The 141,129-nt window shown below is 52.7% G+C and overlaps 2 protein-coding genes across 2 annotated transcripts; one reads left to right on the forward strand and one right to left on the reverse strand.

Annotated features, from left to right (window-relative positions):
- The first annotated feature begins 2,167 nt into the window (after positions 1 to 2,167).
- On the forward strand, positions 2,168 to 13,320 carry TIMMDC1 (translocase of inner mitochondrial membrane domain containing 1). The gene is made up of 7 exons (XM_073668788.1): positions 2,168 to 2,464; positions 8,633 to 8,798; positions 8,880 to 8,968; positions 9,081 to 9,148; positions 10,495 to 10,573; positions 12,812 to 12,922; positions 13,006 to 13,320. The coding sequence occupies exons 1-7, from the start codon at positions 2,295 to 2,297 to the stop codon at positions 13,136 to 13,138; spliced, it is 816 nt and encodes a 271-aa protein (XP_073524889.1). The 5' UTR covers positions 2,168 to 2,294; the 3' UTR covers positions 13,139 to 13,320.
- An 8,365-nt stretch (positions 13,321 to 21,685) lies between these two features.
- CD80 (CD80 molecule) lies at positions 21,686 to 69,558 on the reverse strand. Its single transcript, XM_073668798.1, has 5 exons — positions 69,477 to 69,558; positions 41,858 to 42,047; positions 38,461 to 38,811; positions 25,771 to 26,043; positions 21,686 to 25,631 (listed from the first exon to the last, which is right to left on the reverse strand). The coding sequence occupies exons 2-5, from the start codon at positions 41,928 to 41,930 to the stop codon at positions 25,504 to 25,506; spliced, it is 825 nt and encodes a 274-aa protein (XP_073524899.1). The 5' UTR covers positions 41,931 to 42,047; positions 69,477 to 69,558; the 3' UTR covers positions 21,686 to 25,503.
- Between the last annotated feature and the right edge of the window lie 71,571 nt (positions 69,559 to 141,129).

The raw sequence follows: 141,129 nt of genomic DNA on the forward strand, positions 1-141,129 counted from the left end.
TGTTGGGGGGCTGCACAGTGAAGGGGGTGATGATGGCACTGCATGTTGGGGGGCTGCACAGTGAAGGGGATGATGAAGGCACTGCATTTTGGGGGGCTGCACAGTGAAGGGGATGATGAAGGCACTGCATGTTGGGGGGCTGCACAGTGAAGGGGGTGATGATGGCACTGCATGTTGGGGGGCTGCACAGTGAAGGGGGTGATGATGGCACTGCATGTTGGGGGGCTGCACAGTGATGGGGGTGATGATGGGACTGCATGTTGGGGGGCTGCACAGTGAAGGGGGTGATGATGGCACTGCATGTTGGGGGCTGCACAGTGAAGGGGATGATGAAGGCACTGCATGTTGGTGGGGCTGCACAGTGAAGGGGATGATGAAGGCACTGCATGTTGGGGGGCTGCACAGTGAAGGGGGTGATGATGGCACTGCATGTTGGGGGGCTGCACAGTGAAGGGGATGATGAAGGCACTGCATGTTGGGGGGCTGCACAGTGAAGGGGGTGATGATGGCACTGCATGTTGGGGGGCTGCACAGTGAAGGGGGTGATGATGGCACTGCATGTTGGGGGGCTGCACAGTGAAGGGGATGATGATGGCACTGCATGTTGGGGGCTGCACAGTGAAGGGGATGATGATGGCACTGCATGTTGGGGGGCTGCACAGTGAAGGGGATGATGATGGCACTGCATGTTGGGGGGCTGCACAGTGAAGGGGGTGATGATGGCACTGCATGTTGGGGGGCTGCACAGTGAAGGGGATGATGAAGGCACTGCATGTTGGGGGGCTGCACAGTGAAGGGGGTGATGATGGCACTGCATGTTGGGGGGCTGCACAGTGAAGGGGGTGATGATGGCACTGCATGTTGGGGGGCTGCACAGTGAAGGGGATGATGATGGCACTGCATGTTGGGGGGCTGCACAGTGAAGGGGGTGATGATGGCACTGCATGTTGGGGGGCTGCACAGTGAAGGGGATGATGATGGCACTGCATGTTGGGGGGCTGCACAGTGAAGGGGATGATGATGGCACTGCATGTTGGGGGGCTGCACAGTGAAGGGGATGATGATGGCACTGCATGTTGGGGGGCTGCACAGTGAAGGGGGTGATGATGGCACTGCATGTTGGGGGGCTGCACAGTGAAGGGGATGATGAAGGCACTGCATGTTGGGGGGCTGCACAGTGAAGGGGGTGATGATGGCACTGCATGTTGGGGGGCTGCACAGTGAAGGGGGTGATGATGGCACTGCATGTTGGGGGGCTGCACAGTGAAGGGGATGATGATGGCACTGCATGTTGGGGGGCTGCACAGTGAAGGGGTGATGATGGCACTGCATGTTGGGGGGCTGCACAGTGAAGGGGGTGATGATGGCACTGCATGTTGGGGGGCTGCACAGTGAAGGGGATGATGAAGGCACTGCATGTTGGGGGGCTGCACAGTGAAGGGGGTGATGATGGCACTGCATGTTGGGGGGCTGCACAGTGAAGGGGGTGATGATGGCACTGCATGTTGGGGGGCTGCACAGTGAAGGGGGTGATGATGGCACTGCATGTTGGGGGGCTGCACAGTGAAGGGGATGATGATGGCACTGCATGTTGGGGGGCTGCACAGTGAAGGGGGTGATGATGGCACTGCATGTTGTGGGGCTGCACAGTGAAGGGGGTGATGATGGCACTGCATGTTGGGGGGCTGCACAGTGAAGGGGGTGATGATGGCACTGCATGTTGTGGGGCTGCACAGTGAAGGGGGTGATGATGGCACTGCATGTTGTGGGGCTGCACAGTGAAGGGGGTGATGATGGCACTGCATGTTGTGGGGCTGCACAGTGAAGGGGGTGATGATGGCACTGCATGTTGTGGGGCTGCACAGTGAAGGGGGTGATCATCATGAATCGCGGTATGTGTTAAAGGGGCCACTGAGACTCTTTCTTCTGGGGCCCAGAAAAACCTGGAGCCGGCCCTGGCGGTCACTATTACAGGGGGTGGTCACCATTACCAGGTGGTCCTTATGAAAGCAGACCTCCGGACAGTAGAGGCCGCTGTTCCGCGGCTCCTTCGCTCTGGTGACAGTTATCCTCCGGGCAGACAGAGGGCGCTGTGGACACAGTCTGCTCGCTCAGACACTATGACTCGCTGATGACGTGACCCACCAGTAAGATGGCGCAGCGCGGGCGGCGACACGCCCATCCTCGGGTCATGTGACTCCCTTGCTGTCTCGTGACGTCAGAAACATGGCGGCGCCCTGGCAGTGGTGACTTGTGGAGACAGCACCGACATCTGTACAAGCTGCAGTCATGTCATGTCCGCTGTTCCCTGCAGGTGGCGCCAGCTCGGTGGTCTGACGTATCCAGTGATGGCGGACAGCGGCCCCCCGGAGACTCCGGGATCCTCCTCCCTCCCTCCTGGATTCCGCGGTCCTGAGCCATCACCGAGCGGCTGGGAGCGGGTCCGGGAGCTGTACCGGCGCAAGTAAGTGCAACCGGACAGCAGGGGGCGCTGCGCGGGGGCGGAGCTCTGCAGGCAACCTGTGATTTCATCCTCACTGTACAGCCAATCAGCAGTGGCCGACACTGGACGCCCCTCCTCTTTCCTAAATAGTTACCCCTCCTCATCTACAGTCACAGTCTGTCCTAGTCACCCGCGCTGCCCTCCCCCCCTCCTCGATCTCGTTCCCCCCCCCCTCCTCCTCGGTCTTGCCCGCCCCCCTCCTCCTCGGTCTCGCCCCCCCTCCTCCTCAGTCTCGTCCCCCCCACCACCACCACACCCTCCTCGGTGTCCCCCCTCCTCCTCGGTCTCATCCCCCCCCCCCGCGGTCTCGTCTCCCCCCCCCTTCTCCTCGGTCTCGTCTCCCCCCCCCTTCTCCTCGGTCTCGTCACCCCCCTCTTCTCCTCGGTCTCGTCTCCCCCCCCCCCTCCTCCTCGGTCTCGTCTCGTCTCCCCCCCCCCTCCTCCTCGGTCTCGTCTCCCCCCCCTCCTCCTCGGTCTCTTCTCCCCCCCCCTCCTCCTCGGTCTCTTCCCCCCTCCTCCTCGGTCTCTTCTCTCCCCCCCCCCCTCCTCCTCGGTCTCTTCTCCCCCCCCTCCTCCTCGGTCTCTTCTCCCCCCCCCTCCTCCTCGGTCTCTCCCCCCCCCTCCTCCTCGGTCTCTCCCCCCCCTCCCTCCTCGGTCTCTCCCCCCCCCTCCTCCTCGGTCTCTCCCCCCCCTCCTCCTCCTCGGTCTCTCCCCCCCCCTCCTCCTCGGTCTCTCCCCCCTCCTCCTCGGTCTCTCCCCCCCCCCTCCTCCTCGGTCTCTCCCCCCCCCCTCCTCCTCGGTCTCTCTCCCCCCCCCCTCCTCCTCGGTCTCTCTCCCCCCCCCTCCTCCTCGGTCTCTCCCCCCCCCCTCCTCCTCGGTCTCTCCCCCCCCCTCCTCCTCGGTCTCTCCCCCCCCCCCCTCCTCCTCGGTCTCTCTCCCCCCCCCCTCCTCCTCGGTCTCTCCCCCCCCCCCTCCTCCTCGGTCTCTCCCCCCCCTCCTCCTCCTCGGTCTCTCCCCCCCCCCTCCTCCTCGGTCTCTCCCCCCCCCCTCCTCCTCGGTCTCTCCCCCCCCCCCTCCTCCTCGGTCTCCCCCCCCCCCCTCCTCCTCGGTCTTGTCCTCCTCGGTCTCCCCCCCCCCCCTCCTCGGTCTCGTCCCCCCACCCTCCTCGGTCTTGTCCTCCCACCCTCCTCGGTCTTGTCCTCCCACCCTCCTCGGTCTTGTCCTCCCCCCCCGCCCCCCTCTTTGGTCTCGTCCTCCCTCCCTCCCCCCTCCTCGGTCTTGTCCTCCTCGGTCTCGCCCCCCCCCTCCTCGGTCTCGTCCCCTCTCAGTCTCGTCCTCCCTCCCCCTCCTCGGTCTCGTCCCCCCCCCTCCTCGGTCTCGTCCTCTCCCCCTCCTCGGTCTCGTCTGCCCCCCCCATTCCCTCTCCTCGGTCTCGTCGCCCTCCTCCCCCTCCTCGGTCTCGTCCTCTCCCCCTCCTCGGTCTCGTCTGCCCCCCCCCCATTCCCTCTCCTCGGTCTCGTCGCCCTCCTCCCCCCTCCACGGTCTCGTCGCCCTCCTCCCCCCTCCACGGTCTCGTCGCCCCCCTCCCCCCTCCCCCCGGTCTCGTCGCCCTCCTCCCCCCGGTCTCGTCGCCCCCCTCCCCCCCCCGGTCTCGTCGTCCTCCCCCCCCCCCCCCCCGGTCTCGTCGTCCTCCTCCCCCCCCGGTCTCGTCGTCCTCCTCCCCCCCCGGTCTCGTCGTCCTCCTCCCCCCCCGGTCTCGTCGTCCTCCTCCCCCCCCGGTCTCGTCGTCCTCCTCCCCCCCCGGTCTCGTCGTCCTCCTCCCCCCCCCCCGGTCTCGTCGTCCTCCTCCCCCCCCCCGGTCTCGTCGTCCTCCTCCCTCCCCGGTCTCGTCGTCCTCCTCCCCCCCCCGGTCTCGTCGTCCTCCTCCCCCCCCCGGTCTCGTCGTCCTCCTCCCCCCCCCGGTCTCGTCGTCCTCCTCCCCCCCCCGGTCTCGTCGTCCTCCTCCCCCCCCCCGGTCTCGTCGTCCTCCTCCCCCCCCCGGTCTCGTCGTCCTCCTCCCCCCCCCCCGGTCTCGTCGTCCTCCTCCCCCCCCCGGTCTCGTCGTCCTCCCCCCCCCCCCCGGTCTCGTCGTCCTCCTCCCCCCCCCCGGTCTCGTCGTCCTCCTCCCCCCCCCCGGTCTCGTCGTCCTCCTCCCCCCCCCCGGTCTCGTCGTCCTCCTCCCCCCCCCCGGTCTCGTCGTCCTCCTCCCCCCCCCCGGTCTCGTCGTCCTCCTCCCCCCCCCCGGTCTCGTCGTCCTCCTCCCCCCCCCCGGTCTCGTCCTCCTCCTCCCCCCCCCCGGTCTCGTCGTCCTCCTCCCCCCCCCCGGTCTCGTCGTCCTCCTCCCCCCCCCCGGTCTCGTCGTCCTCCTCCCCCCCCCGGTCTCGTCGTCCTCCTCCCCCCCCGGTCTCGTCGTCCTCCTCCCCCCCCCCGGTCTCGTCGTCCTCCTCCCCCCCCCCGGTCTCGTCGTCCTCCTCCCCCCCCCGGTCTCGTCGTCCTCCTCCCCCCCCCGGTCTCGTCGTCCTCCTCCCCCCCCGGTCTCGTCGTCCTCCTCCCCCCCCGGTCTCGTCGTCCTCCCCCCCCCCCCCCCCCGGTCTCGTCGTCCTCCTCCCCCCCCGGTCTCGTCGTCCTCCTCCCCCCCCCCGGTCTCGTCGCCCTCCTCCTCCTCCCTCCCCCCCGGTCTCGTCGCCCTCCTCCTCCTCCCTCCCCCCCGATCTCGTCGCCCTCCTCCTCCTCCCTCCCCCCCGATCTCGTCGCCCTCCTCCTCCTCCCTCCCCCCCGATCTCGTCGCCCTCCTCCTCCTCCCTCCCCCCCGATCTCGTCGCCCTCCTCCTCCTCCCTCCCCCCCGATCTCGTCGCCCTCCTCCTCCTCCCTCCCCCCCGATCTCGTCGCCCTCCTCCTCCTCCCTCCCCCCCGATCTCGTCGTCCTCCTCCTCCTCCCTCCCCCCCGATCTCGTCGCCCTCCTCCTCCCTCCCCCCCGGTCTCGTCGCCCTCCTCCTCCCTCCCTCCCGGTCTCGTCGCCCTCCTCCTCCCTCCCCCCGGTCTTGTCCTCTTCTTGCTCCCCTTCGACTTCGTCCTCGGTCTGTCCTCTTCTTGCTCCCCTTCGACTTCGTCCTCGGTCTGTCCTCTTCTTGCTCCCCTTCGACTTCGTCCTCGGTCTCATCCTCCTCCTCCTCCCCGTCCTCGGTCTCGTCCTCCTCCTCCTCCCCGTCCTCGGTCTCGTCCTCCTCCTCCTCCCCGTCCTCGGTCTCGTCCTCCTCCTCCTCCCCGTCCTCGGTCTCGTCCTCCTCCTCCTCCCCGTCCTCGGTCTCGTCCTCCTCCTCCTCCCCGTCCTCGGTCTCGTCCTCCTCCTCCTCCCCGTCCTCGGTCTCGTCCTCCTCCTCCTCCCCGTCCTCGGTCTCGTCCTCCTCCTCCTCCCCGTCCTCGGTCTCGTCCTCCTCCCCGTCCTCGGTCTCGTCCTCCTCCTCCTCCCCGTCCTCGGTCTCGTCCTCCTCCTCCTCCCCGTCCTCGGTCTCGTCCTCCTCCTCCTCCCCGTCCTCGGTCTCGTCCTCCTCCTCCTCCCCGTCCTCGGTCTCGTCCTCCTCCTCCTCCCCGTCCTCGGTCTCGTCCTCCTCCTCCTCCCCGTCCTCGGTCTCGTCCTCCTCCCCCTCCCCGGTCTCGTCCTCCTCCCCCTCCCCGGTCTCGTCCCCCTCCCCCTCCTCGGTCTTGTCCTTTTCTTGCTCCCCTTCGACTTCGTCCTCGGTCTCGTCCTCCTCCTCCTTCCCCTCCTCGGTCTCGTTCTCCTCCTTCTTCTCCTACCCCTCCTCGGTCTTGTTCTCCTCTTCCTCCTCCTCCTCCTCCTCCTCCTCCTCCTCCTCCTCCTTTTACCCCTCCTCGGTCTCGTCCTCCTCCCCCTCCTCAGTCTCTTCCTCTGCTTGCTTTCCTTCGACTTCGTCCTTGGTCTCGTCCTCCTCCTCCTACTCCTCCTAGCCCTCCTCGGTCTCGTCCCCCTCCCCCTCCTCGGTCTCGTCCTCTTCTTGCTCCCCTTCGACTTTGTTCTCGGTCTCGTCCTCCTCCTCCTCCTCCTACCCTTCCTCGGTCTCGTCCTCTTCTTGCTCCCCTTCGACTTTGTCCTCGGTCTCGTCCTCCTCCTCCTACCCCTCCTCGATCCCGTTCCCCTCCCCCTCCTCGGTCTCGTCCTCTTCTTGCTCCCCTTCGACTTCTTCCTCGGTCTCGTCCTCCTACTCCTACCCCTCCTCGGTCTCGTCCCCCTCCTCGGCCTCGTCCTCTTCTTGCTCCCCTTCGACTACGTCCTCGGTCTCGTCCTCCTCCCCCTCCTCGGTCTCGTCCCCCTCCCCCTCCTCGCTCTCGTCCTCCTCCTCCTACCCCTCTTTGGTCTCGTCCCCCTCCCCCTCCTCGGTCTCGTCCTCCTCCTCGGTCTCGTCCTTTTCTTGCTCCCCTTCGACTTCGTCCTCGGTCTCGTCCTCCTCCTCCTACCCCTCCTCGGTCTCGTTCTCCTCCTTCTTCTCCTACCCCTCCTCGGTCTTGTTCTCCTCTTCCTCCTCCTCCTTTTACCCCTCCTCGGTTTCGTTCTCCTCCTCCTACCCCTCCTCGGTTTCGTTCTCCTCCTACCCCTCCTCGGTCTCGTCCTCCTCCCCCTCCTCGGTCTCGTCCTCTGCTTGCTTTCCTTCGACTTCGTCCTTGGTCTCGTCCTCCTCCCCCTCCTCGGTCTCGTCCTCCTCCTCCTCCCCCTCCCCCTCCTCGGTCTCATCCTCTTCTTGCTCTCCTTCGACTTCGTCCTCGGTCTCGTCCTACTCCTCCTACCCCTCCTCGGTCTTGTCCCCGTCCCCCTCCTCGGTCTCGTCCTCTTCTTGCTCCCCTTCGACTTTGTTCTCGGTCTCGTCCTCCTCCTCCTCCTACCCTTCCTCGGTCTCGTCCTCTTCTTGCTCCCCTTCGACTTTGTCCTCGGTCTCGTCCTCCTCCTCCTACCCCTCCTCGGTCTCGTTCTCCTCCTTCTTCTCCTACCCCTCCTCGGTCTTGTTCTCCTCTTCCTCCTCCTCCTTTTACCCCTCCTCGGTTTCGTTCTCCTCCTCCTACCCCTCCTCGGTTTCGTTCTCCTCCTCCTACCCCTCCTCGGTTTCGTTCTCCTCCTCCTACCCCTCCTCGGTCTCGTCCTCCTCCCCCTCCTCGGTCTCGTCCTCTGCTTGCTTTCCTTCGACTTCGTCCTTGGTCTCGTCCTCCTCCCCCTCCTCGGTCTTGTCCTCCTCCTCCTCCCCCTCCTCGGTCTCGTCCTCCTCCTCCTCCCCCTCCTCGGTCTCGTCCTCCTCCTCCTCCCCCTCCCCCTCCTCGGTCTCGTCCTCTTCTTGCTCTCCTTCGACTTCGTCCTCGGTCTCGTCCTACTCCTCCTACCCCTCCTCGGTCTTGTCCCCGTCCCCCTCCTCGGTCTCGTCCTCTTCTTGCTCCCCTTCGTCTTTGTTCTCGGTCTCGTCGTCCTCCTCCTCCTCCTACCCTTCCTCGGTCTCGTCCTCTTCTTGCTCCCCTTCGACTTTGTCCTCGGTCTCGTCCTCCTCCTCCTACCCCTCCTCGATCCCGTTCCCCTCCCCCTCCTCGGTCTCGTCCTCTTCTTGCTCCCCTTCGACTTCTTCCTCGGTCTCGTCCTCCTACTCCTACCCCTCCTCGGTCTCGTCCCCCTCCTCGGCCTCGTCCTCTTCTTGCTCCCCTTCAACTTCGTCCTCGGTCTCGTCCTCCTCCCCCTCCTCGGTCTCGTCCCCCTCCCCCTCCTCGGTCTCGTCCTCTTCTTCCTCGACTCCGTCCTCGGTCTCGTCCTCCTCCTCCTATCCCTCCTCGGTCTCGTCCCCCTCATCGGTCTCGTCCTTTTCTTGCTCCCCTTCGACTTCGTCCTCGGTCTTGTCCTCCTCTCCCTCCTCGGTCTCGTCCTCTTCTTGCTCAACTTCGTCCTCGGTCTCATCCTCCTCCTCCTACCCCTCCTCGATCTCGTCCTCCTCCCCCTTCCTCGACTCCGTCCTCTTTCTCTCTCGTCCTCCTCCCCCTCCTCGGTCTCGTCCTCAGTTACTCCTCGACCACGGTCTCAGTCTTTGGTCGCTTCCTTGCAGTGAGCGCGGTGAGTACTCGCCGGAGGTGGAGTTTATGGTGAAGAGCGCGCTGACCGGGGCGACGATCGGCATGGTGTATGGTGGTGTACCAGCAGCTCGCTTTAGCCGGGAGCAGTATATAAAGCACAGCCAGGCGGAGGTTTACAGTCACCGGATAGAGGCTTTGGTGAGGACGTTGAGGCTTGTATGGCGGTGTTTTATTGACCTGTTCACCTCATTACATGACCGCGTTTTTGTGTCTCTGCAGAGGTCAGTACATAATGCCGCCATCCGGGGCTTTCTACGGTACGGATTCCGTTGGGGATGGAGAGTTGCCGCTTTTGTCAGTATCTTTAAGTAAGTGCCCCCCCCCCTAGTGCTTATTCCCAAAGTCATCTTTGTGTGGCTCAGCTTCTCCACCTCCCACACATCTGCCCATCACTCAACAACCATGACTTGTGCTCTGCAGCTTCACCAACGCCAGCCTTGCCGCGTACCGAGACAAAGTGGTGGTCAGCAACTTCGCTGCAGCTGGAGGTGAGGAGGAGAGGGTGGTCTGCGAGGATGAGACATATGAGGAGACCCTGGTCTGTGTGTCCCCGATACGTGTGAGGAGGAGACACATGAGGAGACCCTGGTCTGTGTGCCCCCGTTACGTGTGAGGAGGAGACACATGAGGAGACCCTGGTCTGTGTGTCCCCGATACGTGTGAGGAGGAGACACATGAGGAGACTCTGGTCTGTGTGCCCCCGATACGTGTGAAGAGAGGGTGGTCTGCGAGGAGGAAACCCTGGTCTGTGTGCTTCCGATACGTGTGAGGAGAGGGAGGTCTGCGAGGACGAGACATACGAGGGAGACCCTGATGTGATTACTCAGTGCCAATCTGGCCAGTGGTGCGGTGTTATTCTTAATTATGACAGACGTACTGTTACTTTGTTCAGTAGGTCAAGAGAAATGAGCCATTGTTTTATGTGAGACTGCCCATTGACCCTTGTTATATGTTAATTTGTGGAATGCCTGCTGATTACGGATTGCATCAGTCACCTGGGGTGTATTAGTCTGCACAACTTGGAGGACAATTATGCAGTCTAATTGAACAATCTAACAATGAGGCAACAGACATGATTATCTCCCCCAATTTTGTGTGACACAATAGCCTGAAATGAGAGCTGAGGGTTATTAAAAAAAAATCCTGCTCCTTTCACCAGTGTGATTCTACAGGATGTCATCCCAGGGACCATGGTTCCAGCTAGTGAAATACAGATCTGCTCAACTGCCCATTACTGAGCCCACAAGGTCGTTTGTCTTGACCTGCGTTATCCAATCTGGTCACCTGGCCACATGCCTTACTGTGCTTGGTCAGCTTCCTAAGCTTGCCGCTATCTCCTCTCAAAAGCGGGATGCTATTGGTTGGGGTAGTTGGCCCTGGATGCCCCGAAGTCACGGAGGTTCTAATTCCTGGTGAGCCAGCGGAAGGGTGAGACTCTCTGTCATTTGCACCACCATGTGCTGATAACTGTTGGTCACCCAATAAAGTCTTATCATACTACTCACCCTGTGTTGTCCTAGTAGTATTCAGCCCATGGGGAAGGAGAGCGGGCGTTCAGTGGGATGAACCTGGTCTGTGTGCCCATCATATGTGTGAGGGAGAGAGTGGTTTGCGAGGATGAGACACATGAGGAGACCCTGGTCTGTGTGCCCCCGATACGTGTGAGGGAGAGGGTGGACTACGCTGCTTTGTGTATGTGCCAGTGTGGGATGGTCTGCGTTGTTGGCGGTGTGTATGAGTGGAGAGATGCTGTACTTGTAAGTTGTTGTGTGGCACCAGTGTCAGCGGTGGCACCATAGTGCCCATAGTGTGACTCATTCTGTCCTATTCACAGCTGTCACTGGTGGAATATTCAGATTGAACCTGGGGCTTCGGGGTCTGATCGGAGGATCAGTCATTGGGGCGTTGCTTGGGTGAGTGACACTTCTGTGGCAGCTCTCCACATTAGTTCGGGGCTCGGTCAGTGGGACTGTCTATGGTGGGTGGCACTTCTGTGGCAGCTCTCCACATTAGTTCGGGGCTCGGTCAGTGGCACTGTCTATGGTGGGTGGCACTTTGGTGGCAGCTCTCCACATTAGTTTGGGGCTTGGTTATTGTGACTTTCTATGGTGGGTGGCACTTCGGTGGCAGCTCTCCATATTAGTTTGGGGCTCGGTTATTGTGACTTTCTATGGTGGGTGGCACTTCGGTGGCAGCTCTCCATATTAGTTTGGGGCTCGGTTATTGTGACTTTCTATGGTGGGTGGCACTTCGGTGGCAGCTCTCCATATTAGTTTGGGGCTCGGTTATTGGGACTGTCTCTAGTGGGTGGCACTTCGGTGGCAGCTCTCCACATTAGTTCGGGGCTCGGTTATTGGGACGGTCTATGGTGGGTGACACTTCGTTCGGGGCTCGGTTATTGGGACTTTCTATGGTGGGTGGTACTTCGGTGGCAGCTCTCCACATTAGTTTGGGGCTCGGTTATTGGGACTGTCTATGGTGGGTGACACTTCGGTGGCAGCTCTCCATATTAGTTTGGGGCTCGGTCAGTGGGGACTTTCTATGGTGGGTGGCACTTCTGTGGCAGCTCTCCACATTAGTCCGGGGCTCGGTCAGTGGCATTGTCTATGGTGGGTGGCACTTCTGTGGCAGCTCTCCATATTAGTTCGGGGCTCGGTTATTGGGACTGTCTATGGTGGGTGACACTTCGGTGGCAGCTCTCCACATTAGTTTGGGGCTCGGTTATTGTGACTTTCTATGGTGGGTGGCACTTCGGTGGCAGCTCTCCATATTAGTTCGGGGCTTGGTCAGTGGAACTGTCTATGGTGGGTGGTACTTCCGTGGCAGCTCTCCACATTAGTTTGGGGCTCGGTTATTGTGACTTTCTATGGTGGGTGACACTTCGGTGGCAGCTCTCCATATTAGTTCGGGGATCGGTCAGTGGAACTGTCTATGGTGGGTGGTACTTCGGTGGCAGCTCTCCACATTAGTTCGGGGCTCGGTCAGTGGGACTTTCTATGGTGGGTGGTACTTCAGTGGCAGCTCTCCATATTAGTTTGGAGCTCGGTCAGTGGGACTGTCTATGGTGGGTGGCACTTTGGTGGCAGCTCTCCACATTATTTTGGGGCTTGGTTATTGGGACTGTCTATGGTGGGTGACACTTCGGTGGCAGCTCTCCATATTAGTTTGGAGCTCGGTCAGTGGGACTGTCTATGGTGGGTGGCACTTTGGTGGCAGCTCTCCACATTAGTTTGGGGCTTGGTTATTGTGACTTTCTATGGTGGGTGGCACTTCGGTGGCAGCTCTCCATATTAGTTTGGGGCTCGGTTATTGTGACTTTCTATGGTGGGTGGCACTTCGGTGGCAGCTCTCCATATTAGTTTGGGGCTCGGTTATTGTGACTTTCTATGGTGGGTGGCACTTCGGTGGCAGCTCTCCATATTAGTTTGGGGCTCGGTTATTGGGACTGTCTCTAGTGGGTGGCACTTCGGTGGCAGCTCTCCACATTAGTTCGGGGCTCGGTTATTGGGACGGTCTATGGTGGGTGACACTTCGTTCGGGGCTCGGTTATTGGGACTTTCTATGGTGGGTGGTACTTCGGTGGCAGCTCTCCACATTAGTTTGGGGCTTGGTTATTGGGACTGTCTATGGTGGGTGACACTTCGGTGGCAGCTCTCCACATTAGTTTGGGGCTTGGTTATTGGGACTGTCTATGGTGGGTGACACTTCGGTGTCAGCTCTCCATATTAGTTTGGGGCTTGGTCAGTGGGGACTTTCTATGGTGGGTGGCACTTTAGTGGCAGCTCTCCACATTAGTTTGGGGCTCGGCTATTGGGACTGTCTATGGTGGGTGGCACTTTGGTGGCAGCTCTCCATATTAGTTTGGGGCTCGGTTATTGGGACTGTCTATGGTGGGTGGCACTTTGGTGGCAAATCTCCATATTAGTTTGGGGCTCGGCTATTGGGACTGTCTATGGTGGGTGGTACTTCGGTGGCAGCTCTCCATATTAGTTTGGGGCTTGGTCAGTGGGGACTTTCTATGGTGGGTGGCACTTCGGTGGCAGCTCTCCACATTAGTTTGGGGCTCGGTTATTGGACTTTCTATGGTGGGTGGCACTTCGGTGGCAGCCTGTATATTGGTTGACCTCTCACGTCCATTTGTCGCTCCTCAGGATTCCCGCCGGAGCCTTGATCTCTGGATTACAGACTCTCACCGGAGAGGATTTGGGTGAGCTGAAGCAGCAGGAACGTCAGCGGCTGCGTGACCTCCAGCTGCAGGAACGGTGCGTATGTTACATGCCTGTACACACACGGTGCATGGTGCTGAAGGTGGTTGTCACATGCCCGTCTGGTCTCTGTCTCCCAGGGCCGAGCGGGTGGCATTCACTGACGTAGTTGTGCAGGAGATTCAAGAAGCTGGAGAGGAGCCCACCGAGAGGGAGGTGGAGAAGATTAACCAGTTTCTACAGATGTCCAGGACCGCCGCTACAGAGCAATGAGGAAGAGGATGGGGGTTACACACATGCCACCGTGCAAGAGGATGGGCATCATACTTGCTGTGCTGGCTTGATCCTAGAGCTGGAGCCGGAGGCAGTAGGATCCGGCTGCGGTGCTGCTTGTGCTCGCTGTTCACCACTCAGATCCGAGCAGAACAATAAATATGAGAATGTCCTGGAGCGCCTTCTTGTGGTAATACTGACTTATTCGGTCACCTCACCACCAAGTTTTAAGATTTGTGAAGGCTACAGAGTGACTGATCCCTGAGGGCCAGTGTGATCCCCAGGGGGTGTCATGGTGGGACATGGGTGCAGGAAGACTCCTATCGTCTGCTCTTCATACGGTGGCTTGTGAAATTATTGCCCCCTTATTTCGTGTTTTGCTACCTCACAACCTGGAATTTGTTTTTGAGGGTTTGCATCACTTCATGTAAAGAACCTGCCGACAACTGTGAACATTTGGTTTTCTTTTTTTTATTGTGAAGCAAACAATAAATAAGACAAAATAACTGAAAACTTCAATGTGCATAACTATTCACCCCTCCTAAAGTCAGTACTTTGTAGAGCCTCCTTTTGCGGCAATTACTGCTGCAAGTCGCTTTGCATAAGTCTCTATGAGTTTTCCACATCTTGTCACTGGGATTTTTGCCCATTCCTCAAGGCAAAACTGCTCCAGCTCCTTCAGGTTTGATTGTTTCGATCTTCACGTCTGACCACAGATTGGATTAAGGTCTGGGCTGTGACTCGGCCGCTCCAGAACATTTACACTTTTCCCCTTAACGACCACCGATATGCCTTTTCATGGCGGCAGTTAAGGGTACTTATTCCTCAGCGCTGCTGTTTAATGGCGCTGAGGAATAACAGTACAGCGCCCCCCAGCCTCAGAAAATGATCAAGGCTGGATTTTACAGTCCCCTGCCACGTGATCGCCGTTATTCACTGAATCACGGCGATCACACACAAAAAGTCTGATTTAAAATTACACCGCGTGCAGAATTATTAGGCAAATGCGTATTTTGATCACATGATACTTTTTCTACATGTCGTCCTACTCCAAGCTGCATATTCTTGAGAGCCAACTACCAATGAAGTAAATCTGGTGATTGCATCTCTGTAATGAAGAGGGGTGTTGACTAATGACATCAACACCCTATATAAGGTGGGCTTAATTATTAGGCAACTTCCTTTCCTTTGGCAAAATTGGTCAGAAGAGAGATTTGACGGGCTCTGAAAAGTCCAAAATTCTGAGCTGTCTTGCAGAGGGATGCAGCAGTCTTGAAATTTCCAAACTTTTGAAGCGTGATCACCAAACAATCAAGCGTTTCATGGCAAATAGCCAACAGGGTCGCAAGAAGCGTGTTGGCCAAAAAAGGCGCAAAATAACTGCCCATGAATTGAGGAAAATCAAGCGTGAAGCTGCCAAGATGCCATTCGCCACCAGTTTTACCATATTTCAGAGCTGCAACGTTACTGGAGTATCAAAAAGCACAAGGTGTGCGATACTCAGGGACATGGCCAAGGTAAGGAAGGCTGAAAACCACCACCTAAGAACAAGAAACATAAAATAAAATGTCAAGAATGGACCAAGAAATATCTTAAGACTGATTTTTCAAAGGTTTTATGGACTGATGAAATGAGAGTGACTCTTGATGGGCCAGATGGATGGGCCAGAGGCTGGATCAGTAAAGGGCAGAGAGCTCCACTCCGACTCAGACGCCAGCAAGGTGGAGGTGGGGTACTGGTATGGGCTGGTATCATCAAAGATGAACTTGTGAGACCTTTTCGGGTTGAGGATGGAGTGAAGCTCAACTCCCAGACCTACTGCCAGTTTCTGGAAGACAACTTCTTCAAGCAGTGGTAAGTAAGAAGTCGGTATCGTTCAAGAAAGACATGATTTTCATGCAGGACAATGCTCCATCACATGCATCCAACTACTCCACAGCTTGGCTGGCCAGTAAAGGTCTAAAAGAAGAAAAAATAATGACATGGCCCCCTTGTTCACCTGATCTGAACCCCATAGAGAACCTGTGGTCCATCATGAAATGTGAGATCTACAGGGAGGGAAAACAGTACACCTCTGGGAGCAGTGCCTGGGAGGCTGTGGTGAGATCTACAGGGAGGGAAAACAGTACACCTCTGGGAACAGTGTCTGGGAGGCTGTGGTGGCTGCTGCATGCAATGTTGATCGAAAACAGATCAAGCAACTGACAGAATATATGGATGGAGGCTGCTGAGGGTCATCATAAAGAAAGGTGGCTATATTCATCAGTAATTTTTTTGTTTTTGCATGTCAGAAATGTTTATTTCTAAATTTTGTGCACTGATATTGGTTTACCTGGTGAAAATAAACAAGTGAGATGGGATTATATTTGTTTTTTATTAAGTTGCCTAATAATTCTGCGCAGTAATAGTTACCTGCACAAACAGATGTCCTCCTAAGATAGCCAAATCTAAAAAAAAAAACACTCCAACTTCCAAAAATATTAAGCTTGGATGTTTATGAGTCTTTTGGGTGATTGAGAACATAGTTGTTGATCAATAATAAAAATAATCCTCTAAAATACAACTTGCCTAATAATTCTGCACACAGTGTATTATTTTTATTTTAGCGCCATTTATTCCATGGCGCCTTACATGTGATCGGGGGTATACATAGCAAAAACACATAATCTTAACAAAACGAGACAGCGACTGGTACAGGAGGAAAGAGGACCCTGCCCGCGAGGGCTCACAGTCTACAAGGGATGGGTGAGGATACAGTAGGTGAGGGTAGAGCTGGTCGTGCAGCGGTATGGTGGAGCGAGGACCCTGCCCGCGAGGGCTCACAGTCTACAGGGGATGGGTGAGGATACAGTAGGTGAGGGTAGAGCTGGTCGTGGAGCAGTATGATGGAGCGAGGACCCTGCCCGCGAGGGCTCACAGTCTACAAGGGATGGGTGAGGATACAGTAGGTGAGGGTAGAGCTGGTCGTGCAGCGGTATGGTGGAGCGAGGACCCTGCCCGCGAGGGCTCACAGTCTACAGGGGATGGGTGAGGATACAGTAGGTGAGGGTAGAGCTGGTCGTGGAGCAGTATGATGGAGCGAGGACCCTGCCCGCTAGGGCTCACAGTCTACAAGGGATGGGTGAGGATACAGTAGGTGAGGGTAGAGCTGGTCGTGCAGCGGTATGGTGGAGCAGTGGTTACTCCAAGTTGTAGGCTTGTCGGAAGAGGTGGGTCTTCAGGTTCCTTTTGATGGTTGCCATGGTAGGAGAGAGTCTGATGTATTGGGGTAGAGAGTTCCAGAGTAGGGGGGATGCACGGGAGAAATCTTGTATGCGATTGTGGGAAGAGGGGAGTAGAGAAGAAGATCTTGTGAGGATCGGAGGTTGCGTGTAGGTAGGTACCGGGAGACTAGATCACAGATGTAGGGAGGAGACAGGTTGTGGGTGGCTTTATATGCCATAGTTAGGGTTTTGAACTTGAGTCTCTGAACAATGGGGAGCCAGTGAAGGGATTGACAGCGGGGGACAGGTGGATTAGTCGAGCAGCAGAGTTTAGGATAGATTGGAGGGGCGCGAGAGTGTTGGAAGGGAGGCCACAGAGCAGGAGGTTGCAGTAGTCGAGGCGGGAGATGATGAAGGCGTGCACTAGTGTTTTTGCAGATTCGTGGTTGAGGAATGTGCGGATCCCGGAGATATTTTTGAGTTGGAGTCGGCAGGAAGTAGAAAGAGCTTGGATATGTGCTTTGAAGGAGAGATCAGAGTCCAGGGTTACCCCAAGGCAGCGACCTTGTGGGACTGGGGAGAGTGAACAGCCATTGACGTTGATGGATAGGTCAGATGGGGGATATGAGTGAGGCGGTGGAAAGATGATGAATTTTGTTTTATCCATGTTAAGTTTTAGAAATCTGGCAGAGAAGAAGGATGAGATGGCGGACAGACATTGTGGGTTTTTTTTTAGTAGGGAGGTGATATCAGGTCCAGAGAGGTAGAAGTGGAGTCCCCGAGCCCCCCACGGTACCTTATCCAGATGTAAATTCAGTATGCCTAATTAAGATTAAACTATGTATCGTAACACCACTCTTCCATAAGGGCTACCTCTATGGAGTGTACGGCTTATTGTGGTCATATGGACAGATACTCCAGTCTCTGCTTGGGAACTCTGCAGCTCCCTCAGGGTAACCTTTGGTCTCTGTGCTACCTCTTTGATTAATGCCCTTTTTGCCCAGGCTGAGAATTTTCGTGGTCGCCTTCTCTTGGCAGGTTTGTTAAGGTACCATGTTCTTTCCATTTGATGGTGCCTCAGGGAATCATTAGAGATAGGGATATTTTTTTATAACCCAACCCTGACTTGTACTTCTCAACAACTTTGTCCCTGACTTGTTTGGAGATCTCCTTGGTCTTCGTGGTGTTTGGTTAGTGGTGCCTCTTGTTAATGGTGTTGTCTGAAGATCTCCTTGGTCTTCGTGGTGTTGTTTGGAGATCTCCTTGGTCTTCATGGTGTTGTTTGGAGATCTCCTTGGTCTTCGTGGTGTTGTCTGGAGATCTCCTTGGTCTTCGTGGTGTTTGGTTAGTGGTGCCTCTTGTTAATGGTGTTGTTTGGAGATCTCCTTGGTCTTCGTGGTGTTGTCTGGAGATCTCCTTGGTCTTCGTGGTGTTGTCTGGAGATCTCCTTGGTCTTTGTGGTGTTGTTTGGAGATCTCCTTGGTCTTCGTGGTGTTGTCTGGAGATCTCCTTGGTCTTCGTGGTTAGTGGTGCCTCTTGTTAATTATGTTGTTTGGAGATCTCCTTGGTCTTCGTGGTGTTGTCTGGAGATCTACTTGGTCTTCGTGGTGTTGTCTGGAGATCTCCTTGGTCTTCGTGGTTAGTGGTGCCTCTTGTTAATTATGTTGTTTGGAGATCTTCTTGGTGTTGTCTGGAGATCTCCTTGGTCTTCGTGGTGTTGTTTGGAGATCTCCTTGGTCTTCGTGGTGTTGTCTGGAGATCTCCTTGGTCTTCGTGGTTAGTGGTGCCTCTTGTTAATTATGTTGTTTGGAGATCTCCTAGGTCTTCGTGGTGTTGTCTGGAGATCTCCTTGGTCTTCGTGGTGTTGTTTGGAGATCTCCTTGGTCTTCGTGGTGTTGTTTGGAGATCTCCTTGGTCTTCATGGTGTTGTTTGGAGATCTCCTTGGTCTTCGTGGTGTTTGATTAGTGGTGCCTCTTGTTAATGGTGTTGTTTGGAGATCTCCTTGGTCTTCGTGGTGTTGTTTGGAGATCTCCTTGGTCTTCGTGGTGTTGTCTGGAGATCTCCTTGGTCTTCGTGGTGTTGTTTGGAGATCTCCTTGGTCTTCGTGGTGTTGTTTGGAGATCTCCTTGGTCTTCGTGGTGTTGTCTGGAGATCTCCTTGGTCTTCGTGGCGTTGTTTGGTTACTGGTGCCTCTTGTTAATGATGTTGTCTGGAGATCTTCTTGGTCTTTGTGGTGTTGTCTGGAGATCTCCTTGGTCTTTGTGGCGTTGTTTGGTTACTGGTGCCTCTTGTTAATGGTGTTGATTGGAGATCTCCTTGGTCTTCGTGGTGTTTGGTTAGTGGTGCCTCTTGTTAATGGTGTTGTTTGGAGATCTCCTTGGTCTTCGTGGTGTTGTTTGGAGATCTCCTTGGTCTTTGTGGTGTTGGCTGGAGATCTCCTTGGTCTTCGTGGTGTTTGGAGATCTCCTTGGTCTTTGTGGTGTTGATTGGAGATCTCCTTGGTCTTCGTGGTGTTTGGTTAGTGGTGCCTCTTGTTAATGGTGTTGTTTGGAGATCTCCTTGGTCTTTGTGGTGTTGTTTGGAGATCTCCTTGGTCTTCGTGGTGTTGTCTGGAGATCTCCTTGGTCTTTGTGGTGTTGTCTGGAGATCTCCTTGGTCTTCGTGGTGTTGTCTGGAGATCTCCTTGGTCTTCGTGGTGTTGTCTGGAGATCTCCTTGGTCTTCTTGGTGTTTGGTTAGTGGTGCCTCTTGTTAATGGTGTTGTTCGGAGATCTCCTTGGTCTTCGTGGTGTTGTCTGGAGATCTCCTTGGTCTTCAAGGTTAGTGGTGCCTCTTGTTAATTATGTTGTTTGGAGATCTCCTTGGTCTTCGTGGTGCTGTCTGGATATCTCCTTGATCTTCGTGGTGTTGTCTGCAGATCTCCTTGGTCTTCGTGGTGTTGTTTGGTTAGTGGTGCCTCTTGTTAATGGTGTTGTTTGGAGATCTCCTTGGTCTTCGTGGTGTTGTTTGGAGATCTCCTTGTTCTTCGTGGTGTTGTCTGGAGATCTCCTTGTTCTTCGTGGTGTTGATTGGTTACTTGTGCCTTTTGTTAATGGTGGTGTTTGGAGATCTCCTTGGTCTTTGTGGTGTTGTTTGGAGATCTCCTTGGTCTTCGTGGTGTTGTTTGGAGATCTCCTTGGTCTTCGTGGTGTTGTCTGGAGATCTCCTTGGTCTTCGTGGTGTTGTTTGGAGATCTCCTTGGTCTTCATGGTGTTGTTTGGAGATCTCCTTGGTCTTCGTGGTGTTGTTTGGAGATCTCCTTGGTCTTCGTGGTGTTGTCTGGAGATCTCCTTGGTCTTCGTGGCGTTGTTTGGTTACTGGTGCCTCTTGTTAATGATGTTGTCTGGAGATCTTCTTGGTCTTTGTGGTGTTGTCTGGAGATCTCCTTGGTCTTTGTGGCGTTGTTTGGTTACTGGTGCCTCTTGTTAATGGTGTTGATTGGAGATCTCCTTGGTCTTCGTGGTGTTTGGTTAGTGGTGCCTCTTGTTAATGGTGTTGTTTGGAGATCTCCTTGGTCTTCGTGGTGTTGTTTGGAGATCTCCTTGGTCTTTGTGGTGTTGGCTGGAGATCTCCTTGGTCTTCGTGGTGTTGTTTGGAGATCTCCTTGGTCTTTGTGGTGTTGATTGGAGATCTCCTTGGTCTTCGTGGTGTTTGGTTAGTGGTGCCTCTTGTTAATGGTGTTGTTTGGAGATCTCCTTGGTCTTTGTGGTGTTGTTTGGAGATCTCCTTGGTCTTCGTGGTGTTGTCTGGAGATCTCCTTGGTCTTCGTGGTGTTGTCTGGAGATCTCCTTGGTCTTCTTGGTGTTTGGTTAGTGGTGCCTCTTGTTAATGGTGTTGTTCGGAGATCTCCTTGGTCTTCGTGGTGTTGTCTGGAGATCTCCTTGGTCTTCAAGGTTAGTGGTGCCTCTTGTTAATTATGTTGTTTGGAGATCTCCTTGGTCTTCGTGGTGCTGTCTGGATATCTCCTTGATCTTCGTGGTGTTGTCTGCAGATCTCCTTGGTCTTCGTGGTGTTGTTTGGTTACTGGTGCCTCTTGTTAATGGTGTTGTTTGGAGATCTCCTTGGTCTTCGTGGTGTTTGGTTAGTGGTGCCTCTTGTTAATGGTGTTGTTTGGAGATCTCCTTGGTCTTCGTGGTGTTGTTTGGAGATCTCCTTGTTCTTCGTGGTGTTGTCTGGAGATCTCCTTGTTCTTCGTGGTGTTGATTGGTTACTTGTGCCTTTTGTTAATGGTGGTGTTTGGAGATCTCCTTGGTCTTTGTGGTGTTGTTTGGAGATCTCCTTGGTCTTTGTGGTGTTGTTTGGAGATCTCCTTGGTCTTTGTGGTGTTGTTTGGAGATCTCCTTGGTCTTTGTGGTGTTGTTTGGAGATCTCCTTGGTCTTCGTGGTGTTGTTTGGAGATCTCCTTGGTCTTCGTGGTGTTGTTTGGAGATCTCCTTGGTATTCGTGGTGTTGTTTGGAGATCTCCTTTATCTTTGTGGTCTTGTTTGGAGATCTCCTTGGTCTTCGTGGTGTTGTTTGGAGATCTCCTTGGTCTTCGTGGTGTTGTTTGGAGATCTCCTTGGTATTCGTGGTGTTGTTTGGAGATCTCCTTGGTCTTTGTGGTGTTGTTTGGAGATCTCCTTGGTCTTCGTGGTGTTGTTTGGAGATCTCCTTGGTCTTCGTGGTGTTGTTTGGAGATCTCCTTGGTCTTCGTGGTCTTGTTTGGAGATCTCCTTGGTCTTTGTGGTGTTGTCTGGAGATCTCCTTGGTCTTCGTGGTGTTGTTTGGAGATCTCCTTGGTCTTCGTGGTGTTGTCTGGAGATCTCCTTGGTCTTCGTGGTGTTGTCTGGAGATCTCCTTGGTCTTCTTGGTGTTTGGTTAGTGGTGCCTCTGGTTAATGGTGTTGTTTGGAGATCTCTTTGGTCTTCGTGGTGTTGTTTGGTTACTTGTGCCTCTTGTTAATGGTGTTGTTTGGAGATCTCCTTGGTCTTCGTGGTGGTGTTTGGAGATCTCCTTGGTCTTTGTGGTGTTGTCTGGAGATCTCCTTGGTCTTCGTGGTGTTGTTTGGTTACTGGTGCCTCTTGTTAATGGTGTTGTTTGGAGATCTCCTTGGTCTTCGTGGTGTTGTTTGGAGATCTCCTTGGTCTTCATGGTGTTGTTTGGAGATCTCCTTGGTCTTCGTGGTGTTGTCTGGAGATCTCCTTGGTCTTCGTGGTGTTTGGTTAGTGGTGCCTCTTGTTAATGGTGTTGTTTGGAGATCTCCTTGGTCTTCGTGGTGTTGTCTGGAGATCTCCTTGGTCTTCCTGGTGTTGTCTGGAGATCTCCTTGGTCTTCGTGGTGTTGTCTGGAGATCTCCTTGGTCTTCGTGGTGTTGTCTGGAGATCTCCTTGGTCTTCGTGGTGTTGTCTGGAGATCTCCTTGGTCTTCGTTGTGTTGTCTGGAGATCTCCTTGGTCTACGTGGTGTTGTTTGGTTACTGGTGCCTCTTGCTAATGGTGTTGCAGCCTCTGTGGCCTTTCAGTAAAGGTAAAGTGTATATTCTGACAGACATGTGACATTAGATTGCACACACGGGGACGTCCTGTCACTCAGCATGGAACTTAGGAAGGGAATTGCTTGCACCAGAAATTTTTGGGGGCTTTATAGCAAAAGGGGTGAATACATATGCACATGCCAATTTATTAGATATTTGATTCCATAAATTTAATTTTTGCCTATATTTTTCTCACTTTGTGAACTTGACTATTTAGTGCTGATACATCACATACAAATTGGATTACAAGCATATTTACACACAGGTTGTAATGTAACAAAATAGGTAAAAGCCAAGGGGGTGAATACATTTGCAAGCCACTGTATGACGCTAGCCTTGGTTTAAGTTGCAGGAGCCTGTAGTTACAGTAATGGTTGCACATCTGCACGTCCTCCATCGTGCACCCACTGACTGTTTCCTTACAGAGGCAGTCAGTAGTCACTCCTCCTGGGAGCTGTGCCATCCTGGCTCTGCTCATGGGCTTTCCTGGGTGTTCTGCCCCCTGGTGGACAGAAGCTTTATGGCGCTGTGTCTGGAAGCTGCTGATCTCCCCTATAGAACAAGCAGATGATAGCATGTGGCTGGCTGTATAAAAAGAGAGGATAGTGGAGATGCAGGATGGTTGCTACCGTAAGCTATGATTTGACTACTGAACTGTGCCAACTGGGCAGAGTCTGAATTTTGAATTTCCAATCTTAAACACACCTACAATAGACGCCCTGCCAGAGATGATGTCACATGTTATTACTACTAGCGGGGTGTCTGATTACTCCATGTGAACGCCGACCCCGGAGAACAAGGCGACATGGCGAACTGGCAGAGAACTGTGCCCTCCCCCCGCTGTGCCGGGTTATCCTTGATGTCCCTTCCTTCATGACACATTCTCTTTACCCCATGCTCTGCATCGCCCCCTGCCGTGTTCTGTAATGGAGTCTAATAATCTGTCTGACAACACAGATACCTCGTTTATTAATACTGTGGTTCGGAGTACGAACGTGATAATCAACCCATAGAGCAGTTTCCTACCGGAAAGGTGTCTACCCCTCTATGGTAAAGATAACTAGCATCTGACTAATGTCCCTCTACATCCTCTATTGGTCAGTGCGTCCTTCCTGCCCTCTACATTCTGGACTGGAAAGTGAGTCCCCGCTGCCCACAGTGCCCTCTTCATTGGTCGGTGCGTCCTTCCTGCCCACTGTGCCCTCTACATTCTGTACTGGTCGGTGCGTCCTTTCTGCCCGCTGTGCCCTCTACATTGGTTGGTGCGTCCTTCCTGCATTCTGTTCTGGTTGGTGCATCCCTCCTGCCCGCTGTTCCCTCTACATTGGTTGGTGCGTCCTTCCTGAATTCTGTACTGGTCGGTGCATCCCTCCTGCCCGCTGTGCCCTCTACATTGGTCGGTGCGTCCTTCCTGCATTCTGTACTGGTCGGTGTGTCCCTCCTGCCCACTGTGTCCTCTACATTTTGTTTTGATCGGTCTGTTCTTCCTGCCTGGCAGGCCTTCTACATTGGTCAGTGCGTCCTTCCTGCCCCCTCTACGTTGGTCGCTGCTTCCTTCCTGCCCTCTCTACGTTGGTCGCTGCTTCCTTCTTGCCCCCTCTACGTTGGTCGGTGCTTCCTTCCTGCCCCCTCTACGTTGGTCGGTGCGTCCTTCCTGCCCCCTCTACGTTGGTCGGTGCGTCCTTCCTGCCCCCTCTACATTGGTCGGTGCTTCCTTCCTGCCCCCTCTACGTTGGTCGGTGCGTCCTTCCTGCCCCCTCTACGTTGGTCGGTGCTCCTTCCTGCCCCCTCTACGTTGGTCGGTGCGTCCTTTCTGCACCCTCTACGTTGGTCGGTGCATCCTTCCTGCTCCCTGCGCCCTCTACGTTGGCCGGTGCGTCCTTCCTGCCCCCTGCTCCCTCTACGTTGGTCGGTGCGTCCTTCCTGCGCCCTCTACGTTGGTCGGTGCGTCCTTCCTGCCCCCTGCGCCCTCTACGTTGGTCGGTGCTTCCTTCCTGCACCCTCTACGTTGGTCGGTGCATCCTTCCTGTGCCCCCTACGTTGGTCAGTGCGTCCTTCCTGCCCCCTGCGCCCTCTACGTTGGTCGGTGCTTCCTTCCTGCCCCCTCTACGTTGGTCGGTGCATCCTTCCTGTGCCCTCTACGTTGGTCTGTGCGTATTTCCTGCGCCCTCTACGTTGGTCGGTGCTTCCTTCCTGCCCCCTGTACCCTCTACTTTGGTCTGTGCATCCTTCCTGCACCCTCTACGTTGGTCGGTGCGTCCTTCCTGCCCCCTGTGCCCTCTACGTTGGTCGGTGCGTCCTTCCTGCACCCTCTACGTTGGTCGGTGCGTCCTTCCTGCACCCTCTACGTTGGTCGGTGCGTCCTTCCTGCGCCCTCTACGTTGGTCGGTGCGTCCTTCCTGTGCCCCCTACGTTGGTCGGTGCGTCCTTCCTGCCCCCTGTGCCCTCTACGTTAGTCGGTGCTTCCTTCCTGCGCCCTCTACGTTGGTCGGTGCTTCCTTCCTGCCCCCTGTACCCTCTACTTTGGTCTGTGCATCCTTCCTGCACCCTTTACGTTGGTCGGTGCGTCCTTCCTGCCCCCTGTGCCCTCTACGTTGGTCGGTGCGTCCTTCCTGCCCCCTGTGCCCTCTACGTTGGTCGGTGCGTCCTTCCTGCCCCTCTACGTTGGTCGGTGCGTCCTTCCTGCACCCTCTACGTTGGTCGGTGCTTCCTTCCTGCGCCCTCTACGTTGCTCGGTGCGTCCTTCCTGCGCCCTCTACGTTGGTCGGTGCGTCCTTCCTGTGCCCCCTACGTTGGTCGGTGCGTCCTTCCTGCCCCCTGCGCCCTCTACGTTGGTCGGTGCTTCCTTCCTGCGCCCTCTACGTTGGTCGGTGCTTCCTTCCTGCCCCCTGTACCCTCTACGTTGGTCGGTGCGTCCTTCCTGCACCCTCTACGTTGGTCGGTGCTTCCTTCCTGCACCCTCTACGTTGGTCGGTGCGTCCTTCCTGCGCCCTCTACGTTGGTCGGTGCGTCCTTCCTGTGCCCCCTACGTTGGTCGGTGCGTCCTTCCTGCCCCCTGCGCCCTCTACGTTGGTCGGTGCTTCCTTCCTGCGCCCTCTACGTTGGTCGGTGCTTCCTTCCTGCCCCCTGTACCCTCTACTTTGGTCTGTGCATCCTTCCTGCACCCTTTACATTGGTCGGTGCGTCCTTCCTGCCCCCTGTGCCCTCTACGTTGGTCGGTGCGTCCTTCCTGCCCCCTGTGCCCTCTACGTTGGTCGGTGCGTCCTTCCTGCCCCTCTACGTTGGTCGGTGCGTCCTTCCTGCCCCTCTACGATGGTCGGTGCGTCCTTCCTGCACCCTCTACGTTGGTCGGTGCTTCCTTCCTGCGCCCTCTACGTTGGTCAGTGCGTCCTTCCTGCCCCCTGCGCCCTCTACGTTGGTCAGTGCGTCCTTCGTGCTCCCTGTGCCCCTCTACGTTGCTCGGTGCGTCCTTCGTGCTCCCTGTGCCCCTCTACGTTGGTCGGTGCGTCCTTCCTGCCCCCGTGTCTGTAATTTTATGTGGAATTGTAACAATTCAGAATAATTCGTAACCTCACGGAGGTCAGAGGCGTCGCCTGGTCCAGAAAGAAGGGATTATCCCCACACCCGGACGCCCGCACATTGCAGTGAGAGCAGGATGAGTGGCATCAGCAGACTGAGGAGAACACTGCTTTGCCGGCTCTTTCGTCTCCCCGATCCAGATATTCCTGAGTGAATTTGACCTGAAAGGAAGAAACCAAAAGTTATTCCCCAACATGGTGGCTATAACCCCACAACTCCCATAATGGTAGATACTGCCCCAGTGTTACCCCCCCCCCCCCCACACATTATTAAATGTTGTCCCCATGTCTCCCCATTTACCAGTTTTATCACTGCAGACTTTTCGCGCTTCTGTCACCACACAGCAGGAGATGTAGCCAGTTGCTGAGTGTGGAAGGGTCAGCCGTCCGGATACATTGTACAGCAGGGTCTGGGGGTCACTGTCGGCCCAGGTCTCTGTCATGTTCCTTAGCTCGAGGTTAGGGGTAATAATCCACTCCACGTCCCCCCTGGGGTAGCCTCCACTAGAGGAGCAGACAGCAGAGCGAGCTGCCCGCTCCCTGAACACGGAAATCTGCGGCCTCGAGTAATCGGCTGCAAGGTGGAATATGGAGGAATTGGTACACAACCATGAAAGATGCAGCAAACACAGGATGTGATACATATACAAGGACAAGGTGTAGAAATCTGCACCACCCCGACATGCAGAATACTTCACATCACACACTATGCCCTCCATACTTCTAATGGCTGTACACAGCTCATAGCACTCGCAAAGTAACCTCACCCTCCATTGCCTTCTATATCTCATGACACCTGACATTCTACTACTTATCCTCCCTGTGCTGTCTCTCTGCTGCACCTGCTCCCATCTCCTCGCTGCCCCCATCTCTTCTCCGCGCCCGTCTCCTTGCTGGGCCGGTCTCCCAGCCACCCCCTCTCATGTCTCCTCGCTGTGCCCGTCTCCTCGCCTCGCACCCCTCTCCTGTCTCCTCGCTGTGCCCATCTCCTCGCCTCGCACCCCTCTCCTGTCTCCTCGCCTCGTGCCCCTCTCCTGTCACCTCGCTGGGCCGGTCTCCCAGCCACCCCCTCTCATGTCTCCTCGCTGTGCCCGTCTCCTCGCCTCGCACCCCTCTCCTGTCTCCTCGCTGTGCCCATCTCCTCGCCTCGCGCCCCCCTCCTGTTTCCTCGCCTCGCGCCCCCCTCTTGTTTCCTCGCCTCGCGCCCCTCTCCTGTCTCCTCACCTCGCACCCCTCTCCTGTCTCCTCGCCTCGTGCCCCTCTCCTATCTCCTCGCTGTGCCCATCTCCTCGCCTCGCACCCCTCTCCTGTCTCCTCGCCTCGCGCCCCTCTCCTGTCTCCTCGCTGGGCCAGTCTCCCAGCCACCCCCTCTCATGTCTCCTCGCTGTGCCCGTCTCCTCGCCTCGCACCCCTCTCCTGTCTCCTCGCTGTGCCCATCTCCTCGCCTCGCGCCCCTCTCCTGTCTCCTCGCCTCGCGCCCCCCTCCTGTCTCCTCGCCTCGCGCCCCTCTCCTGTCTCCTCGCCTCGCGCCCCTCTCCTGTCTCCTCGCCTCGTGCCCCTCTCCTGTCTCCTCGCTGTGCCCATCTCCTCGCCTCGCGCCCCTCTCCTGTCTCCTCGCCTCGCGCCCCTCTCCTGTCTCCTCGCCTCACGCCCCTCTCCTGTCTCCTCGCCTCGCGCCCCTCTCCTGTCTCCTCGCCTCGCGCCTCTCTCCTGTCTCCTCGCTGCGCCTGTCGCCTCATGCTCCTCGCTGTGCCTGTCTCCTCGCCTCGTGCCCCTCTCCTGCCTCCTCGCTGTGCCCGTCTCCTCGCGCCCCTCTTCTGCCTCCTTGCTGTGCCCGTCTCCTCGCCTCGTGCCCCTCTCCTGCCTCCTCGCTGTGCCCGTCTCCTCGCGCCCCTCTTCTGCCTCCTTGCTGTGCCCGTCTCCTCGCCTCGCGCCCCTCTCCTGTCTCCTCGCTGTGCCCGTCTCCTCACGCCCCTCTCCTGTCTCCTCGCTGTGCCCGTCTCCTCGCCTCGCGCCCCTCTCCTGTCTCCTCGCTGTGCCCGTCTCCTCACCTCACGCCCCTCTCCTGTCTCCTCGCTGTGCCCGTCTCCTCTACTCGCGCCCCTCTCCTGTCTCCTCGCTGTGCCTGTCTCCTCGCCTCGTGCCCCTCTCCTGTCTCCTCGCTGTGCCCGTCTCCTCACGCCCCTCTTCTGCCTCCTTGCTGTGCCTGTCTCCTCGCCTCGCGCCCCTCTCCTGTCTCCTCGCTGTGCCCGTCTCCTCTACTCGCGCCCCTCTCCTGTCTCCTCGCTGTGCCTGTCGCCTCACGCTCCTCGCTGTGCCTGTCTCCTCGCCTCGCGCCCCTCTCCTGTCTCCTCACTGTGCCGTCTGCTCGCCTCACGCCCCTCTCCTGCCTCCTCTCCTCGCGCCCCTCTCCTGTCTCCTCACTGTGCCGTCTGCTCGCCTCACGCCCCTCTCCTGCCTCCTCGCTGTGCCCGTCTCCTCGCGCCACTCTTCTGCCTCCTTGCTGTGTCCGTCTCCTCGCCTCGCGCCCCTCTCCTGTCTCCTCGCTGTGCCCGTCTCCTCACGACCCTCTTCTGCCTCCTTGCTGTGCCCGTCTCCTCGCCTCGCGCCCCTCTCCTGTCTCCTCGCTGTGCCCGTCTCCTCACCTCACGCCCCTCTCCTGTCTCCTTGCTGTGCCCGTCTCCTTGCCTCGCGCCCCTCTCCTGTCTCCTCACTGTGCCCGTCTGCTCGCCTCACGCCCCTCTCCTGCCTCCTCGCTGTGCCAGTCTCCTCGCGCCCCTCTTCTGCCTCCTTGCTGTACCTGTCTCCTCACCTCGCGCCCCTCTCCCGTCTCCTCGCTGTACCTGTCTTCTCGCCTCGCGCCCCTCGCCCATCTCCGCACCCCTCGCCCGTCTCCTCGCTGTGCCCATCTCCTCGCCTTGCGCCCCTCACCCGTCTCATCGCCTCGCGCCCCTCTCCCGTCTCATCGCTGTGCCCGTCTCCTCGCCTCGCACCCCTCTCCTGTCTCCTCGCTGTGCCCATCTCCTCGCCTCGCACCCCTCTCCTGTCTCCTCGCCTCGCGCCCCTCTCCTGTCTCCTCACTGTGCCGTCTCCTCGCCTCGCGCCCCTCTCCTGTCTCCTCGCTGTGCCCGTCTCCTCACGACCCTCTTCTGCCTCCTTGCTGTGCCCGTCTCCTCGCCTCGCGCCCCTCTCCTGTCCCCTCGCTGTGCCCGTCTCCTCACCTCACGCCCCTCTCCTGTCTCCTCGCTGTGCCCGTCTCCTCACCTCACGCCCCTCTCCTGTCTCCTTGCTGTGCCCGTCTCCTTGCCTCGCGCCCCTCTCCTGTCTCCTCACTGTGCCCGTCTGCTCGCCTCACGCCCCTCTCCTGCCTCCTCGCTGTGCCAGTCTCCTCGCGCCCCTCTTCTGCCTCCTTGCTGTACCTGTCTCCTCACCTCGCGCCCCTCTCCCGTCTCCTCGCTGTACCTGTCTTCTCGCCTCGCGCCCCTCGCCCATCTCCGCACCCCTCGCCCGTCTCCTCGCTGTGCCCATCTCCTCGCCTTGCGCCCCTCACCCGTCTCATCGCCTCGCGCCCCTCTCCCGTCTCATCGCTGTGCCCGTCTCCTCGCCTCGCACCCCTCTCCTGTCTCCTCGCTGTGCCCATCTCCTCGCCTCGCACCCCTCTCCTGTCTCCTCGCCTCGCGCCCCTCTCCTGTCTCCTCGCCTCGCACCCCTCTCCTGTCTTCTCGCCTCGCGCCCCTCTCCTGTCTCCTCGCCTCGCGCCCCTCTCCTGTCTCCTCGCCTCGCGCCCCTCTCCTGTCTCCTCGCTGTGCCTGTCGCCTCACGCTCCTCGCTGTGCCTGTCTCCTCGCCTCACGCCCCTCTCCTGCCTCCTCGCTGTGCCCGTCTCCTCGCCTCGCGCCCCTCTCCTGTCTCCTCGCTGTGCCCGTCTCCTTGCCTCACACCCCTCTCCTGTCTCCCCGCTGTGCCCGTCTCCTCGCCTCGCGCCCCTCTCCTGTCTCCTCGCTGTGCCCGTCTGCTCGCCTCACGCCCCTCTCCTGCCTCCTCGCTGTGCCCGTCTCCTCGCGCCCCTCTTCTGCCTCCTTGCTGTGCCTGTCTCCTCGCCTCGCGCCCCTCTCCCGTCTCCTCACTGTGCCCGCCTCCTCGCCTCGCGCCCCTCTCCCGTCTCCTCGCTGTACCTGTCTTCTCGCCTCGTGCCCGTCCCCTCGTCTCGCGCCCCGCACCCGTCTCCTCGCCTCGCGCCCCTCGCCCGTTTCCTCGCCTCGCGCCCCTCGCCCTTCTCCTCGCCTCGCGCCCCTTGCCCATCTCCGCACCCCTCGCCCGTCTCCTCGCTGTGCCCATCTCCTCGCCTTGTGCCCCTCACCCGTCTCATCGCCTCGCGCCGCTCTCCCGTCTCATCGCTGTGCCCGTCTCCTCGCCTCGCGCCCCTCTCCTGTTTCCTCGCTGTGCCCGTCTCCTCGCCTCGCACCCCTCTCCTGTCTCCTCGCTGTGCCCATCTCCTCGCCTCGCACCCCTCTCCTGTCTCCTCGCCTCGCGCCCCTCTCCTGTCTCCTCGCCTCGCACCCCTCTCCTGTCTCCTCGCCTCGCGCCCCTCTCCTGTCTCCTTGCCTCGCGCCCCTCTTTTGTCTCCTCGCTGTGCCTGTCGCCTCACGCTCCTCGCTGTGCCTGTCTCCTCACCTCACGCCCCTCTCCTGCCTCCTCGCTGTGCCCGTCTCCTCGCCTCGCGCCCCTCTCCTGTCTCCTTGCTGTGCCCGTCTCCTCGCCTCACGCCCCTCTCCTGTCTCCTCGCTGTGCCCGTCTCCTCGCCTCGCGCCCCTCTCCTGTCTCCTCACTGTGCCCGTCTGCTCGCCTCACGCCCCTCTCCTGCCTCCTCGCTGTGCCCGTCTCCTCGCGCCACTCTCCCGTCTCCTCACTGTGCCCGCCTCCTCGCCTCGCGCCCCTCTCCCGTCTCCTCGCTGTACCTGTCTTCTCGCCTCGCGCCCGTCCCCTCGTCTCGCGCCCCGCGCACGTCTCCTCGCCTCGCGCCCCTCGCCCATCTCCGCACCCCTCGCCCGTCTCCTCGCTGTGCCCATCTCCTCGCCTTGTGCCCCTCACCCGTCTCATCGCCTCGCGCCCCTCTCCCGTCTCATCGCTGTGCCCGTCTCCTCGCCTCGCACCCCTCTTCTGTCTCCTCGCTGTGCCCATCTCCTCGCCTCGCACCCCTCTCCTGTCTCCTCGCCTCGCGCCCCTCTCCTGTCTCCTCGCCTCGCACCCCTCTCCTGTCTCCTCGCCTCGCGCCCCTCTCCTGTCTCCTCGCCTCGCGCCCCTCTTTTGTCTCCTCGCTGTGCCTGTCGCCTCACGCTCCTCGCTGTGCCTGTCTCCTCGCCTCACGCCCCTCTCCTGCCTCCTCGCTGTGCCCGTCTCCTCGCCTCACGCCCCTCTCCTGTCTCCTCGCTGTGCCCGTCTCCTCGCCTCGCGCCCCTCTCCTGTCGCCTCACGCCCCTCTCCTGCCTCCTCGCTGTGCCCGTCTCCTCGCGCCCCTCTCCCGTCTCCTCACTGTGCCCGCCTCCTCGCCTCGCGCCCCTCTCCCGTCTCCTCGCTGTACCTGTCTTCTCGCCTCGCGCCCGTCCCCTCGTCTCGCGCCCCGCGCACGTCTCCTCGCCTCGCGCCCCTCGCCTCGCGCCCCTCGCCCATCTCCGCACCCCTCGCCCATCTCCTCGCTGTGCCCATCTCCTCGCCTTGTGCCCCTCACCCGTCTCATCGCTGTGCCCGTCTCCTCGCCTCGCACCCCTCTCCTGTTTCCTCGCTGTGCCCGTCTCCTCGCCTCGCACCCCTCTCCTGTCTCCTCGCTGTGCCCATCTCCTTGCCTCGCGCCCCTCTCCTGTCTCCTCGCCTCGCGCCCCTCTCCTGTCTCCTCGCCTCGCGCCCCTCTCCTGTCTCCTCGCCTCGCGCCCCTCTCCTGTCTCCTCGCCTCGCGCCCCTCTCCTGTCTCCTCGCCTCACGCCCCTCTCCTGCCTCCTCGCTGTGCCCGTCTCCTCGCCTCACGCCCCTCTCCTGTCTCCTTGCTGTGCCCGCCTCCTCGCCTTGCGCCCCTCTCCCGTCTCCTCGCTGTGCCCGTCTCTTCGCCTCGCGCCCCTCTCCTGTCTCCTCACTGTGCCCGTCTGCTCACCTCACGCCCCTCTCCTGCCTCCTCGCTGTGCCCGTCTCCTCGCGCCCCTCTTCTGCCTCCTTGCTGTGCCCGTCTCCTCGCCTCGCGCCCCTCTCCCTTCTCATCGCTGTGCCCGCCTCCTCGCCTCGCGCCCCCCTCCCGTCTCCTCGCTGTACCTGTCTTCTCGCCTCGCGCCCATCCCCTCGTCTCGCGCCCCGCGCCCGTCTCCTCGCCTCGCGCCCCTCTCCCGTCTCATCGCTGTGCCCGTCTCCTCGCCTCACGCCCCTCTCCTGTTTCCTCGCTGTGCCCGTCTCCTCGCGCCCCTCTCCTGTCTCCTCGCTGTGCCCGTCTCCCGGCCTCGCGCCCCTCTTCTGTCTCCTCGCCTCGCGCCCTTCTCCTGTCTTGTCGCTGTTCCCGTCTCCTCGCCTCGCGCCCCTCTCCTGTCTCCTCGCTGTGCCCGTCTCCTCGCCTCGCGCCCCTCTCCTGTCTCCTCGCTGTGCCCGTCTCCTCGCCTCGCGCCCCTCTCCTGTCTCCTCGCTGTGCCCGTCTCCTCGCCTCGCGCCCCTCTCCTGTCTCCTCGCTGTGCCCGTCTCCTCGCCTCGCGCCCCTCTCTTGTCTCCTCGCTTTGCCCGTCTCCTCGCCTCGCGCCCCTCTCCTGTCTCCTCGCTGTGCCCGTCTCCTGGCCTCGCTCCCCTCTTCTGTCTCCTCGCCTCGTGCCCTTCTCCTGTCTTCTCGCTGTTCCCATCTCCTCACCTCGCGCCCCTCTCCTGTCTCCTCGCTGTGCCCGTCTCCTCGTTGTGCCCGTCTCCTCGCCTCGCGCCCCTCTCTTGTCTCCTCGCTGTGCCCGTCTCTTGTCTCCTCGCCTCGCGCCCCCCTCCCGTCTCCTCGCTGTACCTGTCTTCTCGCCTCGCGCCCATCCCCTCGTCTCGCGCCCCGCGCCCGTCTCCTCGCCTCGCGCCCCTCTCCCGTCTCATCGCTGTGCCCGTCTCCTCGCCTCACGCCCCTCTCCTGTTTCCTCGCTGTGCCCGTCTCCTCGCGCCCCTCTCCTGTCTCCTCGCTGTGCCCGTCTCCCGGCCTCGCGCCCCTCTTCTGTCTCCTCGCCTCGCGCCCTTCTCCTGTCTTGTCGCTGTTCCCGTCTCCTCGCCTCGCGCCCCTCTCCTGTCTCCTCGCTGTGCCCGTCTCCTCGCCTCGCGCCCCTCTCCTGTCTCCTCGCTGTGCCCGTCTCCTCGCCTCGCGCCCCTCTCCTGTCTCCTCGCTGTGCCCGTCTCCTCGCCTCGCGCCCCTCTCCTGTCTCCTCGCTGTGCCCGTCTCCTCGCCTCGCGCCCCTCTCTTGTCTCCTCGCTTTGCCCGTCTCCTCGCCTCGCGCCCCTCTCCTGTCTCCTCGCTGTGCCCGTCTCCTGGCCTCGCTCCCCTCTTCTGTCTCCTCGCCTCGTGCCCTTCTCCTGTCTTCTCGCTGTTCCCATCTCCTCACCTCGCGCCCCTCTCCTGTCTCCTCGCTGTGCCCGTCTCCTCGTTGTGCCCGTCTCCTCGCCTCGCGCCCCTCTCCTGTCTCCTCGCTGTGCCCGTCTCCTCGCCTCGCGCCCCTCTCTTGTCTCCTCGCTGTGCCCGTCTCTTGTCTCCTCGCCTCGCGCCCCTCTACCGTCTCCTCGCTGTGCCCGTCTCCTCGCCTCGTGCCCATCTCCTCGCCTCGTGCCCCTCTCCCATCTCCTCACTGTACAGTTTCCTCACCATGCCCCTCTCCTCTCGCTACTTTGTTCTCTTTTGTCTGCTCTCCGACTTTCCCCTTCGCGCCCCTCTCCTGTCTCCCGGACACGCCCGTCGCCCAGACGCGCTCCCCTCCGCGCCCCTCTCCCCTCCGCGCCCCTCTCCCCTCCGCGCCCCTCTCCCCTCCGCGCCCCTCTCCCCTAAGCGCCCCTCTCCACTTCACGCCCCTCTCCTGTCTCCCCTCCGCGCCCCTCTCCCCTCCGCGCCCCTCTCCACTTCACGCCCCTCTCCTGTCTCCCCTCCGCGCCCCTCTCCCGGACGCGCCCCTCTCCCCTTCCGCGCCCCTCTCCCCTTCCGCGCCCCTCTCCCCTTCCGCGCCCCTCTCCCCTTCCGCGCCCTCTCCTGTCTCCCAGACACGCCCCTCTCCCCTTCCGCGCCCCTCTCCCCTTCCGCGCCCTCTCCTGTCTCCCAGACACGCCCCTCTCCCCTTCCGCGCCCCTCTCCTGTCTCCCAGACACGCCCCTCTCCCCTTCCGCGCCCCTCTCCCCTTCCGCGCCCCTCTCCCCTTCCGCGCCCCTCTCCCCTTCCGCGCCCCTCTCCCCTTCCGCGCCCTCTCCTGTCTCCCAGACACGCCCCTCTCCCCTTCCGCGCCCCTCTCCTGTCTCCCAGACACGCCCCTCTCCCCTTCCGCGCCCCTCCGCGCCCCTCTCCCCTCCGCGCCCCTCTCCCCTTTGCGCCCCTCTCCCCTTCCGCGCCCCTCTCCCCTTCCGTGCCCCTCTCCCCTTCCGCGCCCCTCTCCCCTTCCGCGCCCCTCTCCCCTTCCACGCCCCTCTCCCCTTCCGCGCCCCTCTCCCCTCCGCGCCCCTCTCCCCTTCGCGCCCCTCTTCCGGACACGCCCCTCTCCCGGACATGCCCCTCTCCTGTCTCCCCTTCCGCGCCCCTCTCCCCTTCCGCGCCCCTCTCCCCTTCCGCGCCCCTCTCCCCTTCCGCGCCCTCTCCTGTCTCCCAGACACGCCCCTCTCCCCTTCCGCGCCCCTCTCCTGTCTCCCAGACACGCCCCTGTCCCCTTCCACGCCCCTCTCCCCTTCCGTGCCCCTCCGCGCCCCTCTCCCCTCCGCGCCCCTCTCCCCTCCGCGCCCCTCTCCCCTTCGCGCCCCTCTCCTGTCTCCCGGACACGCCCGTCGCCCAGACGCGCTCCCCTCCGCGCCCCTCTCCCCTCCGCGCCCCTCTCCCCTCCGCGCCCCTCTCCCCTCCGCGCCCCTCTCCCCTAAGCGCCCCTCTCCACTTCACGCCCCTCTCCTGTCTCCCCTCCGCGCCCCTCTCCCCTCCGCGCCCCTCTCCACTTCACGCCCCTCTCCTGTCTCCCCTCCGCGCCCCTCTCCACTTCACGCCCCTCTCCTGTCTCCCCTCCGCGCCCCTCTCCCGGACGCGCCCCTCTCCCCTTCCGCGCCCCTCTCCCCTTCCGCGCCCCTCTCCCCTTCCGCGCCCCTCTCCCCTTCCGCGCCCTCTCCTGTCTCCCAGACACGCCCCTCTCCCCTTCCGCGCCCCTCTCCTGTCTCCCAGACACGCCCCTCTCCCCTTCCGCGCCCTCTCCTGTCTCCCAGACACGCCCCTCTCCCCTTCCGCGCCCCTCTCCTGTCTCCCAGACACGCCCCTCTCCCCTTCCGCGCCCCTCCGCGCCCCTCTCCCCTCCGCGCCCCTCTCCCCTCCGCGCCCCTCTCCCCTTTGCGCCCCTCTCCCCTTCCGCGCCCCTCTCCCCTTCCGCGCCCCTCTCCCCTTCCGCGCCCCTCTCCCCTTCCGCGCCCCTCTCCTGTCTCCCAGACACGCCCCTCTCCCCTTCCACGCCCCTCTCCCCTTCCGCGCCCTCTCCTGTCTCCCAGACACGCCCCTCTCCCCTTCCACGCCCCTCTCCCCTTCCGCGCCCCTCTCCCCTTCGCGCCCCTCTTCCGGACATGCCCCTCTCCTGTCTCCCCTCCGCGCCCCTCTCCCCTTCCGCGCCCCTCTCCCCTTCCGCGCCCCTCTCCCCTTCCGCGCCCCTCCGCGCCCCTCTCCCCTCCGCGCCCCTCTCCCCTTCGCGCCCCTCTCCCGGACATGCCCCTCTCCTGTCTCCCCTCCGCGCCCCTCTCCCCTTCCGCGCCCCTCTCCCCTTCCGCGCCCCTCTCCCCTTCCGCGCCCTCTCCTGTCTCCCAGACACGCCCCTCTCCCCTTCCGCGCCCCTCTCCTGTCTCCCAGACACGCCCCTGTCCCCTTCCACGCCCCTCTCCCCTTCCGTGCCCCTCCGCGCCCCTCTCCCCTCCGCGCCCCTCTCCCCTTCGCGCCCCTCTCCTGTCTCCCGGACACGCCCGTCGCCCAGACGCGCTCCCCTCCGCGCCCCTCTCCCCTCCGCGCCCCTCTCCCCTCCGCGCCCCTCTCCCCTCCGCGCCCCTCTCCCCTCCGCGCCCCTCTCCCCTAAGCGCCCCTCTCCACTTCACGCCCCTCTCCTGTCTCCCCTCCGCGCCCCTCTCCCCTCCGCGCCCCTCTCCACTTCACGCCCCTCTCCTGTCTCCCCTCCGCGCCCCTCTCCACTTCACGCCCCTCTCCTGTCTCCCCTCCGCGCCCCTCTCCCGGACGCGCCCCTCTCCCCTTCCGCGCCCCTCTCCCCTTCCGCGCCCCTCTCCCCTTCCGCGCCCTCTCCTGTCTCCCAGACACGCCCCTCTCCCCTTCCGCGCCCCTCTCCTGTCTCCCAGACACGCCCCTCTCCCCTTCCGCGCCCTCTCCTGTCTCCCAGACACGCCCCTCTCCCCTTCCGCGCCCCTCTCCTGTCTCCCAGACACGCCCCTCTCCCCTTCCACGCCCCTCTCCCCTTCCGCGCCCTCTCCTGTCTCCCAGACACGCCCCTCTCCCCTTCCACGCCCCTCTCCCCTTCCGCGCCCCTCTCCCCTTCGCGCCCCTCTTCCGGACATGCCCCTCTCCTGTCTCCCCTCCGCGCCCCTCTCCCCTTCCGCGCCCCTCTCCCCTTCCGCGCCCCTCTCCCCTTCCGCGCCCCTCTCCCCTTCCACGCCCCTCTCCCCTTCCGCGCCCCTCCGCGCCCCTCTCCCCTCCGCGCCCCTCTCCCCTTCGCGCCCCTCTCCCGGACATGCCCCTCTCCTGTCTCCCCTCCGCGCCCCTCTCCCCCTCCGCGCCCCTCTCCCCTTCCGCGCCCCTCTCCCCTTCCGCGCCCCTCTCCCCTTCCGCGCCCTCTCCTGTCTCCCAGACACGCCCCTCTCCCCTTCCGCGCCCCTCTCCTGTCTCCCAGACACGCCCCTGTCCCCTTCCACGCCCCTCTCCCCTTCCGTGCCCCTCCGCGCCCCTCTCCCCTCCGCGCCCCTCTCCCCTTCGCGCCCCTCTCCTGTCTCCCGGACACGCCCGTCGCCCAGACGCGCTCCCCTCCGCGCCCCTCTCCCCTCCGCGCCCCTCTCCCCTCCGCGCCCCTCTCCCCTCCGCGCCCCTCTCCCCTCCGCGCCCCTCTCCCCTCCGCGCCCCTCTCCCCTCCGCGCCCCTCTCCCCTCCGCGCCCCTCTCCACTTCACGCCCCTCTCCTGTCTCCCCTCCGCGCCCCTCTCCCCTCCGCGCCCCTCTCCCCTCCGCGCCCCTCTCCACTTCACGCCCCTCTCCTGTCTCCCCTCCGCGCCCCTCTCCACTTCACGCCCCTCTCCTGTCTCCCCTCCGCGCCCCTCTCCCGGACGCGCCCCTCTCCCCTTCCGCGCCCCTCTCCCCTTCCGCGCCCCTCTCCCCTTCCGCGCCCTCTCCTGTCTCCCAGACACGCCCCTCTCCCCTTCCGCGCCCCTCTCCTGTCTCCCAGACACGCCCCTCTCCCCTTCCGCGCCCTCTCCTGTCTCCCAGACACGCCACTCTCCCCTTCCGCGCCCCTCTCCTGTCTCCCAGACACGCCCCTCTCCCCTTCCGCGCCCCTCCGCGCCCCTCTCCCCTTTGCGCCCCTCTCCCCTTTGCGCCCCTCTCCCCTTCCGCGCCCCTCTCCCCTTCCGCGCCCCTCTCCCCTTCCGCGCCCCTCTCCCCTTCCGCGCCCCTCTCCTGTCTCCCAGACACGCCCCTCTCCCCTTCCACGCCCCTCTCCCCTTCCGCGCCCTCTCCTGTCTCCCAGACACGCCCCTCTCCCCTTCCACGCCCCTCTCCCCTTCCGCGCCCCTCCGCACCCCTCTCCCCTTCGCGCCCCTCTTCCGGACATGCCCCTCTCCTGTCTCCCCTCCGCGCCCCTCTCCCCTTCCGCGCCCCTCTCCCCTTCCGCGCCCCTCTCCCCTTCCGCGCCCCTCTCCCCTTCCGCGCCCCTCCGCGCCCCTCTCCCCTCCGCGCCCCTCTCCCCTCCGCGCCCCTCTCCCCTTCGCGCCCCTCTTCCGGACACGCCCCTCTCCCGGACATGCCCCTCTCCTGTCTCCCCTCCGCGCCCCTCTCCCGGACATGCCCCTCTCCTGTCTCCCCTCCGCGCCCTTCTCCCCTTCCGCGCCCCTCTCCCCTTCCGCGCCCCTCTCCCCTTCCGCGCCCCTCTCCTGTCTCCCAGACACGCCCCTCTCCCCTTCCGCGCCCCTCCGCGCCCCTCTCCCCTTCGCGCCCCTCTTCCGGACATGCCCCTCTCCTGTCTCCCCTCCGCGCCCCTCTCCCCTTCCGCGCCCCTCTCCCCTTCCGCGCCCCTCTCCCCTCCGCGCCCCTCTCCCCTTCGCGCCCCTCTCCCCTTCGCGCCCCTCTTCCGGACACGCCCCTCTCCCGGACATGCCCCTCTCCCGGACATGCCCCTCTCCTGTCTCCCCTCCGCGCCCCTCTCCCGGACATGCCCCTCTCCTGTCTCCCCTCCGCGCCCCTCTCCCCTTCCGCGCCCCTCTCCCCTTCCGCGCCCCTCTCCTGTCTCCCAGACACGCCCCTCTCCCCTTCCACGCCCCTCTCCTGTCTCCCAGACACGCCCCTCTCCCCTTCCGTGCCCCTCCGCGCCCCTCTCCCCTTTGCGCCCCTCTCCCCTTCGCGCCCCTCTTCCGGACACGCCCCTCTCCCCTTCCGCGCCCTTCTCCTGTCTCCCGGACGCGTCCTACACACTTGGCCTTGCAGTTCATCACACCTCCCATAATTCCCCATTTCTTGAGTTCTCTACCTTGATCCACTGGAGCAAGGAATAACAATCACTTTCTTCATCCTCTTACCCCATATGGACAGAACCACTCGCCCCTGGTACTCCAGTTCATATCCCCAGGATTTTTTCAGGAAGACTCTGCAATCATACTCTCCCTCATCACGGAGACTGATGTGTGAGAGGGACAGCGTGAGGTTGTCTTTGAGGAGGTTGCAGCGGTTCTTGTACTCCCCGTCCTGATGATCGGGCTGCTCCTTGCCATTTGAGAAAGAGAATACCACTTTTGGATTGGAGGAAGGTGAAGGTCTCTGCAGGAAAAGCCGGAGCGTTTCCCACTGGGTAATTTTGGGGACCGGCACCACACATTGCAGGCTCACGCTGTGCCCCACCTGTGCTTGTACCTCACGAGGCTGCGCAGCACCTGAGGGAACAGACAAGCGGCCATTACTATAAACATGTGGTCACAGCAGCCTCAATCATAGGCAGCCCATAGGGCCATAGAAGCCCGCAGATATGTGATGTACGTGGGGTGTAGTCCGCACACAGACGTGATGTACGGGGGGTGTAGTCCGCACACAGACGTGATGTACGGGGGGTGTAGTCCGCACACAGACGTGATGTACGGGGGGTGTAGTCCGCACACAGACGTGATGTACGGGGGGTGTAGTCCGCACACAGACGTGATGTACGGGGGGTGTAGTCCGCACACAGACGTGATGTACGGGGGGTGTAGTCCGCACACAGACGTGATGTACTGGGGGTGTAGTCCGCACACAGACGTGATGTACCGGGGGTGTAGTCCGCACACAGACGTGATGTACCGGGGGTGTAGTCCGCACACAGACGTGATGTACCGGGGGTGTAGTCCGCACACAGACGTGATGTACCGGGGGTGTAGTCCGCACACAGACGTGATGTACCGGGGGTGTAGTCCGCACACAGACGTGATGTACGGGGGGTGTAGTCCGCACACAGACGTGATGTACAGGGGGGTGTAGTCCGCACACAGACGTGATGTACGGGGGGTGTAGTCCGCACACAGACGTGATGTACGGGGGGTGTAGTCCGCACACAGACGTGATGTACGGGGGGTGTAGTCCGCACACAGACGTGATGTACGGGGGGTGTAGTCCGCACACAGACGTGATGTACCGGGGGTGTAGTCCGCACACAGACGTGATGTACCGGGGGTGTAGTCCGCACACAGACGTGATGTACCGGGGGTGTAGTCCGCACACAGACGTGATGTACCGGGGGTGTAGTCCGCACACAGACGTGATGTACCGGGGGTGTAGTCCGCACACAGACGTGATGTACGGGGGGTGTAGTCCGCACACAGACGTGATGTACAGGGGGGTGTAGTCCGCACACAGACGTGATGTACGGGGGGTGTAGTCCGCACACAGACGTGATGTACGGGGGGTGTAGTCCGCACACAGACGTGATGTACGGGGGGTGTAGTCCGCACACAGACGTGATGTACGGGGGGTGTAGTCCGCACACAGACGTGATGTACGGGGGGTGTAGTCCAGTCCGCACACAGACGTGATGTACCGGGGGTGTAGTCCGCACACAGACGTGATGTACCGGGGGTGTAGTCCGCACACAGACGTGATGTACCGGGGGTGTAGTCCGCACACAGACGTGATGTACGGGGGGTGTAGTCCGCACACAGACGTGATGTACCGGGGGTGTAGTCCGCACACAGACGTGATGTACGGGGGGTGTAGTCCGCACACAGACGTGATGTACCGGGGGTGTAGTCCGCACACAGACGTGATGTACCGGGGGTGTAGTCCGCACACAGACGTGATGTACGGGGGGTGTAGTCCGCACACAGACGTGATGTACGGGGGGTGTAGTCCGCACACAGACGTGATGTACGGGGGGTGTAGTCCGCACACAGACGTGATGTACGGGGGGTGTAGTCCGCACACAGACGTGATGTACGGGGGGTGTAGTCCGCACACAGACGTGATGTACGGGGGGTGTAGTCCGCACACAGACGTGATGTACGGGGGGTGTAGTCCGCACACAGACGTGATGTACGGGGGGTGTAGTCCGCACACAGATGTGATGTACGGGGGGTGTAGTCCGCACACAGACGTGATGTACGGGGGGTGTAGTCCGCACACAGACGTGATGTACGGGGGGTGTAGTCCGCACACAGACGTGATGTACGGGGGGTGTAGTCCGCACACAGACGTGATGTACGGGGGGTGTAGTCCGCACACAGACGTGATGTACGGGGGGTGTAGTCCGCACACAGACGTGATGTACGGGGGGTGTAGTCCGCACACAGACGTGATGTACCGGGGGTGTAGTCCGCACACAGACGTGATGTACGGGGGGTGTAGTCCGCACACAGACGTGATGTACGGGGGGTGTAGTCCGCACACAGACGTGATGTACCGGGGGTGTAGTCCGCACACAGACGTGATGTACCGGGGGTGTAGTCCGCACACAGACGTGATGTACGGGGGGTGTAGTCCGCACACAGACGTGATGTACCGGGGGTGTAGTCCGCACACAGACGTGATGTACCGGGGGTGTAGTCCGCACACAGACGTGATGTACCGGGGGTGTAGTCCGCACACAGACGTGATGTACGGGGGGTGTAGTCCGCACACAGACGTGATGTACCGGGGGTGTAGTCCGCACACAGACGTGATGTACCGGGGGTGTAGTCCGCACACAGACGTGATGTACCGGGGGTGTAGTCCGCACACAGACGTGATGTACGGGGGGTGTAGTCCGCACACGTGATGTACAGGGGGGTGTAGTCCGCACACGTGATGTACAGGGGGGTGTAGTCCGCACACAGACGTGATGTACAGGGGGGTGTAGTCCGCACACAGACGTGATGTACAGGGGGGTGTAGTCCGCACACGTGATGTACAGGGGGGTGTAGTCCGCACACAGACGTGATGTACTGGGGGTGTAGTCCGCACACGTGATGTACAGGGGGGTGTAGTCCGCACACGTGATGTACAGGGGGGTGTAGTCCACAGACGTGATGTAAGGGGGGGTGTTGTCCGCACACAGACGTGATGTAAGGGGGGGTGTTGTCCGCACACAGACGTGATGTACGGGGGGTGTAGTCCGCACACGTGATGTACAGGGGGGTGTAGTCCGCACACAGACGTGATGTACCGGGGGTGTAGTCCGCACACAGACGTGATGTACGGGGGGTGTAGTCCGCACACAGACGTGATGTACCGGGGGTGTAGTCCGCACACAGACGTGATGTACCGGGGGTGTAGTCCGCACACAGACGTGATGTACAGGGGGGTGTAGTCCGCACACGTGATGTACAGGGGGGTGTAGTCCACACACGTGATGTACAGGGGGGTGTAGTCCGCACACAGACGTGATGTAAGGGGGGGTGTTGTCCGCACACAGACGTGATGTACGGGGGGGGGGGGGTGTAGTCCGCACATAGACGTGATGTACATATTGCACTTTACCTGTAGTGACGAGGCTGCACAGAATCGCACACATGTCCAGTAGCACCGCGGCTCCCCTGGATCCACCGCACATCTCTGGCCGCTGCGGTCTAAGCCATGTCCCGGTTGGGCTGTAGGAGGCAGATTACTTTGTGTGATGGCTCCATCATTTGAAACAAGTATAACCCCAATTCTCAAAAGTCTGGCCGTTCTGTGAATTGTACAGAAAACAAGAAGTGATGATCTAGAAATCTCCTCTTCAAATGAGCTCATTTAGAAATCGATGGCAGCGACACAAAAAGCTGAAAGTGATACGAAAACCAGCGCGAGGGAAAAATCATTGACTTTTTATTTTTTTCTGAACGGCTTATCAAAAAAGCGCAGACAGACAATATTTTTTACAGACACATTGCAAAGCTATAATAAATGATTATGACTGTAAGTCATTCATGGCTTCACATCAGTGGCATCCAGTGTAAACTATAAAATGATCTGTAGAAGTTCCTTCAGCTTCAAGAAAAATCACGACTTTAATTTTTTTTTTTACAAACGACGAAAAAGTGCCGTGTTTTTACTGACTGTCCTGGAATTTCTGGACAGTTTCCAACCAAGCCGGAGAGTCAATGTTCAACTAAGTCACGGGACTGTATAAAGAGCATATGAGAGAGGCAGAGTCTCTCCGAAGGAAAGATAGTCGGAGGTCACCGATCTGAGAACAACTGAGGCTAAAAATTGTCAACAACGTCAGAGAAATGTTCCTCAAAGTAAAATTACAAGGACTGAATATCCTCCATCTACGTCACAAAATATCATCAGAAAAATCCATGAGAAATCCATGTGCGAAAGGTCAGCAGTCAGTTTTGGAAACTCATGATCTCCAGGCCCTCAGGCCACACTGCACTAAATACAGGCAAGATCCAGTCATGTAAATCACTAAATGTGATCAGGAATAATCCAGAAATCATCATCTGTGATCACAGATCACTGTACAATCCACAAATACAAGTGACAGCTCCATCTTGTAAGGAAGAAACCGAATATCAACACAATACAAAAATGCTTCCGTCTTCTCTGGGCCAAAGCTCATTATAATTAACGTAGACAAAACGTAACGTAGACTTCTGTGGTCGGATGAATCAGATTGTGAAATTCTTTATGGAAATCCCGGACGTGGTGTCCTGCGGACTCAAGAGTGGAACCATCCAGCTTGTTATCAAGGAGAGGGACCATCCAGCTTGTTATCGAGGAGAGGGACCATCTAGCTTGTTATTGAGGAGAGGAACCACGTGGCTATATATCCAGGAGAGGGACCATCCAGCTTGTTTATCGAGGAGAGGGACCATCCAGCTTGTTTATCGAGGAAAGGGACCATTCAACTTGTTATTGAGGAGAGGGACCATCCAGTTTGTTATTGAGGAGAGGTAACATCCAGTTATTCATTGAGGAGAAAGACCACCCAGATTGTTACAGAGGAGAGGAACCATCTAGCTTGTTATTCATGAGAGGAACCACGTGGCTATATAACCAGGAGAGGGACCACCCAGCTTGTTTATTGAGGAGAGGGGCCATCGAGGTTGTTATTATTTAGAGGGACCAAAAAGCTTGTTTATCGAGGAGAGGGACCATCCAACTTGTTATAAAGGAGTGGAACCACATTGTCCACAGCTGATTCTTAAACATGGGGACGAAAATAACACGTAGATCTGATGACAAGACCATTGTAAAATACTGTCATCTTACATGGTTGTGATGGGAATAACAATGGACGCCCTCAACACATGGATTTCTAATAATGACTCCTCCACTCAATATAACCTCCTACTGCAGGGTGACATACCGCTATATAATACGGAGAGGAAGGGGTGGAGTGTCTGTATTACACCTGTGATATTACACGGGGGAGTGTCTGTATTACACCTGTGATATTACACGGGGGTAGTGTCTGTATTACACCTGTGATATTACACGGGGGAAGTGTCTGTATTACACCTGTGATATTACATGGGGGGGTGTCTGTATTACACATGTGATATTACACGGGGGGGGTGTCTGTATTACACCTCTGATATTACACGAAGGAGTGTCTGTATTACACCTGTGATAATACACGAAGGAGTGTCTGTATTATACCTGTGATATTACACGGAGGAGGGTCTGTATTACACCTGTGATATTACACGGGGGGTGTCTGTATTACACATGTGATATTACACGGGGGGGGTGTCTGTATTACACCTCTGATATTACACGAAGGAGTGCCTGTATTACACCTGTGATAATACACGAAGGAGTGTCTGTATTACACCTGTGATATTACACGAAGGAGTGTCTGTATTACACCTGTGATATTACATGAAGGAGTGTCTGTATTATACCTGTGATAATACACGAAGGAGTGTCTGTATTACACCTGTGATATTACACGGAGGAGTGTCTGTATTACACCTGTGATATTACACGAAGGAGTGTCTGTATTACACCTGTGATATTACACGGAGGAGTGTCTGTATTACACCTGTAATATTACACGGAGGAGTGTCTGTATTACACCTGTGATATTACATGGGGGAGTGTCTGTATTGCACGAGCGATATTACATGAGGGAGTGTCTGTATTACACCTGTGATATTACATGGGGGAGTGTCTGTATTACATCTGTGATATTACACGGAGGAGTGTCTGTATTACACCTGTGATATTACACGGAGGAGTGTCTGTATTACACCTGTAATATTACACGGAGGAGTGTCTGTATTACACCTGTGATATTACACGAAGGAGTGTCTGTATTACACCTGTGATATTACACGAAGGAGTGTCTGTATTACACCTGTGATATTACACGGAGGAGGGTCTGTATTGCACGAGTGATATTACATGGGGGAGTGTCTGTATTACACCTGTGATATTAAACAGGGGCAGCGTCTGTATTTCTCGTGTGATATTACACGGTGGAGTATCTGTATTACACATGTGATATTATACGGGGAGAGTGTCTGTATTACACATGTGATATTACATGGGGGCGTGTCTGTATTACACCTGTAATATTACACAGGGGGAGTGTCTATTAGACGCGTGATATTACACGGGGGGAGTGTCTGTATTACACCTGTGATACTACATGGAGGGAAGTGTCTATTACACGTGAGATATTACACGGGGGAGTGTCTGTATTACACATGTGATATTACACGGGGGAGTGTCTGTATTACACGTGTGATATTACACAGGGGGAGTCTCTGTATTATATATGTGATATTACACTGGAGGAATGTCTATTACACGTGTGATATTACACGGAGGAGTGTCTGTATTACACGTGTGATATTACTCAGGGGGAGTGTCTATTACACATTTCATATTACACGAGGGGAGTGTCTGTATTACATCTGTGATATTACACGGGGGGTGCCTGTATTACACCTGTGATATTACACGGGTGGAGTGTCTGTATTACACCTGTGATATTACATGGGGGAGTGTCTGTATTACACCTGTGATATTACACGGGAGAGTGTCTGTATTACACCTGTGATATTACACGGGGGGTGCCTGTATTACACCTGTGATATTACACGGGGGTGAGTGTCTGTATTACACCTGTGATATTACACGGGGCGAGTGTCTGTGTTACACGTGTGATATTACACTGGGAAGTGTCTGTATTACACCTGTGATATTACACCGGGGGAGTGTCTGTATTACACCTGTGATATTACATGGGGGAGTGTTTGTATTACACCTGTGATATTACACGGGGGGGTGCCTGTATTACACGTGTGATATTACACGGGGGGAGTGTTTGTATTACACCTGTGATATTACACGGGGGAGCATCTCTATTACACATGTGATATTACACGGGGGGAGTGTCTGTATTACACCTGTGATATTACTTGGGGGCGTGTCTGTATTACACCTGTAATATTACACAGGAGGAGTGTCTATTAGACGCGTGATATTACACGGGGGGAGTGTCTGTATTACACCTGTGATACTACATGGAGGGAAGTGTCAATTACACGTGAGATATTACACGGGGGAGCGTCTGTATTACACATGTGATATTACGCGGGTGAGTGTCTGTATTACACGTGTGATATTACACAGGGGGAGTCTCTGTATTATACGTGTGATATTACACTGGAGGAATGTCTATTACACGTGTGATATTACACGGAGGAGTGTCTGTATTACACGTGTGATATTACTCAGGGGGAGTGTCTATTACACATTTCATATTACATGAGGGGAGTGTCTGTATTACACGTGTGATATTACACGTGGAGAGTGTCTGTATTACACCTGTGATATTACACGGGTGGAGTGTCTGTATTACACCTGTGATATTACACGGGGGGTGCCTGTACTACACCTGTGATATTACACGGGGGGACTGTCTGTATTACACCTGTGATATTACACGGGGGGATTATCTGTATTACACCTGTGATATTACACGGGGGGAGAGTCTGTATTACACCTGTGATATTACACGGGGGGAGTTTCTGTATTACACCTGTGATATTACATGGGGGGGGAGTGTCTATTACACGTGTGATATTACACGGCGGAGTGTCTGTATTACATGTGTGATATTACACGGGAGAGTGTCTGTATTACACCTGTGACATTGCACGAGGGAAGCATCTGTATTACACGTGTGATATTACACGGGGGGAGCGTCTGTATTACACCTATGATATTACACGAGGGAGTGTCTGTATTACACGTTTAATATTACACGGGGAGGGTCTGTATTGCACGAGTGATATTACATAGGGGAGTGTCTGTATTACATCTGTGATATTACACGGGGGAGTGCCTGAGATACACCTGTGATATTACACGGAGGGGTGCCTGTATTACACCTGTGATATTACACGGGGGGAGTGTCTGTATTGAATGAGTGATATTACATGGGGGAGTGTCTGTATTACACCTGTGATATTACACGGGGGGGTGCCTGTATTACACGTGTGATATTACATGGGGGGAGTGTCTGTATTACACCTGTGATATTACACGGGGGAGCATCTCTATTACACGTGTGATATTACACGGGGGGAGTGTCTGTATTACACCTGTGATATTACATGGGGGAGTGTCTGTATTACACCTGTGATATTACACGGGGGGGTGCCTGTATTACACGTGTGATATTACACGGGGGGAGTGTTTGTATTACACCTGTGATATTACACGGGGGAGCATCTCTATTACACGTGTGATATTACACGGGGGGAGTGTCTGTATTACACCTGTGATATTACTTGGGGGCGTGTCTGTATTACACCTGTAATATTACACAGGAGGAGTGTCTATTAGACGCGTGATATTACACGGGGGGAGTGTCTGTATTACACCTGTGATACTACATGGAGGGAAGTGTCAATTACACGTGAGATATTACATGGGGGAGCGTCTGTATTACACATGTGATATTACGCGGGTGAGTGTCTGTATTACACGTGTGATATTACACAGGGGGAGTCTCTGTATTATACGTGTGATATTACACTGGAGGAATGTCTATTACACGTGTGATATTACACGGAGGAGTGTCTGTATTACACGTGTGATATTACTCAGGGGGAGTGTCTATTACACATTTCATATTACATGAGGGGAGTGTCTGTATTACACGTGTGATATTACACGTGGAGAGTGTCTGTATTACACCTGTGATATTACACGGGTGGAGTGTCTGTATTACACCTGTGATATTACACGGGGGGTGCCTGTACTACACCTGTGATATTACACGGGGGGGATTGTCTGTATTACACCTGTGATATTACACGGGGGGATTATCTGTATTACACCTGTGATATTACACGGGGGGAGTGTCTGTATTACACCTGTGATATTACACGGGGGGAGTTTCTGTATTACACCTGTGATATTACATGGGGGGGGAGTGTCTATTACACGTGTGATATTACACGGCGGAGTGTCTGTATTACATGTGTGATATTACACGGGAGAGTGTCTGTATTACACCTGTGACATTGCACGAGGGAAGCATCTGTATTACACGTGTGATATTACACGGGGGGTGTCTGTATTACACCTATGATATTACACGAGGGAGTGTCTGTATTACACGTTTAATATTACACGGGGAGGGTCTGTATTGCACGAGTGATATTACATAGGGGAGTGTCTGTATTACACCTGTGATATTACACGGGGGAGTGCCTGAGATACACCTGTGATATTACACGGAGGGGTGCCTGTATTACACCTGTGATATTACACGGGGGGAGTGTCTGTATTGAATGAGTGATATTACATGGGGGAGTGTCTGTATTACACCTGTGATATTACACGGGGGGGTGCCTGTATTACACGTGTGATATTACATGAGGGGAGTGTCTGTATAACACCTGTGATATTACACGGGGGAGCATCTCTATTACACGTGTGATATTACACGGGGGGAGTGTCTGTATTACACCTGTGATATTACATGGGGGAGTGTCTGTATTACACCTGTGATATTACACGGGGGGGGTGCCTGTATTACACGTGTGATATTACACGGGGGGAGTGTCTGTTTTACACCTGTGATATTACACGGGGGAGCATCTCTATTACACGTGTGATATTACACGGGGGGAGTGTCTGTATTACACCTGTGGTATTACATGGGGGCGTGTCTGTATTACACCTGTAATATTACACAGGGGGAGTGTCTATTAGACGCGTGATATTACACGGGGGGAGTGTCTGTATTACACCTGTGATACTACATGGAGGGAAGTGTCTATTACACGTGAGATATTACACGGGGGAGTGTCTGTATTACACATGTGATATTACGCGGGGGAGTGTCTGTATTACACGTGTGATATTACACAGGGGGAGTGTCTATTACACATTTCATATTACACGGGGGAGTGTCTGTATTACACGTGTGATATTACACTGGAGGAATGTCTATTACACGTGTGATATTACACGAAGGAGTGTCTGTATTACACGTGTGATATTACTCAGGGGAAGTGTCTATTACACATTTCATATTACACGGGGGAGTGTCTGTATTACACCTGTGATATTACACGGGGGGGGTGCCTGTATTACACGTGTGATATTACACGGGGGGAGTGTCTGTATTACACCTGTGATATTACACGGGGGAGCATCTCTATTACACGTGTGATATTACACGGGGGGAGTGTCTGTATTACACCTGTGATATTACATGGGGGCGTGTCTGTATTACACCTGTAATATTACACAGGGGGAGTGTCTATTAGATGCGTGATATTACACGGGGGGAGTGTCTGTATTACACCTGTGATACTACATGGAGGGAAGTGTCTATTACACGTGAGATATTACACGGGGGAGTGTCTGTATTACACATGTGATATTACGCGGGGGAGTGTCTGTATTACATGTGTGATATTACACAGGGGGAGTGTCTATTACACATTTCATATTACACGGGGGAGTGTCTGTATTACACGTGTGATATTACACTGGAGGAATGTCTATTACACGTGTGATATTACACGAAGGAGTGTCTGTATTACACGTGTGATATTACTCAGGGGAAGTGTCTATTACACATTTCATATTACACGGGGGAGTGTCTGTATTACACCTGTGATATTACACGGGGGGGGGTGCCTGTATTACACGTGTGATATTACACGGGGGGAGTGTCTGTATTACACCTGTGATATTACACGGGCGAGCATCTCTATTACACGTGTGATATTACGCGGGGGGAGCGTCTGTATTACACGTGTGATATTACACGGGGGAGTGTCTGTATTAAACATGTGATATTACACGGGGGTGTGTCTGTATTACACATGTGATATTACACGGGGGGAGTGTCTGTATTACATGTGTGATATTACACGGGGGAGTGTCTGTATTACACGTGTGATATTACACAGGGAGGAGTGTCTGTATTACACCTGTGATATTACACGGGGGGAGCGTCTGTATTACACCTGTGATATTACACGGGGGGAGTGTCAGTATTACATGTGTGATATTACACGGGGGAGTGTCTGTATTACTTGTGTGATATTACACAGGGGAGTGTCTGTATTGCACGAGTGATATTACACGAGGGAGTATCTGTATTACACCTGTGATATTACACGGGGGAGCGTCTGTATTACACGTGTGATATTACACTGGGGGAGTGTCTGTATTACACCTGTGATATTACATGGGGGCGTGTCTGTATTACACCTGTAATATTACACAGGGGGAGTGTCAATTAGATGCGTGATATTACACGGGGGGGAGTGTCTGTATTGCACCTGTGATATTACACAGGGGGAGTGTCTGTATTACACATGTGATATTACACAGGGGAAGTCTCTGTATTATACGTGTGATATTACACTGAAGGAATGTCTATTACATGTGTGATATTACATGGAGGAGTGTCTGTATTACACGTGTGATGTTACTCAGGGGGAGTGTCTATTACACATTTCATATAACACGAGGGGAGTGTCTGTATTACACCTGTGATATTAAACGGGGGGTGCCTGTATTACACCTGTGATATTACACGGGGGGAGTGTCTGTATTACACCAGTGATATTACACGGGGGGAGTGTCTGTATTACACCTGTGATATTACATGTGGGGGAGTGTCTATTACACGTGAGATATTACACAGCGGAGTGTCTGTATTACACGTGTGATATTACACGGGTGGAGTGTCTGAATTACACCTGTGATATTACATGGGGGAGTGTCTGTATTACACCTGTGACATTACACGAGGGGAGCATCTGTATTACACGTGTGATATTACACGAGGGGAGTGTCTGTATTAAACATGAGATATTACACAGGGGAGTGTCTGTATTACACATGTGATATTACACGGGGGGAGTGTCTGTATTACATGTGTGATATTACACGGGGGAGTGTCTATTACACGTGTGATATTACAAAGGGGAGTGTCTGTATTGCACGAGTGATATTACACGGGAGAGTGTCTGTATTACACCTGTGATATTACACGGGGGGAGTGTCTGTATTACACCTGTGATATTACACGGGGGAGTGTCTGTATTACACCTGTGATATTACACGGGGGGGAGTGTCTATTACACGTGTGATATTACATGGGGGAGTATCTGTATTACACCTGTGATATTACACAGGGGAGTGTCTGTATTACACCTGTGATATTACACGGCGGAGTGTCTATATTACACATGTGGTGTTATATTACACGAAGGAGTGTCTGTATTACACCTGTGATATTACACGGGGGGGAGTGTCTATTACACGTGTGATATTACACGGGGGAGTGTCTGTGTAGCACCCCGAGGGTTCGGTTGCTACAGAGGTATTGCATCTCACCCAGATGTGCGATATCTCACTTCCAGGTAAGGATGGGGTGTGGCTCAGGACCCTAACACCCACATGCACTACACCACATTTCAGGGGGACAGCTCGACGGTGCTCCCATTAGTTATGCAGGCACGAGTGAGCATGTCCCTGGCTGGAGTGGGGGGAGGGAACACCTAGAGAAGGGAACCCGGTAGTGTGTGCGTGGGGGGGTAAGTAGATCCTGGGTGCACTCTGTACAGGAGTATAAAGGGAGGCACCATCTTGGAAAGGGAGTGAGTTGAGAGAGGAGAAGACAGGGAGCAGAGCTGCTTTATGGGCTCTGCTCCACAGGCAGGCCCTGTCAGGAGGCCTGAGCCTGGAGGAGGGAAGAAGGAGGAAGAGGAGCAGACTGGGCTCCAGGAAGGACAGAGGGGACCCCAGGGGTGTGGACTGGCTGGTAGCCACCACACGCCCGCCGCTACCTGAGTAGGGGGGTCAGGTCAAGAAGATGGGAACCGGATCCCAAATTAGTGGAGGAGAGAAACTACCCTCAACTAAGAACCGGAGGCTGCGACATTACATGTGGAGCAGCCCCTCACCACACCCGCTAGGAAGGCACCACATAGGACCTGGGAAACGCAGGCCAACGTTTGCCCACCAAGAAGGTCCGAGGCAGCTGGACATAAGCGTGGTCACTAGTGGGGTTAAAGACCAGAGACAGGGGACATAAAGGGGGTCCTGCAAAGCACTCCAGAAAGACCTGGGAGTTAACCGAGCCCCTCACCTGGTGAGCACAGCGCGACACAGGCGGCCACCTCTGCAGCGGTGGCCTGGAGCAGTAACCGAGTAACCGTGAGTAAAGACCCTGAACTGCACCACCAAGACTCCCGAGTTGTCTTTGTTGCGCTCGTGTACCACCATCACCCCCATCATCTATCCCTGCTGCCCTGAGGCCATACCCCTCCCGTTGGGGGTTATACCACCACGCTGCACATTCTCATACACCTGGCCTCAGTGGACTGTTCTGCAGCGGCGGCTTCAAAGCCGCACTCAACGGGTGGCGTAGTCGATCAAGTTAACATCTACTGCCATAGACCGCCACTTAGTTTTGTGGCACCCCAGGGGTCTGGTTTCCACAGTAACGGCAATGTTATGTCTGAGAGCAGGTGGGAGGTCTCTTGGTCAGGAATCCTATGCATGCCACACCTCCTGCCCAGTCCTGGGAGGGGAAGAACTTCCCCTATAAAAACCTGGGGCTGAGGCAGGGTTAGAGAGTTCAGAGGGAGAGTTCAGCCAGGAGGGCTGACAGGGAGCTGTGGCTCCGGCTGGGCCCAGCTCCTGGGCCATGCCAGAAGTAGAGACAGAGAAGAGAAGCAGCTATGGGAAGAAACAACAGGAGCTCTGTGGGAGCAGTGTTACAAGGAGTCAGGGGCTGGCAGCTGCAGAGCTCGCCCTGACTGAGAAGCTATCACCGGAGTCCGAGGCTGTGGGGACTAACTCCTACCCAGCAGCAGAATCCGTCAGGCAGGGGATTCCAGGTCCTCTGGCCAAGAAACCCGAAGGCACGGTCACACGCATGGGACCAGCCCCGCCGTCGTGGAGCGGAAGCTACTAGAAGGCCCCGAGTCACCGGCCATACGGGTGAGCACCACACGGTACACTCAGGGACGTGGGCTACTTATACCCGCCTCTAGCAAGGTAGCCAGAAGAGTACAGTCAGTTTGGGAGGCCTACAACTCCGCCTGGCCAGGGGAGATCCCATCTGCTCAAGGACTGACCAGGCCCCAATCGCTAGCCAATACTCCGGGAGGGTCTATCGTTGTCACCAGTAAAGACCCTGAACTACACCGTACCGTCTCTGAGTGGTTCCTGCTACCCCCATCATCCACGTCGGCTGCCCTGAGGCCATACCCCTCCCGTTGGGGGTTATACTATCACGCTGCACAATCCTACCACCGGCCTCAGCGGTCTGCCCTGCAGCAGCAGCTCCTTAGCTGTACTCAACGGGTGGCGTAGTCGTCCAACATCTACCGCTAATACAGCGCCACTTAGTCTGACTCCCTGGGCACGGACCGGATCACTGCCACGAGACTACAACCCTCAACAGATCCGGCTCCGGGTAAGCTCCCGCGTGCGCAACGCTGCGCGACACAGGCCCAGGGGCGCGTCAGCTTTTGGCGTAGTCGGCAGGATCTCGTGCCCGCAACCACCGGGTACTGCGTGCCTGAAAAAGACTGTTCAAACTTACCAGTGGTAAAGATTCCCGCCATCTTCAGCCTTCCTCCCGCCATCGGTGAAGATTCCCGCCATCCGGCGCCATTTTCAGCCTTCTTCCCGCCTTCCGTGGAGTTTTCCCGCCGTTGGACGCCATCTTGAAGACGCCGCGCGGGAAGAAGAGGGGCGTGGACTCCAAAAGCGCGCGAGAACTGAAGCCCCGCCTCACGTCCGGACGTTGCGTAAGGTCCTGGAAGGAGCCCAGCAGACGCCGACGTCACAGGAGCGCGACGGAAGGTCCTCAACCCTGACGATTCACTGCGGAGCCACGGCCTACGGAAAAGGATCATCGCAAGGTAGGCCACGGTCCACTAGGGGGGAGAAGGATGCCGAATACGGAGGAGAGCTTCACCGCTTCAACCCCCGCCAGCGCCACCGCTGTTGCGGTCATGCCTTTCACCATGCCCTATATCCCGGGGACAGCCTGGCTACCTCAGTACTCAGGGGAGTCACATACCCTGCATGACTTTAGAGAAAAGCTGGATAGCCTCTTCCAGGTGTACCCCCTCACAGAGGAGCAAAAAGTGAGCATCCTGGTGGCCCAATTAACCGGGGCAGCCCAAAGGGAGGTAAAGTCCTGGCCACCTGGGGGGAGGACTGTCGCAGAGATACTAACCCAGCTAACCGAGGAGGAGCTGCAGTACTACCAATACGAGGAAAGCCAAGAGGACCCGGACGGGTCTGAGGACTACCCTCAGGAGGGAGCACAAAGAGGACATAGCTACTGAAGGGAAGTAGCGTGAATAAAGAGCTGTAAATAGTTACCCGTAAGGGTACAAGGACTGCTGCTAATTAAAATATGGTCCCCGTTGGGATTAGTGAATTGTTCCCCATGTGCCCCTATCTTAAACAAGGCTGAGGACTGTGAGCAGCCATTCCTTATCCCCACTGGCCGAGGACTGAGAGCGGCCATATCCTGTAAATAATTATGTGTTTCTAGTAATTTATGGGAGTCTTTGGTGGATTTACCGGGAATCCTTTGTACATGGTTGGAGCGTAACCCAGGACGGACTAAAGACTGTTAAGGATTCGGGGCAGGACAGACCCCTACCTGGTTACGTCTCCCTGTTTTGGTGAAATGGACACCTTGCTTTTCTTCAAAACTGCACCCGGTTGCGGACACGCCGTAACCATCTTTATGTGTTTTTCTTATTGTATTATTAGTGTTTATACCTTGTTATGTTTTTCTAAAAATATGTTTAGTTCCGGAGTACTAAATTTCACTAGGGGGGAATGTGGCATCCCAGGGGTCTGGTTTCCACAGTAACGGCAATGTTATGTCTGAGAGCAGGTGGGAGGTCTCTTGGTCAGGAATCCTATGCATGCCACACCTCCTGCCCAGTCCTGGGAGGGGAAGAACTTCCCCTATAAAAACCTGGGGCTGAGGCAGGGTTAGAGAGTTCAGAGGGAGAGTTCAGCCAGGAGGGCTGACAGGGAGCTGTGGCTCCGGCTGGGCCCAGCTCCTGGGCCATGCCAGAAGTAGAGACAGAGAAGAGAAGCAGCTATGGGAAGAAACAACAGGAGCTCTGTGGGAGCAGTGTTACAAGGAGTCAGGGGCTGGCAGCTGCAGAGCTCGCCCTGACTGAGAAGCTATCACCGGACCCGGAGTCCGAGTCTGTGGGGACTAACTCCTACCCAGCAGCAGAATCCGTCAGGCAGGGGATTCCAGGTCCTCTGGCCAAGAAACCCGAAGGCACGGTCACACGCATGGGACCAGCACCGCCGTCGTGGAGCGGAAGCTACTAGAAGGCCCCGAGTCACCGGCCATACGGGTGAGCACCACACGGTACACTCAGGGACGTGGGCTACTTATACCCGCCTCTAGCAAGGTAGCCAGAAGAGTACAGTCAGTTTGGGAGGCCTACAACTCCGCCTGGCCAGGGGAGATCCCATCTGCTCAAGGACTGACCAGGCCCCAATCGCTAGCCAGTACTCCGGGAGGGTCTATCGTTGTCACCAGTAAAGACCCTGAACTACACCGTACCGTCTCTGAGTGGTTCCTGCTACCCCCATCATCCACGTCGGCTGCCCTGAGGCCATACCCCTCCCGTTGGGGGTTATACTATCACGCTGCACAATCCTACCACCGGCCTCAGCGGTCTGCCCTGCAGCAGCAGCTCCTTAGCTGTACTCAACGGGTGGCGTAGTCGTCCAACATCTACCGCTAATACAGCGCCACTTAGTCTGACTCCCTGGGCACGGACCGGATCACCGCCACGAGACTACAACCCTCAACAGATCCGGCTCCGGGTAAGCTCCCGCGTGCGCAACGCTGCGCGACACAGGCCCAGGGGCGCGTCATCTGCATTAAACGTGTGATATTACACGGGGGGAGTGTTTGTATTACACCTGTGATATTACACGGGAGAGTGTCTGTATTAAACAGGTGATATTACACGGGGGATTGTCTGTATTACACCTGTGATATTACACGGGGGGAGTGTCTGTATTAAACATGTGAAATTACACGGGCGGAGTGTATTATATATGTGATATTACACGGGGGAGTGTCTCTATTATACGTGTGATATTACACGGGGGTGAGTGTTTGTATTACACCTGTGATATTACATGGGGGAGTGTCTGAATTAAACATGTGATATTACACGGGGGATTGTCTGTATAACACCTGTGATATTACACGGGGGAAGTGTCTGTATTACACGTGTGATATTACACGGGGGGAGTGTCTGTATTACACGTGTGATATTACACGGGGGGAGTGTCTGTATTACACCTGTGATATTACACGGGGGGGTGCCTGTATTACACGTGTGATATTACATGGGGGGAGTGTCTGTATAACACCTGTGATATTACACGGGGGAGCATCTCTATTACACGTGTGATATTACACGGGGGGAGTGTCTGTATTACACCTGTGATATTACATGGGGGAGTGTCTGTATTACACCTGTGATATTACACGGGGGGGGTGCCTGTATTACACGTGTGATATTACACGGGGGGAGTGTCTGTTTTACACCTGTGATATTACACGGGGGAGCATCTCTATTACACGTGTGATATTACACGGGGGGAGTGTCTGTATTACACCTGTGATATTACATGGGGGCGTGTCTGTATTACACCTGTAATATTACACAGGGGGAGTGTCTATTAGACGCGTGATATTACACGGGGGGAGTGTCTGTATTACACCTGTGATACTACATGGAGGGAAGTGTCTATTACACGTGAGATATTACACGGGGGAGTGTCTGTATTACACATGTGATATTACGCGGGGGAGTGTCTGTATTACACGTGTGATATTACACAGGGGGAGTGTCTATTACACATTTCATATTACACGGGGGAGTGTCTGTATTACACGTGTGATATTACACTGGAGGAATGTCTATTACACGTGTGATATTACACGAAGGAGTGTCTGTATTACACGTGTGATATTACTCAGGGGAAGTGTCTATTACACATTTCATATTACACGGGGGAGTGTCTGTATTACACCTGTGATATTACACGGGGGGGGTGCCTGTATTACACGTGTGATATTACACGGGGGGAGTGTCTGTATTACACCTGTGATATTACACGGGGGAGCATCTCTATTACACGTGTGATATTACACGGGGGGAGTGTCTGTATTACACCTGTGATATTACATGGGGGCGTGTCTGTATTACACCTGTAATATTACACAGGGGGAGTGTCTATTAGATGCGTGATATTACACGAGGGGAGTGTCTGTATTACACCTGTGATACTACATGGAGGGAAGTGTCTATTACACGTGAGATATTACACGGGGGAGTGTCTGTATTACACATGTGATATTACGCGGGGGAGTGTCTGTATTACACGTGTGATATTACACAGGGGGAGTGTCTATTACACATTTCATATTACACGGGGGAGTGTCTGTATTACACGTGTGATATTACACTGGAGGAATGTCTATTACACGTGTGATATTACACGAAGGAGTGTCTGTATTACACGTGTGATATTACTCAGGGGAAGTGTCTATTACACATTTCATATTACACGGGGGAGTGTCTGTATTACACCTGTGATATTACACGGGGGGGGTGCCTGTATTACACGTGTGATATTACACGGGGGGAGTGTCTGTATTACACCTGTGATATTACACGGGCGAGCATCTCTATTACACGTGTGATATTACGCGGGGGGAGCGTCTGTATTACACGTGTGATATTACACGGGGGAGTGTCTGTATTAAACATGTGATATTACACGGGGGTGTGTCTGTATTACACATGTGATATTACACGGGGGGAGTGTCTGTATTACATGTGTGATATTACACGGGGGAGTGTCTGTATTACACGTGTGATATTACACAGGGAGGAGTGTCTGTATTACACCTGTGATATTACACGGGGGGAGCGTCTGTATTACACCTGTGATATTACACGGGGGGAGTGTCAGTATTACATGTGTGATATTACACGGGGGAGTGTCTGTATTACTTGTGTGATATTACACAGGGGAGTGTCTGTATTGCACGAGTGATATTACACGAGGGAGTATCTGTATTACACCTGTGATATTACACGGGGGAGCGTCTGTATTACACGTGTGATATTACACTGGGGGAGTGTCTGTATTACACCTGTGATATTACATGGGGGCGTGTCTGTATTACACCTGTAATATTACACAGGGGGAGTGTCAATTAGATGCGTGATATTACACGGGGGGGAGTGTCTGTATTGCACCTGTGATATTACACAGGGGGAGTGTCTGTATTACACATGTGATATTACACAGGGGAAGTCTCTGTATTATACGTGTGATATTACACTGAAGGAATGTCTATTACATGTGTGATATTACATGGAGGAGTGTCTGTATTACACGTGTGATGTTACTCAGGGGGAGTGTCTATTACACATTTCATATAACACGAGGGGAGTGTCTGTATTACACCTGTGATATTAAACGGGGGGTGCCTGTATTACACCTGTGATATTACACGGGGGGAGTGTCTGTATTACACCTGTGATATTACACGGGGGGAGTGTCTGTATTACACCTGTGATATTACATGTGGGGGAGTGTCTATTACACATGAGATATTACACAGCGGAGTGTCTGTATTACACGTGTGATATTACACGGGTGGAGTGTCTGAATTACACCTGTGATATTACATGGGGGAGTGTCTGTATTACACCTGTGACATTACACGAGGGGAGCATCTGTATTACACGTGTGATATTACACGAGGGGAGTGTCTGTATTAAACATGAGATATTACACAGGGGAGTGTCTGTATTACACATGTGATATTACACGGGGGGAGTGTCTGTATTACATGTGTGATATTACACGGGGGAGTGTCTATTACACGTGTGATATTACAAAGGGGAGTGTCTGTATTGCACGAGTGATATTACACGGGAGAGTGTCTGTATTACACCTGTGATATTACACGGGGGGAGTGTCTGTATTACACCTGTGATATTACACGGGGGAGTGTCTGTATTACACCTGTGATATTACACGGGGGAGGGAGTGTCTATTACACGTGTGATATTACATGGGGGAGTATCTGTATTACACCTGTGATATTACACAGGGGAGTGTCTGTATTACACCTGTGATATTACACGGCGGAGTGTCTATATTACACATGTGGTGTTATATTACACGAAGGAGTGTCTGTATTACACCTGTGATATTACACGGGGGGGAGTGTCTATTACACGTGTGATATTACACGGGGGAGTGTCTGTGTAGCACCCCGAGGGTTCGGTTGCTACAGAGGTATTGCATCTCACCCAGATGTGCGATATCTCACTTCCAGGTAAGGATGGGGTGTGGCTCAGGACCCTAACACCCACATGCACTACACCACATTTCAGGGGGACAGCTCGACGGTGCTCCCATTAGTTATGCAGGCACGAGTGAGCATGTCCCTGGCTGGAGTGGGGGGAGGGAACACCTAGAGAAGGGAACCCGGTAGTGTGTGCGTGGGGGGGTAAGTAGATCCTGGGTGCACTCTGTACAGGAGTATAAAGGGAGGCACCATCTTGGAAAGGGAGTGAGTTGAGAGAGGAGAAGACAGGGAGCAGAGCTGCTTTATGGGCTCTGCTCCACAGGCAGGCCCTGTCAGGAGGCCTGAGCCTGGAGGAGGGAAGAAGGAGGAAGAGGAGCAGACTGGGCTCCAGGAAGGACAGAGGGGACCCCAGGGGTGTGGACTGGCTGGTAGCCACCACACGCCCGCCGCTACCTGAGTAGGGGGGTCAGGTCAAGAAGATGGGAACCGGATCCCAAATTAGTGGAGGAGAGAAACTACCCTCAACTAAGAACCGGAGGCTGCGACATTACATGTGGAGCAGCCCCTCACCACACCCGCTAGGAAGGCACCACATAGGACCTGGGAAACGCAGGCCAACGTTTGCCCACCAAGAAGGTCCGAGGCAGCTGGACATAAGCGTGGTCACTAGTGGGGTTAAAGACCAGAGACAGGGGACATAAAGGGGGTCCTGCAAAGCACTCCAGAAAGACCTGGGAGTTAACCGAGCCCCTCACCTGGTGAGCACAGCGCGACACAGGCGGCCACCTCTGCAGCGGTGGCCTGGAGCAGTAACCGAGTAACCGTGAGTAAAGACCCTGAACTGCACCACCAAGACTCCCGAGTTGTCTTTGTTGCGCTCGTGTACCACCATCACCCCCATCATCTATCCCTGCTGCCCTGAGGCCATACCCCTCCCGTTGGGGGTTATACCACCACGCTGCACATTCTCATACACCTGGCCTCAGTGGACTGTTCTGCAGCGGCGGCTTCAAAGCCGCACTCAACGGGTGGCGTAGTCGATCAAGTTAACATCTACTGCCATAGACCGCCACTTAGTTTTGTGGCACCCCAGGGGTCTGGTTTCCACAGTAACGGCAATGTTATGTCTGAGAGCAGGTGGGAGGTCTCTTGGTCAGGAATCCTATGCATGCCACACCTCCTGCCCAGTCCTGGGAGGGGAAGAACTTCCCCTATAAAAACCTGGGGCTGAGGCAGGGTTAGAGAGTTCAGAGGGAGAGTTCAGCCAGGAGGGCTGACAGGGAGCTGTGGCTCCGGCTGGGCCCAGCTCCTGGGCCATGCCAGAAGTAGAGACAGAGAAGAGAAGCAGCTATGGGAAGAAACAACAGGAGCTCTGTGGGAGCAGTGTTACAAGGAGTCAGGGGCTGGCAGCTGCAGAGCTCGCCCTGACTGAGAAGCTATCACCGGAGTCCGAGGCTGTGGGGACTAACTCCTACCCAGCAGCAGAATCCGTCAGGCAGGGGATTCCAGGTCCTCTGGCCAAGAAACCCGAAGGCACGGTCACACGCATGGGACCAGCCCCGCCGTCGTGGAGCGGAAGCTACTAGAAGGCCCCGAGTCACCGGCCATACGGGTGAGCACCACACGGTACACTCAGGGACGTGGGCTACTTATACCCGCCTCTAGCAAGGTAGCCAGAAGAGTACAGTCAGTTTGGGAGGCCTACAACTCCGCCTGGCCAGGGGAGATCCCATCTGCTCAAGGACTGACCAGGCCCCAATCGCTAGCCAATACTCCGGGAGGGTCTATCGTTATCACCAGTAAAGACCCTGAACTACACCGTACCGTCTCTGAGTGGTTCCTGCTACCCCCATCATCCACGTCGGCTGCCCTGAGGCCATACCCCTCCCGTTGGGGGTTATACTATCACGCTGCACAATCCTACCACCGGCCTCAGCGGTCTGCCCTGCAGCAGCAGCTCCTTAGCTGTACTCAACGGGTGGCGTAGTCGTCCAACATCTACCGCTAATACAGCGCCACTTAGTCTGACTCCCTGGGCACGGACCGGATCACTGCCACGAGACTACAACCCTCAACAGATCCGGCTCCGGGTAAGCTCCCGCGTGCGCAACGCTGCGCGACACAGGCCCAGGGGCGCGTCAGCTTTTGGCGTAGTCGGCAGGATCTCGTGCCCGCAACCACCGGGTACTGCGTGCCTGAAAAAGACTGTTCAAACTTACCAGTGGTAAAGATTCCCGCCATCCGGCGCCATCTTCAGCCTTCTTCCCGCCATCGGTGAAGATTCCCGCCATCCGGCGCCATTTTCAGCCTTCTTCCCGCCTTCCGTGGAGTTTTCCCGCCGTTGGACGCCATCTTGAAGACGCCGCGTGGGAAGAAGAGGGGCGTGGACTCCAAAAGCGCGCGAGAACTGAAGCCCCGCCTCACGTCCGGACGTTGCGTAAGGTCCTGGAAGGAGCCCAGCAGACGCCGACGTCACAGGAGCGCGACGGAAGGTCCTCAACCCTGACGATTCACTGCGGAGCCGCGGCCTACGGAAAAGGATCATCGCAAGGTAGGCCACAAGTCCACTAGGGGGGAGAAGGATGCCGAATACGGAGGAGAGCTTCACCGCTTCAACCCCCGCCAGCGCCACCGCTGTTGCGGTCATGCCTTTCACCATGCCCTATATCCCGGGGACAGCCTGGCTACCTCAGTACTCAGGGGAGTCACATACCCTGCATGACTTTAGAGAAAAGCTGGATAGCCTCTTCCAGGTGTACCCCCTCACAGAGGAGCAAAAAGTGAGCATCCTGGTGGCCCAATTAACCGGGGCAGCCCAAAGGGAGGTAAAGTCCTGGCCACCTGGGGGGAGGACTGTCGCAGAGATACTAACCCAGCTAACCGAGGAGGAGCTGCAGTACTACCAATACGAGGAAAGCCAAGAGGACCCGGACGGGTCTGAGGACTACCCTCAGGAGGGAGCACAAAGAGGACATAGCTACTGAAGGGAAGTAGCGTGAATAAAGAGCTGTAAATAGTTACCCGTAAGGGTACAAGGACTGCTGCTAATTAAAATATGGTCCCCGTTGGGATTAGTGAATTGTTCCCCATGTGCCCCTATCTTAAACAAGGCTGAGGACTGTGAGCAGCCATTCCTTATCCCCACTGGCCGAGGACTGAGAGCGGCCATATCCTGTAAATAATTATGTGTTTCTAGTAATTTATGGGAGTCTTTGGTGGATTTACCGGGAATCCTTTGTACATGGTTGGAGCGTAACCCAGGACGGACTAAAGACTGTTAAGGATTCGGGGCAGGACAGACCCCTACCTGGTTACGTCTCCCTGTTTTGGTGAAATGGACACCTTGCTTTTCTTCAAAACTGCACCCGGTTGCGGACACGCCGTAACCATCTTTATGTGTTTTTCTTATTGTATTATTAGTGTTTATACCTTGTTATGTTTTTCTAAAAATATGTTTAGTTCCGGAGTACTAAATTTCACTAGGGGGGAATGTGGCATCCCAGGGGTCTGGTTTCCACAGTAACGGCAATGTTATGTCTGAGAGCAGGTGGGAGGTCTCTTGGTCAGGAATCCTATGCATGCCACACCTCCTGCCCAGTCCTGGGAGGGGAAGAACTTCCCCTATAAAAACCTGGGGCTGAGGCAGGGTTAGAGAGTTCAGAGGGAGAGTTCAGCCAGGAGGGCTGACAGGGAGCTGTGGCTCCGGCTGGGCCCAGCTCCTGGGCCATGCCAGAAGTAGAGACAGAGAAGAGAAGCAGCTATGGGAAGAAACAACAGGAGCTCTGTGGGAGCAGTGTTACAAGGAGTCAGGGGCTGGCAGCTGCAGAGCTCGCCCTGACTGAGAAGCTATCACCGGACCCGGAGTCCGAGTCTGTGGGGACTAACTCCTACCCAGCAGCAGAATCCGTCAGGCAGGGGATTCCAGGTCCTCTGGCCAAGAAACCCGAAGGCACGGTCACACGCATGGGACCAGCACCGCCGTCGTGGAGCGGAAGCTACTAGAAGGCCCCGAGTCACCGGCCATACGGGTGAGCACCACACGGTACACTCAGGGACGTGGGCTACTTATACCCGCCTCTAGCAAGGTAGCCAGAAGAGTACAGTCAGTTTGGGAGGCCTACAACTCCGCCTGGCCAGGGGAGATCCCATCTGCTCAAGGACTGACCAGGCCCCAATCGCTAGCCAGTACTCCGGGAGGGTCTATCGTTGTCACCAGTAAAGACCCTGAACTACACCGTACCGTCTCTGAGTGGTTCCTGCTACCCCCATCATCCACGTCGGCTGCCCTGAGGCCATACCCCTCCCGTTGGGGGTTATACTATCACGCTGCACAATCCTACCACCGGCCTCAGCGGTCTGCCCTGCAGCAGCAGCTCCTTAGCTGTACTCAACGGGTGGCGTAGTCGTCCAACATCTACCGCTAATACAGCGCCACTTAGTCTGACTCCCTGGGCACGGACCGGATCACCGCCACGAGACTACAACCCTCAACAGATCCGGATCCGGGTAAGCTCCCGCGTGCGCAACGCTGCGCGACACAGGCCCAGGGGCGCGTCATCTGCATTAAACGTGTGATATTACACGGGGGGAGTGTTTGTATTACACCTGTGATATTACACGGGAGAGTGTCTGTATTAAACAGGTGATATTACACGGGGGATTGTCTGTATTACACCTGTGATATTACACGGGGGGAGTGTCTGTATTAAACATGTGAAATTACACGGGCGGAGTGTATTATATATGTGATATTACACGGGGGAGTGTCTCTATTATACGTGTGATATTACACGGGGGTGAGTGTTTGTATTACACCTGTGATATTACATGGGGGAGTGTCTGAATTAAACATGTGATATTACACGGGGGATTGTCTGTATAACACCTGTGATATTACACGGGGGAAGTGTCTGTATTAAACATGTGATATTACACGGGGGGAGTGTCTGTATTACACGTGTGATATTACACGGGGGGAGTGTCTGTATTACACTTGTGATATTACACATGGGGGGAGTATCTGTATTACACCTGTGATATTACACGGGGGAGCGTCTGTATTACACGTGTGATATTACACGGGGGGGTGTCTGTATTACACCTGTGATATTACACGAAGGAATGTCTGTATTATACCTGTGATATTACACGAAGGAGTGTCTGTATTACACCTGTGATATTACACGAAGGAGTGTCTGTATTACACCTGTGATATTACACGAAGGAGTGTCTGTATTATACCTGTGATAATACACGAAGAAGTGTCTGTATTACACGGGTGATATTACACGGAGGAGTGTCTGTATTATACCTGTGATATTACACAGGGGAGCGTCTGTATTACTCATGTGATATTACACGGGGGAGTATCTGTATTACACATGTGATATTACACGGGGAGAATGTCTGTATTACACGTGTGATATTACACGTGGAGAGTGTCTGTATTACACCTGTGATATTACACGGGTGGAGTGTCTGTATTACACGTGTGATATTACACGTGGAGAGTGTCTGTATTACACCTGTGATATTACACGGGTGGAGTGTCTGTATTACACCTGTGATATTACATCGGGGAGTGTCTGTATTACACCTGTGATATTACACGGGAGAGTGTCTGTATTACACCTGTGATATTACACGGGTGGGTGCCTGTATTACACCTGTGATATTACACGGGGGTTAGTGTCTGTACTACATGTGATATTACACGGGGCGAGTGTCTGTATTACCCGTGTGATAATACATGGGGGGAGTGTCTGTATTACACGTGTGATATTACACCGGGGGAGTGCCTGTATTACACCTGTGATATTACACCGGGGGAGAGCCTGTATTACACCTGTGATATTACACGGGGAGAGCGTCTGTATTACACCTGTGATATTACACGGGGGGAGTGTCTGTATTACACGTGTGATATTAAAAGGGGGAGTGCCTGTATTACACCTGTGATATTACACTGGAAGAGCGTCTGTATTACACCTGTGATATTACACGGAGGAGTGTCTGTATTATACCTGTGACATTGCATGAGGGGAGCATCTGTATTACACGTGTGATATTACGCGGGGGGAGCGTCTGTATTACACGCGTGATATTACACGGGGGAGTGTCTGTATTAAACATGTGATATTACACGGGGGTGTGTCTGTATTACACATGTGATATTACACGAAGGAGTGTCTGTATTACACCTGTGATATTACACGAAGGAGTGTCTGTATTACACCTGTGATATTACACGGGGCGAGAGTCTGTATTACCCGTGTGATATTACATGGGGGGAGTGCCTGTATTACACGTGTGATATTACGCGGGGGGAGTGTCTGTATTACACGTGTGATATTACACGGGGGAGTGTCTGTATTAAACATGTGATATTACACGGGGGTGTGTCTGTATTACACATGTGATATTACACGGGGGGAGTGTCTGTATTACATGTGTGATATTACACGGGGGAGTGTCTGTATTACACGTGTGATATTACACAGGGGAGTGTCTGTATTGCACGAGTGATATTACACGATGGAGTGTCTGTATTACACGTTTAATATTACACAGGAGAGTGTCTGTATTGAACGAGTGATATTACATAGGGGAGTGTCTGTATTACATCTGTGATATTACAAGGGGGGAGTGTCTGTATTACACGTGTAATATTACACGGGGGAGTGTCTGTATTGAACGAGTGATATTACATGGGGGAGTGTCTGTATTACACATGTGATATTACACGGGGGAGTGTCTGTAATACACTTGTGATATTACACGGGAGGAGTATCTGTTTTACACCTGTGATATTACACGGGGGAGCGTCTGTATTACACGTGTGATATTACACTGGGGGAGTACCTGTATTACACCTGTGATATAACACGGGGGAGCGTCTGTATTACACCTGTGATATTACACTGGGGGAGTGTCTGTATTACACCTGTGATATTACATGGGGGCGTGTCTGTATTACACCTGTAATATTACACAGCAGGAGTGTCTATTAGATGCGTGTTATTACGCGGGGGGAGTGTCTGTATTGCACAGGGGGAGTCTCTGTATTATACGTGTGATATTACACTGGAGGAATGTCTATTACATGTGTGATATTACACGGAGGAGTGTCTGTATTACACGTGTGATATTACTCAGGGGGAGAGTCTATTACACATTTCATATAACATGAGGGGAGTGTCTGTATTACACCTGTGATATTAAACGGGGGGTGCCTGTATTACACCTGTGATATTACACGGGGGGAGTGTCTGTATTACACCTGTGATATTACACGGGGGGAGTGTCTGTATTACACCTGTGATATTACAAGGGGGGGAGTGTCTATTACACGTGAGATATTACACGGCGGAGTGTCTGTATTACACCTGTGACATTACACGAGGGGAGCATCTGTATTACACGTGTGATATTACGCGGGGAGAGCGTCTGTATTACACGTGTGATATTACAAAGGGGAGTGTCTGCATTGCACGAGTGATATTACACGGGAGAGTGTATTACACATGTGATATTACATGGGGGGAGTGTCTGTATTACACCTGTGATATTACACGGGGGGGAGTGTCTATTACACGTGTGATATTACATGGGGGAGTGTCTGTATTACACCTGTGATATTACACAGGGGAATGTCTGTATTACACCTGTGATATTACACGGCGGAGTGTCTGTATTACACATGTGGAATTATATTACACGAAGGAGTGTCTGTATTGCACGAGTGATATTACACAGGGGGAGTGTCTGCATTAAACGTGTGATATTACACGGGTGGAGTGTTTGTATTACACCTGTGATATTACACGGGAGAGTGTCTATATTACACCTGTGATATTACAAGGGGGATTGTCTGTATTACACCTGTGATATTACACGGGGGGAGTGTCTGTATTAAACATGTGAAAGTACACGGGCGGAGTGTATTATATATGTGATATTACACGGGGGAGTGTCTCTATTATACGTGTGATATTACACGGGGGGGTGTCTGTATTACACCTGTGATATTACACGAAGGAGTGTCTGTATTACACCTGTGATAATACACGAAGTAGTGTCTGTATTACACCTGTGATATTACACTGGGGGAGTGTCTGTATTACACCTGTGATATTACATGGGGGGTTGTCTGTATTACACCTGTGATATTACATGGGGGGAGTGTCTGTATTACACCTGTGATATTACACGGGGGTGGGTGTCTGTATTACACCTGTGATATTACACGGGGGGTGTCTATATTACACGAGTGATATTATAGGGGGGGGTGTCTGTATTACACCTGTGATATTACACGGGGGGGGTGTCTGTATTACACCTCTGATATTACACGGGGGGAGTGTCTGTATTACACCTGTTATATTACACGGGGGTGTCTGTATTACACGAGTGATATTACATGGGGGGGTGTCTGTATTACACCTGTGATATTACACGGGGGGAGAGTCTGTATTACACCTGTGATATTACACGGGGGAGTGTCTGTATTACACCTGTGATATTACACGTGGGGAGTGTCTGTATTACACCTGTGATATTACACGGGGGGAGTGTCTGTATTACACCTGTTATATTACAAGGGGGGTGTCTGTATTACACGAGTGATATTACACGGGGGGGTGTCTGTATTACACCTGTGATATTACACGGGGGGAGAGTCTGTATTACACCTGTGATATTACACGGGGGAGTGTCTGTATTACACCTGTGATATTACATGGGGGGAGTGTCTGTATTACACCTGTGGTATTACACGGGGCAGCGTCTGTATTACACCTGTGATATTACACGGTGGGAGTGTCTGTATTACACCTGTGATATTACACGGGGGGGTGTCTGTATTACACCTGTGATATTACACGGGGGGAGTGTCTGTATTACAGCTGTGATATTACACGGGGGGGGGGTCTGTATTACACCTGTGATTTTACACGCTGGGTGTCTGTATTACACCTGTGATATTACACGGGGGGCGTGTCTGTATTACTCCTGTTATATTACACAGGGGGGGGAGAGTCTGTAGTAAACCTGTGATATTACATGGGGGGGTGTCTGTATTACACCTGTGATATTACACGGGGGAGTGTCTGTATTACTCCTGTGATATTACACAGGGGGGGGGGGAGAGTCTGTAGTAAACCTGTGATATTACACGGGGGGGTGTCTGTATTACACCTGTGATATTACATGGGGGGTGTGTCTGTATTACACCTGTGATATTACACGGGGGAGTTTCTGTATTACACCTGTGATATTACACGGGGGGAGTGCCTGTATTACACCTGTGATATTACATGGGGGGGTGTCTGTATTACATCTGTGATATTACACGGGGGGTGTCTGTATTACCCCTGTGATATTACATGGGGGGTGTCTGTATTACACCTGTGATATTACACGGGGGGGAGCGTCTGTATTACACCTGTGATATTACACGGGGGGGATCGTCTGTATTACACCTGTGGTATTACACGGGGGATTGTCTGTATTACACCTGTGATATTACACGGGGGGGAGCGTCTGTATTACACCTGTGATATTACACGGGGGGGGTGTGTCTTTATTACATCGGGAGCAGATGTCTGTGTTATATTTTTGCAGGGTATCTTGGTTTTGTGTCAGATTCTCTGTCAGATCTTTGTTCTTCGTGTTATTAGTTGTGATGTGGAAACCTGTATAGTAATTTTTAGGAGAAACTCAAAGGGTTTTACACGTTTGCCAGTTTTGATCAAATAAGGGAGTCGATCGATCGGAGACAAAAGAAACGCGACCGATTCTGTCTGTGTCTCAGACTTGTCTGCTCTCAGCTGCCTGGTTACACACCTTTATTACAAGCAAAGAGATAAGGAAAAGGGGAATGTCTTTACAGGCTTTACATTACCTAACGTAGAAACTATGTAAGTTGGGAATAACAAGTTCATAAATCATGGACTGTTAAATTCCTTGACATCTGGTTCTACCCTGCTTTCTATGCCTTCTGTAACAAAAAAATCTATAAAGCTAAAATACAAAATTATCAAAGATATATGAATTGCCTAAATAATAAAACGAAGTATAAATCTTTACCATGACAGTTGCTCTGCTGTGTCTTCTTATAATATGACAATCTTACATCCGACGCCCCCTTTACAGTTTTCACACAGATACATATGGTTCCCACATGGTTGTATTCCATTCTATACGCTCACAATGGACACATATCAGACCTGCTACTACACCGTCATACATTGACCCCCAGATCCTTACCTCCCCAGTGTCTCGGCCCCCCGCTCTGCTCCTCACTGACTCAACTCTTCAGCTCTTCTAAATCTTTGCTGCAGACTGAATCAAAATGAGGAAGATCGGGGAGTCCAAGAGGAAACAGAAGGCGGGCGGTTCTGCTCCAGCACACGCGTCACCCACGTCACATCGCTGAAATACACAACCACAGCGGGTACCACGGCTGCAGGACTCTCCTCACACCGCTACCTCCTATCACATGGCTAATACGTCTAGATCCGGAGACTCCAAGGCAAGAACAGTTCCGAAAATTATCCAGAATTTCCAATTAGTGGCTTCTAGAATGTGTCCGATTATAATATCGCGCTGCCCTCCAACATTGACAGGGAAGGGGCTTCTGTGTACAGGCGCCATCTCCAAAGTGATAACTGAGGCTGTAAAAAGAAAACTGACCACCACATACAAGCTAGTGTGTACAGGCGCCATCTCCAAAGTGATAACTGAGGCTGTAAAACTGACCACCACATACAAGCTAGTGTGTACAGGCGCCAGCTAAGACAATAAGTCTAAGTGAAAATATAGCTGCACTCTGAAAAAGGTAAGAATAATACATTTAGAAAATTGGGACTGCATTACTGCCATAGATAATAGATAAACGCTACCTTATGTACATATGGAATATTCTATAGTCCTATAGAAAAATTACAGTGAAAAGAAATGATTTATTGCGTAAACTGGCCAATGTATGTGAGCCCAAAGCCATCGTCAAGGCGTACCTCATTGATGGGTCCCTGTCCTGATATGGCACCTCTCCTGGACTTTTCCAATATTCGATATGTACATATTGTAGCGTTTACCTATTTTCTATGGCAGTAATGCAGTCCCAATTTTCTATTCTTAGTATTTCAGATTGCAGCTATATTTTTTCTTAAAACTGAAGCAGTGTCTTGAAGTTGCTCCAACTTTGAAGAACGTTGTGAATGAACCGCACGGTCAATCCTGTACAAAGTCTTCTGGATTTTTCAATAACATCAGCAGCACAGACTACAACTCCTATCATCCCACTACATGCCATATACAACGAGATCTCCAGACCTAAGAGAACAGCAGCAGCTATAAATCCTTGATTACTTGGCTGAGGGGTTCAACATCCCCAAAAAGTGACAAGTTTACTCCTCAACTACACATATTTTCCATAGGATAAGACATTATTCTGCTTGGTGTTCCCTTGTTTTCTCAATTATGTAAGTAGAGAAAATATAATAGGTGTAGAGGGAGCAGTCAGGATGTAGATATAGGAGGTGTAGAGGGAGCAGTCAGGATGTAGATATAGGAGGTGTAGAGGGAGCAGTCGGGTGTAGATATAGGAGGTGTAGAGGGAGCAGTCAGGATGTAGATATAGGAGGTGTAGAGGGAGCAGTCGGGGTGTAGATATAGGAGGTGTAGAGGGAGCAGTCAGGGTGTAGATATAGGAGGTGTAGAGGGAGCAGTCGGGTGTAGATATAGGAGGTGTAGAGGGAGCAGTCAGGATGTAGATATAGGAGGTGTAGAGGGAGCAGTCGGGGAGTAGATATAGGAGGTGTAGAGGGAGCAGTCAGGGTGTAGATATAGGAGGTGTAGAGGGAGCAGTCGGGGTGTAGATATAGGAGGTGTAGAGGGAGCAGTCGGGGTGTAGATATAGGAGGTGTAGAGGGAGCAGTCAGGATGTAGATATAGGAGGTGTAGAGGGAGCAGTCGGGTGTAGATATAGGAGGTGTAGATGGAGGAGTCTGGTGTAGATATAGGAGGTGTAGAGGGAGCAGTCGGGGTGTAGATATAGGAGGTGTAGAGGGAGCAGTCGGGGTGTAGATATAGGAGGTGTAGAGGGAGCAGTCAGGATGTAGATATAGGAGGTGTAGAGGGAGCAGTCGGGGTGTAGATATAGGAGGTGTAGAGGGAGCAGTCAGGATGTAGATATAGGAGGTGTAGAGGGAGCAGTCGGGTGTAGATATAGGAGGTTTAGAGGGAGCAGTCGGGTGTAGATATAGGAGGTGTAGAGGGAGCAGTCGGGTGTAGATATAGGAGGTGTAGAGGGAGCAGTCAGGGTGTAGATATAGGAGGTGTAGAGGAAGCAGTCAGGATGTAGATATAGGAGGTGTAGAGGGAGCAGTCGGGTGTAGATATAGGAGGTGTAGAGGGAGTAGTCGGGTGTAGATATAGGAGGTGTAGAGGGAGCAGTCGGGGTGTAGATATAGGAGGTGTAGAGGAAGCAGTCAGGATGTAGATATAGGAGGTGTAGAGGGAGCAGTCGGGTGTAGATATAGGAGGTGTAGAGGGAGCAGTCGGGTGTAGATATAGGAGGTGTAGAGGGAGCAGTCAGGATGTAGATATAGGAGGTGTAGAGGGAGCAGTCAGGGTGTAGATATAGGAGGTGTAGATGGAGGAGTCTGGTGTAGATATAGGAGGTGTAGAGGGAGCAGTCGGGGTGTAGATATAGGAGGTGTAGAGGGAGCAGTCGGGTGTAGATATAGGAGGTGTAGAGGGAGCACTCGGGGTGTAGATATAGGAGGTGTTGAGGGAGCAGTCGGGGTGTAGATATAGGAGGTGTAGAGGGAGCAGTCGGGGTGTAGATATAGGAGGTGTAGAGGGAGCAGTCGGGTGTAGATATAGGAGGTGTAGAGGGAGCAGTCGGGTGTAGATACAGGAGGTGTAGAGGGAGCAGTTGGGGTGTAGATATAGGAGGCGTAGAGGGAGCAGTCGGGGTGTAGATATAGGAGGTGTAGAGGGAGCAGTCAGGTGTAGATATAGGAGGTGTAGAGGGAGCAGTCGGGGTGTAGATATAGGAGGTGTAGAGGGAGCAGTTGGGGTGTAGATATAGGAGGTGTAGAGGGAGCAGTCAGGGTGTAGATATAGGAGGTGTAGAGGGAGCAGTCGTGGTGTAGAAATAGGAGGTGTGGAGGGAGCAGTCGGGGTGTAGATATAGGAGGTGTAGAGGGAGCAGTCGGGGTGTAGATATAGGAGGTGTAGAGGGAGCAGTCGGGGTGTAGATATAGGAGGTGTAGAGGGAGCAGTCAGGGTGTAGATATAGGAGGTGTAGAGGGAGAAGTCGGGGTGTAGATATAAGAGGTGTAGAAGGAGCAGTCGGGTGTAGATATAGGAGGTGTAGAGGGAACAGTCGGGGTGTAGATATAGGAGGTGTAGAGGGAGCAGTCGGGGTGTAGATATAGGAGGTACAGACGGAGCAGTCGGGGTGTAGATATAGGAGGTGTAGAGGGAGCAGTCAGGATGTAGATATAGGAGGTGTAGAGGGAGCAGTCGGGGTGTAGATATAGGAGGTACAGACGGAGCAGTCGGGGTGTAGATATAGGAGGTGTAGAGGGAACAGTCGTGGTATAGATATAGGAGGTGTAGAGGGAGCAGTAAGGGAGGAGATATAGGAGGTGTAGAGGGAGCAGTCGGGTGTAGATATAAGAGGTGTAGAGGGAGCAGTCAGGGAGTAGATATAATAGGTGTAGAGGGAGCAGTCAGGATGTAGATATAGGAGGTGTAGAGGGAACAGTCGGGGTGTAGATATAGGAGGTGTAGAGGGAGCAGTCGTGGTGTAGAAATAGGAGGTGTGGAGGGAGCAGTCGGGGTGTAGATATAGGAGGTGTAGAGGGAGCAGTCGGGGTGTAGATATAAGAGGTGTAGGGGGAGCAGTCGGGGTGTGGATATAGGAGGTGTAGAGGGAACAGTCGGGGTGTAGATATAGGAGGTGTAGAGGGAGCAGTCGTGGTGTAGAAATAGGAGGTGTGGAGGGAGCAGTCGGGGTGTAGATATAGGAGGTGGAGAGGGAGCAGTCGGGATGTAGATATAGGAGGTGTAGAGGGAGCAGACCGGCTGTAGATATAGGAGGTGTAGAGGGAGCAGTCAGGGGTGTAGATATAGGAGGTGCAGAGGGAGCAGTCGGGGTGTAGATATAGGAGGTGTAGAGGGACCAGTCGGGGTGTAGATATAGGAGGTGTAGAGGGAGCAGTCGGGGTGTAGATATAGGAGGTGTAGAGGGAGCAGTCGGGGTATAGATATAGGAGGTGTAGAGGGAGCAGTCAGGGTGTAGATATAGGAGGTGTAGAGGGAGCAGTCGGGTGTAGATATAGGAGGTGTAGAGGGAGCAGTCGGGGTGTAGATATAGGAGGTGTAGAGGGAGCAGTCGGGTGTAGATATAGGAGGTGTAGAGGGAACAGTCGGGGTGTAGATATAGGAGGTGTACATGGAGCAGTCAGGATGTAGATATAGGAGGTGTAGAGGGAGCAGTCGGGGTGTAGATATAGGAGGTGTAGAGGGAGCAGTCAGGATGTAAATATAGGAGGTGTAGAGGGAGCAGTCGGGTGTAGATATAGGAGGTGTAGATGGAGCAGTCAGGATGTAGATATAGGAGGTGTAGAGGGAGCAGTCGGGTGTAGATATAGGAGGTGTAGAGGGAGCAGTCTGGGTGTAGATATAGGAGGTGTAGAGTGAGCAGTCTGGGTGTAGATATAGGAGGTGTAGAGGGAGCTGTCGGGGTGTAGATATAGGAGGTGTAGAGGGAGCAGTCAGGGTGCAGATATAGGAGGTGTAGAGGGAGCAGTCAGGATATAGATATAAGAGGTGTAGATGGAGCAGTCAGGGTGTAGATATAAGAGATGTAGAGGGAGCAGTCAGGGTGTAGATATAAGAGATGTAGAGGGAGCAGTCAGGGTGTAGATATAAGAGGTGTAGAGGGAGCAGTCAGGGTGTAGATATAGGAGGTGTAGAGGGAGCAGTCGGGGTGTAGATATAGGAGGTGTAGAGGGAGCAGTCGGGTGTAGATATAGGAGGTGTAGAGGGAGCAGTCGGGATGTAGATATAGGAGGTGTAGAGGGAGCAGTCGGGGTGTAGATATAGGAGGTGTAGAGGGAGCAGTCGGGGTGTAGATATAGGAGGTGTAGAGGGAGCAGTCGGGGTGTAGATATAGGAGGTGTAGAGGGAGCAGTCGGGGTGTAGATATAGGAGGTGTAGAGGGAGCAGTCATGGTGTAGATATAGGAGGTGTAGAGGGAGCAGTCGGGTGTAGATATAGGTGGTGTAGAGGGAGCAGTCGGGATGTAGATGTAGGAGGTGTAGAGGGAGCAGTCGGGATGTAGATGTAGGAGGTGTAGAGGGAGCAGTCGGGATGTAGATATAGGAGGTGTAGAGGGAGCAGTCGGGATGTAGATATAGGAGGTGTAGAGGGAGCAGTCGGGGTGTAGATATAGGAGGTGTAGAGGGAGCAGTCGGGGTGTAGATATAGGAGGTGTAGAGGGAGCAGTCGGGATGTAGATATAGGAGGTGTAGAGGGAGCAGTCGGGATGTAGATATAGGAGGTGTAGAGGGAGCAGTCGGGGTGTAGATATAGGAGGTGTAGAGGGAGCAGTCGGGGTGTAGATATAGGAGGTGTAGAGGGAGCAGTCGGGGTGTAGATATAGGAGGTGTAGAGGGAGCAGTCATGGTGTAGATATAGGAGGTGTAGAGGGAGCAGTCGGGGTGTAGACATAGGAGGTGTAGAGGGAGCAGTCGGGGTGTAGATATAGGAGGTGTAGAGGGAGCAGTCGGGGTGTAGATATAGGAGGTGTAGAGGGAGCAGTCGGGGTGTAGATGTAGGAGGTGTAGAGGGAGCAGTCGGGGTATAGATATAGGAGGTGTAGACGGCGCAGTCGGGGTGTAGATATAGGAGGTGTAGAGGGAGCAGTCGGGTGTAGATAGAGGAGATGTAGAGGGAGCAGTCGGGGTGTAGATATAGGAGGTGTAGAGGGAGCAGTCGGGGTGTAGATGTAGGAGGTGTAGAGGGAGCAGTCGGGGTATAGATATAGGATGTGTAGAGGGAGCAGTCGGGGTGTAGATATAGGAGGTGTAGACGGAGCAGTCGGGGTGTAGATATAGGAGGTGTAGAGGGAGCAGTCGTGGTGTAGATATAGGAGGTGTAGAGGGAGCAGTCGGGTGTAGATATAGGAGGTGTAGAGGGAGCAGTCGGGGTGTAGATAAAGGAGGTGTAGAGGGAGCAGTCGGGGTGTAGATATAGGAGGTGAAGAGGGAGCAGTCGGGGTATAGATATAGGAAGTGTAGAGGGAGCAGTCGGGGTGTAGATATAGGAGGTGTAGAGGGAGCAGTCGGGGTGTAGATATAGGAGGTGTAGAGGGAGCAGTCAGGGTGTAGATATAGGAGGTGTAGATGGAGCAGTCGGGTGTAGATATAGGAGGTGTAGAGGGAGCAGTCGGGTGTAGATGTAGGAGGTGCAGATGGAGCAGTCGGGGTGTAGATGTAGGAGGTGTAGAGGGAGCAGTCGGGTGTAGATATAGGAGGTGTAGAGAGAGCAGTCGGTGTGTAGATATAGGGGATGTAGAGGGAGCAGTCGGGGTGTAGATATAGGAGGTGTACATGGAGCAGTCGGGTGTAGGTATAGGAGGTGTAGAGGGAGCAGTCGGGGTGTAGATATAGGAGGTGCAGATGGAGCAGTCGGGGTGTAGATATAGGAGGTGTAGAGGGAGCAGTCGGGGTGTAGATATAGGAGGTGCAGATGGAGCAGTCAGGCTGTAGATATAGGAGGTGTAGAGGGAGCAGTCAGGGTGTAGATATAGGAGGTGTAGAGGGAGCAGTCGGGGTGTAGATATAGGAGGTGTAGAGGGAGCAGTCGGGGTGTAGATATAGGAGGTGTAGAGGGAGCAGTCGGGATGTAGATATAGGAGGTGTAGAGGGAGCAGTCGGGGTGTAGATATAGGAGGTGTAGAGGGAGCAGTCTGGTGTAAATATAGGAGGTGTAGAGGGAGCAGTCTGGTGTAGATATAGGAGGTGTAGAGGGAGCAGTCAGGGTGTAGATATAGGAGGTGTAGAGGGAGCAGTCGGGGTGTAGATATAGGAGGTGTAGAGGGAGCAGTCGGGGTGTAGATATAGGAGGTGTAGAGAGAGCAGACGAGGTGTAGATATAGGAGGTGTAGCGGGAGCAGTCGTGTGTGGATATAGGAGGTGTAGAGGAAGCAGTCGGGGTGTAGATATAGGAGGTGTAGAGGAAGCAGTCGGGGTGTAGATATAGGAGGTGTAGAGGGAGCAGTCGGGGTGTAGATATAGGAGGTGCAGATGGAGCAGTCAGGATGTAGATATAGGAGGTGTAGAGGGAGCGGTCGGGGTGTAGATATAGGAGGTGTAGAGAGAGCAGACGAGGTGTAGATATAGGAGGTGTAGCGGGAGCAGTCGTGTGTGGATATAGGAGGTGTAGAGGAAGCAGTCAGGAGTAGATATAGGATGTGTAGAGAGAGCAGTCGGGGTGTAGATATAGGAGGTGTAGAGGGAGCAGTCGGGGTGTAGATATAGGAGGTGTAGAGGGAGCAGTCGGGGTGTAGATGTAGGAGGTGTAGAGGGAGCAGTCGGGGTATAGATATAGGAGGTGTAGAGGGAGCAGTCGGGGTGTAGATATAGGAGGTGTAGAATGAGCAGTCGGGGTGTAGATATAGGAGGTGTAGAGGGAGCAGTCGGGTGTAGATATAGGAGGTGTAGAGGGAGCAGTCGGGATGTAGATATAGGAGGTGTAGAGGGAGCAGTCGGGATGTAGATATAGGAGGTGTAGAGGGAGCAGTCGGGGTGTAGATATAGGAGGTGTAGAGGGAGCAGTCGGGGTGTAGATATAGGAGGTGTAGAGGGAGCAGTCGGGGTGTAGATATAGGAGGTGTAGAGGGAGCAGTCGGGGTGTAGATATAGGAGGTGTAGAGGGAGCAGTCGGGTGTAGATATAGGAGGTGTAGAGGGAGCAGTCGGGATGTAGATATAGGAGGTGTAGAGGGAGCAGTCGGGATGTAGATATAGGAGGTGTAGAGGGAGCAGTCGGGGTGTAGATATAGGAGGTGTAGAGGGAGCAGTCGGGGTGTAGATATAGGAGGTGTAGAGGGAGCAGTCGGGGTGTAGATATAGGAGGTGTAGAGGGAGCAGTCGGGGTGTAGATATAGGAGGTGTAGAGGGAGCAGTCGGGATGTAGATATAGGAGGTGTAGAGGGGGCAGTCGGGGTGTAGATATAGGAGGTGTAGAGGGAGCAGTCGGGGTGTAGATATAGGAGGTGTAGAGGGAGCAGTCGGGGTGTAGATATAGGAGGTGTAGAGGGAGCAGTCGTGGTGTAGATATAGGAGGTGTAGAGGGAGCAGTCGGGTGTAGATATAGGAGGTGTAGAGGGAGCAGGCGGGGTGTAGATATAGGAGGTGTAGAGGGAGCAGTCGGGGTGTAGATATAGGAGGTGAAGAGGGAGCAGTCGGGGTATAGATATAGGAAGTGTAGAGGGAGCAGTCGGGGTGTAGATATAGGAGGTGTAGAGGGAGCAGTCGGGGTGTAGATATAGGAGGTGTAGAGGGAGTAGTCAGGGTGTAGATATAGGAGGTGTAGATGGAGCAGTCGGGTGTAGATATAGGAGGTGTAGAGGGAGCAGTCGGGTGTAGATGTAGGAGGTGCAGATGGAGCAGTCGGGGTGTAGATGTAGGAGGTGTAGAGGGAGCAGTCGGGGTGTAGATATAGGAGGTGCAGATGGAGCAGTCGGGGTGTAGATGTCGGAGGTGCAGATGGAGCAGTCGGGGTGTAGATGTAGGAGGTGTAGAGGGAGCAGTCGGGTGTAGATATAGGAGGTGTAGAGAGAGCAGTCGGTGTGTAGATATAGGGGATGTAGAGGGAGCAGTCGGGGTGTAGATATAGGATGTGTACATGGAGCAGTCGGGTGTAGGTATAGGAGGTGTAGAGGGAGCAGTCGGGGTGTAGATATAGGAGGTGCAGATGGAGCAGTCGGGGTGTAGATATAGGAGGTGTAGAGGGAGCAGTCGGGGTGTAGATATAGGAGGTGCAGATGGAGCAGTCAGGATGTAGATATAGGAGGTGTAGAGGGAGCAGTCGGGGTGTAGATATAGGAGGTGTAGAGGGAGCAGTCGTGGTGTAGATATAGGAGGTGTAGAGGGAGCAGTCGTGGTGTAGATATAGGAGGTGTAGAGGGAGCAGTCGGGGTGTAGATATAGGAGGTGTAGAGGAAGCAGTCGGGATGTAGATATAGGAGGTGTAGAGCGAGCAGTCGGGGTGTAGATATAGGAGGTGTAGAGGGAGCAGTCAGGGTGTAGATATAGGAGGTGTAGAGGGAGCAGTCAGGATGTAGATATAGGAGGTGTAGAGGGAGCAGTCAGGATGTAGATATAGGAGGTGTAGAGGGAGCAGTCTGGTGTAAATATAGGAGGTGTAGAGGGAGCAGTCTGGTGTAGATATAGGAGGTGTAGAGGGAGCAGTCAGGGTGTAGATATAGGAGGTGTAGATGGAGCAGTCGGGGTGTAGATATAGGAGGTGTAGAGGGAGCAGTCGGGGTGTAGATATAGGAGGTGCAGATGGAGCAGTCAGGATGTAGATATAGGAGGTGTAGAGGGAGCGGTCGGGGTGTAGATAAAGGAGGTGTAGAGGGTGCAGTCGGGGTGTAGATATAGGAGGTGTAGAGGGAGCAGTCAGGGTGTAGATATAGGAGGTGTAGAGGGAGCAGTCGGGGTGTAGATATAGGAGGTGTAGAGGGAGCAGTCGGGTGTAGATATAGGAGGTGTAGAGGAAGCAGTCGGGGTGTAGATATAGGAGGTGTAGAGGAAGCAGTCAGGAGTAGATATAGGATGTGTAGAGAGAGCAGTCGGGGTGTAGATATAGGAGGTGTAGAGGAAGCAGTCAGGAGTAGATATAGGAGATATAGAGAGAGCAGTCAGGAAGTAGATAAAGGAGGTGTAGAGGCAGCAGTCAGGGTGTAGATATAGGATGTGTAGAGGGAGCAGTCGGGAGTAGATATAGGAGGTGTAGAGGAAGAAGTCGGGATGTAGATATAGGAGATGTAGAGGGAGCAGTCGGGGTGTAGATATAGGAGATGTAGAGGGAGCAGTCGGGGTGTAGATATAGGAGGTGTAGAGGGAGCAGTCGGGGTGTAGATATAGGAGATGTAGAGGGAGCAGTCGGGGTGTAGATATAGGAGGTGTAGAGGGAGCAGTCGGGGTGTAGATATAGGAGGTGTAGAGGGAGCAGTCGGGGTGTAGATATAGGAGGTGTAGAGGGAGCAGTCAGAGTGTAGATATAGGAGGTGTAGAGGGAGCAGTCGGGGTGTACAGGGAGCAGTCGGGTGTAGATATAGGAGGTGTAGAGGGAGCAGTCAGGATGTAGATATAGGAGGTGTAGAGGGAGCAGTCGGGGTGTAGATATAGGAGGTGTAGAGGGAGCAGTCAGGGTGTAGATATAGGAGGTGTAGAGGGAGCAGTCGGGGTGTAGATATAGGAGGTGTAGAGAGAGCAGTCGGGTGTAGATATAGGAGGTGTAGAGAGAGCAGTCGGGTGTAGATATAGGAGGTGTAGAGGGAGCAGTCGGGGTGTATATATAGGAGGTGTAGAGGGAGCAGTCGGGGTGTAGATATAGGAGGTGCAGATGGAGCAGTCAGGATGTAGATATAGGAGGTGTAGAGGGAGCAGTCGGGTGTAGATATAGGAGGTGTAGAGGGAGCAGTCGGGGTGTAGATATAGGAGGTGCAGATGGAGCAGTCAGGATGTAGACATAGGAGGTGTAGAGGGAGCAGTCGGGTGTAGATATAGGAGGTGTAGAGGGCGCAGTCGGGTGTAGATATAGGAGGTGTAGATGGAGCAGTCAGGATGTAGATATAGGAGGTGTAGAGGGAGCAGTCGGGGTGTAGATATAGGAGGTGTAGAGGGAGCAATCGGGGTGTAGATATAGGAGGTGTAGAGGGAGCATTCGGGGTGTAGATATAGGAGGTGTAGAGGGAGCAATCGGGGTGTAGATATAGGAGGTGTAGAGGGAGCAGTCGGGGTGTAGATATAGGAGGTGTAGAGGGAGCAATCGGGGTGTAGATATAGGAGGTGTAGAGGGAGCAGTCGGGGTGTATATATAAGAGGTGTAGAGGGAGCAGTCGGGTGTAGATATAGGAGGTGTAGAGGGAGCAGTCGGGGTGTAGATATAGGAGGTTCAGATGGAGCAGTCAGGATGTAGATATAGGAGGTGTAGAGGGAGCAGTCGGGTGTAGATATAGGAGGTGTAGAGGGCGCAGTCGGGTGTAGATATAGGAGGTGTAGATGGAGCAGTCAGGATGTAGATATAGGAGGTGTAGAGGGAGCAGTCGGGGTGTAGATATAGGAGGTGTAGAGGGAGCAATCGGGGTGTAGATATAGGAGGTGTAGAGGGAGCAGTCGGGGTGTAAATATAGTAGGTGTAGAGGGAACAGTCGGGGTGTAGATATAGGAGGTGTAGAGGGAGCAGTCGGGGTGTAGATATAGGAGGTGTAGAGGGAGCAATCGGGGTGTAGATATAGGAGGTGTAGAGGGAGCAGTCGGGGTGTAGATATAGGAGGTGTAGAGGGAGCAGTCGGGGTGTAGATATAGGAGGTTCAGATGGAGCAGTCAGGATGTAGATATAGGAGTTGTAGAGGGAGCAGTCAGGGTGTAGATATAGGAGGTGTAGAGGGAGCAGTCGGGGTGTAGATATAGGAGGTGTAGAGAGAGCAGTCGGGTGTAGATATAGGAGGTGTAGAGAGAGCAGTCGGGTGTAGATATAGGAGGTGTAGAGGGAGCAGTCGGGGTGTAGATATAGGAGGTGTAGAGGGAGCAGTCGGGGTGTAGATATAGGAGGTGTAGAGGGAGCAGTCCGGTGTAGATATAGGAGGTGTAGAGGGAGCAGTCAGGGTGTAGATATAGGAGGTGTAGAGGGAGCAGTCGGGTGTAGATATAGGAGGTGTGGAGGAAGCAGTCAGGATGTAGATATAGGAGGTGTAGAGGGAGCAGTCGGGGTGTAGATATAGGAGGTGCAGATGGAGCAGTCAGGATGTAGATATAGGAGGTGTAGAGGGAGCAGTCGGGTGTAGATATAGGAGGTGTAGAGGGCGCAGTCAGGATGTAGATATAGGAGGTGTAGAGGGAGCAGTCGGGTGTAGATATAGGAGGTGTAGAGGGAGCAGGCGGGGTGTAGATATAGGAGGTGTAGAGGGAGCAGTCAGGATGTAGATATAGGAGGTGTAGAGGGAGCAGTCAGGGTGTAGATATAGGAGGTGCAGATGGAGCAGTCAGGATGTAGATATAGGAGGTGTAGAGGGAGCGGTCGGGGTGTAGATAAAGGAGGTGTAGAGGGAGCAGACGAGGTGTAGATATGGGAGGTGTAGAGGGAACAGTCGGGTGTAGATATAGGAGGTGTAGAGGGAGCAGTCGGGGTGTAGATATAGGAGTTGTAGAGGAAGCAGTCAGGAGTAGATATAGGAGGTGTAGAGAGAGCAGTCGGGGTGTAGATATAGGAGGTGTAGAGGGAGCAGTTGGGGTGTAGATATAGGAGGTGTAGAGGAAGCAGTCAGGAGTAGATATAGGAGATATAGAGAGAGCAGTCAGGAAGTAGATAAAGGAGGTGTAGAGGCAGCAGTCAGGGTGTAGATATAGGATGTGTAGAGGGAGCAGTCGGGTGTAGATATAGGAGGTGTAGAGGAAGCAGTCAGGAGTAGATATAGGAGGTGTAGAGGGAGCAGTAGGGGTGTAGATATAGGAGGTGTAGAGGGAGCAGTCAGGGTGTAGATATAGGAGGTGTAGATGGAGCAGTCAGGGTGTAGATATAGGATGTGTAGAGGGAGCAGTCGGGTGTAGATATAGGAGGTGTAGAGGAAGCAGTCAGGAGTAGATATAGGAGGTGTAGAGGGAGCAGTAGGGGTGTAGATATAGGAGGTGTAGAGGGAGCAGTCGGGGTGTAGATATAGGAGGTGTAGAGGGAGCAGTCGGGGTGTAGATATAGGAGATGTAGAGGGAGCAGTCGGGGTGTAGATATAGGAGGTGTAGAGGGAGCAGTCGGGGTGTAGATATAGGAGGTGTAGAGGGAGCAATCGTGGTGTAGATATAGGAGGTGTAGAGGGAGCAGTCAGAGTGTAGATATAGGAGGTGTAGAGGGAGCAGTCGGGGTGTAGATATAGGTGGTGAAGAGGGAGCAGTCTGGGTGTAGATATAGGAGGTGTAGAGGGAGCAGTCGGGGTGTAGATATAGGAGGTGTAGAGGGAGCAGTCAGAGTGTAGATATAGGAGGTGTAGAGGGAGCAGTCGGGGTGTACAGGGAGCAGTCGGGTGTAGATATAGGAGGTGTAGAGGGAGCAGTCAGGATGTAGATATATGAGGTGTAGAGGGAGCAGTCGGGGTGTAGATATAGGTGGTGTAGAGGGAGCAGTCTGGGTGTAGATATAGGAGGTGTAGAGGGAGCAGTCGGGGTGTAGATATAAAAGGTGTAGAGGGAGCAGTCGGGGTGTAGATATAGGAGGTGTAGAGGGAGCAGTCAGAGTGTAGATATAGGAGGTGTAGAGGGAGTAGTCGGGGTGTACAGGGAGCAGTCGGGTGTAGATATAGGAGGTGTAGAGGGAGCAGTCAGGATGTAGATATAGGAGGTGTAGAGGGAGCAGTCGGGGTGTAGATATAGGTGGTGTAGAGGGAGCAGTCTGGGTGTAGATATAGGAGGTGTAGAGGGAGCAGTCGGGGTGTAGATATACGAGGTGTAGAGGGAGCAGTCAGGGTGTAGATATAGGAGGTGTAGAAGGAGCAGTCAGGGTGTAGATATAGGAGGTGTAGAGAGAGCAGTCGGGTGTAGATACAGGAGGTGTAGAGGGAGCAGTCGGGGTGTAGATTTAGGAGGTGTAGAGGGAGCAGTCGGGTGTAGATATAGGAGGTGTAGAGGGAGCAGTCAGGTGTAGATGTAGGAGGTGTAGAGAGAGCAGTCGGGTGTAGATATAGGAGGTGTAGAGGGAGCAGTCGGGGTGTAGATATAGGAGGTGTAGAGGGAGCAGTCGGCGTGTAGATATAGGAGGTGTAGAGGGAGCAGTCGGGGTGTAGAGGGAGCAGTCAGGGTGTAGATATAGGAGGTGTAGAGAGAGCAGTCGGGTGTAGATATAGGAGGTGTAGAGGGAGCAGTCAGGATGTAGATATAGGAGCTGTAGAGGGAGCAGTCGGGTGTAGATATAGGAGGTGTAGAGGGAGCAGTTTGGGTGTAGATATAGGAGGTGTAGAGGGAGCAGTCGGGTGTAGATATAGGAGGTGTAGAGGGAGCAGTCAGGTGTAGATATAGGAGGTGTAGAGAGAGCAGTCGGGTGTAGATATAGGAGGTGTAGAGGGAGCAGTCGGGTGTAGATATAGGAGATGTAGAGGGAGCCGTCGGGGTGTAGATATAGGAGGTGTAGAGGGAGCAGTCGGGGTGTAGATATAGGAGGTGTAGAGGGAGCAGTCAGGTTGTAGATATAGGAGGTGTAGATGGAGGAGTCTGGTGTAGATATAGGAGGTGTAGAGGGAGCAGTCAGGGGTGTAGATATAGGAGGTGTAGAGGGAGCAGTCGGGGTGTAGATATAGGAGGTGTAGAGGGAGCAGTCAGGGTGTAGATATAGGAGGTGTAGAGGGAGCAGTCAGGGTGTAGATATAGGAGGTGTAGAGGGAGCAGTCGGGTGTAGATATAGGAGGTATAGAGGGAGCAGTCAGGGTGTAGATATAGGAGGTGTAGAGGGAGCAGTCAGGGTGTAGATATAGGAGGTGTAGAGGGAGCAGTCGGGGTGTAGACATAGGAGGTGCAGAGGGAACAGTCTGGGTGTAGATATAGGAGGTGTAGAGGGAGCAGTCGTGTTGTAGATATAGGAGGTGTAGAGGGAGCAGTTGGTTGTTAATATAAAAGTTGTAGAGGGAGGAGTCGGTTGTAGATATAGGAGGTGTAGAGGGAGCAGTCGCGGTGTAGAGGGAGCAGTCAGGGTGTAGATATAGGAGGTGTAGAGGGAGCAGTCAGGATGTAGATATAGGAGGTGCAGTAGGAGCAGTCAGGATGTAGATATAGGAGGTATAGAGGGAGCAGTCGGGGTGTAGATATAGGAGGTGAAGAGGGCGCAGTCGGGGTGTAGATATAGGAGGTGTAGAGGGAGCAGTCGGGGTGTAGATATAGGAGGTGTAGAGGGAGCAGTCGGGGTGTAGATATAGGAGGTGTAGAGGGAGCAGTCGGGGTGTAGATATAGGAGGTGTAGAGGGAGCAGTCAGGGTGTAGATAGAGGAGGTGTAAAGGGAGCAGTCGGGGTGTAGATATAGGAGGTGTAGATGGAGCAGTCAGGATGTATATATAGGAGGTGTAGAGGGAGCAGTCGGGGTGTAGATATAGGAGGTGTAGAGGGAGCAGTCGGCGTGTAGATATAGGAGGTGTAGAGGGAGCAGTCGGGGTGTAGATATAGGAGGTGTAGAGGGAGCAGTCGGGGTGTAGATATAGAAGGTGTAGAGGGAGCAGTCAGGGTGTAGATATAGGAGGCGTAGAGGGAGCAGTCAGGGTGTAGATATAGGAGGTGTAGATGGAGCAGTCAGGATGTAGATATAGGAGGTGTAGAGGGAGCAGTCGGGGTGTAGATATAGGAGGTGTAGAGGGAGCAGTCGGGGTATAGATATAGGAGGTGTAGAGGGAGCAGTCGGGGTATAGATATAGGAGGTGTAGAGGGAGCAGTCGGGTGTAGATATAGGAGGTGTAGAGGGAGCAGTTGGGGTATAGATATAGGAGGTGTAGCGGGAGCAGTCAGGTCTAGATATAGGAGGTATAGAGGGAGCAGTTGGGTGTAGATATAGGAGGTGTAGAGGGAGCAGTCGGGGTATAGATATAGGAGGTGTAGAGGGAGCAGTCGGGGTGTAGATATAGAAGCTGTAGAGGGAGCAGTCGGGTACAGATATAGGAGGTGTAGAGGGAGCAGTCAGGGTGTAGATATAGGAGGTGTAGAGGGAGCAATCGGGGTGTAGATATAGGAGGTGTAGAGGGAGCAGTCGGGGTGTAGATATAGGATGTGTAGAGGGAGCAGTCAGGGTGTAGATATAGGAGGTGTAGAGGGAGCAGTCAGGGTGTAGATATAGGAGGTGTAGAGGGAGCAGTCGGGGTGTAGATATAGGAGGTGTAGCGGGAGCAGTCGGGTGTAGATATAGGAGGTGTAGAGGGAGCAGTTGGGGTATAGATATAGGAGGTGTAGCGGGAGCAGTCAGGTCTAGATATAGGAGGTATAGAGGGAGCAGTTGGGTGTAGATATAGGAGGTGTAGAGGGAGCAGTCGGGGTATAGATATAGGAGTTGTAGAGGGAGCAGTCGGGGTGTAGATATAGGAGGTGTAGAGGGAGCAGTCAGGGTGTAGATATAGGAGGTGTAGAGGGAGCAATCGGGGTGTAGATATAGGAGGTGTAGAGGGAGCAGTCGGGGTGTAGATATAGGATGTGTAGAGGGAGCAATCGGGGTGTAGATATAGGAGGTGTAGAGGGAGCAATCGGGGTGTAGATATAGGAGGTGTAGAGGGAGCAGTCAGGGTGTAGATATAGGAGGTGTAGAGGGAGCAGTCAGGGTGTAGATATAGGAGGTGTAGAGGGAGCAATCGGGGTGTAGATATAGGAGGTGTAGATGGAGCAGTCGGGGTGTAGATATAGGATGTGTAGAGGGAGCAGTCAGGGTGTAGATATAGGAGGTGTAGAGGGAGCAGTCGGGTGTAGATATAGGAGGTGTAGAGGGAGCAGTCAGGGTGTAGATATAGGAGGTGTAGAGGGAGCAGTCGGGTGTAGATATAGAAGGTGTAGAGGAAGAAGTCGGTGTGTAGATATAGGAGGTGTAGAGGGAGCAGTCTGGGTGTAGATATAGGAGGTGTAGAGGGAGCAGTCGGGGTGTAGATATAGGAGGTGTAGAGGGAGCAGTCTTGGTGTAGATATAGGAGGTGTAGAGGGAGCAGTCGGGATGTAAATATAGGAGGTCTAGATGGAGGAGTCTGGTGTAGATATAGGAGGTGTAGAGGGAGCAGTCAGGGTGTAGATATAGGAGGTGTAGAGGGAGCAGTCAGGGTGTAGATATAGGAGGTGTAGAGGGAGCAGTCGGGGTGTAGATATAGGAGGTGTAGAGGAAGCAGTAGGGATGTAGATATAGGAGGTGTAGAGGGAGCAGTCAGGGTGTAGATATAGGAGGTGTAGAGGGAGCAGTCGGGGTGTAGATATAGGAGGTGTAGAGGGAGCAGTCGGGGTGTAGATATAGGAGGTGTAGAGGGAGCAGTCGGGGTGTAGATATAGGAGGTGTAGAGGGAGCAGTCGGGGTGTAGATATAGGAGGTGTAGAGGGAGCAGTCGGGGTGTAGATATAGGAGGTGTAGAGGGCGCAGTCGGGGTGTAGATATAGGAGGTGTAGAGGGAGCAGTCGGGGTGTAGATATAGGAGGTGTAGAGGGAGCAGTCGGGGTGCAGATATAGGAGGTGTAGAGGGAGCAGTCGGGGTGCAGATATAGGAGGTGTAGAGGGAGCAGTCGGGGTGTAGATATAGGAGATGTAGAGGGAGCAGTCGGGGTGCAGATATAGGAGGTGTAGAGGGAGCAGTCGGGATGTAGATAAAGGAGGTGTAGAGGGAGCAGTCGGGTATAGATATAGGAGGTGTAGAGGGAGCAGTCTGGGTGTAGATATAGGAGGTGTAGAGGGAGCAATCAGCGTGTAGATATAGGAGGTGTAGAGGGAGCAGTTGGGGAGTAGATATAGGAGGTATAGAGAGAGCAGTCGGGGTGTAGATATAGGACGTCTTGAGGGAGCAGTCGGGGTGTAGATATAGGAGGTATAGAGGGAGCAGTCGGGGTGTCGATATAGGAGGTGTAGAGGGAACAGTCGGGGTGTAGATATAGGAGGTGTAGAGGGAGCAGTCGGGGTGTAGATATAGGAGGTGTAGAGGGAGCAGTCGGGGTGTAGATATAGGAGGTGTAGAGTGACCAGTCGGGGTGTAGATATAGGAGGTGTAGAGGGATTAGTCGGGTGTAGATATAGGAGTTGTAGAGGGACCAGTCAGGGTGTAGATATAGGAGGTGTAGAGGGAGCAGTCGGGAGTAGATATAGGAGGTGTAGAGGGAGCAGTCAGGTGTAGATATAGGAGGTGTAGGGGGAGCAGTTGGGGTGTAGATATAGGAGGTGTAGAGGGAGCAGTCGGGGTGTAGATATAGGAGGTGTAGAGGGAGCAGTCGGGTGTAGATATAGGAGGTGTAGAGGGAGCAGTCGGGGTGTAGATATAGGAGGTGTAGAGGCAACAGTCGGGGTGTAGATATAGGATGTGGAGAGGGAGCAGTCGGGTGTAGATATAGGAGGTGTAGAGGAAGCAGTCAGGAGTAGATATAGGAGGTGTAGAGAGAGCAGTAGGGGTGTAGATATAGGAGGTGTAGAGGGAGCAGTCGGGGTGTAGATATAGGAGGTGTAGAGGGAGCAGTCGGGGTGTAGATATAGGAGATGTAGAGGGAGCAGTCGGGGTGTATATATAGGAGGTGTAGAGGGAGCAGTCGGGGTGTAGATATAGGAGGTGTAGAGGGAGCAGTCGGGGTGTAGATATAGGAGGTGTAGAGGGAGCAGTCAGAGTGTAGATATAGGAGGTGTAGAGGGAGCAGTCGGGGTGTAGATATAGGTGGTGTAGAGGGAGCAGTCGGGGTGTAGATATAGGTGGTGTAGAGGGAGCAGTCGGGGTGTACAGGGAGCAGTCGGGTGTAGATATAGGAGGTGTAGAGGGAGCAGTCAGGATGTAGATATAGGAGGTGTAGAGGGAGCAGTCGGGGTGTAGATATAGGTGGTGTAGAGGGAGCAGTCTGGGTGTAGATATAGGAGGTGTAGAGGGAGCAGTCGGGGTGTAGATATAGGAGGTGTAGAGGGAGCAGTCGGGGTGTAGATATAGGAGGTGTAGAGGGAGCAGTCAGAGTGTAGATATAGGAGGTGTAGAGGGAGCAGTCGGGGTGTACAGGGAGCAGTCGGGTGTAGATATAGGAGGTGTAGAGGGAGCAGTCAGGATGTAGATATAGGAGGTGTAGGGGGAGCAGTCGGGGTGTAGATATAGGTGGTGTAGAGGGAGCAGTCTGGGTGTAGATATAGGAGGTGTAGAGGGAGCAGTCGGGGTGTAGATATAGGAGGTGTAGAGGGAGCAGTCGTGGTGTAGATATAGGAGGTGTAGATGGAGCAGTCAGGGTGTAGATATAGGAGGTGTAGAGAGAGCACTCGAGTGTAGATATAGGAGGTGTAGAGGGAGCAGTCTGGGTGTAGATATAGGAAGTGTAGAGGGAGCAGTCGGGGTGTAGATATAGGAGGTGTAGAGGGAGTAGTCTGGGTGTAGATATAGGAAGTGTAGAGGGAGCAGTCGGGGTGTAGATATAGGAGATGTAGAGGGAGCAGTCAGGTGTAGATATAGGAGGTGTAGAGAGAGCAGTCGGGTGTAGATATAGGAGGTGTAGAGGGAGCAGTAGGGGTGTAGATATAGGAGGTGTAGAGGGAGCAGTCGGCGTGTAGATATAGGAGGTGTAGAGGGAGCAGTCGGGGTGTAGATATAGGAGGTGTAGAGGGAGCAGTTGGGATGTAGATATAGGAGGTGTAGAGGGAGAGTCGGGGGATAGATATAGGAGGTGTAGAGGGAGCAGTCGGGTGTAGATATAGGAGGTGTAGAGGGAGCAGTCAGGTTTAGATATAGGAGGTGTAGAGAGAGCAGTCGGGTGTAGATATAGGAGGTGTAGAGGGAGCAGTAGGGGTGTAGATATAGGAGGTGTAGAGGGAGCAGTCGGGGTGTAGATATAGGAGGTGTAGAGGGAGCAGTCAGGAGTAGATATAGGAGGTGTAGAGAGAGCAGTCGGGGTGTAGGTAAAGGAGATGTAGAGGGATCAGTCGGGTTGTAGAGGGAGCAGTCAGGGTGTAGATATAGGAGGTGTAGAGGGGGCAGTCGGGGTGTAGATATAGGAGCTGTAGAGGGAGCAGTCGGGTGTAGATATAGGAGGTGTAGAGGGAGCAGTCGGGTGTAGATATAGGAGGTGTAGAGGGAGCAGTCAGTGTGTAGATATAGGAGGTGTAGAGGGAGCAGTCGGGGTGTCAATATAGGAGGTGTATAGGGAGCAGTCAGGGTGTAGATATAGGAGGTGTAGAAGGAGCAGTCGGGTTGTAGATATAGGAGGTGTAGAGGGAGCAGTCAGGGTGTAGATATAGAAGGTGTAGGGGGAGCAGTCGGGGTGTAGATATAGGAGGTGTAGAGGGAGTAGTCGTGGTGTAGATATAGAAGGTGTAGAGGGAGCAGTCGGGGTGTAGATATAGGAGGTGTAGAGGGAGCAGTCAGGGTGTAGATATAGGAGCTGTAGAGGAAGCAGTCGGGGTGTAGATATAGGAGGTGTAGATGGAGCAGTCAGGGTGTAGATATAGGAGGTGTAGAGGGACCAATCGGGGTGTCGATATAGGAGATGTAGAGGGAGCAGACGGGGTGCAGATATAGGAGGTGTAGAGGGAGCATTCGGGGTGCAGATATAGGAGGTGTAGAGGGATCAGTCGGGGTGCAGATATAGGAGGTGTTGAGGGAGCAGTCGGGGTGTAGATATAGGAGGTGTAGAGGGAGCAGTCGGGGGTAAGATTAAGGAGGTGTAGAGGGAGCAATCAGGGTGTCGATATAGGAGGTGTAGAGGGAGCAGTCAGGGTGTCATTATAGGAGGTGTAGAGGGAGCAGTCAGGATGTATATATAGGAGGTGTAGAGGGAGCAGTCAGGGTGTAGATATAGGAGGTGTAGAGGGAACAGACGGGGTGGAGATAGAGGAGGTGTATAGGGAGCAGTCGGGGTGTAGATTTGGAGGTGTAGAGGGAACAGTCGGGGTGTAGATATAGGAGGTGTAGAGGGAGCAGTCGGGGTGTAGATATAAGAGGTGTAGAGGGAGCAGTCGGGAGTAGATATAGGAGGTGTAGAGGGAGCAGTCGGGGTGTAGATATAAGAGGTGTAGAGGGAGCAGTCGGGAGTAGATATAGGAGGTGTAGAGGGAGCACTCGGGGTGTAGATATAAGAGGTGTAGAGGGAGCAGTCGGGAATAGATATAGGAGGTGTAGAGGGAGCAGTCGGGGTATAGATATAGGAGGTGTAGAGGGAGCAGTCGGGTGTAGATATAGGAGGTGTAGAGGGAGCAGTCGGGTGTAGATATAGGAGGTGTAGAGGAAGCAGTAGGGATGTAAATATAGGAGGTGTAGAGGGAGCAGTCGGGTGTAGATATAGGAGGTGTATAGGGAGCAGTCAGGGTGTAGATATAGGAGATGTAGAGAGAGCAGTCGGGGTGTAGATATAGGAGGTGTAGAGGGAGCAGTCGGGGTGTAGATATAGGAGATGTAGAGAGAGCAGTCGGGGTGTAGATATAGGAGGTGTAGAGGGAGCAGTCGGGGTGTAGATATAGGAGGTGTAGAGGGAGCAGTCGGGGTGTAGATATAGGAGGTGTAGAGGGAGCAGTCGGGGTGTAGATATAGGAGGTGTAAGGGGAGCAGTCGGGGTGTAGATATAGGAGGTGTAGAGGGAGAAGTCAGGATGTAGATATAGGAGATGTAGAGGGAGCAGTCGGGGTGTAGATATAGGAGGTGTAGAGGGAGCAGTCGGGGTGTAGATATAGGAGGTGTAGAGGGAGACGTCAGGATGTAGATATAGGAGATGTAGAGGGAGCAGTCGGGGTGTAGATATAGGAGGTGTAGAGGGCGCAGTCGGGGTGTAGATATAGGAGATGTAGAGGGAGAAGTCAGGATGTAGATATAGGAGATGTAGAGGGAGCAGTCGGGGTGTAGATATAGAATGTGTAGAGGGAGCAGTCGGGGTGTAGATATAGGAGGTGTAGAGGGAGCAGTCGGGATGTAGATATAGGAGGTGTAGAGGGAGCAGTCGTGGTGTAGATATAGGAGGTGTAGAGGGAGCAGTCAGGTTGTAGATATAGGAGATGTAGAGGGAGCAGTCAGGGTGTAGATATAGGAGATGTAGAGGGAGCAGTCAGGGTGTAGATATAGGAGATGTAGAGGGAGCAGTCAGGGTGTAGATATAGGAGGTGTAGAGCGAGCAGTCAGGGTGTAGATATAGGAGTTGTAGATGGAGCAGTCGGGTGTAGATATAGGAGGTGTATAGGGAGCAGTCGGGGTGTAGATATAGGAGGTGTAGAGCGAGCAGTCAGGGTGTAGATATAGGAGTTGTAGATGGAGCAGTCGGGTGTAGATATAGGAGGTGTAGAGGGAGCAGTCGGGGTGCAGATATAGGAGGTGTAGAGGGAGCAGTCAGGGTGTAGATATAGGAGGTGTATAGGGAGCAGTCGGGGTGTAGATATAGGAGGTGTAGAGCGAGCAGTCAGGGTGTAGATATAGGAGTTGTAGATGGAGCAGTCGGGTGTAGATATAGGAGGTGTAGAGGGAGCAGTCGGGGTGCAGATATAGGAGGTGTAGAGGGAGCAGTCAGGGTGTAGATATAGGAGGTGTAGAGGGAGCAGTCGGGGTGTAGATATAGGAGGTGTAGAGGGAGCAGTCCGGATGTAGATATAGGAGGTGTAGAGGGAGCAGTCGGGGTGTAGATATAGGAGGTGTAGAGGGAGCAGTCGGGGTGTAGATATAGGAGGTGTAGAGGGAGCAGTCCGGATGTAGATATAGGAGGTGTAGAGGGAGCAGTCGGGGTGTAGATATAGGAGGTGTAGAGGGAGCAGTCGTGGGGTAGATATAGGAGGTGAAAAGGTAGCAGTCGGGTGTAGATATAGGAGGTGTAGAGGGAGCAGTCGGGGTGTAGATATAGGAGGTGTAGAGGGAGCAGTCGGGGTGTAGATATAGGAGGTGTAGAGGGAGCAGTCGGTGAGTAGATATAGAAGGTGTAGAGGAAGCAGTCGGGGTGTAGATATAGGAGGTGTAGATGGAGCAGTCGGGGTGTAGATATAGGACGTGTAGAAGGGGCAGTCGGGTGTAGATATAGGAGGTGTAGAGGGAGCAGTCAGGATGTACATATAGGAGGTGTAGAGGGAGCAGTCGGGGTGTAGATATAGGAGGTGTAGAGGGAACAGTCGGGGTGTAGATATAGGAGGTGTATAGGGAGCAGTCGTGATGTAGATATAGACGGTGTAGAGGGAGCAGTCAGGGTGTAGATATAGGAGGTGTAGAGGGAGCAGTCAGGGTGTACATATAGGAGGTGTAGAGGGAGCAGTCGGGGTGTAGATATAGGAGGTGTAGAGGGAGCAGTCGGGGTGTAGATATAGGAGGTGTAGAGGGAGCAGTAAGGGTGTAGATATAGACGGTGTAGAGGGAGCAGTCGGGGTGTAGATAGAGGAGGTGTAGAGGGAGCAGTCCGGTGTACATATAGACGGTGTATAGGGAGCAGTCGGGGTGTAGATATAGGAGGTGTAGAGGGAGCACTCGGGATGTAGATAGAGGAGGTGTAGAGGGAGCAGTCGGGTGTAGATATAGGAGGTGTAGAGGGAGCGGTCGTGGTGTAGATATAGGAGGTGTAGAGGGAGCAGTCGGGGTATAGATATAGGAGGTGTAGAGGGAGCCGTCGGGTGTAGATATAGGAGGTGTAGATGGAGCAGTCAGGATGTAGGTATAGGAGGTGTAGAGGGAGCAGTAAGGGTGTAGATATAGACGGTGTAGAGGGAGCAGTCGGGGTGTAGATATAGGAGGTGTAGAGGGAGCAGTCGGGGTGTAGATATAGGAGGTGTAGAGGGAGCAGTCGGGGTGTAGATATAGGAGGTGTAGAGGGAGCAGTAAGGGTGTAGATATAGACGGTGTAGAGGGAGCAGTCGGGGTGTAGATATAGGAGGTGTAGAGGGAGCAGTCAGGATATAGATATAGGAGGTGTAGAGGGAGCAGTCAGGATGTAGGTATAGGAGGTGTAGAGGGAGCAGTCGGGGAGTAGATATAGGAAGTGTAAAGGTAGCAGTCGGGGTGTAGATATAAGAGGTGTAGAGGGAGCAGTCAGGATGTACATATAGGAGGTATAGAGGTAGCAGTCGGGGTGTAGATATAGGAGGTGTAGAGGGAGCTGTCGGGTGTAGATATAGGAGGTGTAGAGGGAGCAGTCGGGGTGTAGACATAGGAGGTGTAGAGGGAGCAGTCGGGTGTAGATATAGGAGGTGTAGAGGGAGCAGTCGGGGTGTAGATATAGGAGGTGTACAGGTAGCAGTTGGGGTGTAGATATAGGAGGTGTAGAGGGAGCAGTCAGGGTGTAAATATAGGAGTTGTAGAGGGAGCAGTCAGGATGTAGATATAGGAGGTGTAGAGGGAGCAGTCATGATGTCGATATAGAAGGTGTAGAGGGAGCAGTCGGGGTGTAGATATAAGAGGTGTAGAGGGAGCAGTCTGGGTGTAGATATAGGAGGTGAAGAGGGAGCAGTCGGGGTGTAGATATAGGAGGTGTAGAGGAAGCAGTCGGGGAGTAGATATAGGAGGTGTAGAGGGAGTAGTCGGGGTGTAGATATAGGAGGTGTATAGGGAGCAGTCGGGGTGTAGATATAGGAGGTGTAGAGGGAGCAGTCACGTGTAGAAATAGGAGGTGTAGAGGGAGCAGTCAGGGTGTAGATATAGACGGTTCAGAGGGAGCAGTCAGGATGTAGATATAGGAGGTGTAGAGTAAGCAGTCAGGGTGTAGATATAAGAGGTGTAGAGGGAGCAGTCGGGGTGTAGATATAGGAGGTGTACAGGTAGCAGTTGGGGTGTAGATATAGGAGGTATAGAGGGAGCAGTCGGGTGTAGATATAGGAGGTGTAAAGGTAGGACTCGGGGTGTAGATATAGGAGGTGTAGAGGGAGCAGTCAGGGTGTAGATATAGGAGGTGTAGAGGGAGCACTCGGGGTGTAGATATAGGAGGTGTAGAGGGAGCAGTCAGGGTGTAGATATAGGAGGTGTAGAGGGAGCAGTCAGGGTGTAGATATAGGAGGTATAGAGGGAGCAGTCGGGGTGTAGATATAGGAGGTGTAGAGGGAGCAGTCAGGGTGTAGATATAGGAGGTATAGAGGGAGCAGTCGGGGTGTAGATATAGACGGTGTAGAGGGACCAGTCGGGGTGTAGATATAGGAGATGTAGAGGCAGCGGTCGTGGTGTAGACATAGGAGGTGTAAAGGGAGCAGTCAGGGTGTAGATATAGGAGGTGCAGAGGGAGCAGTCAGGATGTAGATATAGGAGGTGTCGAGGGAGCAGTCAGGATGTAGATATAGGAGGTGTAGAGGGAGCAGTCAGGATGTAGATATAGGCGGTGTAGAGGGAGCAGTCGGAGTGTAGATATAGGAGGTGTGGAGGGAGCAGTCGGGGTGTAGATATAGGAGATGTAGAGGGAGCAGTCGGGATGTAGATATAGGAGGTGTACAGGGAGCATTCCCGGTGTAGATATAGGATGTGTAGAGGGAGCAGTCAGGGTGTAGATATAGGAGGTGTAGAGGGAGCAGTCGGGGTGTAGATATAGGAGGTGTAGAGGGAGCAGTCAGGATGTAGATATAGGAGGTGTGGAGGGAGCAGTCGGGGTGTAGATATAGGAGGTGTAGAGGGAGCAGTCGGGATGTAGATATAGGAGGTGTACAGGGAGCATTCGGGGTGTAGATATAGGATGTGTAGAGGGAGCAGTCAGGGTGTAGAAATAGGAGGTGTAGAGGGAGCAGTCGGGGTGTAGATATAGGAGGTATAGAGGGAGCAGTCAGGGTGTAGATATAGGAGGTATAGAGGGAGCAGTCGGGGTGTAGATATAGACGGTGTAGAGGGAGCAGTCGGGTGTAGATATAGGAGGTGTAAAGGGAGCAGTCAGGGTGTAGATATAGGAGGTATAGAGGGAGCAGTCAGGGTGTAGATATAGGAGGTGTAAAGGGAGCAGTCAGGGTGTAGATATAGGAGGTGCAGAGGGAGCAGTCGGGGTGTAGATATAGGAGGTGTCGAGGGAGCAGTCAGGATGTAGATATAGGAGGTGTAGAGGGAGCAGTCGGAGTGTAGATATAGGAGGTGTAGAGGGAGCAGTCGGGGTGTAGATATAGGAGATGTAGAGGGAGCAGTCGGGATGTAGATATAGGATGTGTAGAGGGAGCAGTCGGGGTGTAGATATAGGAAGTGTAGAGGGAGTAGTCGGGTGTAGATATAGGAGGTGTAGAAGGAGCAGTCAGGGTGTAGATATAGGAGGTGTAGAGGGAGCAGTCGGGGTGTAGATATAGGAGGTGTAGAGGGAGCAGTCGGGTGTAGATATAGGAGGTGTAGAGGGAGCAGTCAGTGTATAGATATAGGAGGTGTAGAGGGAGCAGTCGGGTGTAGATATAGGAGGTGTAGAGGGAGCAGTCGGGGTGTAGATATAGGAGGTGTATAGGTAGCAGTTGGGGTGTACATATAGGAGGTGTAGAGGGAGCAGTCAGTATGTAGATATAGGAGGTGTAGAGGGAGCAGTCGGGATGCAGATATAGGAGTTGTAGAGGGGACAGTCGGGTGTAGATATAGGAGGTGTAGAGGGAGCAGTCGGGTGTAGATATAGGAGGTGTAGAGGGAGCAGTCGGGGTGTAGATATAGGAGGTGTAGAGGGAGCAGTCAGTATGTACATATAGGAGGTGTAGAGGGAGCAATCGGGGTGTCGATATAGGAGGTGTAGAGGGAGCAGTCGGGGTGTAGATATAGGAGGTGTATAGGTAGCAGTTGGGGTGTAGATATAGGAGGTGTAGAGGGAGCAGTCAGGGTGTAGATATAGGCGTTGTAGAGGGAGCAGTCAGGATGTAGATATAGGAGGTGTAGAGGGAGCAGTCGGGGTCTAGATATAGGAGGTGTAGAGGGAGCAATCGGGGTGTAGATATAAGAGGTGTAGAGGGAGCAGTCTGGGTGTAGATATAGGAGGTGAAGAGGGAGCAGTCGGGGTGTAGATATAGGAGGTGTAGAGGAAGCAGTCGGGGAGTAGATATAGGAGGTATAGAGGGAGTAGTCGGGGTGTAGATATAGGAGGTGTATAGGGAGCAGTCGGGGTGTAGATATAGGAGGTGTAGAGGGAGCAGTCAGGGTGTAGATATAGGAGGTGTAGAGGGAGCAGTCGGGATGTAGATATAGGAGGTGTAGAGGGAGCAGTCGGGATGTAGATATAGGAGGTGTAGAGGGAGCAGTCTTGGTGTAGATATAGGAGGTGTAGAGGGAGCAATCGGGGTGTAGATATAAGAGGTGTAGAGGGAGCAGTCTGGGTGTAGATATAGGAGGTGAAGAGGGAGCAGTCGGGGTGTAGATATAGGAGGTGTAGAGGAAGCAGTCGGGGAGTAGATATAGGAGGTATAGAGGGAGTAGTCGGGGTGTAGATATAGGAGGTGTATAGGGAGCAGTCGGGGTGTAGATATAGGAGGTGTAGAGGGAGCAGTCAGGGTGTAGATATAGGAGGTGTAGAGGGAGCAGTCGGGATGTAGATATAGGAGGTGTAGAGGGAGCAGTCGGGGTGTAGATATAGGAGGTGTAGAGGGAGCAGTCGCGTGTAGAAATAGGAGGTGTAGAGGGAGCAGTCAGGGTGTAGATATAGACGGTTCAGAGGGAGCAGTCAGGATGTAGATATAGGAGGTGTAGAGTAAGCAGTCAGGGTGTAGATATAAGAGGTGTAGAGGGAGCAGTCGGGGTGTAGATATAGGAGGTGTACAGGTAGCAGTTGGGGTGTAGATATAGGAAGTATAGAGGGAGCAGTCGGGTGTAGATATAGGAGGTGTAGAGGGAGCAGTCAGGTTGTAGATATAGGAGGTGTAGAGGGAGCAGTCGGGATGTAGATATAGGAGGTGTACAGGGAGCACTCTGGGTGTAGATATAGGAGGTGTAGAGGGAGCAGTCAGGGTGTAGATATAGGAGGCGTAGAGGTAGCAGTCGGGGTGTAGATATAGGAGGTGTAGAGGGAGCAGTCAGGGTGTAGATATAGGAGGTATAGAGGGAGCAGTCGGGGTGTAGATATAGGAGGTATAGAGGGAGCAGTCGGGGTGTAGATATAGACGGTGTAGAGGGACCAGTCGGGGTGTAGATATAGGAGATGTAGAGGGAGCAGTCGGGGTGTAGATATAGGAGGTGTAGAGGGAGCAGTCGGGGTGTAGATATAGGAGGTGTAGAGGGAGCAGTCAGGGTGTAGATATAGGAGGCGTAGAGGTAGCAGTCGGGGTGTAGATATAGGAGGTGTAGAGGGAGCAGTCAGTATGTAGATATAGGAGGTGTAGAGGGAGCAATCGGGGTGTAGATATAGGAGGTGTAGAGGGAGCAGTCAGGGTGTAGATATAGGCGTTGTAGAGGGAGCAGTCAGGATGTAGATATAGGAGGTGTAGAGGGAGCAATCGGGGTGTAGATATAAGAGGTGTAGAGGGAGCAGTCTGGGTGTAGATATAGGAGGTGAAGAGGGAGCAGTCGGGGTGTAGATATAGGAGGTGTAGAGGAAGCAGTCAGGATGTAGATATAGGAGGTGTAGAGGGAGCAGTCGGAGTGTAGATATAGGAGGTGTGGAGGGAGCAGTCGGGGTGTAGATATAGGAGATGTAGAGGGAGCAGTCATGATGTCGATATAGAAGGTGTAGAGGGAGCAGTCGGGGTGTAGATATAAGAGGTGTAGAGGGAGCAGTCTGGGTGTAGATATAGGAGGTGAAGAGGGAGCAGTCGGGGTGTAGATATAGGAGGTGTAGAGGAAGCAGTCGGGGAGTAGATATAGGAGGTGTAGAGGGAGTAGTCGGGGTGTAGATATAGGAGGTGTATAGGGAGCAGTCGGTGTGTAGATATAGGAGGTGTAGAGGGAGCAGTCGCGTGTAGAAATAGGAGGTGTAGAGGGAGCAGTCAGGGTGTAGATATAGACGGTTCAGAGGGAGCAGTCAGGATGTAGATATAGGAGGTGTAGAGTAAGCAGTCAGGGTGTAGATATAAGAGGTGTAGAGGGAGCAGTCGGGGTGTAGATATAGGAGGTGTACAGGTAGCAGTTGGGGTGTAGATATAGGAGGTATAGAGGGAGCAGTCGGGTGTAGATATAGGAGGTGTAAAGATAGGACTCGGGGTGTAGATATAGGAGGTGTAGAGGGAGCAGTCAGGGTGTAGATATAGGAGGTGTAGAGGGAGCACTCGGGGTGTAGATATAGGAGGTGTAGAGGGAGCAGTCAGGGTGTAGATATAGGAGGTGTAGAGGGAGCAGTCAGGGTGTAGATATAGGAGGTATAGAGGGAGCAGTCGGGGTGTAGATATAGGAGGTGTAGAGGGAGCAGTCAGGGTGTAGATATAGGAGGTATAGAGGGAGCAGTCGGGGTGTAGATATAGACGGTGTAGAGGGACCAGTCGGGGTGTAGATATAGGAGATGTAGAGGCAGCGGTCGTGGTGTAGACATAGGAGGTGTAAAGGGAGCAGTCAGGGTGTAGATATAGGAGGTGCAGAGGGAGCAGTCGGGGTGTAGATATAGGAGGTGTCGAGGGAGCAGTCAGGATGTAGATATAGGAGGTGTAGAGGGAGCAGTCGGAGTGTAGATATAGGAGGTGTGGAGGGAGCAGTCGGGGTGTAGATATAGGAGATGTAGAGGGAGCAGTCGGGATGTAGATATAGGAGGTGTACAGGGAGCATTCCCGGTGTAGATATAGGAGGTGTAGAGGGAGCAGTCAGGGTGTAGATATAGGAGGTGTAGAGGGAGCAGTCGGGGTGTAGATATAGGAGGTGTAGAGGGAGCAGTCAGGATGTAGATATAGGAGGTGTGGAGGGAGCAGTCGGGGTGTAGATATAGGAGGTGTAGAGGGAGCAGTCGGGATGTAGATATAGGAGGTGTACAGGGAGCATTCGGGGTGTAGATATAGGATGTGTAGAGGGAGCAGTCAGGGTGTAGATATAGGAGGTGTAGAGGGAGCAGTCGGGGTGTAGATATAGGAGGTATAGAGGGAGCAGTCAGGGTGTAGATATAGGAGGTATAGAGGGAGCAGTCGGGGTGTAGATATAGACGGTGTAGAGGGAGCAGTCGGGTGTAGATATAGGAGGTGTAAAGGGAGCAGTCAGGGTGTAGATATAGGAGGTATAGAGGGAGCAGTCAGGGTGTAGATATAGGAGGTGTAAAGGGAGCAGTCAGGGTGTAGATATAGGAGGTGCAGAGGGAGCAGTCGGGGTGTAGATATAGGAGGTGTCGAGGGAGCAGTCAGGATGTAGATATAGGAGGTGTAGAGGGAGCAGTCAGGATGTAGATATAGGAGGTGTAGAGGGAGCAGTCGGAGTGTAGATATAGGAGGTGTAGAGGGAGCAGTCGGGGTGTAGATATAGGAGATGTAGAGGGAGCAGTCGGGATGTAGATATAGGATGTGTAGAGGGAGCAGTCGGGGTGTAGATATAGGAGGTGTAGCGGGAGTAGTCGGGTGTAGATATAGGAGGTGTAGAAGGAGCAGTCAGGGTGTAGATATAGGAGGTGTAGAGGGAGCAGTCGGGGTGTAGATATAGGAGGTGTAGAGGGAGCAGTCGGGTGTAGATATAGGAGGTGTAGAGGGAGCAGTCAGTGTATAGATATAGGAGGTGTAGAGGGAGCAGTCGGGTGTAGATATAGGAGGTGTAGAGGGAGCAGTTGGGGTGTAGATATAGGAGGTGTAGAGGGAGCAGTCAGTATGTAGATATAGGAGGTGTAGAGGGAGCAGTCGGAGTGTAGATATAGGAGGTGTAGAGGGAGCAGTCGGGGTGTAGATATAGGAGATGTAGAGGGAGCAGTCGGGATGTAGATATAGGATGTGTAGAGGGAGCAGTCGGGGTGTAGATATAGGAGGTGTAGCGGGAGTAGTCGGGTGTAGATATAGGAGGTGTAGAAGGAGCAGTCAGGGTGTAGATATAGGAGGTGTAGAGGGAGCAGTCGGGGTGTAGATATAGGAGGTGTAGAGGGAGCAGTCGGGTGTAGATATAGGAGGTGAAGAGGGAGCAGTCAGTGTATAGATATAGGAGGTGTAGAGGGAGCAGTCGGGTGTAGATATAGGAGGTGTAGAGGGAGCAGTTGGGGTGTAGATATAGGAGGTGTAGAGGGAGCAGTCAGTATGTAGATATAGGAGGTGTAGAGGGAGCAGTCGGGATGCAGATATAGGAGTTGTAGAGGGGACAGTCGGGTGTAGATATAGGAGGTGTAGAGGGAGCAGTCAGTATGTAGATATAGGAGGTGTAGAGGGAGCAATCGGGGTGTCGATATAGGAGGTGTAGAGGGAGCAGTCGGGGTGTAGATATAGGAGGTGTATAGGTAGCAGTTGGGGTGTAGATATAGGAGGTGTAGAGGGAGCAGTCAGGGTGTAGATATAGGCGTTGTAGAGGGAGCAGTCAGGATGTAGATATAGGAGGTGTAGAGGGAGCAATCGGGGTGTAGATATAAGAGGTGTAGAGGGAGCAGTCTGGGTGTAGATATAGGAGGTGAAGAGGGAGCAGTCGGGGTGTAGATATAGGAGGTGTAGAGGAAGCAGTCGGGGAGTAGATATAGGAGGTATAGAGGGAGTAGTCGGGGTGTAGATATAGGAGGTGTAGAGGGAGCAGTCGGGGTGTAGATATAGGAGGTGTAGAGGGAGCAGTCAGGGTGTAGATATAGGAGGTGTAGAGGGAGCAGTCGGGATGTAGATATAGGAGGTGTAGAGGGAGCAGTCGGGATGTAGATATAGGAGGTGTAGAGGGAGCAGTCTTGGTGTAGATATAGGAGGTGTAGAGGGAGCAGTCGCGTGTAGAAATAGGAGGTGTAGAGGGAGCAGTCAGGGTGTAGATATAGACGGTTCAGAGGGAGCAGTCAGGATGTAGATATAAGAGGTGTAGAGGGAGCAGTCGGGGTGTAGATATAGGAGGTGTACAGGTAGCAGTTGGGGTGTAGATATAGGAGGTGTAAAGGTAGGACTCGGGGTGTAGATATAGGAGGTGTAGAGGGAGCAGTCAGGTTGTAGATATAGGAGGTGTAGAGGGAGCAGTCGGGATGTAGATATAGGAGGTGTACAGGGAGCACTCGGGGTGTAGATATAGGAGGTGTAGAGGGAGCAGTCAGGGTGTAGATATAGGAGGCGTAGAGGTAGCAGTCGGGGTGTAGATATAGGAGGTGTAGAGGGAGCAGTCAGGGTGTAGATATAGGAGGTATAGAGGGAGCAGTCGGGGTGTAGATATAGGAGGTATAGAGGGAGCAGTCGGGGAGTAGATATAGACGGTGTAGAGGGACCAGTCGGGGTGTAGATATAGGAGATGTAGAGGCAGCGGTCGTGGTGTAGACATAGGAGGTGTAAAGGGAGCAGCCAGGGTGTAGATATAGGAGGTATAGAGGGAGCAGTCGGGGTGTAGATATAGGAGGTGTAGAGGGAGCAGTCAGGGTGTAGATATAGGAGGCGTAGAGGTAGCAGTCGGGGTGTAGATATAGGAGGTGTAGAGGGAGCAGTCAGTATGTAGATATAGGAGGTGTAGAGGGAGCAATCGGGGTGTAGATATAGGAGGTGTAGAGGGAGCAGTCAGGATGTAGATATAGGAGGTGTAGAGGGAGCAGTCGGGTGTAGATATAGGAGGTGTAGAGGGAGCAGTCAGGGTGTAGATATAGGAGGCGTAGAGGTAGCAGTCGGGGTGTAGATATAGGAGGTGTAGAGGGAGCAGTCAGTATGTAGATATAGGAGGTGTAGAGGGAGCAATCGGGGTGTAGATATAGGAGGTGTAGAGGGAGCAGTCGGGGTGTAGATATAGGAGGTGTAGAGGGAGCATTCGGGGTGTAGATATAGGAGGTGTAGAGGGAGCAGTCAGGGTGAAGATATAGGAGGTGTAGAGGGAGCAGTCTGGGTGTAGATATAGGAGGTGTAGAGGGAGCAGTCAGGATGTAGATATAGGAGGTGTAGAGGGAGCAATCGGGGTGTAGATATAAGAGGTGTAGAGGGAGCAGTCTGGGTGTAGATATAGGAGGTGAAGAGGGAGCAGTCGGGGTGTAGATATAGGAGGTGTAGAGGAAGCAGTCAGGATGTAGATATAGGAGGTGTAGAGGGAGCAGTCGGAGTGTAGATATAGGAGGTGTGGAGGGAGCAGTCGGGGTGTAGATATAGGAGATGTAGAGGGAGCAGTCGGGATGTAGATATAGGAGGTGTACAGGGAGCACTCGGGGTGTAGATATAGGAGGTGTAGAGAGAGCAGTAAGGGTGTAGATATAGGAGGTGTAGAGGGAGCAGTCGGGGTGTAGATATAGGAGGTGTAGAGGGAGCAGTCAGGGTGTAGATATAGGAGGTATAGAGGGAGCAGTCGGGGTGTAGATATAGGAGGTGTAGAGGGAGCAGTCAGGGTGTAGATATAGGAGGTATAGTGGGAGCAGTCGGGGTGTAGATATAGACGGTGTAGAGGGACCAGTCGGGGTGTAGATATAGGAGATGTAGAGGCAGCGGTCGTGGTGTAGACATAGGAGGTGTAAAGGGAGCAGTCAGGGTGTAGATATAGGAGGTGTAGAGGGAGCAGTCGGGGTGTAGATATAGGAGGTGTAGAGGGAGCAGTCAGGATGTAGATATAGGAGGTGTAGAGGGAGCAGTCAGGATGTAGATATAGGAGGTGTAGAGGGAGCAGTCGGGGTGTAGATATAGGAGATGTAGAGGGAGCAGTCGGGATGTAGATATAGGAGGTGTAGAGGGAGCAGTCGGGGTGTAGATATAGGAGGTGTAGAGGGAGCAGTCGGGTTTAGATATAGGAGGTGTAGAAGGAGCAGTCAGGGTGTAGATATAGGAGGTGTAGAGGGAGCAGTCAGTGTATAGATATAGGAGGTGTAGAGGGAGCAGTCGGGTGTAGATATAGGAGGTGTAGAGGGAGCAGTCGGGTGTAGATATAGGAGGTGTAGAGGAAGCAGTCGGGATGCAGATATAGGAGTTGTAGAGGGGAGAGTCGGGTGTAGATATAGGAGGTGTAGAGGGAGCAGTCAGGATGTAGATATAGGAGGTGTAGAGGGAGCAGTCGGAGTGTAGATATAGGAGGTGTAGGGGTGTAGATATAGGAGGTGCAGAGGGAGCAGTCAGGATGTAGATATAGGAGATGTAGAGGAGCAGTCAGTGTATAGATATAAGAGGTGTAGAGGGAGCAGTCGGGTGTAGATATAGGAGGTGTAGAGGGAGCAGTCGGGGTGTAGATATAGGAGGTGTAGAGGGAGCAGTCGGGGTGTAGATATAGGAGGTGTAGAGGGAGCAGTCAGGGTGTAGATATAGGAGGTATAGAGGGAGCAGTCGGGGTGTAGATATAGGAGGTGTAGAGGGAGCAGTCAGGGTGTAGATATAGGAGGTATAGTGGGAGCAGTCGGGGTGTAGATATAGACGGTGTAGAGGGACCAGTCGGGGTGTAGATATAGGAGATGTAGAGGCAGCGGTCGTGGTGTAGACATAGGAGGTGTAAAGGGAGCAGTCAGGGTGTAGATATAGGAGGTGTAGAGGGAGCAGTCGGGGTGTAGATATAGGAGGTGTAGAGGGAGCAGTCGGAGTGAAGATATAGGAGGTGTAGAGGGAGCAGTCGGGGTGTAGATATAGAAGGTGTAGAGGGAGCAGTCGGGGTGTAGATATAGGAGGTGTAGAGGGAGCAGTCGGAGTGAAGATATAGGAGGTGTAGAGGGAGCAGTCGGGGTGTAGATATAGGAGATGTAGAGGGAGCAGTCGGGATGTAGATATAGGAGGTGTAGAGGGAGCAGTCGGGGTGTAGATATAGGAGGTGTAGAGGGAGCAGTCGGGTTTAGATATAGGAGGTGTAGAAGGAGCAGTCAGGGTGTAGATATAGGAGGTGTAGAGGGAGCAGTCAGTGTATAGATATAGGAGGTGTAGAGGGAGCAGTCGGGTGTAGATATAGGAGGTGTAGAGGGAGCAGTCGGGTGTAGATATAGGAGGTGTAGAGGAAGCAGTCGGGATGCAGATATAGGAGTTGTAGAGGGGAGAGTCGGGTGTAGATATAGGAGGTGTAGAGGGAGCAGTCGGGTGTAGATATAGGAGGTGTAGATGGAGCTGTCGGGTGTAGATATAGGAGGTGTAGAGGGAGCAGTCGGGTGTAGATATAGGAGGTGTAGAGAGAGCAGTCAGGATGTAGATATAGGAGGTGTAGATGGAGCAGTCGGAGTGTAGATATAGGAGGTGTAGGGGTGTAGATATAGGAGGTGCAGAGGGAGCAGTCAGGATGTAGATATAAGAGGTGTAGAGGGAGCAGTCGGGTGTAGATATAGGAGGTGTAGAGGGAGCAGTCGGGGTGTAGATATAGGAGATGTAGAGGAATCAGTCAGGATGCAGATATAGGAGGTGTAGAGGGAGCAGTCGGAGTGTAGATATAGGAGGTGTAGGGGTGTAGATATAGGAGGTGTAGAAGGAGCAGTCAGGGTGTAGATATAGGAGGTGTAGAGGGAGCAGTCAGTGTATAGATATAGGAGGTGTAGAGGGAGCAGTCGGGTGTAGATATAGGAGGTGTAGAGGGAGCAGTCGGGTGTAGATATAGGAGGTGTAGAGGAAGCAGTCGGGATGTAATTATAGGAGGTGTAGAGGGAGCAGTCGGGGTGTAGATATAGGAGGTGTAGAGGGAGCAGTCAGGGTGTAGATATAAGAGGTGTAGAGGGAGCAGTCGGGGTGTAGATATAGGAGGTGTAGAGGGAGCAGTCAGGGTGTAGATGTAGGAGGTGTAGAGGGAGCAGTCAGGATGTAGATATAGGAGATGTAGAGGGAGCAGTCGGGGTGTAGATATAGGAGGTGTAGAGGGAGCAGTCGGGTGTAGATATAGGAGGTGTAGAGGAAGCAGTCGGGATGCAGATATAGGAGGTGTAGAGGGAGCAGTCAGGGTGTAGATATAGAAGGTGTAGAGGGAGCAGTTGGGTGTAGATATAAGAGGTGTAGAGGGAGCAGTCAGGATGTAGATATAGAAGGTGTAGAGGAAGCAGTCGGGTGTAGATATAAGAGGTGTAGAGGGAGCAGTCAGGATGTAGATATAGGAGATGTAGAGGGAGCAGTCGGGGTGTAGATATAGGAGGTGTAGAGGGAGCAGTCAGGGTGTATATATAGGAGGTGTAGAGGGAGCAGTCAGGGTGTAGATATAGGAGGTGTAGAGGGAGCAGTCAGGATGTAGATATAGAAGGTGTAGAGGAAGCAGTCGGGTGTAGATATAAGAGGTGTAGAGGGAGCAGTCAGGGAGTAGATATAATAGGTGTAGAGGGAGCAGTCAGGGTGTAGATATAGGAGGTGTAGAGGGAGCAGTCGGGTGTAGATATAGGAGGTGTAGAGGGAGCAGTCAGGGTGTAGATAAAGGAGGTGTAGAGGGAGCAGTCGGGTGTAGATATAGACGGTGTAGAGGGAGCAGTCGGGGTGTAGATATAGGAGATGTAGAGGCAGCGGTCGTGGTGTAGACATAGGAGGTGTAGAGGGAGCAGTCAGGGTGTAGATATAGACGGTGTAGAGGGAGCAGTCGGGGTGTAGATATAGGAGGTGTAGAGGGAGCAGTCGGGGAGTAGATATAGGAGGTGTAGAGGGAGCAGTCAGGATGTAGGTATAAGAGGTGTAGAGGGAGCAGTCAGGGTGTAGATATAGGAGGTGTAGAGGGGACAGTAGGGGTGTAGATATAGGAGGTGTAGAGAGAGCAGTTGGGGTTAAGATATAGACGGTGTAGAGGGAGCAGTCGGGTTGTAGGTATAGGAGGTGTAGAGGGAGCAGTCGGGGTGTAGATATAGGAGGTGTAGAGGCAGCAGTCAGAGTGTAGATATAGACGGTGTAGAGGGAGCAGTCGGGGTGTAGATATAGGAGGTGTAGAGGGAGCAGTCGGGGTGTAGATATAGGAGGTGTAGAGGGAGCAATCGGGGTGTAGATATAGGAGGTGTAGAGGGAGCAGTCGGGGTGTAGATAGAGGAGGTGTAGAGGGAGCAGTCGGGGTGTAGATATAGGAGGTGTAGAGGGAGCAGTCGGGGTGTAGATATAGGAGGTGTAGAGGGAGCAGTCGGGTGTAGAAATAGGAGGTGTAGAGGGAGCAGTCGGGGTGTAGATATAGGAGGTGTAGAGGGAGCAGTCGGGGTGTAGATATAGGAGATGTAGAGAGAGCAGTCGGGTGTAGATATAGGAGGTGTAGAGGGAGCAGTCAGGATGTAGATATAGGAGGTGTAGAGGGAGCAGTCGGGTGTAGATATAGGAGGTGTAGAGGGAGCAGTCGGGGTGTAGATATAGGAGATGTAGAGAGAGCAGTCAGGTGTAGATATAGGAGGTGTAGAGGGAGCAGTCAGGATGTAGATATAGGAGGTGTAGAGGGAGCAGTCGGGGTGTAGATATAGGAGGTGTAGAGGGAGCAGTCGGGGTGTAGATTTAGGAGGTGTAGAGGGAGCAGTCGGGTGTAGATATAGGTGGTGTGGAGGGAGCAGTCAGGGTGTAGATATAGGAGTTGTAGAGGGCGCAGTCGGGGTGTAGATATAGGAGGTGTAGAGGAAGCAGTCAGGGTGTAGATATAGGAGGTGAAGAGGGAGCAGTCGGGGTGTAGATATAAGAGGTGTAGAGGGAGCAGTCTGGGTGTAGATATAGGAGGTGAAGAGGTAGCAGTCGGGGTGTAGATATAGGAGGTGTAGAGGGAGCAGTCAGGGTGTAGATATAGGAGGTGTAGAGGGAGCAGTCGGGGTGTAGATATAGACAGTGTAGAGGGAGAAGTCAGGATGTAGATATAGGAGGTGTAGAGGAAGCAGTCGGGGTGTAGATATAGGAGGTGTAGAGGGAGCAGTCGGGGTGTAGATATAGGAGGTGTAGAGGGAGCAGTCGGGGTGTAGATATAGACAGTGTAGAGGGAGCAGTCGGGGTGTAGATATAGGAGGTGTAGAGGGAGCAGTCGGGGTGTAGATATAGGAGGTGTAAAGGAAGCAGTCGGGGTGTAGATATAGGAGGTGTAGAGGAAGCAGTCGGGGTGTAGATATAGGAGGTGTAGAGGGAGCAGTCGGGGTGTAGATATAGGAGGTGTAGAGGGAGCAGTCAGGATGTAGATATAGGAGGTGAAGAGGGAGCAGTCGGGGTGTAGATATAAGAGGTGTAGAGGGAGCAGTCTGGGTGTAGATATAGGAGGTGAAGAGGTAGCAGTCGGGGTGTAGATATAGGAGGTGTAGAGGGAGCAGTCAGGGTGTAGATATAGGAGGTGTAGAGGGAGCAGTCGGGGTGTAGATATAGACAGTGTAGAGGGAGAAGTCAGGATGTAGATATAGGAGGTGTAGAGGGAGCAGTCGGGGTGTAGATATAGACAGTGTAGAGGGAGCAGTCGGGGTGTAGATATAGGAGGTGTAGAGGGAGCAGTCGGGGTGTAGATATAGGAGGTGTAAAGGAAGCAGTCGGGGTGTAGATATAGGAGGTGTAGAGGAAGCAGTCGGGGTGTAGATATAGGAGGTGTAGAGGGAGCAGTCGGGGTGTAGATATAGGAGGTGTAGAGGGAGCAGTCAGGATGTAGATATAGGAGGTGTAGAGGGAGCAGTTGGGGTGTAGATATAGGAGGTGTAGAGGGAGCAATCGGGGTGTAGATATAGGAGGTGTAAAGGAAGCAGTCGGGGTGTAGATATAGGAGGTGTAGAGGAAGCACTCGGGGTGTAGATATAGGAGGTGTAGAGGGAGCAGTCGGGGTGTAGATATAGGAGGTGTAGAGGGAGCAGTCAGGGTGTAGATATAGGAGGTGTAGAGGGAGCGCTCGGTGTGTAGATATAGGAGGTGTAGAGGGAGCAGTCGGGGTGTAGATATAGGAGGTGTAGAGGGAGCAGTCGGGGTGTAGATATAGGAGGTGTAGAGGGAGCAGTCGGGGTCTAGATATAGGAGGTGTAGAGGGAGCAGTCAGGGTGTAGATATAGGAGGTGTAGAGGGAGCAGTCGGAGTATAGATATAGGAGGTATAGAGGGACCAGTCAGGATGTAGATATAGGAGGTGTAAAGGGAGCAGTCGGGGTGTAGATATAAGAGGTGTAGAGGGAGCACTCGGGGTGTAGATATAGAAGGTGTAGAGGGAGCAGTCAGGGTGTAGATATAAGAGGTGTAGAGGGAGCAGTCGGGGTGTAGATATAGGAGGTGTAGAGGGAGCAGTCAGGGTGTAGATATAGGAGGTGTAGAGGGAGCAGTCAGGGTGTAGACATAGGAGGTGTAGAGGGAGCAGTCGGGGTGTAGATATAGGAGGTGTAGAGGGAGCAGTCAGGGTGTAGACATAGGAGGTGTAGAGGGAGCAGTCGGGGTGTAGATATAGGAGGTGCACAGGCAGCAGTTAATGTGTAGATATAGGAGGTGTAGAGGGAGCAGTCTGGGTGTAGATATAGGAGGTGTAGAGGGAGCAGTCGGAGTGTAGATATAGGAGGTATAGAGCGACCAGTCAGGGTGTAGATATAAGAGGTGTAGAGGGAGCAGTCGGGGTGTAGATATAGGAGGTGTAGAGGAAGCAGTCAGGGTGTAGATATAAGAGGTGTAGAGGGAGCAGTCGGGGTGTAGATATAGGAGGTGTACAGCTAGCAGTTGGGGTGTAGATATAGGAAGTGTAGAGGGAGCACTCGGGGTGTAGATATAGGAGGTGTAGAGGGAGCAGTCAGGGTGTAGATATAGGAGGTGTAGAGGGAGCTGTCAGGATGTAGATATAGGAGGTGTAGAGGGAGCAGTCGGGATGTAGATATAGGAGGTGTAGAGGGAGCAGTCGGGGTGTAGATATAGGAGGTGTAGAGGGAGCAGTCGGGGTGTAGATATAGGAGGTGTAGAGGGAGCAGTCAGGGTGTAGATATAGGAGGTGTAGAGGGAGCAGTCGGGTGTAGATATAGGAGGTGCAGAGGGAGCAGTCAGGGTGTAGATATAGGAGGTGTAGAGGGAGCAGTCGGGGTGTAGATATAGGAGGTGTAGACGGAGCAGTCGGGTGTAGATATAGGAGGTGTACAGGTAGCACTCGGGGTGTAGATATAGGAGGTGTAGAGGGAGCAGTCAGGATGTAGATATAGGAGGTGTAGAGGGAGCAGTCGGGTGTAGATATAGGAGGTGTAGAGGGAGCAGTCAGGGTGTAGATATAGGAGGTGTAGAGGGAGCAGTCGGGTGTAGATATAGGAGGTGTAGAGGGAGCAGTCAGGGTGTAGATATAGGAGGTGTAGAGGGAGCAGTCGGGGTGTAGATATAGGAGGTGTAGACGGAGCAGTCGGGTGTAGATATAGGAGGTGTACAGGTAGCACTCGGGGTGTCGATATAGGAGGTGTAGAGGGAGCAGTCAGGATGTAGATATAGGAGGTGTAGAGGGAGCAGTCGGGTGTAGATATAGGAGGTGTAGAGGGAGCAGTCAGGGTGTAGATATAGGAGGTGTAGAGGGAGCAGTCGGGTGTAGATATAGACGGTGTAGAGGGAGCAGTCGGGGTGTTGATATAGGAGATGTAGAGGCAGCGGTCGTGGTGTAGACATAGGAGGTGTAGAGGGAGCAGTCAGGGTGTAGATATAGACGGTGTAGAGGGAGCAGTCGGGGTGTAGATATAGGAGGTGTAGAGGGAGCAGTCGGGGAGTAGATATAGGAGGTGTAGAGGGAGCAGTCGGGGTGTAGATATAGGAGGTGTAGAGGGAGCAATCGGGGTGTAGATATAGGAGGTGTAGAGGGAGCAGTCGGGGTGTAGATATAGGAGGTGTAGAGACAGCAGTCAGAGTGTAGATATAGACGGTGTAGAGGGAGCAGTCGGGGTGTAGATATAGGAGGTGTAGAGGGAGCAGTCGGGGTGTAGATATAGGAGGTGTAGAGGGAGCAATCGGGGTGTAGATATAGGAGGTGTAGAGGGAGCAGTCGGGGTGTAGATAGAGGAGGTGTAGAGGGAGCAGTCGGGGTGTAGATAGAGGAGGTGTAGAGGGAGCAGTCGGGGTGTAGATATAGGAGGTGTAGAGGGAGCAGTCGGGTGTAGAAATAGGAGGTGTAGAGGGAGCAGTCGGGGTGTAGATATAGGAGGTGTAGAGGGAGCAGTCGGGGTGTAGATATAGGAGATGTAGAGAGAGCAGTCGGGTGTAGATATAGGAGGTGTAGAGGGAGCAGTCAGGATGTAGATATAGGAGGTGTAGAGGGAGCAGTCGGGTGTAGATATAGGAGGTGTAGAGGGAGCAGTCGGGGTGTAGATATAGGAGATGTAGAGAGAGCAGTCAGGTGTAGATATAGGAGGTGTAGAGGGAGCAGTCAGGATGTAGATATAGGATGTGTAGAGGGAGCAGTCGGGGTGTAGATATAGGAGGTGTAGAGAGAGCAGTCGGGGTGTAGATATAGGAGGTGTAGAGGGAGCAGTCGGGGTGTAGATATAGGAGGTGTAGAGGGAGCAGTCGGGTGTAGATATAGGTGGTGTGGAGGGAGCAGTCAGGGTGTAGATATAGGAGTTGTAGAGGGCGCAGTCGGGGTGTAGATATAGGAGGTGTAGAGGAAGCAGTCAGGGTGTAGATATAGGAGGTGAAGAGGGAGCAGTCGGGGTGTAGATATAAGAGGTGTAGAGGGAGCAGTCTGGGTGTAGATATAGGAGGTGAAGAGGTAGCAGTCGGGGTGTAGATATAGGAGGTGTAGAGGGAGCAGTCAGGGTGTAGATATAGGAGGTGTAGAGGGAGCAGTCGGGGTGTAGATATAGACAGTGTAGAGGGAGAAGTCAGGATGTAGATATAGGAGGTGTAGAGGAAGCAGTCGGGGTGTAGATATAGGAGGTGTAGAGGGAGCAGTCGGGGTGTAGATATAGGAGGTGTAGAGGGAGCAGTCGGGGTGTAGATATAGACAGTGTAGAGGGAGCAGTCGGGGTGTAGATATAGGAGGTGTAGAGGGAGCAGTCGGGGTGTAGATATAGGAGGTGTAAAGGAAGCAGTCGGGGTGTAGATATAGGAGGTGTAGAGGAAGCAGTCGGGGTGTAGATATAGGAGGTGTAGAGGGAGCAGTCGGGGTGTAGATATAGGAGGTGTAGAGGGAGCAGTCAGGATGTAGATATAGGAGGTGTAGAGGGAGCAGTTGGGGTGTAGATATAGGAGGTGTAGAGGGAGCAATCGGGGTGTAGATATAGGAGGTGTAAAGGAAGCAGTCGGGGTGTAGATATAGGAGGTGTAGAGGAAGCAGTCGGGGTGTAGATATAGGAGGTGTAGAGGGAGCAGTCAGGGTGTAGATATAGGAGGTGTAGAGGGAGCACTCGGTGTGTAGATATAGGAGGTGTAGAGGGAGCAGTCGGGGTGTAGATATAGGAGGTGTAGAGGGAGCAGTCGGGGTGTAGATATAGGAGGTGTAGAGGGAGCAGTCGGGGTCTAGATATAGGAGGTGTAGAGGGAGCAGTCAGGGTGTAGATATAGGAGGTGTAGAGGGAGCAGTCGGAGTATAGATATAGGAGGTATAGAGGGACCAGTCAGGATGTAGATATAGGAGGTGTAAAGGGAGCAGTCGGGGTGTAGATATAAGAGGTGTAGAGGGAGCACTCGGGGTGTAGATATAGAAGGTGTAGAGGGAGCAGTCAGGGTGTAGATATAAGAGGTGTAGAGGGAGCAGTCGGGGTGTAGATATAGGAGGTGTAGAGGGAGCAGTCAGGGTGTAGATAAAGGAGGTGTAGAGGGAGCAGTCAGGGTGTAGACATAGGAGGTGTAGAGGGAGCAGTCGGGGTGTAGATATAGGAGGTGCACAGGCAGCAGTTAATGTGTAGATATAGGAGGTGTAGAGGGAGCAGTCTGGGTGTAGATATAGGAGGTGTAGAGGGAGCAGTCGGAGTATAGATATAGGAGGTATAGAGGGACCAGTCAGGGTGTAGATATAAGAGGTGTAGAGGGAGCAGTCGGGGTGTAGATATAGGAGGTGTAGAGGAAGCAGTCAGGGTGTAGATATAAGAGGTGTAGAGGGAGCAGTCGGGGTGTAGATATAGGAGGTGTACAGCTAGCAGTTGGGGTGTAGATATAGGAAGTGTAGAGGGAGCACTCGGGGTGTAGATATAGGAGGTGTAGAGGGAGCAGTCAGGGTGTAGATATAGGAGGTGTAGAGGGAGCTGTCAGGATGTAGATATAGGAGGTGTAGAGGGAGCAGTCGGGATGTAGATATAGGAGGTGTATAGGGAGCAGTCAGGGTGTAGATATAGGAGGTGTAGAGGGAGCAGTCAGGGTGTAGATATAGGAGGTGTAGAGGGAGCAGTCGGGGTGTAGATATAGGAGGTGTAGAGGGAGCAGTCGGGTGTAGATATAGGAGGTGTACAGGTAGCACTCGGGGTGTAGATATAGGAGGTGTAGAGGGAGCAGTCAGGATGTAGATATAGGATGTGTAGAGGGAGCAGTTGGGGTGTAGATATAGGAGGTGTAGAGGGAGCAGTCGGGGTGTAGATATAGGAGGTGTAAAGGAAGCAGTCGGGGTGTAGATATAGGAGGTGTAGAGGAAGCAGTCGGGGTGTAGATATAGGAGGTGTAGAGGGAGCAGTCGGGGTGTAGATATAGGAGGTGTAGAGGGAGCAGTCAGGATGTAGATATAGGAGGTGTAGAGGGAGCAGTCGGGATGTAGATATAGGAGGTGTAGAGGGAGCAGTCGGGTGTAGATATAGGAGGTGTACAGGTAGCACTCGGGGTGTAGATATAGGAGATGTAGAGGGAGCAGTCAGGATGTAGATATAGGAGGTGTTGAGGGAGCAGTTGGGGTGTAGATATAGGAGGTGTAGAGGGAGCAGTCGGGGTGTAGATATAGGAGGTGTAAAGGAAGCAGTCGGGGTGTAGATATAGGAGGTGTAGAGGAAGCAGTCAGGGTGTAGATATAAGAAGTGTAGAGGGAGCAGTCGGGTGTAGATATAGGAGGTGTATAGGGAGCAGTCGGGGTGTAGATATAGGAGGTGTAGAGGGAGCAGTCAGGGTGTAGATATAGGAGGTGTAGAGGGAGCAGTCAGGATGTAGATATAGGAGGTGTAGAGGGAGCAGTCGGGATGTAGATATAGGAGGTGTAGAGGGAGCAGTCAGGGTGTAGATATAGGAGGTGTAGAGGGAGCAGTCGGGTGTAGATATAGGAGGTGTACAGGTAGCACTCGGGGTGTAGATATAGGAGGTGTAGAGGGAGCAGTCAGGATGTAGATATAGGAGGTGTAGAGGGAGCAGTTGGGGTGTAGATATAGGAGGTGTAGAGGGAGCAGTCGTGGTGTAGATATAGGATGTGTAGAGGGAGCAGTCGGGGTGTAGATATAGGAGGTGTAGAGGGAGCAGTCGCGGTGTAGATATAGGAGGTGTAAAGGAAGCAGTCGGGGTGTAGATATAGGAGGTGTAGAGGAAGCAGTCAGGGTGTAGATATAGGAGGTGTAGAGGGAGCAGTCGGGGTGTAGATATAGGAGGTGTAGAGGGAGCAGTCAGGATGTAGATATAGGAGGTGTAGAGGGAGCAGTCGGGATGTAGATATAGGAGGTGTAGAGGGAGCAGTCAGGGTGTAGATATAGGAGGTGTAGAGGGAGCAGTCGGGTGTAGATATAGGAGGTGTACAGGTAGCACTCGGGGTGTAGATATAGGAGGTGTAGAGGGAGCAGTCAGGATGTAGATATAGGAGGTGTAGAGGGAGCAGTTGGGGTGTAGATATAGGAGGTGTAGAGGGAGCAGTCGGGGTGTAGATATAGGAGGTGTAAAGGAAGCAGTCGGGGTGTAGATATAGGAGGTGTAGAGGAAGCAGTCGGGGTGTAGATATAGGAGGTGTAGAGGGAGCAGTCGGGGTGTAGATATAGGAGGTGTAGAGGGAGCAGTCAGGGTGTAGATATAGGAGGTGTAGAGGGAGCAGTCAGGATATAGATATAGGAGGTGTAGAGGGAGCAGTCAGGATATAAATATAGGAGGTGTAGAGGGAGCAGTTGGGGTGTAGATATAGGAGGTGTAGAGGGAGCAGTCGGGGTGTAGATATAGGAGGTGTAGAGGGAGCAGTCAGGGTGTAGATATAGGAGGTGTAGAGGGAGCAGTCGGGTGTAGATATAGGAGGTGTAGAGGGAGCAGTCGGGTGTAGATATAGGAGGTGTAGAGGAAGCAGTCAGGGTGTAGATATAGGAGGTGAAGAGGGAGCAGTCGGGGTGTAGATATAAGAGGTGTAGAGGGAGCAGTCTGGGTGTAGATATAGGAGGTGAAGAGGTAGCAGTCGGGGTGTAGATATAGGAGGTGTAGAGGGAGCAGTCGGGGTGTAGATATAGGAGGTGTAGAGGGAGCAGTCGGGTGTAGATATAGGAGGTGTAGAGGAAGCAGTCAGGGTGTAGATATAGGAGGTGAAGAGGGAGCAGTCGGGGTGTAGATATAAGAGGTGTAGAGGGAGCAGTCTGGGTGTAGATATAGGAGGTGAAGAGGTAGCAGTCGGGGTGTAGATATAGGAGGTGTAGAGGGAGCAGTCAGAATGTAGATATAGGAGGTGTAGAGGGAGCAGTCGGGGTGTAGATATAGACAGTGTAGAGGGAGAAGTCAGGATGTAGATATAGGAGGTGTAGAGGAAGCAGTCGGGGTGTAGATATAGGAGGTGTAGAGGGAGCAGTCGGGGTGTAGATATAGGAGGTGTAGAGGGAGCAGTCGGGGTGTAGATATAGACAGTGTAGAGGGAGCAGTCGGGGTGTAGATATAGGAGGTGTAGAGGGAGCAGTCGGGGTGTAGATATAGGAGGTGTAAAGGAAGCAGTCGGGTTGTAGATATAGGAGGTGTAGAGGAAGCAGTCGGGGTGTAGATATAGGAGGTGTAGAGGGAGCAGTCGGGGTGTAGATATAGGAGGTGTAGAGGGAGCAGTCAGGATGTAGATATAGGAGGTGTAGAGGGAGCAGTTGGGGTGTAGATATAGGAGGTGTAGAGGGAGCAGTCGGGGTGTAGATATAGGAGGTGTAAAGGAAGCAGTCGGGGTGTAGATATAGGAGGTGTAGAGGAAGCAGTCGGGGTGTAGATATAGGAGGTGTAGAGGGAGCAGTCGGGGTGTAGATATAGGAGGTGTAGAGGGAGCAGTCAGGGTGTAGATATAGGAGGTGTAGAGGGAGCACTCGGTGTGTAGATATAGGAGGTGTAGAGGGAGCAGTCGGGGTGTAGATATAGGAGGTGTAGAGGGAGCAGTCGGGGTGTAGATATAGGAGGTGTAGAGGGAGCAGTCGGGGTCTAGATATAGGAGGTGTAGAGGGAGCAGTCAGGGTGTAGATATAGGAGGTGTAGAGGGAGCAGTCGGGGTGTAGATATAGGAGGTGTAGAGGGAGCAGTCGGAGTATAGATATAGGAGGTATAGAGGGACCAGTCAGGATGTAGATATAGGAGGTGTAAAGGGAGCAGTCGGGGTGTAGGTATAAGAGGTGTAGAGGGAGCACTCGGGGTGTAGATATAGAAGGTGTAGAGGGAGCAGTCGGGGTGTAGATATAGGAGGTGCACAGGCAGCAGTTAATGTGTAGATATAGGAGGTGTGGAGGGAGCAGTCTGGGTGTAGATATAGGAGGTGTAGAGGGAGCAGTCGGAGTATAGATATAGGAGGTATAGAGGGACCAGTCAGGGTGTAGATATAAGAGGTGTAGAGGGAGCAGTCGGGGTGTAGATATAGGAGGTGTAGAGGAAGCAGTCAGGGTGTAGATATAAGAGGTGTAGAGGGAGCAGTCGGGGTGTAGATATAGGAGGTGTACAGCTAGCAGTTGGGGTGTAGATATAGGAAGTGTAGAGGGAGCACTCGGGGTGTAGATATAGGAGGTGTAGAGGGAGCAGTCAGGGTGTAGATATAGGAGGTGTAGAGGGAGCAGTCAGGATGTAGATATAGGAGGTGTAGAGGGAGCAGTCGGGATGTAGATATAGGAGGTGTAGAGGGAGCAGTCAGGGTGTAGATATAGGAGGTGTAGAGGGAGCAGTCGGGTGTAGATATAGGAGGTGTACAGGTAGCACTCGGGGTGTAGATATAGGAGGTGTAGAGGGAGCAGTCAGGATGTAGATATAGGAGGTGTAGAGGGAGCAGTTGGGGTGTAGATATAGGAGGTGTAGAGGGAGCAGTCGGGGTGTAGATATAGGAGGTGTAAAGGAAGCAGTCGGGGTGTAGATATAGGAGGTGTAGAGGAAGCAGTCGGGGTGTAGATATAGGAGGTGTAGAGGGAGCAGTCGGGGTGTAGATATAGGAGGTGTAGAGGGAGCAGTCAGGATGTAGATATAGGAGGTGTAGAGGGAGCAGTCGGGATGTAGATATAGGAGGTGTAGAGGGAGCAGTCAGGGTGTAGATATAGGAGGTGTAGAGGGAGCAGTCGGGTGTAGATATAGGAGGTGTACAGGTAGCACTCGGGGTGTAGATATAGGAGGTGTAGAGGGAGCAGTCAGGATGTAGATATAGGAGGTGTAGAGGGAGCAGTTGGGGTGTAGATATAGGAGGTGTAGAGGGAGCAGTCGCGGTGTAGATATAGGAGGTGTAAAGGAAGCAGTCGGGGTGTAGATATAGGAGGTGTAGAGGAAGCAGTCGGGGTGTAGATATAGGAGGTGTAGAGGGAGCAGTCGGGGTGTAGATATAGGAGGTGTAGAGGGAGCAGTCAGGATGTAGATATAGGAGGTGTAGAGGGAGCAGTCGGGATGTAGATATAGGAGGTGTAGAGGGAGCAGTCAGGGTGTAGATATAGGAGGTGTAGAGGGAGCAGTCGGGTGTAGATATAGGAGGTGTACAGGGAGCAGTCAGGGTGTAGATATAGGAGGTGTAGAGGGAGCAGTCGGGGTGTAGATATAGGAGGTGTAGAGGGAGCAGTCAGGGTGTAGATATAGGAGGTGTAGAGGGAGCAGTCAGGGTGTAGATATAGGAGGTGTAGAGGGAGCAGTCAGGGTGTAGATATAGGAGGTGTAGAGGGAGCAGTCGGGTGTAGATATAGGAGGTGTAGAGGGAGCAGTCAGGGTGTAGATATAGGAGGTGTAGAGGGAGCAGTCGGGGTGTAGATATAGGAGGTGTAGAGGGAGCAGTCAGGGTGTAGATATAGGAGGTGTAGAGGGAGCAGTCAGGGTGTAGATATAGGAGGTGTAGAGGGAGCAGTCGGGGTGTAGATACAGGAGGTGTAGAGGGAGCAGTCAGGGTGTAGATATAGGAGGTGTAGAGGGAGCAGTCAGGATGTAGATATAGGAGGTGTTGAGGGAGCAGTCAGGGTGTAGATATAGGAGGTGTGGAGGGAGCAGTCGGGGTGTAGATATAGGAGGTGTAGAGGGAGCAGTCGGGGTGTAGATATAGGAGGTGTAGAGGGAGCAGTCGGGGTGTAGATATAGGAGGTGTAGAGGGAGCAGTCGGGGTGTAGATATAGGAGGTGTAGAGGGAGCAGTTGGGGTGTAGATATAGGAGGTGTAGAGGGAGCAGTCGCGGTGTAGATATAGGAGGTGTAAAGGAAGCAGTCGGGGTGTAGATATAGGAGGTGTAGAGGAAGCAGTCGGGGTGTAGATATAGGAGGTGTAGAGGGAGCAGTCGGGGTGTAGATATAGGAGGTGTAGAGGGAGCAGTCAGGATGTAGATATAGGAGGTGTAGAGGGAGCAGTCGGGATGTAGATATAGGAGGTGTAGAGGGAGCAGTCAGGGTGTAGATATAGGAGGTGTAGAGGGAGCAGTCGGGTGTAGATATAGGAGGTGTACAGGGAGCAGTCAGGGTGTAGATATAGGAGGTGTAGAGGGAGCAGTCGGGGTGTAGATATAGGAGGTGTAGAGGGAGCAGTCAGGGTGTAGATATAGGAGGTGTAGAGGGAGCAGTCAGGGTGTAGATATAGAAGGTGTAGAGGGAGCAGTCAGGGTGTAGATATAGGAGGTGTAGAGGGAGCAGTCGGGTGTAGATATAGGAGGTGTAGAGGGAGCAGTCAGGGTGTAGATATAGGAGGTGTAGAGGGAGCAGTCGGGGTGTAGATATAGGAGGTGTAGAGGGAGCAGTCAGGGTGTAGATATAGGAGGTGTAGAGGGAGCAGTCAGGGTGTAGATATAGGAGGTGTAGAGGGAGCAGTCGGGGTGTAGATACAGGAGGTGTAGAGGGAGCAGTCAGGGTGTAGATATAGGAGGTGTAGAGGGAGCAGTCAGGATGTAGATATAGGAGGTGTTGAGGGAGCAGTCAGGGTGTAGATATAGGAGGTGTGGAGGGAGCAGTCGGGGTGTAGATATAGGAGGTGTAGAGGGAGCAGTCGGGGTGTAGATATAGGAGGTGTAGAGGGAGCAGTCGGGGTGTAGATATAGGAGGTGTAGAGGGAGCAGTCGGGGTGTAGATATATGAGGTGCAGATGGAGCAGTCGGGGTGTAGATATAGGAGGTGTAGAGGGAGCAGTCGGGGTGTAGATATAGGAGGTGTAGATGGAGCAGTCGTGTGTAGATATAGGAGGTGTAGAGGGAGCAGTCAGGGTGTAGATATAGGAAGTGTAGAGGGAGCAGTCGGGGTGTAGATATAGGAGGTGTAGAGGGAGCAGTCGGGGTGTAGATATAGGAGGTGTAGAGGGAGCAGTCGGGGTGTAGATATAGGAGGTGTAGAGGGAGCAGTCGGGGTGTAGATATAGGAGGTGTAGAGGGAGCAGTCAGGGTGTAGATATAGGAGGTGTAGAGGGAGCAGTCGGGGTGTAGATATAGGAGGTGTAGAGGGAGCAGTCGTGTGTAGATATAGGAGGTGTAGAGAGAGCAGTCGGGGTGTAGATATAGGAGGTGTAGATGGAGCAGTCGTGTGTAGATATAGGAGGTGTAGAGAGAGCAGTCAGGGTGTAGATATAGGAGGTGTAGAGGGAGCAGTCGGGGTGTAGATATAGGAGGTGTAGAGGGAGCAGTCGGGGTGTAGATATAGGAGGTGTAGAGGGAGCACTCGGGGTGTAGAAGTAGTAGTAAGAGCACCCACCTCTCGTCAACACGCCCACTTCCGGTTTTTGACAGGTGCCCCGCCCCTTTTGGCACCTGTCCCGCCTCCACTTCCGGTCTAAACCCCTCCCCTCCTCCCCATTCTCCGTCCACTCCCCGCCCTTATGTATGTCAATACCTGTTACGTCAGTTCCGTCCCCGCCCCGGAAGCAGCCCATGTTCAGCCTCTGTTACGTCCCCCATGTCCGCCCACATGCTCTTCACCCAAGGTTGTAGGTTAATGTGTAAGCGCCGTATGTAAGAAAAACATGTCAAGACATGTTTTTGTGAGAAAAGGCAGCCCCAGGATCCCTAGGGTTAGCATTCTGTAGTGTTCATAATAATGACGTAATAAAAGTGTTTAAAAAAATATATACATTTATTGTAGATTCACTTAGAGGTATACACAAATCAAGAAATGTAAAAAGGTGTAAATAGATTTCAAAATACAACATTATACAAGCAAATCTATAGGTTACAATACATTTCAATGCTAATATTTACAAAGTTAACCATGCGCTCGGCGACAGCATCTCTGTCAGATTGTAGGATAATGTGTCATCTTGGTACATTAGCCATTAACAACGGCTCGATTCTCTGTAAGGTAATAGGTAATGTGTAAGCTAGGCACATTCCCCATTAGCTTTGTGTAAACCGAATTGCTAGAAGGCGATCATGCCCTTCACCCCCATATAGGTTAAAGTGTAACCGCCTTATGTAAGGAAAAAAACAAGTCAATACATGTTTTTTTTTGTGAGAAAAAGCAGTCCCAGGGTTAATGTTACCTGACACAGCAAAATAGATTGAATGATTTATTGAACAAGAAATACTAAGATAGAAACATTTTTAGTACACATTACAAAAAGGAAATAGTTCTGTAGCAGAAATAGAGCAAGATCATGTTTCGCAGGGCGGTTTGCAAACCTGATTATAATCGCATAATGGCGCACGGAAAATCGTGATAGAGTTAGAAAGATTTTGTACAGATGCATCTACTAGACGATCATTATGTTTTAAATCATTTGTAAAGTTTTTCAGTATTCGCTTCAATGTTATTCCCGCAGCGACGTGATACAACACGTAAATACAAAACTGTCCGCAAAAACTCGACATAGAGTCTTGCAGCTGGCGGTTCTGATAGCAATACGTCGTGGTGTTTCTTCTTAAAAATTGTATAATTGTATTCGGAAATACGGTGGCGTCAGGTTGTAACCCGTAACTGTCAAAAAATAAGGATTTGTTCCTGCATAGAATAATGAGTAGCCAATGCGTACCGGGGCTCTTCCAAAGAATCTGTGTTGACGATATAGGCTCTAGGTCTATACCTGATAATATGGCGTGGTAAGAGGTCGCAGGGAAATACCCCGCCAAACATACTCCGAGTAACGGGATTTCGGCTCAAAATGCATGACCGTTGCACAGTATTCATTATAGACAAAATCCACTGTGGAGTCACAAAAGTTTAATTAAAGTCGTATAGGACTTCTCGACGCTGGTTAATCTCCAGTACAGCCGTGTTGACAGCATAAACGATCATATTCACCGTGTGTGGGGTGGCATCCGCAAAATGAATTTCGGCCCGCAGGTTTCCCGTTTTAATGAGCGAAAAGTGAGCGCTCGGTTCCTGATCCGGCGACAAATCGAATGCGAAGAAAGTGTAGCCGCTCATAAAATCATCACGGTCTATGCTTAATCCTGCGTCGGCTTTTTGTTTTCCGGAGATGTGAACGAGAGCCATATATTCCCTCACAGCCTGTTCAGCGTCAAAATTAGGGTGAAACGGCTTGGCGGGGATCTGCTGTCCGTCCAAATACAGAGCAGCATGGTTGATCCTATAATGGTGAAAGCAAAGTGGATTTTTCTGGTAACTGCCGCTGAAGGCCTCGTTGTCCACAAAGCAAAGAATCACCGTTTTTGGTATCTGGCCCAGAAAAAGATTTTCATGATTACTATTTCTCGTTCCTCCAGGGATGCTATAGACTTTCAAACAGGCTCTGTCTAGAGCGTATTTAGCGGGGCTTGATAGAAGAGCTTGGCTGTGACCGATCCTGACGGCTGGAGAGACTTGTACTCTCTTTACGTAGAGGGCTGCGTTCACGATCTGAACCTTAAACTGTTCCTGTTCGGGAGTCATAAGGCAAAACGAGTCCTTATTTCTTGATAACTTGATCTTAAGATCTAGATGTTAGAACCTTGCTGTTAGGTTTTTTCCTTTGCTGGTCACATGACCTTGTTGGCCTATTTAATCCTGCTCCGCCCTTCTGGCTTTGCTGGACTTCATTGTATAACTACTTTCAAGCTAGCCTGTGCTCTGTATCTAACTCTGTTAGTTTGCTTGGTCTACGGACCTCTATGTTCTATATATTTTGTTTGTTCGTCTGTCTGCTACTATTTCTGTTAGGAGGTGTCCCATTTTCCTCCCAGTCCTTAGTACTTGTAGGGATTCCTTCCCCACATCTATAGGTCTCCGTACAGACTAGCTTAGGACTTTAGCAGGTCTGATCGCAGGATCAGGTTCCCTGTTACATCGTAGGGATTCAGCTGAGTTCTATCGTAGGGACAGATCTCCTCTCTTTCCTTAGCTCTGGTAGCAGAACATAACAGTAAGTCCAGCCAAGCCAGAAGGGCGGAGCAGGATTAAATAGGCCAACAAGGTCATGTGACCAGCAAAGGAAAAAACCTAAGAGCAAGGTTCTAACAGTGGTGAACCGATGGAGATTGGATCGGTGGCACCTCGCTCTCAAGAAAAGGACCGCAGATTTTCTGAAGGTTTGTGTTCCTATTGCGGAAAATCTGGTCATTTGATTAAAGGCTGTGAGCTTCGTATGAAGAAAGAAAAAAAAATGGTCAGTCATGCCCGTATTGCCTGTTTAAATTCCAAGGGTGTATTTTTAGCTGCTTCCACGATTGCTCAGGAAAAATTAATGGAATTTCGGGTGTTTGTTGATTGTGGGTCTACTCTCAATGTAATTGATGGGGGATTCTTGGAAAGACTCAATTTAAAACCCAAACCTTTATCATCCCCCATTGCTGTGGTTTCTGTGGATGGTTCCCCTTTGAAGAATATTACTCTCAAGGTCTGTGAATTTCCTCTCACTATTAATGGTGTTCACCATGAGAAATTGGATTTGGTAGTTTTGAATAACTTGCCTTCTCCGGTGGTCTTGGGATTGCCCTGGTTAAAATTTCACAATCCTGTACTGGATTGGTCTACCAGTGAAATTAAATCCTGGAGCCATAAATGTTATGACAAGTGTTGTAACGGGCGTATTGCAGCTGTGGATAGGGGAGAATTGCCTGTTCCTATTCAGGATTTTTGGAGAGTTTTTTCTGAGAAGGAATCGCAGGTTTTGCCTCCCCATAGAGACTATGATTGTTCTATTGAATTTGTCCCTGGAGCGACTCTTCCTAAAAGTCGTTTATTTAACCTTACTATTCCTGAGAGGAAGGCTTTGGAGGAATACATACAGACAAGTTTGGCCGCCGGACACATTAGGCCCTCTAAGTCTCCTGTGGCGGTTGGATTTTTTTTTGTAAAAAAAAAGGACGGCGGTTTACGTCCTTGTCTGGATTTTCGTGAGATTAACAAAATTACTGTACGCAATCCTTACCCACTGCCATTGATTCCTGATCTGTTTAACCAGTTAATGGGGGCCAAGTGGTTCTCTAAAATTGACCTTAAGGGGGCATACAATCTGTTGCGCATGAAGGAGGGTGATGAATGGAAGACTGCTTTTAACACTCCTGTGGGTGATTTTGAGAATCTGGTTATGCCTTTTGGTCTTACTAATGCTCCTGCATTTTTTCAGAATCTTATTAATGACATCCTTAGACCTTTGATCAGCAAAAATGTGGTTGTGTATTTGGATGACATTTTGATTTATTCGCCGGATCTGGAGTCTCATTGGCGGAGCGTACGTGAGGTATTACAGTTGTTAATGGACAATTCGCTTTTTGCTAAGCTGGAGAAATGTGAGTTCGCTGTACAGAGAATTAGTTTTTTGGGTTACATTATCTCCAGTGATGGTTTTGAGATGGACCCGGTTAAAGTTCAAGCTGTGCAGGAATGGCCTAGGCCTATTGGTTTGAAATCGATACAGAGGTTTTTAGGTTTCGCCAATTATTACAGAAAATTCATAAAAACTTTTTCTAGTATTGTCAAACCTCTGACCGATCTCACCAGGAAAGGTGCTGATGCGGTTCAGTGGTCTTCTGAGGCCATTGAAGCTTTTGTGTATCTCAAGGAGAGGTTCACCTCTGCTCCCATCCTTATGCAGCCTGATGTGACTAAGCCGTTTTTGGTTGAGGTTGATGCTTCCTCTGTGGGGGTTGGCGCAGTATTGTCTCAGGATAACGGGGATGGATTACATCCCTGTGCCTTTTTTTCAAAAAAAATTTCGGAGACTGAACTGAATTACGATATTGGTAATCGGGAATTATTGGCTATTAAACTCGCATTTGAACACTGGCGCCACTTCTTGGAAGGTGCGGAATTTCCCGTTCAGGTTCTTACGGATCATAAAAATCTGATATATCTTGATGCTGCCAAGCGCCTGAATGCCCGTCAGGCTAGGTGGGCACTGTTTTTCTCGCGGTTTAATTTCTCCGTTACTTACATCCCTGGTACTAAGAATGTTAAGGCGGATGCCTTGTCTCGCAGTTTTTCTCCCATAGTCGGTGCTGAGAAAGAGGAGAACATTTTACAAGAAGGTGTTGTGATAGCTGCTTTGGACTCCGTTTTGGAAGATGAGATTCTTAAAGCACAGGAGAATGCCCCATCTAACACTCCTCATGGGAGGTTGTTTGTGCCTGGGACCTTTAGGAGAGATTTGTTTGTTGAGTGTCACGAATCTCGGTTGGCAGGTCATCCCGGAATCTCTGAGACCAAGAGACTGGTGGGTCGCAGTTTTTGGTGGCCTGGATGGCAGAAGGAAGTCATTAAGTGGGTGCGTCAATGTACTATATGTGCTAGATCTAAGTCCTCACATACTCCTGCTGCGGGGTTGCTTTGTCCTTTGGAGGTTCCCAGTGCTCCTTGGACACATTTGGCTATGGACTTTATAACTGACCTTCCCCCCTCTGAGGGTTTTACTGTCATCTGGGTGGTCGTGGACCGTTTTAGCAAGATGTGTCACTTGGTTCCCTTCGTCAAACTGCCCTGCGCTAAAACTCTCGCTAAGGCCTTTGTCAAGGAAATTGTCAGACTTCATGGCGTTCCTACTGACATTGTTTCTGATAGGGGTCCTCAGTTCGTGGCTCGTTTTTGGCGTGCCTTTTGTGACAGGTTGGGAGTTCATTTATCGTTCTCGTCCGGATATCATCCTGAATCTAATGGCCAGACAGAAAGGAAAAACCAGGATGTTGAGCAGTTCTTGCGTTGTTTTGTGGCAGACAATCAAGAGGGGTGGTCTGAGTTTCTGCCACTTGCTGAATTTGCTCTGAACAATCATACATCTTCTTCTGCTGGTTGTTCGCCTTTTCTTGTTGTTCTGGGAGACATCCGTCGTTTGGGTCGTTCTCCAAGTTGGGATCTGCCGTGCCTGAGGAGGAGAATTTTTCCGGTGATTTGGAGAGAGTTTGGACGGATGTGCGTGGTAATCTGCAGGAGGCTAACAGAAAATCTAAAGACTACTTTGATAGGAAACGACAGGAGGTTTTGTTCGCTGTTGGTGACATGGTTTGGTTGTCCTCTAGGAATCTGCGGTTGAGGATTCCTTCTAAGAAATTGGGTCCCAAGTTTGTAGGGCCCTTTAAGGTGCTTCAGGTTGTCAACCAATCTGCTGTTAGGTTGGAGGTTCCTACCTCCTGGAGAATTAATCCGGTATTTCATGTCTCTCTGTTAAAAAAAGCTGTTGTGTCGGATTGTGAAGCCTCTGCCTCTGTTCCTCCGGTGGTGGAGGACGGGGAATATGAAATTTCTCGCATCCTTAACTCTAGACGGTATAGAGGTAGTTTGCAGTATCTTGTGGCCTGGAAAGGTTTCGGACCCGAGGATAACTCTTGGGTGAGGTCAGATGATGTTTCCGCGTCCAGACTTATCAGAGCGTTTCACAGGAGATTTCCTGATAAGCCGGTCCTAGGGGATCCGGAGGATCCTCTTAGAAGGGGGGGTACTGTTAGAACCTTGCTCTTAGGTTTTTTCCTTTGCTGGTCACATGACCTTGTTGGCCTATTTAATCCTGCTCCGCCCTTCTGGCTTTGCTGGACTTCATTGTATAACTACTTTCAAGCTAGCCTGTGCTCTGTATCTAACTCTGTTAGTTTGCTTGGTCTACGGACCTCTATGTTCTATATATTTTGTTTGTTCGTCTGTCTGCTACTATTTCTGTTAGGAGGTGTCCCATTTTCCTCCCAGTCCTTAGTACTTGTAGGGATTCCTTCCCCACATCTATAGGTCTCCGTACAGACTAGCTTAGGACTTTAGCAGGTCTGATCGCAGGATCAGGTCCCCTGTTACATCGTAGGGATTCAGCTGAGTTCTATCGTAGGGACAGATCTCCTCTCTTTCCTTAGCTCTGGTAGCAGAACATAACACTAGACCGTTCAAAATGAGTTTCGGTTGATTAAAAATGTCACCGAAGATCGGGCCCACGAGTTCCACAGGCCTTGAGAGACGGGTTGCGAGGGCTCTGCGGGCGAACCCATAATTTTGATTTTCGCCATCGAGTACGGTGGTCTGGTGATGACCTGCAGTGTCTTTATAGAATAACCCCGCTGTAAATTGCGAGCTCAACGCTTGCGTACTGTAGTTTAAAAGTGTTTCAATGTAGGCCCGGTAACTATAAAGGTTATCAGATTGTGAAATCAAACGGTCCCCCAGAGTAATGTCCACCTGATTGAAAAGTGTGGCTATGGGGTAATTAATAAGTCCCACACGCGTGCCGGCAGCGAGAACCGTACCGTCCTGTTTCAGGATGCGGCACTGGACGTTCAAGAGTGTATTATTTAAATCGTAATAATATTCTCTGCTTCCCGATACGAAAAATTCCAGGGGTGCGTTATCGGCTAGAGCGGCGATGGGTTGCACCTCGACAAAAAACGATTTTTTGACGCTAGTCTGCGTGGGAGGCACAGTAAAGATATCCAGGTCGCTTTTAGCGCACTCTATCGACGCATCGTGAATAAACGCCATAACCTGTTATTAGAAGATGTTACTCGTGAGGCGTCTTGCGGACTTCTGACGCAAACTCGATTTACGTTGAGCGGTGTTATTCATGAGGCGCGGCGGGAATCGCGGTGAGCGGGGTCTTTTCGCTCGTGGTAAAGAGTTTCTTTCTCTTTTTCTTTTAAGCGATTTTGTGGTTACGTAGATTAGTCCGTCGCCCTCTTGATTGTTTTTAGAGGTGCGATTCAATCTGTCCACTACGGCCGTAGACATACTCGTGATAGCGTCTTTAGCAATGTTTCTTACGGCTGTTTTTACATGCAGTTTGACTAGCTCTAGGCCTTTTCTGAAAAGCGGTACTGCTCTTCTAAAAAGACTTCTAAACAGACCACCGAGACCGGCGCCGTACATGTATTCATCACCGCGGAACCCCTGTAAGCCATGCCCTGCTTGAGCTACATAGTAGCGGGCGTACAAGGCGGGATCGCCGTAAACTCTTTGAGACATCATTTTTACCGTGGCGCAGTCTTGCGAGGCCTAAAATGTAATCGCACTATACACTTTCTGTATCTGAATTTAACCGGCGTACCCTGGTCCGACATGACAGTAACAGTTACGGAGTCAAAGTGTTGTTTGCACAGCGGTATGCAATCTGGCCGCGAGTAGCGCACTGTGACAATATCGTTATCATCGCCGCTAACTTCTACGGTCCTTAACAGTTGAACGTAGCTCTCGCCCACAAGCTGATGTTGAATTGTATCAGTGTATACAAAAAGCGAATAAAAACCCGCCTTTGAATCGGGGTAAAAGCGGCGATTCCACGGCATTAAAGCTGCGGGTGAATCATCGATGGTCTGTAATCCGAAAATAAATTTTAGTTTAGTACCCAGAGCAAACTGTATAGGGGATGGGTCGGGTAGGATTACCTATCGACGTAGATCATCATAACGTATCCTATAGGCAGGCGTTGATAAATTCAGCGATTCTATTCGCGCATTGACTGTACTGACCAGCTTTTGAATGTTCGGGTAAAATCCTGATTTTACATGATAAACCTCTAACGGCTCGTTGTGTTTAGCAGCGTAGAAGTTCCCTTCAAAAGCGTCGAACGTGTTCCACGTATGGGGGTACTGTATTTCCGTTAACGCCACTTCATAAGCTCCTGAAAGATGAACGGCCTTTGCTAGCTTGGTGGTGTAACTCGAAATAATATTTTCGGGGTAGATTTTGGATGATGAATTGCTAGGTAGTGTAACGTAAAACGAATCGTCTTCCATGCTTTATACGGTCGTTAATTGATTTTCTTCTATCCAACTATTGAATTTATCGGGATATCCGAGCCACTTCACAAAATAATGAGTTGCACCGCGACGCCTGCGTTTTTTCAACACTTTTTCAACTTTGTAGATCCTATTAGCGTCTTGCGGCACATTTTGTAGTTCGTCTTCATAAAAAGACCCTTCTACGTTTTCACCGCTCAAATCGTTTAATGCGTAGAGAGGTTTTCTGAATCGTGTATTTACGGACGAGACCACGAAAATTTCACGCGTGTAGGTTTGCTCGTAGCCTTTTGAAAAGATATGCTTATGCCGTACAATCCTGACGTTATCCCCCGGTTTTAATAGAGGTTTAAATCTTTTCGATGCAGAGACGTCTTGATAAGCGCTGCGCCATACGGTCATGGAGTTAGCTTTCGTGACAGAGGCAGAACTGCATCTTATAGTGCGATGATAAGCGTTATTGTAAGAGTGCACTAAATCAGGTAATACGTCTATATAGCTCAATGTGTTATGAGCCGTTAAATAGCGCCACATACGAGCTTTCAACGTGCGATTAAATCTTCCCACGACCGCAGCTTTCACCGTATTATTCGTAAAGAACTGATGTACGTTATACTCTTTACAAAGCGTAGCGACGGGCTTATTCATAAATTCTTTCCCGCGATCCGTTTGTAGTTTTTGCGGGATACGTCGTTCGCTTTTTAAAATCATCTCAAAAGCTTTTGCAAGCTCCTTGCCTGTCTTGGTCCACAGGCCGTTAAAATATATTTTTATATATATGTTTATTTAATACTGAATGCCTGATTGTCACCATTATTATGTCTTGTATATTAATTTTTAATTGTAATTGTTGTAAGTATTTCATAGTTTATGCGCTTATTTTGTCGCTATATATTGTATGACGTTATGCGCTTGTTACAGATGAACTGTAATTTTAACGAACACGGCGCCGGCGAGGAGCAACTCACGAACTGCCAACTAAGTTTTAGAGAGAATGTGTGAAAATTAAGTTATAGAACACCTACCACGCTTTTATTTTATTTTATTTTAAAAGCTAGATTCCTAGACGCCGATATGTAAGAGGAATTGCCACGCAGCGACACAGTGTCTGATGGCTGAAGCGCAACGTGAAACGGTCTCTGGGGCCGTCATGTTAATTTCGATCTAGCGGAAGATCCTCAATACCCAGACTCACAGGAACTACTGACCGAATCGCAGCAATTGGACGCTGAAGTAATGGCCGAGTGTCCCAGGATAACTCCAGGACCTTGGATATACACAGCCTACCTATGTATGGTAAGTCCGGTAACAAAAAGCTCTTTGTACACCACATTATCTTGTGAAGTTTTGTTGTAATTCGACGTCTATTTATTTCAGAGAGTTTCATAGATTGTACAGTCTCTGACGATCACCGACCGTCCGCCAACACCAGCGACGATGAAGCTTGTACGCAACAACCTGTATATTCAGTCACAGGCCGGGATATATGGAGCCCTACGTACCCGTCAACATCTACGGAAGGTATTGTCAACTACAAATGTCGCCGTGCTCTACAATAGAACGGACAGCTGTGTGGTAAATTACCGGTTATTTATTTCAGAGACCATCATCGATTTAACCGGATCAGACGATGAAACAGAAGACAAAGAAAATGCTTCACTACTCGGTACCGGTACAAGAACCGAAGAAAATTATACACACCCGTCAACGTCTTATTCATCCCCCACCCAACCGCTCTGGAGACCTATCAACCTGACGTGTAAGTTTTTTAAACCGTACTAATCCGTTATAACAATGTTTACTCTCATTTTCCTATTTTGCTAAGATGCGCCATAGATTAATTACGAGCTCTCCATTTTCTTACGCAGAGGCGCCTAGAAAGACAGCACGTAGACAAGCCTTCAGAACTATTTTTGAGAAAAAAGAATTTGAACGCAGGTCGCCGCTGGAACATCTGTGGAAGCAACCCGCTCAACTTAAAGAAGTAAACCCTCCGCACCCCTCAGAGCAAAAAGCCACAAGTAACTCATTTCATCCAAGCTCTAAACCCAGATCTGTCAACAAAAGCAGCAATCTAAATGCAGGAACCTCGACATCCCATGATTCTGAAACAATCTCTGCAGGACCCTCAGGTAGGTCAATGAGTATTGAACCAAATGTATTATGGGTTTGTGACACTATAGTTACACCACAGAAGCCTAAAGTTCAGAAACGGCCGCGTAACACCACAATACGGCCAATAAAACCTAAAAAACAGAAAACTCGAGACAGTATATCATCGTACAAACAATGGCCCCTAGATGTAAAAAGAGTATTTAACAACCTATACAGTCATACCATGACGCTTATCAACGCACACAATCATTTAGCTTACCTGTTGGATCGTTGTACAGAACTGTCCGCACAGCGTCCGGATAGAGCCAGCATTTCAGAAATAATGGCTTTAGAACCGCTGTACACAGAGGCTGCTGAAGCCGTTAAAAACCTACCGATGGCTCGTACATTATGACTAGGCATGACGGGTCGTGGTGTGAGACGCAGACCCCAGTGTAAAGGTTTTTTCAATAAACCACGCGTCATAAAACGTTGTATTAAAAAAGCAACAAACGCTACACGCGCGTTAAAGAGGCGAAAAAAACTAAAGAATAGGGTAAAGCGCACTGCTATTGACTCACCACACGTGACGCAAGGACGACCCCACAGAACACTACAACGCTTCAGCTTTCGCCGACAGTCGTCACTGAGACGGCAGAATGCGAATCCTCGATAGATTCTCAATTCCTAGACACGCCGCAGGATTCCGCGTCGGATACACCTACAGTCTCCGGCGTTGAAATCTCGAACGATGATCGACAAGATGCAGCGCCACAGTTTTCACCTCCTCATACACCGGCCATAAGCGAACATTCACGCTTTTTGGAACACTTATTTCATGTTCGTAGGGAGATGAGTAACCTCAACGCCTATCAGTATATCGATCATTTTAGATTTGTGAATTTAGACCGTATACGCTCCTTTGAAGAAAGTTTGGAGATCATACACGGTTCTATTCAAACATTACTGGATAGGATCGTGAGGGATATCGAACCGGGCGACTTTATACAATTAAGATTAGAAGGGGACGGAAGACTAAATCCAGTCTACGGTTTTAAACAATGTAGAGAACAATTTGACGCGACTGCTTTTCCTAAATGCCGTGGGCAACGCCGAGTGCATAGCCGGCGACTGCTTGAACTTGATAGTAAGCGTTGTTAGGAAGAGACGGGGAGGTATAAAACGCAGGCGACTGAGATCTATAGTTTATACACAAATTATTCATCAGAAGCGTCAAATGTTGTTTGATTTTAACAATTACGGCTCTAATCAGTGTTTGGCCGCGTCTCTCTACGCCTTACTGGCTGAAGACGACCCGCCTGACGATGATTTAATGAAACGTGCGGCGGAGCTGCACAAAAATTTGAAACTACCCGACGATCAACTAGTGAGCTTTAGCGACATTAGAGCGTTTGAGACGTATTTGAACGTTACCATTAAAGTTCTATACTTTAGTCAGGGAGACTGGCGCTATTTTCACACGGATAAAGAACCCGCAGACAAAATATTATATATTTTACATCATGATAATCATTATTACGGTATAAAAAGTATAAAAGGATTCATAGGAGCTAAATTCTTTTGTGAAAAGTGCAGTTCTGCATTTCATCACAAAAATAATCACTCTTGTGAATACTTTTGCTCCGCGTGTCAGAGGTCGGATTGCTCTGATACAGCTGCAGAGCATCTGCAATGCCCACGCTGCCGTGTATTTTGTCGTTCAGCGAGTTGCTTAGAACTCCACAGAAGTCTCGCTGAGACTGACTGGTCATTTTGTAAACTTAAGTTTTTCTGCGAGCGATGCTATCGCTATGTGCCACGAATCGTAGATGATGAACACCGATGCGTCGGTGTACGATGCTCCGTTTGCGCTGTTCCGCTGAGCAGATTCGATAATCATCTATGTTACATGCAGCGCTATACACCGAAGAAATCTACGGAACAATACATCTTTTACGATTTTGAATGTGCGCAAGAGACGGGAACGCACCATCCCAATTACGTTTTTGCCACAGATTTGCACGGGATATCTAGCTGGCAGTTTGTGGGTAAAACTTGTACTACCGACTTTGTACATTTTTTTTACAAAGGGTGGGTATGTAGGTTACACTTTTATAGCTCACAATGCTGCTCGATACGATTCCTACTTTATCGTTAAAGAGCTGATCCGTGAGAAGTTGCGCGTCAACGTGATAGCACGAGGCGGTCGTCTTTTGTGCGTATCATTACCCGATTTACACATGAGATTCATCGACTCTTTAAATTTCATTCCCATGAAGCTCAGTAAGCTGCCGCAAGCTATGGGGTTTTCAGGCGCTATGGGTCACTTTCCACATTTTTTTAACACTGATGAAAATCAGTCCTATGTAGGGCCTATGCCAGATGCTAACTATTATGGCGTAGAGTACATGACGCATAGTGAGAAAAAGGAATTCACAACATGGTACGAATCGGTGAAAAACAATACGTTTGATTTGCAAGCAGAGCTCAAAGCATACTGTCAACAGGACGTAGAGGTCTTGAGACGCACCTGCGTAGTGTATCGCGAGCGCGTCGTAGAAATGACAGCCAAAAAACAAATACAGTTCTGTAAGCGCAAAAATAAATTTACTGAAAATCTCATCAGTGTAGATCCGTTTCAGCTCACGACACTAGCATCTGTTTGTCTGGCCATGTACCGCTTTAAATTTCTCCCCGAAGACAAAATAGCCATTTTGCCTGGGGATAATTATCACAAAAAGCACAAATGTTACTCGTCCCCGGCTATTCAATGGTTAATGTACGTAGCGCATACAGAGAACCTAGATCTGCAACACGCTTTGAAAGGTGGTGAGAAAAGAGTAGGAAACTTTTTTCTAGACGGCTATGCGAGAGTCAGCGGTCGCCTTACGGCTTTTGAATTTCAGGGGTGTTTTTACCACGGGTGTCCCGTTTGCTATAACGATAATGACACGAACAAACTCACAAAGACCACTTACGGGCAATTGCATCGAATGTTTGAGGTGAAGAAACGTTTCTTGCTTCAACAGGGGTTTGAAGTCCGCGTATTGTGGGAACACGAGTGGCGAGAGATGGTTGAAAAAAGCTCTGACTTACAAGCGTTTCTGCGCCACATGCAGTTCCCTGAGCCTTTAGAGCCTCGTGACGCTCTGTACGGTGGTCGTACTAACGCTATCAAACTCTATCACAAACAAGAACCCGGTGAAACTATAGAGTACTACGATTTCACCAGTTTATACCCGTACGTCAATAAAGCAAAAGTGTACCCCGTAGGACATCCTAAAATAATCTATGACCACTTTGGTTATATCAAGCAGTACTTTGGCATCACCAAAGTGAAAGTCTAGCCACACCGGGATTTGTTTTTCCCTGTGCTCCCTGTTAAAATGAACAAAAAAATGATCTTCCCCCTCTGTCACAGATGCGCGTTGCATTCAGAAGCGGATCCCTGCGCTCATTCAGAGGAAGAGAGGGCTCTGACGGGTACGTGGTGCACGATAGAGGTAGAAATGGCTTTGGAGAAGGGTTACAGACTCGCACACATTTACGAGGTGTGGCATTTTGAGGAGACGACGACCGATCTATTTGCGCAATACATCGATTTACATCTTGGACACAAACAGGAAGCCTCGGGGTATCCCTCGTGGTGCACGGACGAAACCAAGAAAAAAAGACTATGTAGCCGCCTATCTTGAAAAAGAAGGTATAAAGTTAGACCCCGATCATATAGAACCAAATTCAGCTAAAAGACAAATCGCCAAACTATTCTTAAACTCTTTATGGGGAAAGTTTGCGCAGCGTTCTAATTTACCTACCACCAGCGTCGTGAACAACGCCGATGAACTCTTTGAGTATGCCTTTCTCCCGTACTATGAGATTTCTGAGTTAAACTTTATCAGCGACGATACGGCGACTGTCAATTGGAAATACACAAAAGAACACCGCACCGTCAACAAAAACACCAACATTTTCATTGCATGCTTCACTACACCTTATGCGCGCTTAGAATTGTACACCCTTCTAGACAAACTGCAGGAGCGCTGTCTTTACCACGACACAGACTCCGTCATTTTTGTAAGTCGTGACGGCGAGTGGCAGCCTCCCTTAAGTGACTACCTGGGTGAACTCACCAGCAAAAAACCCCAGGGGAGTCACATCACAGAATTTGTATCCGCCGGTCCGAAAACTTACGGCTACAAATTAAACACGGGTGACACGATCTTAAAAGTGAAAGGTATCACACTTAATATCGCTAACGCTGGCATTATCAATTTCGACAGTTTAAAAGATTTAGTGTTAGCTTACAAGAACTCTGCAGATCCTGGAAATGAAAAGACAATCGTTGTAGAGCAGAATGGTATTGTGTGGATCAAAAAGTACTGGGATATTGTAACGCGACCCCTACGCAAAACTCAACGCTGCGTCTATACCAAGAGGCAGTTGTTTGATGACTTTACTTCTTTACCCTACGGGTATTAACGATGAATTCCCTTTTCTTTAAACAACTGACGTACCTTTATCTCCGCTACAGGTGCAGAATACGCTACAGACTACCGTACCATGAAACGAACGACGCGTAGCTATAGATAGAGTCGTGAAGTCTAAAGAGAAACGTGCTCGACGAATTTACTCCGTGGCGCAACAGGTCTTAAACATACAACATCATGGATCCCCGGTTAAACACCCATTCTCATGCATTCTAGCGGGCCCCTCTAACTCAGGAAAATCCTATTTTGTCAAACAGGTTTTAGCTCACGCGACAACACATTTATCTCACAAACCCGATAATATCGTTTGGTTTTATTCTTGTTGGCAAAAAATGTACGATGAACTGACTCATTCCTTCCCCAGTATTCGTTTTATCGAAGGTTTGCCGCAGACGTTTGTAGAGGACGAACTATTCCCGCCTGACATGATCAACTTGGCGGTGGTGGACGATCTCATGGAGGCCGCTAGCTGTAATTCAGAACTGGAAAAAGCATTTACTAAATACGTTCATCATAGAAGCTTGATCCTGTTCTATTTGGTTCAAAATGTTTTTTTTGTCAGGGGAAAAAGAGTAGAACCATCACCTTGAATACCAAGTACATGGTCCTATTTAATAACCCCCGCGATAAAATACAAATTGTGACGCTAGCCAGACAGATGTATCCGAGGAACTCGCGCTTATTCTTAGAAGCTTTCGAAGACGCTACGCGAGAGCCTTACGGATTCTTGCTCGTAGATTTGAGAGGTGATACGCCCGAGGAATATCGCTTAAGAACTGGTTTGTTTCCACCAGCTTTACCAGCAGCGTACGTTCAAAAAGGTAAAACTCGTTCTAAAAAGTGAATTTTTTACACTGCTGTGATTATTCATACCCGTAACCTTCATTCTGTCAACATGTCTGAGAGAGTGAGGCGTAACTGGGCTCTCTTGAAAAAGCTGGTGAAAGCAAACGCGTCGGAGAGAAAGCTTATTCTGAAGACCGCCGGCAGAGATTTAATCGCTGCCATTGCGGAAATAGCTCTCAATATTCTGAAAGGGCGGCTTCCTCTCAAAGAGCGCCAAAGAAAAATATTACAAAAATGGCGTAGAGCTATAAGAAATCTGAGTGACAAAAAAGTGCCCCATTCGGAGAAAACAGTATCTATTGAATCAGTCTGGAGGCTTCATAGGGCCGCTTCTAGCTATTGCTATACCGCTAATAACGAGTTTAATAACCGGTAGATGATGGAACGTGCTGAGAAAATGTACTTGGTTCCGGCGCATGAGATTAACAGACTAAAAAACGTCGGTCCGCCGGTGCCTACCGTGCGTCAGACGACACTCCAAAGGTTAGACGACGAAATCGGCGACATTCTACGCCGCACTGATTTGCCTGACGACGTAAAGATTAAAAGATACACCGAAATACTACAGAGAAGTTTGCTGCATGCTAAGCGCGAAGGTTCTGAACTTACACGTTTAAACCTTGTGATCCCTCCTGACGGTGAACAAGCACCATCACCAGCGGGTGAAATAGAGACATGCCCCTCTGACCCTCAGTTTGTAGATCACCTCAACCCCCGTTTCCGAAAAAATGCAGATATACTACTCAGCAGTTTCTTGCAACACAAAGACATTGCTACATGGACTGAGAAAGGTGAATTTGTCTACAAAGGGACCGTCATTCCCGGCACCCATATGTTGGACCTTGTACGGAGCACTCTGCAAAGTCACGGACTAACCAAAAAGAACACTCCACAAGGATGGGACGTTTTTATGAGGGCTATGGCCGAGTTAAACATACCTTCGTCCGTGATCGGTCACCATACGACCAGAGACGCTCTGAACGAATTAAAAATTATGTTGAGTGCGCCGTCAAATCCCTTCAAAACACCATCACAAATACTCGCTACCTCAGCGCCATCCGCTAGAGGACTTTTGCTGTCGAAACAGAGAATCGCGCCGCTGTCGCCGAGCGCATGGTTAACTTTGTAAATATTAGCATTGAAATGTATTGTAACCTAGAGATTTGCTTGTATAATGTTGTATTTTGAAATCTATTTACACCTTTTTACATTTCTTGATTTGTGTATACCTCTAAGTGAATCTACAATAAATGTATATATTTTTTTAAACACTTTTATTACGTCATTATTATGAACACTACAGAATGCTAACCCTAGGGATCCTGGGGCTGCCTTTTCTCACAAAAACATGTCTTGACATGTTTTTCTTACATACGGCGCTTACACATTAACCTACAACCTTGGGTGAAGAGCATGTGGGCGGACATGGGGGACGTAACAGAGGCTGAACATGGGCTGCTTCCGGGGCGGGGACGGAACTGACGTAACAGGTATTGACATACATAGGGGCGGGGAGTGGGCGGAGAATGGGGAGTGGTTTAGACCGGAAGTGGAGGCGGGACAGGTGCCAAAAGGGGCGGGGCACCTGTCAAAAACCGGAAGTGGGCGTGTTGACGAGAGGTGGGTGCTCTTACTACTTGTAGATATAGGAGGTGTAGAGGGAGCAGTCGGGGTTTATATATAAGAGGAGTAGAGGGAGCAGTCAGGGTGTAGATATAGGAGGTGTAGAGGGAGCAGTCAGGGTGTAGATATAGGAGGTGTAGAGGGAGCAGTCAGGGTGTAGATTTAGAAGGTGTAGAGGGAGCAGTCAGGATGTAGATATAGGAGGTGTAGAGGGAGCAGTCAGGGTGTAGATATAGGAGGTGTAGAGGGAGCAGTCAGGGTGTAGATATAGGAGGTGTAGAGGGAGCAGTCAGGGTGTAGATTTAGAAGGTGTAGAGGGAGCAGTCAGGATGTAGATATAGGAGGTGTAGAGGGAGCAGTCAGGGTGTAGATATAGGAGGTGTAGAGGGAGCAGTCAGGGTGTAGATATAGGAGGTGTAGAGGGAGCAGTCGGGGTGTAGATATAGGAGGTGTAGAGGGAGCAGTCAGGGTGTAGATATAGGAGGTGTAGAGGGAGCAGTCAGGGTGTAGATATAGGAGGTGTACAGGGAGCAGTCAGGATGTAGATATAGTAGGTGTAGAGGGAGCAGTCGGGGTGTAGATATAGGAGGTGTAGAGGGAGCAGTCGGGTGTAGATATAGGAGGTGTAGAGGGAGCAGTCAGGGTGTAGATTTAGAAGGTGTAGAGGGAGCAGTCAGGATGTAGATATAGGAGGTGTAGAGGGAACAGTCGGGGTGTAGATATAGGAGGTGTAGAGGGAGCAGTCGGGTGTAGATATAGGAGGTGTAGAGGGAGCAGTTGGGGTGTAGATATAGGAGGTGTAGAGGGAGCAGTCGGGGTGTAGATATAGGAGGTGTAGAGGGAGCAGTCGGGGTGTAGATATAGGAGGTGTAGATTGAGCAGTCGGGATGTAGATATAGGAGGTGGAGAGGGGGCAGTCGGGGTGTAGATATAGGAGGTGTAGAGGGAGCAGTCGGGGTGTAGATATAGGAGGTGTAGAGGGGGCAGTCGGGGTTTATATATAGGAGGTGTAGAGGGAGCAGTCGGGGTGTAGATATAGGAGGTGTAGAGGGGGCAGTCGGGGTGTAGATATAGGAGGTGTAGAGGGAGCAGTCGGGGTTTATATATAGGAGGTGTAGAGGGAGCAGTCGGGGTGTAGATACAGGAGGTGTAGAGGGAGCAGTCGGGGTGTAGATATAGGAGGTGTAGAGGGAGCAGTCGGGGTGTAGATATAGGAGGTGTAGAGGGAGCAGTCGGGGTGTAGATATAGGAGGTGTAGAAGGAGCAGTCGGGTGTAGATATAGGAGGTGTAGAGGGAGCAGTCGGGTGTAGATATAGGAGGTGTAGAGGGAGCAGTCGGGGTGTAGATATAGGAGGTGTAGAGGGAGCAGTCGGGGTGTAGATATAGGAGGTGCAGAGGGAGCAGTCGGGTGTAGATATAGGAGGTGTAGAGGGAGCAGTCAGGATGTAGATATAGGAGGTGTAGAGGGAGCAGTCGGGGTGTAGATATAGGAGGTGTAGAGGGAGCAGTCGGGGTGTATATATAGGAGGTGTAGAGGGAGCAGTCGGGGTGTAGATATAGGAGGTGTAGAGGGAGCAGTCGGGGTGTAGATATAGGAGGTGTAGAGGGAGCAGTCGGGTGTAGATATAGGAGGTGTAGAGGGAGCAGTCGGGGTGTAGATATAGGAGGTGTAGAGGGAGCAGTCGGGGTGTAGATATAGGAGGTGTAGAGGGAGCAGTCGGGGTGTATATATAGGAGGTGTAGAGGGAGCAGTCGGGGTGTATATATAGGAGGTGTAGAGGGAGCAGTCGGGGTGTAGATATAGGAGGTGTAGAGGGAGCAGTCGGGTGTAGATATAGGAGGTGTAGAAGGAGCAGTCGGGTGTAGATATAGGAGGTGTAGAGGAAGCAGTCAGGATGTAGATATAGGAGGTGTAGAGGGAGCAGTCAGGGTGTAGATATAGGAGGTGTAGAGGGAGCAGTCAGGATGTATATATAGGGGGTGTAGAGGGAGCAGTCAGGGTGTAGATATAGGAGGTGTAGAGGGAGCAGTCGGGTGTAGATATAGGAGGTGTAGAGGGAGCAGTCGGGTGTAGATATAGGAGGTGTAGAGGGAGCAGTCAGGATGTAGATATAGGAGGTGTAGAGGGAGCAGTCAGGGTGTAGATATAGGAGGTGTAGAGGGAGCAGTCAGGATGTATATATAGGAGGTGTAGAGGGAGCAGTCAGGGTGTAGATATAGGAGGTGTAGAGGGAGCAGTCGGGGTGTAGATATAGGAGGTGTAGAGGGAGCAGTCGGGTGTAGATATAGGAGGTGTAGAGGGAGCAGTCAGGGTGTAGATATAGGAGGTGTAGAGGAAGTAGTCAGGGTGTAGATATAGGAGGTGTAGAGGGAGCAGTCGGGGTGTAGATATAGGAGGTGTAGAGGGAGCAGTCGGGGTGTAGATATAGGAGGTGTAGAGGGAGCAGTCGGGTGTAGATATAGGAGGTGTAGAGGGAGCAGTCAGGGTGTAAATATAGGAGGTGTAGAGGAAGTAATCAGGGTGTAGATATAGGAGGTGTAGAGGGAGCAGTCGGGTGTAGATATAGGAGGTGTAGAGAGAGCAGTCGGGTGTAGATATATGAGGTGTAGAGGGAGCAGTCGGGGTGTAGATATAGGAGGTGTAGAGGGAGCAGTCGGGATGTAGATATAGGAGGTGTAGAGGGAGCAGTCGGGTGTAGATATAGGAGGTGTAGAGGGAGCAGTCAGGGTGTAGATATAGGAGGTGTAGAGGGAGAAGTCGGGGTGTAGATATAGGAGGCGTAAGAGGGAGCTGTCAGGGTGTAGATATAGGAGGTGTAGAGGGAGCTATCGGGGTGTAGATATAGGAGGTGTAGAGGGAGCAGTCGGGGTGTAGATATAAGAGGTGTAGAGGGAGCAGTCAGGGTGTAGATATAGGAGGTGTAGAGGGAGCAGTCGGGGTGTAGATATAGGAGGTGTAGAGGACGCAGTCAGGGTGTAGATATAAGAGGTGTAGAGGGAGCAGTCGGGGTGTAGATATAGGAGGTGTAGAGGACGCAGTCAGGGTGTAGATATAAGAGGTGTAGAGGGAGCAGTCGGGGTGTAGATATGGGAGGTGTGGAGGGAGCAGTCGGGGTGTAGATATAAGAGGTGTAGAGGGAGCAGTCAGGGTGTAGATATAGGAGGTGTAGAGGACGCAGTCAGGGTGTAGATATAGGAGATGTAGAGGGAGCACTCGGGGTGTAGATATAGGAGGTGTAGAGGGAGCAGTCAGGGTGTAGATATAAGAGGTGTAGAGGAAGCAGTCGGGTGTAGATATAGGAGGTGCAGAGGGAGCAGTCGGGGTGTAGATATAGGAGGTGTAGAGGACGCAGTCAGGGTGTAGATATAAGAGGTGTAGAGGGAGCAGTCGGGGTGTAGATATGGGAGGTGTGGAGGGAGCAGTCGGGGTGTAGATATAAGAGGTGTAGAGGGAGCAGTCAGGGTGTAGATATAGGAGGTGTAGAGGGAGCAGTCGGGGTATAGATATAGGAGGTGTAGAGGGAGCAGTCGGGTGTAGATATAGGAGGTGTAGAGGGAGCAGTCGGGGTGTAGATATAGGAGGTGTAGAGGACGCAGTCAGGGTGTAGATATAAGAGGTGTAGAGGGAGCAGTCAGGGTGTAGATATAGGAGGTGTAGAGGACGCAGTCAGGGTGTAGATATAAGAGGTGTAGAGGGAGCAGTCGGGGTGTAGATATGGGAGGTGTGGAGGGAGCAGTCGGGGTGTAGATATAAGAGGTGTAGAGGGAGCAGTCAGGGTGTAGATATAGGAGGTGTAGAGGGAGCAGTCGGGGTATAGATATAGGAGGTGTAGAGGACGCAGTCAGGGTGTAGATATAGGAGATGTAGAGGGAGCACTCGGGGTGTAGATATAGGAGGTGTAGAGGGAGCAGTCAGGGTGTAGATATAAGAGGTGTAGAGGAAGCAGTCGGGTGTAGATATAGGAGGTGTAGAGGGAGCACTTGGGGTGTAGATATAGGAGGTGTAGAGGGAGCAGTCAGGGTGTAGATATAAGAGGTGTAGAGGGAGCAGTCTTGGTGTAGATATGTAGCACCCTGAGGACTCGGCTGCTACAGGGGTATTACACCTCAAGCCAGAGGTGTGGTATTCCACTCCCGGGTAAGGATGGAGTGTGGAACTGAGCTCAGTTAGCTGCATGCACTACACACATCCCATTTCCGGGGAACAGACCGATGGTACTCCCACTAGAGAAATGTGCAGGTACGACAGTGTCTGTTCCTGGCTGAAGTGGGAGGGGGGTGGAACATCCCAGTAGTGTAGGGGCAGATAGGGGGAGCAGCCTGGGTAAAGCTAGGAGCTCATTGGGTGCTGGTCACCTGAGCTCACACATAGAGGGAGTATATAAGGTGGGCACCATCTTAGAACAGGGAGAGTTCAGTCAGGCAAGAGGAGCAGAGCAGAGGAGCTCAGCCAGAAGGGCTGACAGGGAGCAGTGGCTCCGGCTGGGCCCAGCTCCAGAGCAAGGCCTGCTGAGAGAGAGAGAGAGGAGTCAGAAGGACCCAGAGAGGAAAGAAGAAAGAACCCCAAGACCCCAGAATACAGACAGAAGGGTGAAGGGTTGGCGGACCAGGGTACCGGAACCCAAGCTGGCAGAGGCCAAAGCACACCTTAGCCAGGAACCGGAGGTCGTGGTCAGGATCTGCCACGACCCTCACCAAATCCACTAGAAAGGCACACCAAGCATAGGGTCAGGGAACCCAGAAAAGGTGAAACCAACAAGACACCCGAGGGAGCCGGACATAAGTGGATCCCTGGTGGGAACGGCCAGTAGAAAGGGAAAGTCAGAAAGGAGCTCAGGACCACGCTCCAGAATTA

This window comes from Phyllobates terribilis, unplaced genomic scaffold, assembly GCF_046119375.1.
Source record: "Phyllobates terribilis strain yellow unplaced genomic scaffold, ASM4611937v1 Scaffold_2__4_contigs__length_985480577, whole genome shotgun sequence".
Taxonomy (NCBI): Eukaryota; Metazoa; Chordata; class Amphibia; order Anura; family Dendrobatidae; genus Phyllobates; species Phyllobates terribilis.

Bases quoted from the DNA above. Each gene is read 5' to 3' on its own strand.
- CD80 (XM_073668798.1), bottom strand. From the start codon at position 41,930: ATGTGCGGTGGATCCAGGGGAGCCGCGGTGCTACTGGACATGTGTGCG. The intron at 38,812-41,857 runs GTAAAGTGCAAT...CTGTTCCCTCAG, and splicing joins GTGCAGCCTCGTCACTACAG to GTGCTGCGCAGCCTCGTGAG. The intron at 26,044-38,460 runs GTAAGAGGATGA...TCCACCTTGCAG, and splicing joins AGTGGTTCTGTCCATATGGG to CCGATTACTCGAGGCCGCAG.
- TIMMDC1 (XM_073668788.1), top strand. From the start codon at position 2,295: ATGTCCGCTGTTCCCTGCAGGTGGCGCCAGCTCGGTGGTCTGACGTAT. The intron at 8,969-9,080 runs GTAAGTGCCCCC...TGTGCTCTGCAG, and splicing joins GCTTTTGTCAGTATCTTTAA to CTTCACCAACGCCAGCCTTG. The intron at 10,574-12,811 runs GTGAGTGACACT...GTCGCTCCTCAG, and splicing joins GTCATTGGGGCGTTGCTTGG to GATTCCCGCCGGAGCCTTGA.